The sequence below is a fragment of the Papio anubis genome, chromosome X, assembly GCF_008728515.1.
Source record: "Papio anubis isolate 15944 chromosome X, Panubis1.0, whole genome shotgun sequence".
Taxonomy (NCBI): Eukaryota; Metazoa; Chordata; class Mammalia; order Primates; family Cercopithecidae; genus Papio; species Papio anubis.
The window spans coordinates 92,522,828-92,650,113 of record NC_044996.1 but is presented as its reverse complement, the minus strand read 5'-3'; the positions used below and the strand labels follow the sequence as shown (position 1 = coordinate 92,650,113).

The 127,286-nt window shown below is 43.0% G+C and overlaps 1 protein-coding gene and 1 pseudogene across 6 annotated transcripts; both read right to left on the bottom strand.

Moving 5' to 3' along the window:
- Positions 1 to 16,887: 16,887 nt before the first annotated feature.
- PHF8 (PHD finger protein 8) lies at positions 16,888 to 120,758 on the bottom strand. Of its 5 annotated transcripts, none has more exons than XM_021932506.2 (23): positions 120,313 to 120,758; positions 118,058 to 118,247; positions 96,734 to 96,819; positions 96,242 to 96,350; positions 94,236 to 94,396; positions 93,183 to 93,324; positions 91,274 to 91,460; positions 87,653 to 87,815; positions 78,525 to 78,612; positions 78,097 to 78,203; positions 75,820 to 75,911; positions 71,429 to 71,518; positions 69,340 to 69,642; positions 68,475 to 68,578; positions 63,659 to 63,837; positions 62,958 to 63,043; positions 61,370 to 61,503; positions 60,466 to 60,779; positions 40,382 to 40,477; positions 24,998 to 25,107; positions 20,401 to 20,737; positions 19,369 to 19,453; positions 16,888 to 18,265 (listed from the first exon to the last, which is right to left on the bottom strand). In XM_021932506.2, the coding sequence occupies exons 1-23, from the start codon at positions 120,326 to 120,328 to the stop codon at positions 18,187 to 18,189; spliced, it is 3,258 nt and encodes a 1,085-aa protein (XP_021788198.2). In that variant the 5' UTR covers positions 120,329 to 120,758; the 3' UTR covers positions 16,888 to 18,186. The 5 variants fall into 5 exon arrangements, with proteins under 5 accessions (XP_021788198.2, XP_009195935.2, XP_009195936.2 ...); XM_009197671.4 differs by lacking the exon at positions 120,313 to 120,758 and adding an exon at positions 119,199 to 119,911; XM_009197672.4 differs by lacking the exon at positions 120,313 to 120,758 and adding an exon at positions 118,557 to 118,647.
- Positions 24,641 to 24,986, bottom strand: LOC108583812 (annotated as a pseudogene). Its single transcript, XR_001898604.3, has one exon. The product of XR_001898604.3 is annotated as a 40S ribosomal protein S29 pseudogene (transcript).
- Positions 120,759 to 127,286: the final 6,528 nt, after the last annotated feature.

Sequence of the window (127,286 nt, the reverse complement as noted above, 5' to 3'; positions counted from 1 at the left end):
TTTTTTTGTTTTTTGAGACAGAGTCTCACTCTGTCTCCCAGGCTGGAGTGCAATGGCAAGTCTCGGCTCAGTGCAACCTCCACCTCCCGGGTTCAAGTGATTCTCCTGCCTCAGCCTCCCAAGTAGCTGGGATTACAGGCACGTGCTACCACACCTGGTTAATTTTTGTATTTTTATTAGAGACAGGGTCTCACCATGTTGGTCAGGCTGGTCTCAAACTCCCAACCTCAGGTGATCCTCCTGCCTTGACCTCCCAAAGTGCTGGGATTACAGGCATGAGCCATCGCACCTGGCCCTTGTTGAGGCATTTTTGTGATAGCTCTTTTATACTTCTCAGATGATTTTATAATGTGTATAGTTGACCTTTGAACAATGTAGGGTTAAGGGCAACAACCATAACCCCCAACACAGTCAAAAATCTGTTCATAACTTTTGACTCCCCCAAAATTTAACACATATTTTGTATATAGTAAAATATTGTAATATATAAATTACATATTGTAATATATAGTATTCTTACAATAAATTAAGCTAAAGAAAATGTTATTAAGAAAATCATAAGAGAAAATATATTTACTATTTATTAAGTGGAAGTGGATCATCATAAAGGTCTGCATTCTTTTTTTTTTTTTTTTTTTTGAGATGGAGTTTCGTTCTTGTCGCCCAGGCTGGAGTCCAATGGTGCAATCTTGGCTCACCGCAACCCCTGCCTCCCGGGTTCAAGCAATTCTCCTGCCTCAGCCTCCCAAGTAGCTGGGACTACAGGCATGCGCCAACACACTCGGCTAATTTCATATTTTTAGTAGAGATGGGGTTTCTCCATGTTGGTCAGGCTGGTCTCAAACTCCCAACCTCAGGTGATCTGCCCGCCTCGGGCTCCCAAAGTGCTGGGATTACAGGCACGAGCCACTTCATCTGGCCGTGTTTATTTTATACATAATATCTAGAGTTTTTAGTTTAGTTTAGAGTTGGGCAAAATAGGAAAAAGTATGTCTACTCGATCTTCTCAGAAGTGGAAGTTTCTGACGCTCTAGATGCGGTGTTGAGATTAGACTATAGGGAAGCAATTAGAGGAAACAGTAAGACAGGTTAGGAGGTTGTGATTTTCCAAGTGAGAGGTGACAATTGTTCTGGCCAAGGTAGTAGCAGCAGAGATGGTGAAAAGATGTCAGATTCTGCAAATATTTTTGGGTAAATCCAACAGGATTTGCTTTGTGAAAGGAAAATATTGTGGGGCCCCAAAATCACTAAGCTAAAGGGAAAAATAAAGCTGGGAACTGCTTCGGGCAAACCTGCCTCCAATTCTATTCAAAGTCACCCCTCTGCTCATGAGATAAACGCATATCTGATTGCCTCCTTTGGAGAGGCTCATCAGAAACTCAAAAGAATGCAACCATTTGTCTCTTATCTACCTACAACCTGGAAGCCCCCTTCCCCGATCAGTTGTTCCACTTTTCCAGACCAAACCAGTGTTCATCTTACATATGTTGATTGATGTCTCATTGTCTCCCTAAAATGTATAAAACCAAACTGTGTTCTGACCACCTTGGGCACATGTCAGCAGGACCTCCTGAGGCTGTGTCACAGTCATGCGTCCTCAACCTTGGCAAAATAAACTTTCTAAATTAACTGAGACCTGTCTCAGATTTTTGGGGTTCGCAACTTACAGCTTGGATATGAAGTGTGAGAAAGGGCTGAATTAAGGATTCTCAAGGTTTTCGGCTTGCACAACTGGAAGGATGAAGTTGCCATCTACTAATATGAGGGAAGCCGAGAGAAAAACAGGTTTGGGAACAGATGATTAAGAATTACGTTTTGGATATATTTCCAAGTGAAAATATTGAGTAGGCAATTGTATATTACATCCCCCTGACCTTTCCCTATTTAGTCCTTCTGCAACCTACAATTATTCATTTGTGAAATCATCTCATTCTGTCAGAGGCGTGTGAACCAGAGCAACTCCATCTTAATTAGGAGCTGGGTAAAATGAGGCTGAAACCTACAGGGCTGCATTCTCAGACAGTTAAGGCATTCTAAGTCACAGGATGAGATAGGAGGTCAGCACAAAATACAGGTCATAAAGACCTTGCTGATAAAACAGGTTGCAGTAAAGGAGCCTGCCAAAACCCACCAAAACCAAAATGGCGATGAGAGTGACCTCTGGTCGTCCTCACTGCTACACTCCCAGCAGCGCCATGACAGTTTGCAAATGCCATGGCAATGTCAGGAAGTTACTGTATATGGTCTAAAAAGGGGAGGCATGAATAATCCACCCCTTGTTTAACATATCATCAAGAAACAAACAGAGGCCAGGCGCAGTGGTTGTAATCCCAGTACTTTGGGAGACCAAGGTGGGTGGATCTCCTGAGGTCAGGAGTTCGAGAGCAGCCTGGCCAACATGGTGAAACCCTGCTTCTACTAAAAATATAAAAAACTTAGCCCGGTGCGGTGGCAGGCACCTGCAATCCCAGCTAATTGGGAGGCTGAGGCAGGAGAATCGCTTGAACCCGAGAAGCAAAGGCTGTAGTGAGCTGAGATCCTGCCACTGCACTCCAGCCTGGACCACAGAGTGAAACTCCGCCTCAAAAAAAAAAAAAAAAAAAAAAAGAGAGAGAGAGAGAAACAGAGAAATAACCATAAAAATGGGCAACCAGCAGCCATCATGGCTGCTCTGTCTATAGAGTAGCCATTCTTTTATTCCTTTACTTTCTTAATAAACTTGCTTTCACTTTGCACTGAAGACTCACCCTGAATTCTTTCATGCGCAAGACCCAAGAACCCTCTCTTGGGGTCTGGATCAGGACCCCTTTCCTGTAACACATTTTTCTGTCTTGTCACATATTTCTGGCGACCACAGAAGGGGCTATAGTGCAGAAACCCTGACCCATCGGCTACCTTTGGGTAAGTATTGGGGTTCTGTAACATATTTCTGGCGACCCACAGAAGGGACAATACTGAGGAGACCCCCGACCCAAAGGAAAACCATCTGCACGCACTAGTTGGCTGACTTTGGGTAAGTGGGGTGCATATACCCGGGCAAAGAATGGGATTGGGGCAGGGCATGGTGGCTTACTCCTGTAATCCCAGCACTTTGGGAGGCCGAGGCAGGCGGATCACCAGAGGTCGGGAGTTCGAGACCAGCCCTACCAACAGAGAAACCCTGTTTCTACTAAAAATAGAAAATTAGCCGAGCGTGGTGGTACATGCCTGTAATCCCAGCTACTCGGGAGCCTGAGGCAGGAGAATCGCCTGAACCCGGGAGGTGGAGGTTGCGGTGAGCCAAGATCACGCCATTGCACTCCAGCGTAGGAAATAAGAGAGAAACTCTGTCCCTCCCACCCCCCCAAAAAGCCCAATTTAGGGGAGTTAGAGTCTCTCCTAAGACAGAGTGGGTTAGAGGCTCCTCTTAATAAACGGCAAGGACACTTGACCGACCTTGGGTTAGAGGCCCAATTTAGGAGGGTGAGAGTCCCTCTCTGTAAAGTCCCTCTTGGCTAAGAACAGGTTCTGCACTATGGGATGTGAACTGCTATTCTCTTTGGATTAATCTGCTTTGCACTCTTTGCTGATGGCTATGGGTGACAGGGTTAGGCCTGTACAGGATTGTGGGACATGGGGAGCTTTTTTCCTCCGTAAAAGGGGAAACCTTGAGAGCTGACGGGACTGCTGGAAAAACCTTTGCCTGAACTTTTCAGTGTCTCTGCAACGGGTGGGTCTTTCTCTGGCCTTCCTGATTATTTTGCTTTCCCCCCCACTCACCTTTCCTTCTTTTTTTTTTTTTTTTTTTTTTTTGAGACGACGAAGTCTTGCTTTGTGCCCAGGCTGGAGTGTAATGGCACATGTTGGCTCACTGCAACCTCCACCTCCCGAGTTCAAGCGATTCTCCTCCTGCGGCCTCCTGAGTAGGTGGGATTAGAGGCGCACATCACCATGCCTGGCTGATTTTTGTATTTTTAGTAGAGACAGGGTTTCACCATGTTGGCCAGGCTGGTCTCGAACTCCTAACTTCAAGTGATCCTCCTGCCTCAGCTTCCCAAAGTGTTGGGATTACAGGCGTGAGCCACCGCACCCCGCCTGCCTTTCTCTTTCTTTTCTGTTACTCAGGGCGACCATCTTGCCCAGAGACCACGTGTTGAAACTCCAAGCCAGAGGTTGGATTAAAGATGACGGGGCCCATCTGGGGGCAAATTTAAGCCTTGCCAGTTTGATATTGGGTGCTAAGCAGAGTGGCTAATATCTATGTTTTATCGCACGTAGCTTGCTCTGGCCAGAACGAAAAAATAATAATTTCTCTTTTTTTTTTTTTTTTTTTTTTTTTGAGACGGAGTCTCGCTCTGTTGCCCAGGTTGGAGTGCAGTGGCCAGATCTCAGCTCACTGCAAGCTCCGCCTCCCGGGTTCATGCCATTCTCCTGCCTCAGCCTCCTGAGTAGCTGGGACTACAGGCGCCCGCCACCTTGACCGGCTAGTTTTTTTTTTTTTTGTATTTTTTAGTAGAGATGGGATTTCACCGTGTTAGCCAGGATGGTCTCGATCTCCTGACCTCGTGATCCACCCGTCTCGGCCTCCCAAAGTGCTGGGATTACAGGCTTGAGCCATCGCGCCTGGCCTAATTTCCCTTTATGACGCAGCTTGGGCTATGGTGCCGAAATCCGGATCACTAGGGACGCTCAGGGAAAGGAAACCCAGAGGCCTGGCATGCCGACAAAACGGTAAGAATTTCTTACCAGTCAGATTTCTGACTTCTCTCTCTCTGTGCAAATGTTGAATGAATGGAAAAACAAAACAAAACAAAAACAAAAACAAAAACAGTCCGGGTGAGGTGGCTCATGCCTGTAATCCCAGCACTGTGGGAGGCCGAGGCAGGCAGATCACCTAAGGTTGGGAGTTTGAGACCAGCCTGACCAACATGAAGAAACCCCGTCTCTACTAAAAAAAAAAAAAAACAAAAATTAGCCGGGCATAGTGGCCTGTGCCTGTAATCCCAGCTACTCAGGACACTGAGATGGGAGAATTGCCTGAACCTGGGAAGTGGAGGTTGCAGTGAGCTGAGCCACTGCACTCCAGCCTGGGCGACAGAGCAAGAGTCTGTCTCAAAAAAACAAAACAACAAGAAGAAAAAAAAGTGTTTATCTCCTCTGAAATGTTTTGATTAATGCAAAAAATAAGTCTAAGGTTAGGCCAGGGGTGGTGGCTCATGCCTGTAATCCCAGCACTTTGGGAGGCCGAGGTGGGCACATCACCTGAAGTCAGGAGTTCGAGACCAGCCTGGCCAACATGGTGAAACCCTGTCTCTACTAAAAATACAAAATTAGCCGAGCATAGTGGCGCATGACTGTAATCCCAGGTACTCAGGAGGTTGAGGAAGGAGAATCGCTTGAACCCAGGAGGCGGAGGTTGCAATGAGCCGAGATCGTGCCATTGCACCCCAGCCTGAACAACAAGAGTGAAACTCCGTCTCAAAATAAATAAATAAATAAAAGAATTAGAATTCTAAGTCTAGTCTTAAGCTGATGTATTTTGTGCCATTAATTCGTTTTTCTGTGTCAAGGGATACTTTAGGATAAAACATGGGTCTAGAACACCTGTAAGCCTGCTTTTCAAGACAGCCCAGCAAGCTGGTCAGTAACAAACTTGGCTGCAGGTCCCTGAAACAAACAAAAAACTAGATGAAGTCTCCACGTTGTTTTATGTCCTTGGGAGCTTGACCTTTCAACCACGTGGCGGTACTTCCTCTTGGTCTCCGCCTTTCAGGGAACAGGAATTTTAGGGTTCATGTCATAGTTAGCTCTAAAAATCATATTAAATAGATAAAGGCCTTTGCAAGCTGAAAACTAACTACTCTAGACTCCATCTGGGAAAGCAAATGGAGACTGCCCTGTGCTGTAGCTCTGTAGCTAAGCTCTGTAGCTAAGGTCTTGCACTTTCACAGTACAGGTCCGGGTTCCATTCTCCTCTAGGAAGTAAGTCATTTCTGGTTTAATATCTGTGTGACCTTGTTTATTCTCTTCTCCTCCTCAGAGTGTCTTAAATTTTCCTTTCTCTAAGCACCTAGGAGGTTACCTTTGGTAAAGTTCAGAAGCTAGAAATATTGGCCACTTGGCATGGCTAAAGTCGGGTAATAAGAGGTCTGAAAGGATTTCTTTTTTAGAGAGTACTATTGTTAAAAGTCAGCTTAATTAAAAGTGAATATAGATATAGATATATCCAAGCTATAGATATATTTTAAAGGCCTTTGTGTTTTTCTCTTCTTGAAACTTGTTTTTCTGGAAAAATTTTTCTTCTCAGTCGAGTGAATTATTTTTCTCCATTTTTTTTTTGTCTTGTCACTCTTAATGCACACATAATAATTTCTGGTAGCCTTAGGACTCCTTGGGAAAAACAGAGGAGGCACCACAGACTCCATTTTGGGAAAAAACCTCTGTTTTCCTCATGAAACTCCAGGAATTAAAAGCAAATAGATCCCTCTCAAAATCAAAGGCCCTGTTCTGTTTGGCATTGTGTTATCTGACGGTTTTGAGTTTTGTGGGTATCAGAAATTACTTTGCTTTATGAGAGAACTTCGGTGTATAATAACTAGGTAGGAAATATGCTTTAAGGGATGGCTAATAGTAGTTATAGAGGGACACTTGACTCTGCACACTTGGATCAGAGAAGCATGTTCTTGGCCACCTGGAAGATAAGGAAACATCCCCACCCCCCACTGGGAGATGAGACTCCCATGAGGGATGGGCTGATTACAGAATGGGCTGACTGGCTTTGGGCTGCCTTGCAATGAGATACAAGGTAGAAGCACTGCACTGTCTTCTGTAGTATTTCCCTCCTTTTGGGGATCCAGGAACCATTATAAAATGGCACCCTTAATTTTGGGGATCTGTATTTGCCTTCATCTGCTTATTTGCTGCTTATTTGGCTCTGGAAACTGCATGCTTTTCTGGCCCTGTTCCTCCAAGGGCTCTGCCCTGAAGCCAGTCATACAATTAAGAAAATGGCAAATGAAAAATCTTACAAGTGCTGAATCTTCTGTCCATGTATTTATATGTGTTGTTTGTTTATATATAAAAGAGCTCTAATTAATTGGGTTAGAAAAATAAGCTCTTAAATATTTTGTCAGAAAAACAGCTTTGGCTGGACGTGGTGGCTCACGCCTGTAATCCCAGCACTTTGGGAGGCTGAGGCGGGCAGATCACCTGAGGTCAGGAGTTCTAGACCAGCCTGGCCAACATGGTGAAACCTTGTCTCTACTAAAAATAAAAAATTAGCCGGGTATGGTGGCATGCACCTATAGTCCCAGCTACTCAGGAGGCTGAGGCAGGAGAATTGCTTGAACCCAGAAGGAGGAGGTTCAGTGAGTCGAGATGGTGCCACTGCACTCCAACCTGGGCGACAGAGTGAGACTCTGTCTCAAAAAAAAAAAAAAAAAAAAAAAGAAAAATAGCTTTAATGCCTTTTTTTACGTGACTTTAGTAATCTTTTGAAAATAAAGACAGTTTTAAAGATTATTGGTTGGGTGGGTGCGGTGGTTCACACCTGTAATGCCAGCACTTTAGGAGGCCAAGGAGGGTGGATCACCTGAGGTCAGGAGTTCAAGACCAGCCTGGCCAAAATGGTAAAACCCTGTCTCTACTAAAAATACAAAACTTAGCCAGGCGTGGTGGTGGGTGCCTATAATCCCAGCTACTTGGGAGGTTGAGGCAGGAGAATCACTTGAACCCAGGAGGTGGAGGTTGCAGTGAGCAGAGATCACGCCATTGCACTCCAGACTGGGCAACAGAGAGACTCCATTTCAAAAAAAAAAAAAAAAAAGATTACTGGTAAAATAAAATGTCTTGAAAATGTAGACATTTGGTCTAAATTGAGGTCAGATATCAGATTTGCTAAATGCTTTAAAATCAAACTGTTTCTTTGACTTTTGAAACTTGTTCAATTTACCTACCTTAATGCCATTAGATTCTAGATAAGGCCTGGGGACATGTGGAGTTAGCCATGCCCCCTTGGAATAACTACTTATTTTGCTTTACTCTTGTGGAATATATTGCTGTTATACTCTTTGTGTAGGAATACAGGACAAACTTACTGAATGTTTTCTTAAACACGTATTAATCTTCCAGATATCACCTTTTGTTGAAACTCAAGAGTTATGAATAGACCTTACCATAATGATGCTTTCTGACTGAGCTCCTCTCTACCCTGAATGCAAGAAACCCTCATAGTTAGGCAGGAATATCATGGCCCCTGCTCAACCTGAAGAAGTTATAGAAGATGGATCTTCATCTCTCTGAAACTCTTAGAATTAGGGTTCTCTTATAAAAGGGAGGTGGGAAATGTCAGAGGTGTGTGAACCAGAGCAACTCTATCTTAAATAGGAGCTGGGTAAAATGAGGCTGAAACCTACTGGGCTGCATTCTCAGACAGTTAAGGCATTCTAAGTCACAGGATGAGATAGGAGGTCAGCACAAAATACAGGTCATAAAGACCTTGCTGATAAAACAGGTTGCAGTAAAGAGCCAGCCAAACCCACCAAAACCAAAATGGCGATGAGAGTGACCTCTGGTTGTCCTCACTGCTACACTCCCAGCAGTGCCATGACAGTTTACAAATGCCGTGGCAACGTTAGGAAGTTACCATATATGGTCTAAAAAGGGGAGGCATGAATAATCCACCCCTTGTTTAGCATATCATCAAGAAATAACCATAGAAATGGGCAACCAGCAGCCCTTGGGGCTGCTCTATGGACTAGCCATTCATTTATTCCTTTATTTTTATTTATTTTTTTTTTTTGAGATGGAGTCTTTCTCTTGTTGCCCAGGCTGGAGTGCAATGGCATGATCTCAGCCCACTGCAATTTCCCCCTCCTGGGTTCAAGCGATTCCCCTGCCTCAGCCTCCCAAGTAGCTGGGATTACAGGTGCCCACCACCATGCCCCAGCTCATTTTTTGTATTCTCAGTAGAGACAGGGTTTCACCATGTTGGCCTCGAACTCCTGGCCTCAGGTGACCCACCTGCCTCGGCCTCCCAAAGTGCTGGGATTACAGGCGTGAGCCACCGTGCTTGGCCTCCTTTACTATCTTAATAAACTCGCTTTCACTTTGCACTGTGGATTCACCCTGAATTCTTTCATGCGGGAGATCCAAAAACTCTCTCTTGGGGTCTGGATCGGGACCCCTTTCCTGTAACATATTTCTCTGTCCTGTAACAATTCTATCCTCCACATATCCCAGCCTCTTATCTTTTGCCTCTTTTTAACTCTCTCTATGCTATTTACTGAGTAATTTCGTAAGATCTATCTTTCAGTTAAATGATGTCTTCAATAGTGTCTAATCTCTATTTAACTCATTCATTAAGTTTTTTTTTTTTTTTTTTTTTTTTGAGACGGAGTCTCGCTCTGTTGCCCAGGCTGGAGTGCAGTGGCGCGATCTCAGCTCACTGCAAGCTCCGCCTCCTGGGTTTACACCATTCTCCTGCCTCAGCCTGCCGAGTAGCTGGGACTACAGGTGCCCGCCACCTCGCCCAGCTAGTTTTTTGTATTTTTTAGTAGAGACGGGGTTTCACCGTGTTCGCCAGGATGGTCTCGATCTTCTGACCTCGTGATCTGCCCGTCTCAGCCTCCCAAAGTGCTGGGATTACAGGCTTGAGCCACCGCTCCCGGCCATTCATTAAGTTTTAAATTTCAATTATTGTGTTTTTCTTTTCTAGAAGTCTGCTTTGGTTCTTTTTTCAAATCTGCCTGTTCTTTTTTTCTCAGTAGTGTTTGGTTCTTTTATGTTTTTATTTCTTCTTTTATGTACTTAATCATTTTAATATACTTTATTATCTCTATTAGCTTCTTCTGTTATATGAAGTTCATGGAAGTTTAATCTCGCTGTTTGTTGTGACTCTTGCTTATTGTGGATTACTTCATTCATGTTCAACCGGGGGTTATTTATGAAAATCCTGTTCAGCCTGGCTTGTTAATCATTATTGTACTAACAGGTTTGGTATTTGCTTTTGCCAGATGCCCCAGAGAGACCAATTTACCTGTGAATTTCACAAGTTGTAGGTTCTGGGACCATATAGGTAGTTTAGATATTAACCAATCTGTACATTTAGAGTCTGTGCCTTTCTTTATATGTAGATTATACTTCAATTTAAAAGTACATAAAATCAAAAATCATTTTAAAACCTCAACAACATATCAGTTCGACCCAAATTGATCTACAGATTTAATGCAACTGCTTTCAAAACACCAGCAAAGTATGTGTAGGCACAGAAAAACTTGTATTAAAATTTATATGAAAAGGCACAGGTCCTAGAAGAGCCAATCAATCTTGCAAATGAAGAAAAAATGAGAAGAATCACTCTACATGATAAGGATTCCTATATGGGTACAGTAATAAAAGCAGTATGGTATTGATGGAGAGATTGATACATAAGATTAACAGAGATTCCAGAAATGGACCCATGCAAGTATGGCCACCTGATTTTTGGCAAAAGAACCTTGACCTAAAGCTCTTACAATGTACTAAAATTGTCTAAAAATCTATCATAGACATAAATGTAAAAATTATTAAACTTTTAGAAGATAACATAAATTTTTCATGACCTAGGGTTAGGCAAAGAATTCTTAAACAGGGAAATCCATAAAATAAATAAAATCAATACATTAGAATTTATCAAAATTTAGAACTTTTGCTCCATGAAAGACACTGATAAGAGAATGAAAAGAGAAGCTACACACTGGGAGAAAATATATGCAAATCACATATCAAACAGAGGATTTGTATCCTAAATAAAAAGCTTTCAAAACTCAATTGTAACAAACAACCCAATTAAAAACATCAAAAGACTTGAACAGGCATTTTACCGAAGAAGATATATATAGATGGCAAATAAGCACAAGTAGAAGTATTATGTGGAAGTCATGTGGTTTATGTGAAATGACCTCACTCCCAACTCCAGAGGGACCTTTTTCACCACAATGATTGCACCATATAATGCAGGCCTACATCAGTCAGTAGACATAATTACTGGGCCACAGGGATTGAGTCAGGGATAGTTCAACTGGAACAAAACTCAGGCCCTTTGAAAAATAATTGTGGAAAGTGACCATATCCCTATAAGTGGCAGGCAGCCATCTTGTGATCATGAAGAAATATTCTGGAGACAAAGCTAACACACACAAAATAGGGCAGCACTGAGATCAGGACCACAGCTCTGATCAAACTGTGCCTAAAACTCACATACCTCTAGACTTATCAGTTACATGAGGCAATGTCGTATGCTTGACTCACATTTTCTGTTATCTGCAACTGAAACATCTTTATGTCTACCACACTTAACAGTCAACATCCTTCCACACGTTACCTCCAGGGAACTTTTCATGGCTGGCAAATGCTCTTCTCTCTTTTCCTTTGAGCTCCTCCAGTCCCAAGAGTCTGAATCACTCACCTTATCATTTCTCTCTCTCAAACACACACAAACACACACACACACACCCCAAACCCCTGTGGCACTTTTGTGGTGTTTTCCCTAACTTTCCACCCTTCCCTTGGTTATAGCCCTGACCCTGGTATGATATAATATTCAACATTTATTACACTGAATTGTGACTGTCAGTGCTTGTCTCCTCCTCCCCTGAAGACTGTTAGCTCCTGAGGGCCTGACAGTCCCTTGACTCAACTCCTTTCTGCTTCACTGTTTCATGCTTTGACCCAAAAAGATGAGGTTTAGTAGGGAGAGAGGTGGAAGGGTGAAGGGCATTCATCTGTTTACTAACGTTTGTGTGTCCCTCCCTAGTTACCTGCCTCCATGCCTTTGCTGGAGATGGAGTCACCTAGGTTGTCTTCACCTGGAATGTCTATTTTCACACATTCCAAATCCTACCCTTTCAAACTATGTGGGAACTTTCTGGGATTATGGTAACGTTCTGTATCTTGATAGGGATGTGGGTTACACAGGTCTATACATTTGTCAAAACACGTGAAATTATACTCTTAAAGATGCCTGCATTTGTTTCATTGCATATTTTACCTTAAAAAAGATTCAAATATTGAACTCTAGTAAACGAAATGCATGCTGAAATGTTTAAAGGAATGTGTACACATGTCCATGATTTTGAAATGCATAGAGTTGATACATGGGTATGCATATGTGATAAAGCCAAGTGTAGTAAAATACTAATTGTAGAATCTGGGTGGTGGATATATGGGTGTTCACAGTACAATTACTTTGACTTTCTGAATGTCTGAAAATTTTCATCACAAAATGTTAGGGAAAAAAAATAAGAGATGTGGGTTAATGTCTCTGGTCTCCGGTATCTTCATAACCACAGATTTGGTTTAGACCTCATTACATCTTTGTTTGTTTGTTTTGAGACAGAGTTTTGCTCTTGTTGCCCAGGCTGGAGTGCAATGGCATAATCTCTGCTCACTGCAACGTCCGCCTCCCGGGTTCCAGGGATTCTCCTGCCTCAGCCTTCCGAGTGGCTCGGATTACAGGCATGTGCCACCACGCCTGGCTAATTTTTCATATTTTTATTAGAGACAGGGTTTCTCCATGTTGGCCTGACTGGTCTCTAACTCGCAACCTCAGGTGATCTGCCCGCCTCGGCCTCCCAAAGTGCTAGGATTACAGGCGTGAGCCACCGCGCCTGGCCCTAGACCTCTAGACCTCATTACATCTTAACTGGAATCTTGCAATCAACTTCACACTGGCCTCCAGGTTTGCCCACTGCAGTCTCTCCTCACCCCAAGGATTGCCAGAGACAATATTCCAAAACATTGGACCTCCGTGATCCAGTCCCTGCCAACCACTTCAGCTTCATCCCTGACACTTGCAACCTTACTGCAGCCTGTACTCCAGCTCAACTCAAGGGCTTTTAGTTCCACTCACACACCAGGCTACTTTATGACTTTTTTTTCTTTTCTTTTTTTTTTTTTTTTTTTGAGACGGAGTCTCGCTCTGTCGCCCAGGCTGGAGTGCAGTGGTGCGATCTTGGCTCAAGTTTGCTCATGCTGTTCCTTTTGCTTGGAATGCTTTTTTCCAACTCATCCTCTGCCCTCTTTTCCTGGTGAGTGTTCTTCAAATTTAATCCAAGCATTACATCTTCCTAAAAGCATTTCCTGCCACTCAAACTGGGTTGGGTCTCCTTCTTTCATGCTCCCATAGCACCTCAAACTTATTTGTAACACAGTATTTACCCTACTATGATGTATGTGGGTTTCCATGTCTGTATACTAAACTACATACTCTTTGAAGATCAAGCTCTTCAATGGCATGCACAGGGTCCGATCCAACAGGCTTTAATAAATGACTGTAGAACTGAACAATTTATATTGAACTGGCATGGATGGCACTCTGGCACCTTCCAACAACTTTGTGTCTTAGATTTGGTTGTTATCTCCACTACAGTTTAAGGCCCACCACCCCTACTAACTCAGCCACCTCCCTTATGAAGACAATTCAATTTCCTACCCCAGTTTGGAATACTCTCCCTAATTCCTTAAAGGTTCACTTTCTCTATACTTCGAGATTCTAGGTGTTGGGCAAATTTTGGCTGGGAAAAATTAAACTATGTTTGCTGATCACCTGAGTGCCTGACATTGAATTTTCATTCATATATATATATACATATATAGTTCAAAGCCAGACAGAACTAAGAATTTTCTTCAAAGGCACTAGCTAATATAATTCCTCCCAAGAATCCTGTGAAGTAGGGATCATATCTTCATTTCATAGATGACAAAACTGAGGCAAGGAAATATGAAGCAACCAGTTCAAGATCACATAGGAAGCAGAGCTGCAATATAATCACTGGTCTTCTCAACTCCCAGGCATATCCTCTTTCCACCACATCCCATTGTCTCCAGGTTGGGCCAGGTTCTGGAAAGCCTTGAGAGCCAGAGAGTGTAATAAGCAGTTGGAAGTCATGAAGTGTTCTTAAGCAGGAGGGGATGATGAAAATAGAACTCTGGGGAGATACTCCTGAAAGATTGTGTATGACAGAATTTAGTGTGAGGGAGGCTACTGGACTCCTGACAAGGAAAATACAAAATGGGTACTGTAATTCGCTTAACACATTCATTGGTGAGTGCTGGCATTACGATGGGGTCCCATGGAAAAGGAAAGGGTCTGAGGTTATTTTGAAAATTAAAAAGCTGAAGGGGATATAGGAGTTCATCTTCTGTCTCTTGGGTTGAGTGGCCCAACTCATGGTCTGCCCCCTGCAAATGGCCTGGGATTTCTGCCTTTCATGGGATGTAGGAGTCCAGGAAAAGGTCCAAGTTGACTGGACAGTTGGGTGAAGGTTTCCTTAGGAAAGTGGCATTCAATGGGACACTAGATGAGATGGTGCCCTCCCCATCTCTCCTTCAGTAGCTTCCAAACTAGCCTTCCTGGCTTCAGTCTCTCCCCCTCTTCACCCACCTCCAAAGGGATCCTTTTTACACTTGTCTTTTTTTTTCCTTCCTTTTTGTGGAGAATGGGGTCTTGCTATATTGACCAGGCAGGTCTCGAACTCCTGGGCTCAAGCTATCCTCCCGCCTCTGCCTCCCTGAGAGGTGGGATTACAAAAGGTGTGAGCCACCACGCCCGGCCCAAAGGGATCGTTTTTAAATGCCAAGTTGGATCATGTGATTTTCTGCTTAAAACCCTTTAAAGGTTCTCTGCCATTCTTGGGATAAAGTAAGGTCTTTTGACAAACATCAAAATTACATATCCTCCATAATCTAGGATTTTAAAATAAACATTATGCCTAAAAATTAACCAATTATGATCATATGCCTTCTCAAACTACATATTCCCTCTTGGGGATTGTGCTGATGTTCCTCCAGGTGAGTCCCAGCTGCAGTTTACAATATTGTTGACCTATATGAATACACACACACCCCCCAACCTATTTTTATTCATGCTACTGCTTCTGCTTGGACTACTCTTCCCATTGTTCTTAGCCAGATCAACTAATTGCTTTTCATCTTTCAGCTCAAGCACCACCCAATAGGAAGGCTTCCCCAATCTCCTCGCTTCTCTAGAATGGATTCCCTACTTAGCTCTATCAATATGCTGTACCATATGATGCTCCTCTCCTCCATTCAACTTACTGGAGGGCAAGTGCCATTTCAGTTAACTTGGTGTGTACAGAGTGCTGATGAAGGGGCCTGTGTAGTTGAGGCAGGGGAAACAACATGAGATAGCAGAAATGGCAATCTGTACTCAGGACAAGTTAGGGCTAGAGGATTCGGTTTGGGAATTAACAACATCCAGAAAGTTTAGGGGCAACCAAGCTTCTAGAGGGCTTCATAGTTAATTCCATCTTGCAAATGTAGAAACTGAGATACAGACAAGCAGTTTCTCCCAAATTACTTACTCATTGAGAAGGAGGGCTCTTTAGCCCCAAGTCCTGTGCACTTTTCCACTCCATACTGGGAAGGGGGAGGACTGAAGTTGGGTGCCTTGTTTCCCTCCCAATTTTGAGACAGGAGCCTCTGAACTGCTGGCACCTCCTGCCTGGACTGAGGAATAAGGTGACCAAGGGTCTAGCTTATCTTCTAATCTGAGGTTGGTAAAAACAAAGCACAAAACAGTGCTTTGTCTCTTGACTGAGGAAGGTGGGGGGAATTGGTGACAAAAATAACCCAGCCCACCATTCCTGCAAACGCTTTAAAATCCTTCTTTCCTGTTTCCTTTCTACCAGGAAATACAGTTCTCCATGCTTCAGACATGAACATTTATCAAAACCCCACCTACTGCTGAGACAGACTGTGAGAACTGGAGGAGGTCATTTAACCAGTAGGTGCCAAAACCAGACAGCCTCACTCCAGACCCACAGAAGCAGAATCTCCAGGAGGAAGTAAATCTTGATTGGGTTCAAAATACTTTAATAGGTGACCCACAGACATTAAGCAGCCTGCCCTGGCTCACCCACAGAGTCAGGGTGGTGGTGAATTTGAAACTGAGTCTCCCAAGATCACCCTGGGTGCTTTCCTTAGGAGATAACTCTCAATTCCGCACCTTGCACACAACAAAGGCTTAATAATGATCTGTTGGGTGCTTGAGCCTCAAAAGATTTTCTAATACGGTGAAGGCAAAGAATGTAAGTTTTGGAATCAGGCAGATCCTGCTGCAGAAGACCATTGGCAAACTTCAGTCTCCTTAACTGTAAAACAGGGTGAATATCCTCATGGGGTTTTCAGTGAGGATTAAATGAGATATCCTAAGTAAAATCCCTAGCCCAACACCTGGCACCCAAAAGGCACTTAATAAATGGTAGTGGTTATCAGTGAGAAGTGGTAGAACGAGTGATAAGAGAATATACATTCTGGAACCAGGTTGGTCCCAGAATTTTCATGTATGATACAGGAAGGTTACTTTGTTTCTTTGCTGGTAGGATGAGGGTGTTGGTGAGGATGAAATGAATCAATAAAGCATTAAGAGTAGTGCCTGGCACAAGAAAACAAGTGTGATAATTGTGAAAACAAGCTCTGATAATTATATTCTTCTAACCCTTGTACTGGCCCTAAGCACAGTAATTAAGTCCAGATTATACAACAAGTGCATGTCTTCCATGCAGGGAGAAGGAAAAAAAAAATCCCACATTCACAGAAAGAGGACACACTTGCAAAAGCAGTCTCTGGAAAGCCCTCCCACTGAACTTGTCAGACCCCTTTGAATTATTGCACCCTTTCTTTTTTGCTCACTCTGCTTCTGATGATCTACTTCAGGTGTGTGAAGTGTGTCCCTCCTGAGGGTGGGAATACCCTTCCCACTTCAAGCATAAGGCTGACCACCAGAGAAATGCCCACCAATAACTTGCTGAGGGAGAGACAAAGGAGTACAAGGAGAAGGCAGCACTCCTGGACCCTGCACCACACCACCACCCACACCACAAAAAAAAAGAATGCCAAGCAAAGCAATTGCCAAGATAAATCACTTTTATCTCTATAGGAAAGGGAGGATCTAAAAAAAATATAAATTACATTAGTAACACAACATAAGAAAAAGACAGGGGCAAAAACAACAGAGAAGTGTGAATGATGCTACTCTAACCTATTTATAAAAAGGCCCTGCATCAGAAATTCACAATCCTACCCACTTCTAAAAATATATTTAGACATGTACAGAAGCGGTGGGCTTGTTTCTATATTGTTTTTTTGTAAAAATATATTAAAGGTGAATAGAAATCCTCTCTCCCTTCCCCCTATCCAGCCCCTAGCTAGGAATTGGAGATCAGAGGTAACTATCTCACGGTGTTCTAAACCTTGATTACTAAACACTCCCAACCCCTCCCCAACTCACTTCACTGAGAACCTGAAACATTAAAAAAAAAACAAAAACAAAGACATCAGCCTCTTTGGAAAAGCATAACTCTGAGGGTAAACTTGCTTTTCATTGGAAACAACACAAAACAACAAACAGGGGGCTCCAAGAACCCAACTAAGCTAAATGAAACCCAGTCAAATGGAGGCTGGGTTTCAGCTCCACAGAAAACTTCTAACAAAGAAACAGAGGGAAAGGGCCAGAATCAGGGGGATTTGCTAGCAATTAGCTGCCTTTGAAAGATCAAGAGGGGGTGTTAATGGACAAAAGGGCTGGGGACCTGATGTTGGTTACAGCAGTCACCGCATAGTCAGGCAGTTGCCTATACAGCGACAGAGGCTTCTCTTGCCCTCCCCTCACTACCCTCTGCTGCCTTGAAATCCCCAAAGTAAGCAAAGCTGGGTAGAAACAGAGGGGAGGGGAGTAGGGACTCACGTGCTGGGGGGAGGTAGCCAGGCTTTCTGCCTTTGGTGTGACTAGATGGAGAACTGCTTGGCCCCTGGGGTCCCCAAGGTAGAGAAAGCAAATGGGCTAAAGGAACCCCTGATTCCAAGGAAGGAAAGTAGAGGCAGGGCTACGGAGAAAAGAAAGACAAACTGGAGATACAAAGACGACGAAGGAAGCCTCACAAATTCCCTGTGGCCTGCATGATAGCTGTTAAATTCCCCAGCAGCACTGGGCAAGCTGGGGTGAGGTTGGAGTGGGTGGTACAGGTGGAGAGGGCAAGGGTACACTCCACTTGGGCAGTGCCAAATGGAGGTGGGGGGGATGTTCTCCATCGAGTCCAGATTGCCAGTGAGGCAAGGCGGTGGGAGGTGGGGGCACTGTCTGGACAATGGAGATAATCCACGAAGGAAGGACAGGGGAAGGGAGGATCGGATGGATGGTCTGCTCCTTCACGGATGGGCGTCTCTTCTCTTCAACTTGGGCTCGTGAATGGCCTGTCTGCATTCTGCTTGAACGATGACCTGTCGTCTGGAAGTGCAAAGGCCCAGGAGTGAAGATGTGAGTCCTGAGGTCTTCTTCAGACCAAGACCTCAGGTGGAGAAAGAAGCATGAAAAGTTCCCGATGGAGGACCCAGGTGTGGGCCGTCCCGCCACACCCTCCATAATGTCCAGGCTGTGCTCTGTGGTATAGGCGGAGCAAGCAAGCTGTAGGGCCAGGGTTATCTGCGTCAGTGGCAGGTGCTTTCAGGTTTCTGGGAGATGGTTTTCCACCTGCCAGGGCCCAGCCACAGCCACAGCCACGTGGATAATGTTCTACATGATTTCAAAATCCAGGCAAATCCCTGGAGCTCACCCTAAAACAAGTGGCCTCATGTGTAGCCAGCTAAAAGTAGCTTCCTCCAACAGGCTACAAAGCCATGGTCAAAGGCTTGGGCATCTGACCTCTCCCTACCTTGACAAGTGATAGGAATCACCTTTCTCCGGAAAGGTAAGTGAAGTTGGCGTTTCTAGGCCACTTCTGGAAATGGCCCACAGTGGGGCAGGAAGGAGGCTCTAGGCCTTCCTCTTCATTTCCATGAAGCTTTTGGCAAGAGGGGGCAGAGACCACAGCCTTCTCCCATGAGCAAGTCTGGAGATGGGGCATGTCCACTGGACTGGGGAAATGGGGCAAACAGAATGGGTGGAGGTGGGCAGGCTTCCGGATATAGGGCTAGAGTTGCAGAAAGTGTCAAGCACTGGGATTCCCACTTCATGGCTCAGGCTCCTTCACACCTCTCCTCATCCTGCCTTCCAGCTCTAGGAGGGGATCAAGAGTAAAGAACAGACAAGGCAGGTGACAGGGGAGTGGTTTGGACGAGTAGAAAAGAGGGTTCTAGTCAGCTGGAAACCTCTCCCATTTACCTGCTACTCAGAGGCATGGAGAAGGCAGGCAGGATGCTCTAGTGAAAGTGGGGAAGGGAGCTAGGAGGAGTCGGTGGAGGGGTCCGTGCCTTTGGTAAGTCCCAAGAAAGCAGGACAATGCACCTCAGCACCTTGTCCGGGGCAGATAGGATCCAGGAATGCCCCGAGAGTTGACAACGGAGAAGGCAATGGGGGTAAAGGGGTGAGGGGTGGGACACAGGAGGGCTCACAGAAGTAGTTTGCCATTTCTGTGGATTTTCAGGATACGGCCGAGTCTCTGCTTTGCTGTGGCCAGGCCCTTTTTGGGACGCTTTCCTGTGGGAGAAGGGAAAAGTAAGCAAGGGCTTTGGCAAGGGCTTCGGCAAGGGCTTCAACACCAAATCGGGCACCAACTGCCCTCAGGCCACCTCCTCGTCCTGTTTCTCTACCCACAAAGTTTCTCCATCCTTTGACCATATTGGGCAGGAAGCCCTCCTTAACTACTTCCAACCAACACTACATGCTTTGACTCTTCCTTCTATGACCTCCTGTAGCAGCAAGAGACTCCCTGATTACAGTTTGTCTGGTTCTTTTTCTCCACTGATTACTCTGGTCCCAATCATTTTCCTTCCAAGATCCTGCAGGGAGGTAAATGTGCTTCCACACCCTCTTATCCTACCCACCAGGACTGGACAAGTGCCTGGTTAGTGATTAGAGCTCAGTGTCCCTGAAGTTGCCATCCCTAGGGCCTTGCTTCATTAGAAACTCTCATCTTCATCAGCCTTCAACATCACACCAACCTCCGTGCCCTTGAGCTGCATACTCTAGGGACTGGGCTTTGAGGACCAAAGTGAGGGAAAGGAAGGCCTGAGTCCCCTGACTCTTTGTTGTCTCTGTCTCCCCACATTAAATCCCCTCCCATGTCCTATTTGACTGCCTCTGTATTTGATCAGTTCATCTCCTCCCTCTCTACTCCCTCTGGCAGAGCCCCAGGTACTCTTCCTGCTTGCCTGAACTTGTATATGTGCCTCCTCCCTAGAGTTCCCATCTCTAGCCCACCCTCTACCTCCTTCTGGCCACCAGAAGGATCTTTCAAAACTAAAACCTGATCTTGTCTGTATTTCAAATCAGTCAACATCTCTCCATGGCCCATAAAATCAAATCCAAGCACCTTAGGTTGGCCTTCAGTGTCCCTCCCTGGTATTGTCATCTACTAGAGCACTTAGGATTTAGGGCAGGTGGCTTTAAGATCCTTTGGTTCTACAACCACATGGCCGTTGTACCTTGTCCTGCCTGATTGCTCTGGGAGCCAACTGAAGGGCGCCGCTGCGTCAAGAAGACACCGGGGGCCATAGGTGTGGTGCTGCGGTTTGCCTGGGCCATGCCAAAGGCATTGGGACGAGCCGTGTACTCATGGTCAGCGAGACTTCCTGACAGGGCCTCTTGTTTAGGCTCAGGAGGAGGCAGGGGTGAGGAGGAGGTGACAAGCTGTGGTGTGGCAGCCACAGTGGGGGCTGGTACTGTCAGACTGAGATTGGAGTCTTGAGGGCGAGGCTGTTCTACCTCCTTCAGCAAAGGCTTCTTCTTGATATATTTCTTCTTTTGGGCCTTCTGTAGCTCCTGAAACACAAGCCAAGTAGGAGGAGAGATTCAGGAGTGAAAAAAAGAAGAAAAGTTCCCAGGAAAGGAACTAATTAGACAATGGCCAATATGGTTGTGCAACCTGCCACCCTCTCCCTTACCTGTACCAAGTCTAGCCTGGATGTACACACAGCACGTAACAGGCCTTCCAATACCTGAGATCATCTCTTTGTTACTATCCATCCTTAAGTCACTGCTGTCACATTTTAGTACAGTGCCAAGAGAGCTGTAAATGAATTTGGAGACTAGGATTTTGGTCCTAGTGTTGCCACTAATGAGGTAGACCTTGGACACATCTAATCATAATAACTAAATTTACATTAGCAGCTGAGACACTTTATATACTTTATCTCATTTAATTCTCATAACAGCCCTAAGAAGAAAAAATCCTAATTTTACATGTGAGAAAATGGAGGTGCAGGGGTATTAAGTAACTTGAGCCCAAAGCCTCACAGCTGAAAAGTAGTTGGGACCAGTATTTAAAACCAGGTCTATCTGAAGAGACACCTTGCAAACTTCTCAAAATGGAAAATCTGAGCATAGAAAGATTAGAAAGATTATTAGCTTTGGAGTGAGATAAATCTGGTTCAAATCCAGGCTTGTGTTCCCTAAATTGGATGACTATGGTCAAACTGACTAACCTTTCTGAATCTCCGCTGCCTCATCTATAAAACAGGTAAATATCTGCTTTTTAGGGTTTTTGAAAAGATTAAATGATGACATAAAAATACACAGCACATAGTAGATATTCAACAAGTAGTTACTTATTATTCTATCTTCATCTCTTATAATGGCTTCTCTTCCCCTTGCTGGTCTTTTTCTTTTAACAGAGGGCTTGACAATCCTCCAGGTCACTGGGTCTAAAAACCTCACTTTGGGGATGGGAATGACAAATGAGTTGTGTCACTTCTCCCAATACCTTGTATCTCAACCATCCAGTGCCCTACGGATCTACCATCCACTGCATAGTGGACATTTGTATAGTGGGCATCTGGAGCCCTGAGAACCTGGAAAGGTGGTGCTGAGAGCATGTAAATAACTTCACCTTCTGAAATGCTACACAGCCACACAAACCAACTCAGTGATTACATTTTTTTGCCTTCTCTTGGCAACACGAGCCTACTCCTGCCTTCGAAGATCTGACAGGCTGTGGCTACCACAGGCATTTCTTGGGTACAAGAATAATAATATTAGTAATACATGCCAACCACTCTTCTATAATTACTCATTTAATACTCGTAAAAACCCAAGAAGTAAGAATTATAACCCCATTTGAAGGATGAAGAAACTGGCACAGAGAGGCTAAGTCATTTCCCTAAGGTTACAGGACCAGTAAGTGGCCAAACTGGGATTCACATCCAAGCCATTTGGCTTCAGAATCTCTTCCCTCAGCCACAATGCTATTCTACCCGTACCAGGAACTGTATTTCTGTCCCTTTTTCTCTCACTTAAACTCAGAATTACCTCTTCATATCTAGATCACTAGCCTAAATTTTGCTACCTTTGCTGCCAATCTCTTTCATATATAATTTATCCAGATACCCCCCCAGACAACTAGACCATCTTATGACAGAACCACTTTCACCTTGCCAATCCCCTTGCTCAAAAGGCTGTTAGCAGATTCCCGCCCAAGTTCAAACTCCCTGGCCTGACATTCATGATCTTCCACAGTCTGGCTGTTTACACTTAGCCAACTCATAATAATGATGAAAAGCTAACAGGCCTATAGTACTTACTCCATACCAACTGCCATTCTAAAAGAGCTTGTACATACATTACCTCATTTAATCCTAAAATGAAGTCTATGAGGAAACGAGGTAAAGAGAAATCAACTTGCCCAAGTGGTAGAACTCTTATGTAATTTAAATCCAAGCAGGCTGACTCTAGAATCCATTCTTATATCCATTACTTATTTTCACTAACTCCCCAACATGAAGTCTCCAATAGAGAAAGATCTGTTTCATTCATTCATTCATTCATTCATTCACTCACTCACTCACCCCAATACTGACTAAACACATTTTCTGACCATAGTGGGGATACCAAGTTAAATTAAATATACTTCCACTCTTGAAGTATTCATGGTTTAGTAAGAAACAACAAAACATACATTTATGATTGTAAGTACCACGAGAGAATGCTGTAGAAGCATATAGAAAAAGGCCTCTGAAATAAAGTGGTGGTAGGTAGTATGAAGGGCTGTTAGGTAAGGCATCTGAGAGGGTATGATTCTCAATGGGTAAAAGGAACATCTTTTGTAAAGGCACAAAACCATGAGACAATCTGATATACTCACTGAGGGGACTATGAGTATTACAGTGCAGTATGGCTGTATAAAGGGTGTGCATGAGGGGCTGGAAGGAGGTCAGGGAGATGACTAGAGACCAAATCAAGAGGGTTTTAGGAGGGCTTTGTGTGCTATACCAAGGAATTCCCTTCTTCTAGAATGCCTCCCTGGCCCATACCAGAAACTTAGCTTGCAAAGCCCTTCCCCAATTTCAAAACCTCTTCTTTGAGGTAATCTCTGATCATCCCAAACAGAATTCAGCTCCTTAAAAGGCACTAAGAGTAATTTTCACACCTTTACTTAATTTACATTTATATAAAACAGTAGAACCCCCTTTTTCAAATTACAGCTTACACTGTATTGGGATATACATAAGAGAGAGAAGTTCTGGTCAAAGAAGACTGCCAAAGATTTAAATATTATTTAAATACGATGTAATGACTACACTACGTGAGCATGTATTTAAATAGAAAGTAGTATGAACTTTGAAGTTAGAGGATATGAGTTTGAATTGTCTCCTCCATTTACTGGCTGTATTATCCTGAGTCACTTAATGAGAACCTCATTTTCTTCATCTATAAAATGATGAAAATATCACCTGTTGAACAGGGCTATTGGGCAGATTACATCACACATTGTATATGGAAGCAACTAACAAAGCAGATGCTTAATAGCGCTCTAAGCTATAGGATATGGGATTAGAAGCTAACGGGATATTGATAGCGAGAGAACCAGAAAATTCACCTCCAAAGGCTCCTAAGCACATTACACACATTAAAGAACTTTTAGCTGTTAATGCTAGGAGGTGAACTTGATTCTAGTGAAGATCACTCTTTAGGACAAAAAAAATATTAGTGAGTGAAGATTAACATAATATTATTTCATAAAGAGGACAAGAAAAATTTCTTTTTTTTTTTTTGAGAGGGAGTCTCGCTCTGTCGCCCAGGCTGGAGTGCAGTGGCCGGATCTCAGCTCACTGCAAGCTCCGCCTCCCGGGTTCCCGCCATTCTCCTGCCTCAGCCTCCCGAGTAGCTGGGACTACAGGCGCCCACAACCGCGCCCGGCTAATTTTTTTTTTTTGTATTTTTAGTAGAGACGAGGTTTCACCGTGGTCTCGATCTCCTGACCTTGTGATCCGCCCGCCTCGGCCTCCCAAAGTGCTGGGATTACAGGCGTGAGCCACCGCGCCCGGCCGAGGACAAGAAAAATTTCTAATCAACCAAATTACAATACTGGTGGGTGGCTGAGAACTTGAGTGTACTCAGCTGAGTCACCCCCTCAGGGCTTCATATGAGAGCAAAGGATGGATCTGGTCCTTCTCATCTGAGAGGTTTTCACACACAAAAAAGTTAAGTGATATCCGCAAGGGTTTTTCTCTGGCCTAATATTTTCTTTCATCCTAAATCATGTCAACTGTGTAACCTGTGGAAGTAGCTTACCATTGAGTTGGGATAAGAGGGATTTAAGAGGGGGCTGGGATACTGCCAAGGATAAAGATCAAAGGTTACTCAATCCCCACTGAGACAAAGGTAGGATCCTATCAGCCTGCAGGTCTAAGTGTTGAGGCTCTAAGTCAAACTGATATTTTTTTTTTCTTTTTTTTTTTTTGGTTTTTTCAATGTTTATTTTATGTACAAAGAACTATCATGGTTTTTCATTGAGTAGATGCTTTGGATAATCCTTTGAAGGAAGATCATTTAGTCCAACTTAATGAAACCGATATCCTTCGCGTACTGACGGAAACACTGGCGGCACATATTGAGGCCATATTTCCGGATCAGACCGTGCCGGTTTGAACACATGCGACAAGAGCAAGAACCCTGGCCGAATTTTCGCGGGTGGCTCCAGTACAGCTGCTGGTGACCCATCTTGCTCTCAGAAGTGCAACGAGGTAAAAGGAAGGAGACCAAACTGCTATTAGTTGCAGGGTGACCTGGGGTGTCAGCACCTACCTGCTGGGCCAGCTTTGCAGCTGCTGCAGCCAAACCTGTCTCAATAGAGGCTACCCGGGTCCCCTCACGCACAGGGCGGTCTTGCTTCGGCAGAGTTGGGGTCACACGGGCTGCAGGGGAAACAGGATGAGAAGGTGTCACTAAGACATTTATCTGAATGCTAGCCATATTCCCTACCTACAAGCTCTCCAAAGGTGGTCTCATTGGTCTTCCTGCTTCTAGCTTTTTATGAAGCCAGATTTTGCTTGCCATCACATAAGAAACTAATTCACAAATGCCCAAAGCACACACTGATTAAACGGTAAAAGTGAACCTCCCAGAGCGGGGGAAAAAAGTGAACCTCCTTTGCCTGGGCATGATGGTTAATGCCTGTAATCCCAATGCTCTGGGAGGCTGAGGTGGGACCCTGTCACTACAAAAATTTAAAAAGTTAGCCAGGTGTGGTGGCATGCACCTGTAGTCCCAGCTACTTGGGAGGCTGAAGTGGGAGGACTGCTTGAACCCAGGAGTTTGAGGTTACAGTGAGCTACGATTGTACCACTGCACTCTAGCCTGGGCAACAGAGTGAGACTCTGTCTCTAAAAATAAAACAATAAGCCAGGCCAGGTGCAGTGGCTCACACCTGTAATCCCAGCATTTTGGGAGGCTGAGGCAGGTGGATCACTTGTGGCCAGGAGTTCGAGACCAGCCTGGCCAACATGGCAAAACTTCATCTCTACTAAAAATACAAAAATTATCCGGGCATGGTGGTGTACACCTGTAGTCCCAGCTACTCAGGAGGCTGAGGCATGAGAATTGCTTGAGCCTGGAAGGCAGAGATTGCAGTGAGCAGAGACTGCGTCACTGCACTCCAGCCTCGGCGACAGAGTGAAACTCTGTCTTAAATAATAATAATAATAAAATAAATCAATAATAAAAATAAAAAGTTAATCTCCCTGAACTGGCATTTAAGTTTGTCCCATATTCTGCTTCTGGCCCACTTACCTCTCCAATCTTATTTCCACATCCATATTCTCAGCTTCTCCAGACGGATGGCTTATTATATCTCCAGAGTGTGTACAGCTCATCCTCTCTCCCTATGCTTTCATCCTCACCATCCACACTACCTAGAGTACTATATTCCTTTTTGTCTGCCTATTCAAAACCTACCCATTCTTTAAGGTAAGCTGAAATCAATCTCCTACACAAAACCTCTTTGGTTCCATTGATCTTTTTCCTCTGAACTTATGATCTGTACAAATTACTTGATACATAGCACATACCACCTTGTCTCATTCTCTAATGCTGATGTGTTATTCTGTCTACCAACCAGGCTATGAGTTCCTGAAGAGGATCACCCTCTTGCATGACTCTTTTATAATGCCTTACCAACCTGAAATCAAAAAATACTCATCCCACCATTTCAAAAGGAAGTATGTTTCAGGATAACCAAACAGCCCCAAATGATGAGAGATAGCTCTTCTTTACAGAAGAAAGCCAGCTACTAAATGTAGAAGGAATGACAGAATTAGAAAATCACAAGCTGGCAAGTCCTAATGAAACAACTGATTCTAGGGAATTGGATATTCACACAGCACCAAAATACTACCTCACAGATTACCTGCTCACCTCAAGAAGAAAAAACTTATAATGAGACCAAGAGATTACCACTTTAAGTATCAACTTTACTGTCACTAATAGTGAGAAAGCACAACACAACTTCACGCACCTCTTGATGAGAAGCAATAGGAAATTCACATCACCTGAGTAGTTGGTTTTGTTGAAGAGCTAAAATATAGCAAGCCATTCATATTACTTTCAGTGTTTAGGAAACAGGTATAGAAAAACAAGTTAAATGACACCAGAAGAAAACAAGCAGACATTCTACAAGATAAACTGGCTTAGTCTCTTTAAAAAGACAATGTCACAAGTAAGCAGACAAATCTAGAAGGTAGGACAGGACAATTACACCAGTGTCAACAACAGATCAATAGCACAGAACAAAAAAGGGGAGAGTTCTCTAGATTGAGAGGGTTAAAAGGCATGACATTCAAATGCCACATGGACCCTGTTTAGACCCTGATTTAAACAAATCTAATATTAAAAACACCTTTTCATGGTTTGACAATTTAGGAAATTTGATTATGGACTTAGAATCGGATAACAAAGAATTATCAAATTATTGTTAGTTTTGTTACGTATAATAACAGGTTGTAAGAGGTTTTGTGAGAAAATGTCCATTTTTTAGAAATACATACTGAAGTATTTGGGGGAAATGGCATAACTGGGGTTTGCTTTCAAGCAAAGAAAAAAATTTAAAAACAAGATAGTGATAAATGAAGCCAATATGGCAATATATCAATAACTGTTCATTCTCACTGGTGGATATATAGGAGCTCAATCAACTCTTCTTATTTATTTTTTGAGACGGAGTCTTGCTTTGTCACCAAAGACTAGAATGCAGTGGGGTGATCTCAGCTCACTGCAACCTCCACCTCCCAGGTTCAAGCGACTCTCCTGCCTCAGCCTCCTGAGGTGCTGGGATTACAGGCATGAGCCACCATGCCCAGTCTTACTGTATTTTTAAAGAAAAAAATCTAATGTCACAGAAAAAAGATGTAGTGGTGTTGCTGACCTAGATTTAAACTCCTTGGTTAGCGATTGCTATTATAAAGGAGAATTTCTGGATAAGCAGTATGCAGATTCTAGAACAAGAAATTTGGAAGGCTGAAATTCTTTCTTTAAAGGTAACATTTGTTTAAAACATGATCTGAAGCAAATTTACCAAATGTTGATGCATAATTTTCAGTCATGGATACTTGGATATCTTTTATATTGTTCTCTATAGTTTTGTATGTGTGGTGGTTTTAAAACATGACCCCAAATCCTATGACACCTTTCCTACGGATAGGTGGGTCTGTGCCCCACTCTTGAATCTAAGCAGGCTTATTTGTAACCTATAGAATATGGTATAAATGACACTATATGACTTTTGAGGCTAGGTCAGTAAAGGTAATTTCAGTTTCCACACTGCTTGTTGGAACACTCATGCTTCTAGCAATCTGAACCGCCATGTAAAAAGTTTGATTGCCTTGAGGCTGCTGGGCAGTGAGGAAGCTAGTCACATGGAGAGGCCACATGTTGGCACTTTGTCTTGTGTGTCCTCCCAGACCAGGCATCAAACATGTAAGTGAAAGAGACTTCAGATAACTCAAACTCTTGGCCAACAAGTCACCCCCAGCCTTCAGTTTTTCCAGCTGAGACCCCAGACTTCGTGCAGTAGAGACAAGTTGTCGCCATTGTGCCATTTCCAAATTCCCGACCCACAGAATACATGAACATAAGAAAATGCTGGTTGTTTTAAGCTGGGGATAAAGGAACCTCCTTGATTAGACCTGGGTTTTGGGAGGGGAAAAAACCTATAAAAGATATTTTGTGTAAACAGTTGGGGAAATTTGGTTATGAATTGGGTATCTGAAGATCTTAGGGAATTATTACTAACTTTGGTAAGTATAAAAAAAAGTAGTGTGGTTACACTGGGGAATGGTGGATATCCTTAATTTTTTTGAGATGGAGTCTCGCACTGTCACGCAGTGGCGCGATCTCTACTCACTGCAACCTCCACCTCCTGGGTTCGAGTGATTCTTCTGCCTCAGCCTCCCAAGTAGCTGGGATAATAGGCACCCACCACCAGGCCCGGCTGATTTTTTGTATTTTTAGTAGAGATAGGGTTTCACCACGTTGGCCAGGCTAGTCTTGAACTCCTGACCTCAAATGATCCGCCCACCTCGGTGTGCCAAAGTGCTGAGATGACAGGCGTGAACCACCGCACCTGGCCAGATGTCCTTATTCTTAGGAGATACTAAATTATTAAAGGGTAAAATATGTTATGATGACTGTACATTACTTTGAAGTGGCTCAGCAAAAACTGTAGATAGCCAGATAGATATAGAAAGATGAATCAAGCAACTACAGCAAAATGTTACAACTATAGAATCTGGGTATTCAGACTATGGGTATTCACGTGCTATCGCTTCTACTTTAATGGCTCACGCCTGTAATCCCAGCACTTTGAGAGGCTGAGGTGGGCGGATCACCTGAGGTCAGGAGTTCGAGACCAGTCTGACCAACATGGAGAAACCCCGTCTATACTAAAAATACAAAAAATTAGCCGGGCCTGGTGGTGGGTGCCTGTTATCCCAGCTACTTGGGAGGCTGAGGGAGGAGAATCGCTTGAACCCAGGAGGTGGAGGTTGTGGTGAGCTGAGATTGTGCCACTGCACTCCAACCTGGACAAGAGCGAAACGACGTCTCAAAAAATAAAAAAATACAATACAATATAATACAATACGATAAAATAAAATAAAACTGTCAATACACTTTGGGACGCTGAGGTGAGCAGATCACCCGAGGTCAGGAGTTTGAGACCAGGCTGGTCAACATGGTGAAACCCTGTCTCTACTAAAAATAAAAAAAAAAATTAGCCAGGTGTGGTAGCACGTGCCTGTAATCCCAGCTACTCGGGAAGCTTAGGCAGGAAAATCACTTGAACCTAGAGGGCGGAGGTTGCAGTGAGCTGAGATTGCGTCACTGCACTCCAACCTGGGCGACAGAGTGAGACTCTGTCTCAAAAAATAAAATAAAATAGTCATACTAACAAATTTTAAATAATGAACAAGACTAAGAAATTATAATAACCAAATGCAGTGTGTAATCCTTGAACGGATTCTGGTTTAAGTAAGCCAATTACAAAACATATTTTTGGTGCAACTGGGGGAAATTTGAATAAGTACATGGTGCTGGATAATATTAAGAAATAAATATTACTTTGCTTAGATATAATGGTACTGTGGTTATGGAAGAAAATATCATTCAATGCATATTTAAGTATTTAAGATGAGATGTTATGATGGGTGATATCAGTAAAAATGGCAAAGTAAGGACCTCTAAGAATTCACTCCCCAATAAAAACAACAAAAAAACTAGCAAAAATTGTCAGGATAAATTTTTTCAGAACTCAAAATTAACAAAAGGCTTGCAGAAACCTGGAAAGCACGTGATTCAAGAAAAACAGCTGAATCTCAGTAAGAACAATGAGCTTCGTGCATTTTAACTTGCCCTAGACACATCTACCTTGCCCCAGCTTAGTGAATGCCTTGAAAAATAGCAGCCCACGTTCCCAGCAATGTAGTGAGCAGAAAGGAGCTAGAGCTTTCTTTCAAAGCCTAGTACTAAAAGCCTCTCCCTCCCTGGGGGGTGTTTTAAAAAATGTTTAAAGGCATGTGCTTAATGTCATAGCTGTTTAAGGTGATGGATAAGAGTTGTGACAAACAACAGATTAACCCAAATGGTTAAAAAAAGCTAAGGAACGAGATGTCCATAAAGAATCTGACAAGTTCTCATACATTTCTGCAAATTAGAAGACCACATGCATGTGTTGGGGCTGTAAGACTTGAGAAGGCCCTAAGCATGCACCTCTGACTTTGAGGTGGTACACAAATAGAAGTGAAGGCTACCACAGAGTTGTAAACTGCCTGGCTGACTGAAGGCATGCTCCAACATGCACACAGAGAGCCCCTCAGCAAGCACTGGGAGACTCACTGGTTCCAGGCATTTCAAGAAAACTGTGCCCAATCATGAGACATCTACTAAGCTAAATGAGTAGAGACATCAGTGGGCACACACACACAAGTTTACAGACTTTACAGAATTAGTTCAGAAAAGCCACTAAACAAAATATAACTACAACAAAAAGAGTGTTCTCTGAGGAGCAGAGTGGAGAAAATCTGATTTTCAGAGTTGCCACAGCATTTAAAATGTACAGTTTAACAAAAAATTACAAGACATACAAAGAAATAAAGTATAGCCAATTCGCCAAAAAAAAAAAAAAAAAAAAAATCAGTGGAAACTGTCCCTGACTTCCTAGACAAAGTTGGAGTTACTATACAAGGACTTTAAATCAGCTATTTTAAATGCTTTCAAAGGCTAGAGGAGACCATGTCTAAGGAACTACAGGAAAGTATGAGAATTGATGTCTCACCAAACAGAGAATACCAATAGAGACAGAAATTATAAAAAGAAACCAAATAGATACTTTGGAGTTGAAAAGTAAAATAACTGAAATGCAAACTGCACTAGAGGGTTTCAATAGCAGATTTGAGCAGGTAGAAGGAAGAATGACTGACTTTGAAGATAAGTCAATTGAGATTATCCAGTCTGATGAGCACACACAAAAAGAGAATCAAGAAAAGTGAACAGAGCCAAAGGGATCTGAAGGACACCCATTCGAAGACATAACAACTAAAAACTTTCCAAATTTGATGAAAAACAATCTATACATTCAAGAGCTCAACAAACTCCAAGGTGGACAAATTTAAAAAAGCTACACATCATAACTCAAACCAAAGACAGCAACAGAAATTTTTTTTTTTTTTTTTAAAGATGGAGTCTTGCTCCATTACCCAGGCTGGAGTGCAGTGGCGCAATCTCAGCTCATTGCAAGCTCCGCCTCCCAGGTTAACGCCATTCTCCTGCCTCAGCCTCCCAAGTAGCTGGGACTACAGGCGGCCGCCACCACGCCCAGGTAATTTTTTTCTATTTTTAGTAGAGATGGGGTTTCACCGTGTTACCCAGGATGGTCTCTATCTCCTGACTGACCTTGTGATCCACCTGCCTCGACCTCCCACAGTGCTGGGATTACAGGCTTGAGCCACCGTGCCCAGCCAACAACAACAGAATTTTGAAAGCAGCAAGGCAGAAGTGACTCACAACATAAACTGATTTCTTTATCATCAGAAACCATGGAGGTTAGAAGACAGTGGGAAGACATATTATAAGTGCTAAAAGAAAAACTATCAATCAAGAATTCTAGATCCAGCAAAACTATCCTTCAAAAATGAAGAAATCAAGATATTCCTAGATAAATAAAAACAAATAGTTTGACACTAGTAGACCTGTCCTATAAGAAATGCTAAAGGGCCAGGCGTGGTGGCTCATGCCTGTAATCCCAGCACTTTGGGAGGCCGAGGTGGGCGTATCACAAGGTCAAGAGTTCGAGATCAGCCTGGCCAACACAGTGAAACCCGTCTCTACTAAGAATACAAAAAATTAGCCAGGTGTGGTGGCGGGCACCTGTATTCCCAGCTATATGGTAGCCGAGATCATGCCATTGCACTCCATCCCGGGCGACAGTGCGAGACTCTGTCTCAGGAAAAAAAAAAAAAAAAAGGAATGTTAAAGGGAAACCTTCAGGTAGAAAGGAAAGGACACTAGACAATTGAGTCTACATGAAGAAATAAAGAGCACTGGTAACTACATAGGTATATTTAAAAGACATTATCAACATATTTTTGTAACTTTTTCTATCTGGATTAACAGACAATTACATAAAGCAATTACTATGTTCATGAACACAATGTACAAAGATGTAATTTGTGACAGTAATAGCATAAAGGAGAAGGGTAATGGAGCTATATAGCAGGTAAGCTTTTGTGTAGTATTGAAATTAAGTGATAACAGGCTGGGTGCAGTGACTCACGCCTGTAATCCCAGCACTTTGGGAGGCCGAGGCGGGAGGATCACGAGGTCAGGAGATGGACATCATCCTGGCTAACACGGTGAAACTCCATCTCTACTAAAAATACAAAAAATTAGCCAGGCATGGTGGCAGGCGCCTGTAGTCCCAGCTACTCAGGAAGCTAAAGCAGAAGAATGTCATGAACCCAGGAGACGCAGCTTGCAGTGAGCTGAGATTGTGCCACTGCACTCCAGCCTGGGTGACAGAGCACAACTCTGTCTCAAAAAAAAAAAAAAAGAAAATCAGCAAAAAACTAAAGATGTCGTAACACGTGAGATTTTGCTTAAAATGCCTTGAAAAAAAGAATAAAGCAAATACAGCAAAATGTTCATTATTAAATCTGGGTGACAGATATATATACATAGGTGTTCATGGTAATAACCTCTTGAATTTTATCTATGTTTGAAAACTTTCATAACAAAAATTTTTAAAAGGAAAATATTTACTGACTGTTCTTGTGCTTATGATTATTATAGCACTACAGTATATTCAAATATGTAATAAGCTAATTTCATTTACTTTCTCTATCCCAATATTCTTTAAGCTAATTAGACCTGTTTATTCCCCACAAAATTCCATTAGGATTTTGATTTAGGCTAGTGTTAAATGTATACCTTAATTTGGAAGGAAATGACTCTTTACAACACTCAAGTCTTTATAACCAGGCACATGGCAAATCTGTATTTCTTCATGTCGGTTCCACATGATTTTCTTACAATTATTCTTGCATATTTTATATGTTCGTTGCTATTGTCAATAGCATTTCCTTTTCTCAGTACATTAAGGTTATTACTAATATAGTACTTCTTGATTTTTGGATATCTGGTATATATCCAATGATCACCCAATTTACTGAATTCTCTTATCAGTATTAACAGTTTTTAGTTGATTCTCTTTCATTTTCTGAGATTACATAATTATATCATATCTCTATTTTTATTTCTATTTTTTGCAGAGACAGGGTCTTACTATGTGGCCCAGGCTGGTCTTGAACTCCTAGGCTCAAGCAATCCTCCCATCTCACCCTTCCAAAGTGCTAGGATTACAGGCATTAACCACCATGCTCAGCCCCATATCTATATTTTCTATATCGATTATAAAATTATATCTTATCTTTCACTTGTCAAATATTTATTAAACATCTCCTATAGGCCAGGCACTAGGCAAGGTGCTACAGATACAATGATGGCCAAAAGTGAACAGGATTCTCACCCTAATGGCTTACATCATGATTTGGTCTCTTCATTTCTAATAGTTACAGTTCTTATTTCTGCTTCACTTCTAAACACTGGCATGAACTTCTAGAACAACACTAAATAATAGCAGTGTTAGTGGGCACATCAGTCCTATTCCTGATCTTAATGGGAATCCCCTTAGTAGAATGCCTTAGTAGAATGCATCTTTTTTGACTTAAAAACTCACTTTGAAAATGTGATAAAAATTACTAAAGAAATACACATACATAGATGCATGCATTTACATAAAATTTCAATAGAAATTACATAAAATTAATAGGAGATTCAAAGGTCCATGAACACCAACTAATGCAGCTGTGCTCTACAGTTTCATCCTATTGGGTTAAACTCGGTGTTCTTCATTTTAAAGAGCTATCTTTTTAGTTAACTAAAAGCCACTTTTTAAAAGTTTGCAGTTTTTTGGCCGGGCGTGGTAGTTCACACCTGTAATCCCAGCACTTTGGGAGGCTGAGGCAGGCTAATCACTTGAGGTCAGGAGTTCGAGACCAGCCTAGCCAACATGGTGAAACCCCATCTCTACTAAAAACACAAAAATTAGCCAGGCGTGGTGGCGGGTGCTTTTAATCCCAGCTACTTGGGAGGCTGAGGCAGGAGAATCGCTTGAATCTGGGAGGTGGAGGCTGTAGTGAGCTGAGATCAGGCTACTACACTCCAGCCTGGGCAACAGAGTAAGACTCTGCCTCAAAATAAAAAAGTCTGCAGTTTTTCTAAGTCATAAATAGGTAGTGAATAAGTGAAATACCAGCACAAGAGCAAACAGAACTTTGATGGTACAAAATGGATGTGCCTCAAACAACCCATGATATGTATGACTCAGTAGACATGGCAAAGAAAGCATTTTCAGCTTAGTGGGAATGTGATTCTATCACCAACAGTTATCTATTTGGGGGGAAAATCAATTTGTATCTTCTGCTCAGTACCACATATTAAGTAATTCTTTGTAGATCAATACATTAGATATTTAAAAATTATGCTTAAAAAATATAAGGGTGTTAATTATCTACTCTCTGAATATGCAATGATCAACACTTGATACTGAAATATTCAGATTTTTCATGTAGAATGAAGAAGAAGTACCATAAGCACCTTATAAGTATAAAATGTGTGTGTGTGTGTATGAAACAAAGGATGACTATTCCCTTATTATATAAAGTGGGCAACCTGAAAAGTTTGAAGAACCACATGGATAAGTGGGCAAAGGATGTAAACACAATTTACAATGGAAGAAATTCTGATGCTAATAAAACACAGAGGATATGCTTAATCAAAAAAATGTAAATTAAATCAATGAGATACTGTTGTTTGCTTACAAATTACCAAAGATCAAAAACTCATGGTAGAAGCCGGGTGTGGTGGCTCACACCTGTAATCCCAACATTTTGGGAGGCCGAGGTGGATCACCTGAGGTCAGGAGTTCGAGACCAACCTGGCCAACATGGCGAAACCCCATCTCTACTAAAAATACAAAAAATTGGCCGGGCGTGGTGACTCATGCCTGTAATCCCAGCACTTTGGGAGGCCAAGGTGGGCGGATCACGAGGTGGAGAGATCCAGACCATCTTGGCCAACATGGTGAAACCCCATCTTTACTAAAAATGCAAAAAAAAAAAAAAATTAGCTGGGTGTGGTGGTGTGTGCCTGTAGTCCCAGCTACTCGGGAGGCTGAGACAGAATTGCTTTAACCCAGGAGGTGGAGGTTGCAGTGGGCCGAGATCTCACCATTGCACTCCAGTCTGGTGACAGAGCGAGACTCTGTCTCAAAAAACAAACAAACAAACAAAAATTAGCTGGACGTGGTGGCGGGTGCCTGTAATCCTAGCTACTTGCGAGGCTGAGGCAGGAGAACTGCTTAAACCTGGGAGGCAGAGGTTGCAGTGAGCCAAGATCACACCATTGCACTCCAGCCTGGGCAACAGACCAAGACTCCGTTTCAAAAAAAAAAAAAAAAAAAAAACCACTCACGGCAGAGACTACTCATTCTCAACCAAGTATCATTCTCTCTTTCCTACTTACTAACAAAAACACTCATTTTGTGAGACAGCAATATGCCTAGATAAAAACTGTATCCCCTGGCATCTCTGGCTCATAGTCTTGGCCATCTGACACAATTTCAGCCAAAGAGATGTGTAAAAAAAAGGGAACTTAAAACTCCTTGGGGAGAGGGAATGCTCAGCGCTCAGCATGCCTGTCCCTTTTTCCTTTTGCTTTTCTTCTTCCTGACTGCAGCCCAGACCCCAACCCAATGCTGGAGGTGAAGTAGCCATCTTGTGACTCTGAGAGAATAAGCACTCACTAAGGATGCTTGAGACATTACTCATAATCAAATACTACTCCTCACTGGTATGTTCAATGCCTGCATACATTTCATAAATAAGCACTCACACATGGCTGATGGAAGTGTAAATTGGTACAACTTCTCTGGGAAACACTTTTGCAATAAGTATCAATAATCTTTTTTTTTTTTTTTGAGATGAAGTCTTGCTCTGTCGCCCAGGCTGGAGTGCAGTGGCACAATCTCGGCTCACTGCAACCTCCACCTCCCAGGTTCAAGCAATTCTCCTGCCTCAGCCTCCTGAGTAACTGGGACTACAGGCATGTGCCACCACGCCCACCTAATTTTTGTATTTTTAGTAGAGACGGAGTTTCACCATGTTGGCCAGGATGGTCTGGATCTCCTGACCTTGTGATCTGCTCTCCCCGGCCTCCCAAAGTGTTGGGATTACAGGCGTGAGCCACCGTGCCCAGCCCAGATGTATTCTTAAGAGAGAAAAGCAAAGCACATAACAGTGTATAAAATGTTTCCAATTGAGTAAAAGAAGTGGGGGTAAGAAAACATATACATGCATTTGCTTGTATATGTGTAAACTGTCTTCTGAGAAGATAAATTAAAAAACTGATGGCCGGGCATGGTGGCTCGTGCCTGTAATCCCAGCACTTTGGGAGGCCGAGGTGGGCGGATCACGAGGTCAGGAGATCGAGACCATCCTGGCTAACATGGTGAAACCGGTCTCTACTAAAAAATACAAAAAATTAGCTGGGCGTGGTGGTGGGCGCCTATAGTCCCAGCTACTTGGGAGGCTTGAGGCGGAGCTTGCAGTGAGGGGAGATTGAGCCACTGCACTCCAGCCTGGGTGACAAAGCAAGACTCCTTCTCAAAAACAAACAAACAAACAAAACTGATAACACTAGTTGACTCCAGGTGGGGAACTACAAGACTATGTAACAGGGCTGGGAAGGAAACTTTTCATTGTATAACCTCACACACTTTGGCCCCTCTAAGGTTTCACGGTGATCCATCCTAAGTAAATGATCAGAGATATAAACATTCACATATAAAGATATTTACCCTAAATTTACTAATTGCAAAAACTTGAAAATAGCCTAAATGTTAGAAATTACATATATATATTAGGTATATCCATGGAACTGATATCTTGTAGCCATTAAAAATCTTGTTTATAAACAATGGCATAAGAACACGCTTATGATATAATATTAACTTAAAAGGCCAGATATCTCTATTGGTTTTCAATTTTTACAGTTAATTTCTAGTCAGTCAATGTAGAGTAGTAACAACAATGTATATGTTAATAACCCTGACAGCATAAACAAAAAAATATGGTTCACAGAAGGTTACAAAAGGGAGTGTACCCCTCCCCTACAAATGTACCTTTTACTTAATCCACACTCAACTCCAAGAGTCTCTGAATGTACCACATACATTTCATGCCCTTCTACTTTGCATCCTTGCGGCAAATGTCCTTCTCCTAGACTCATCTAATTCTGATTCATTCACCCAACATCCATTTAGGGAATAACTTCATGAGTTACTGTACTAACTCACCCTTCAAAATTCAGTTTTAGATTTACTTCCCACAAGGGAAAAAATGGTTCACAGAAGGTTACAAAAGGACCCTAGGGTTACCAACAACTATATCTTACAAAGTAGGTAATCAAGAGAGATTGACGGCCTGTAATCACAGCACTTTGGGAGGCTGAGGCAGGTGGATCACTTGAGGTGAGGAGTTCGAGACCAGCCTAGCCAACATGGCAAAACCCCATCTCTACTAAAAATACAAAAAAATTAGCCGGGTGCCGTGATGCGCGCCTATAGTCCCAGCTACTTTGGAGGCTGAGGTATGAGAATCGCTTAAACCCAGGAGACAGAGGCTGCAGTGAGCCAAGATCGCACCACTGCACTCCAGCCTGGGCCACAGAGTGAGATTTTTGTCTCAAAAAAAAAAAAAAAAGAATGACAGAAGTTGATCACGAGGTCAGGAGTTCAAGACCAGCCTGGCCAACATGGTGAAACTCCGTCTCTACTAAAAATACAAAAATTAACCAGGCATGGTGACACGTGCCTGTAATCCAGCTACTTGGGAGGCTGAGACAGGAGAATAGCTTGAACCCGGGAGGTGGAGATTGCAGTAAGCCAAGATCCCACCACTGCACTCCAGCCTGGGACAGAGATAGACTCCGTTTCAAAATAAAATAAAATAAAATAAAAAATTTAAAAAGATTGTATACATGTGTGATTTAAACCATAAAAATTAAAAAATGTATAGAGAAAAGACTATAAGGAAACATGTCAAAATGTTAACATTGGTTGCTTCTGGGTGGCAGATTCATAGGTTTATGAATCCTTCTTTATAATTCCCTTTATTTTCAATATTTTCTAAATTTTCTACTGTGCTAACCAGAAAAATTTGACAGGAAAAATAAACTTGGAAAGGATAGGAGAAAATAAAATTTAAAAATAGGCCTAAGTTTTCTTTTCTTTTTTTTTGAGATGGAGTTTTGCTCTGTTGCCCAGGCTAGAGTGCAGTGGCACGGTCTCAGCTCACTGCAACCTCCACTTCTTGAGGTTCAAGCAATTCTCGTGTCTCAGCCTCTCAAGTAGCTGGGACTAAATGTGCATGCCATCACATGCAGCTAATTTTTGTATTTTTAGTAGAGATGGGGTTTTACCATGTTGGCCAGGCTGGTCTCAAACTCCTAACCTCAAGTGATCCACCCGCCTCAGCCTCCCAAAATGTTGGGATTAAAGGCATGAGCCACACTGCGCCTAGCCAAATTTTTTTTTTTTTTTTCCTGAGACGGAGTTTCGCACTTGTTGCCCAGGCTGGAGTGCAATGGCGCAATCTCAGCTCACTGCAACCTTGGCCTCCTGGGTTCAAGCAATTTTTCTGCCTCAGCCTCCCAAGTAGCTGAGATGATAGGCGCCCGCCACCATTCCTGGCTGATTTTGTATTTTTAGTAGAGACGATGTTTCACCATGTTGGTCAGGCTGGTCTTGAACTCCTGACCTCAGGGGATCTGCCCACCTTGGTCTCCCAAAGTGCTGGGATTACAGGTGTGAGCCACCACGTCCGGCCCCAAATTTTTTTTAAAAAGACACATTTACTGATTAACTCACTAACATAACACTTCTGATGAATGCCCTGCTACCCCTACCTCACCCCCCACCGACCTCAGGGAAACACCAAAAAGTCTAAATAAGGCAGGGTGAGAAGAGCAAGCCCTTTATCTGCTGGGGAACCACAGGTACTGAAATCCCAATGACCTCTATGGCAGACTGTTGCAGTAATGGCCCTCGGTGTGCTCATGTATCCTTGTATGCATGATCCTTTGCGATGTGACTTTGCGGTTCTCCTCTCAAAAGGTGCAATCTATTTCCCAACCGTGGGATCAAGGCTTGGCCATGTAACTTGTTTTAGCCAATGGGACAACATTAAACATGACATAAGCAAAGGCTTGAAAAGTGCTTGCACATTGGGGCTTGTCCTCTCTTGCTGCTAGAAACCTTTTTGCCACCTTGTGGAAGAGCTTGGTAGACTAAAGACCATGTAGAGAGAAGCCTTAGCCATCTAAATAGGTCTGAGACACCTGAAGGAGAACTTTTGAGACCATGCAGCCCCAGGCAAGCTGGCCTGGACTAGAAGAACAGCTCAGCCAACCCACAGAATCATGAGAAATTATTAACTGTTATTTTAAGTCACTATGTTTTGGATAGACTGTTAAGCAGCAAAAACTAACTGAAGGATGCATCCTCAGTGTGAATACTATCCAGCCAAGGAGATGAAGAAAATTCTTCCATTATCCTCTAAACTCCATGTTCAACTCAATGGTCATTCTTCCCTCCTCAGAGATGGCCTCTCAGTATAGGTGATAATCTTGGACCTTATAGAGCTCAACACTCAGCAGAATTTCCCTCCTTGACAACAAAACTACCAGAGCACTGGGATGATGGTATCAGAACGTTCTCAGAAGCCTCAGACTGCTTGCTAAAATCTGTTCAAGGTCTTCCTTTTATCTCAAACCATATAGTATCAAATGTAACATGCTCCATTACCTCTGATTTTATTGGACTAATTACATAAAGTCTGTGTCTTATTAGTCATTTTAGCTCCAGAACCTAACACAGTGCCTCACACACAGCAGACACTCAAATGTTTGCTGAATAAACAAATGAATGACTGATTCAGGTCTTCTGATATTAAATATCCCTCCTACCTCAAGTCTATTTTCCCCTGACCACCCCTACAGAGTTTAAGAGACAGAATACTAGATTACCTTTAGGACTCCATGGAGCATCATCTGAATTCTTCTTTTTCTTGGGTCGAGATTTCAAAGCAGGGTCATCATCGTCAGACTCCAGTGAAGGATAGACTGCAGGGAGAGGGGAAAACAGGGTAAAATGAGATTTCATCCAAAGGGTGAAGACAGAATGACACCTACTCCAGCTCCTACCCTTCCCCTAAAAATGTACCTTTTACTTAATCCATACTCAACTCCAAGATTCTCTGAATGTACCACATACATTTCATGCCCTTCTACTTTGCATCCTTGCGGCAAATGTCCTTCTCCTAGATTCACCTAATTCTGATTCATTCACCCAACACCCATTTAGTGAATAACTTCATGAGTTACTTTATTTACTCACCCTTCAAAATTCAGCTTCAGATTTACCTTTCACAAGAACTCTTCCCTCCCTCTCCTAATCTGATTGAGATGCCTCCTACTTGGCTCTCCATAGCATCCTGTGCCATCCCCCTACTGAAGCTGTTATATAGTATTTAAGAGCTGATTAGTAAATCTGTTGCCTCCAATTTACCATGAGGGCAGGAACATGTATTATTTATTTCAAATTAAGGGAGCCTACTAACACAATGAAGCATAAGTTCTCAGTAACTGTTTACTACGTGAATGAAGAAATAAACGGTATATGCTTAATGCACACAAAGGGAACAAAAAGATCACCTGGGCTGAAAAAAACCAAACAATTCCATCAAAAAGTGGGTGAAGGATATGAACAGACACTTCTCAAGACAAGACATTAATCCAGCCAACAAACATATGAAAAAATACTCAACATCACTGGTCATTAGAGAAATGCAAATCAAAACCACAATGAGATACCATCTCACGTCAGTTAGACTGGTGATCATTAAAAAGTCAGGAAACAACAGATGCTGGAGAGGATGTGGAGAAATAGGAATGCTTTTACACTGTTGGTGGGTGTGTAAATTAGTTCAACCATTGCGGAAGACAGTGTAGTGATTCCTCAGGGATCTAGAACCAGAAATACCATTTGACCCTGCAATCCCATTACTGGGTATATACCCAGAGGATTATAAATCATTCTACTATAAAGACATATACACACGTATGTTTATTGCAGTACTGTTCACAATAGCAAAGACTTGGAACCAACCCAAATGCCCATCACTGACAGACTGGATAAAGAAAATGTGGCACACATATACCATGGAATACTATGCAGCCATAAAAAGGATGAGTTCGTATCCTTTGCAGGGACACAGATGAAGTTGGAAACCATAATTCTCAGCAAACTAACACAGGAACAGAAAACCAAACACCACATGTTCTCATTCATAAGTGAGAGTTGAACAATGAGAACACATGAACACAGGGAGGGAAACATCACACACTGGGGCCTGTCAGGGGGAGAGGGGCTAGGGGAGGGATAGCATTAGGAGAAATATCTAATGCAGATTGCAGGTTGATGGGTGCAGCAAACCACCATGGCACATGTATACCTATGTAACAAGCCTGCACGTTCTGCACATGTATCCCAGAAAAGTAAAATTTTAAAAAAGGAAAAAAAGAAAATATGGTGTGTACACACAGCAGAGTTATTATGCAGCCTTAAAAAAAGGAAATCTATCACATACTACAACATGGATAAACACGGAAGATATTAGGCTAAGAAAAAAAGGCCAGAACAAATACTATACAATTCCACTCTTACAAAGTATCTAAAGGTGTCAAAATCATAGAAATAGGAAGTAGAGGCTGGGCGCAGTGGCTCATGCCTGTAATCCCTGCACTCTGGGAGGCTGAGGCAGGTGGATCACCTGAGGTCATAAGTTCGAGACCAGCCTGGCCAACATGATGAAACTCTGTCTCTATTAAAAATACAAAAAAGTAGCTGGGTGTGGTGGCACGCACCTATAATCCCAGCTACTCAGGAGGCTGACGCAGGAGAATCACTTGAACCTGGGAGGCGGAGGTTGCAGTGAGCCAAGATCACGCCACTGCACTCCAGCCTGGGCAACGAGAGCAAAAACTCCGTCTCAAAAAAAAAAAAAAAAAAGGTGATGACCAATGGCTAGGGGGAGGAATTAGTGTTTAGGGTTACACAGTTTAAGTGTTGCAAGATGAAAAAGTTATAGAGATCTGTTGCACAACAATGTGAATATACTTAACAGTACTGAACTGTACACTTTAAAATGATTAAGACGGTAAATTTGTCAAGTCTAACAGAGCTTAAAGGTAAATAACGGAAAAAGATGGTAAATTTAATGGTGTGGTTTTTTTACAAAAAAAATATGTGCATGCACACACACATGAAGAGGGTGCAGGGAGGGAGGAGTGACACCACTGATAATGGAGTAATAGGGAGCTCCAAGGATCTATCTCTCCACTGAAACAACCATCAACCTGGCAAAAACTGTCAGAACAACTTTTATGGAACTCTGGAGTTCAATAAAAATCTCACAACAAGAAAGGGGGTGATTAACAAAGAAAAAGGCTGCTAAAATCATGTCTTTAAGAAACTCCAGATGCAGGTGGATCATTTGAGGTCAGGAGTTCAAGACCAGCCTCGCCAACATGGCGAAACCCTGCCTCTACTAAAAATACAAAAATCAGCCAGACATGGTAGCACATGCCTGTAATCCTAGCTACTCAGGAGGCTGAGACACGAAGCTTGCTTGAACCCAGGCTATGGAGGTTGCAGTGAGCCAAGATTGTACCACTGTACTCCTGTCTGCCAAACAAAGAAAGTTGTCAGGAAATCTCGATCAGAAAATCTCAGCTTACTAATGAGGCTAAGGAATGGAGACTCTAACTGCACAATAAGGAATACAATCTTTGTAAAAAGTAGCTGGGAAAAGTCACTAAACAACAGATGACTGTAGTTCATAATAAGCAACAAAAGCAAACTGAGGAAGGAAAATTTGACTTCCAGAGTAAACCACATTAATAATATTCAAAATGTCCAGTTTCCAACAAAAAAAATCATGAGGCATGCAACGAAAAGGGAAGTATGGCCCATATGCAGGAAAAAAAAAAAGAGAAACTGACAAAAACTGTCCCTAAGGAAGCTTTGACATTATATTTACCATACAAAGACTTTAAATCAACTATGCTGAAAGAGCAAAAGGAAACCACTGACAAAGAACAAAAGGAAACCAGAAGAATGATGTCTCAACAAACAGAACAAAAAGCAGCAAAAGAAAGATAACTGGAATACCTCTAACACATAAAAATTAAACATACTTTTAAATAAACATGGGTCAAAGAGGAGATCCCACAGGAAAACAGAAAATTTTTCCATTAATAAAAATGAAATTGCAACATAAAACTTGGGGGATGCAACTAAAGTTCTGCTTAGAGGGAAATTTAAAGTGCTAAATGTTTACATTAGAAATTAAAAATATCTCATGAGAAAGGAATCATTACAACTGATATCACAGAAATACAAAGGTAGAGGCTACTATGAACAACTACACACCAACAAATTGGAAACTGGGAAGAAATGGATAAATTCCTGGACACATATAACCTACCATGCTTGAACCATGAAGAAACAGAAAACCTGAACAAATAAGAAGTAATGAGACTGAAGCAGTAATAAGTCTGCCATCAAAGAAATGCCCAGAATCTGATGGATTCACTGCTGAATTCTACCAGACATTAAAACAACAATTCTGCCTTAACTCAAAAAACTGAAGAGGAGGGAATACTTCCACAAAACTCATTCTATGAGGCCAACTTTACCCTGATACCAATACAACAATTAAAACTACAGGCCTGGCTGGGCACGGTAGCTCATGCCTGTAATCCCAGCACTTTGGAAGGCCAAGGCAGGCAGATCACCTGAAGTCAGGAGTTAGAGATCGGTCTGGCCAATATGGCGAAACCCCATCTCTACTAAAAATACAAAAAATTAGCTGGGCGTGATGGCCGGCACCTGTAATCCCAGTTACTTGGAGGCTGAGGCAGGAGAATCGCTTGAACCCAGGAGGCAGAGGTTGCAGTGAGCCGAGACTGTGCCACCGCACTCCAGCCTAGGTGACAGAGCAAGAATCCATCTCAAGAAATAAAAATAAAATAAATGATAAACAAATTTAGTAAAGATGGCTGGGTGCAGTGGCTCAAGCCTGTAATCCCAGCACTTTGCGAGGCTGAGACGGGCAGACAGCTTGAGCTCAGGAGTTCGAGACCAACCTGGGCAACATGGTAAAACCTCGTCTCTACTAGAAATGCAAAAATTAGCTGGGTGTGGTGGCAGGCGCCCGTAGTCCCAGCTACTTGGGTGGCTGAGGTGAAAGGATCACTTGAGTCCGGGGGACAAAGGTTGCAGTGAGCTGAGATCATGCTACTGCACTCCAGCCTGGGTGACAGAACGACACTGTCTCAAAAACAAACAAACAAACAAACAAAACAAAACAGTAAAGTTGCAGGATACAAAATCAACATACAAAAATCAGTAGCATTTACATGTGCTAACAGCGAACGATCTAAAAAAAAACTAAAAAAAAAAAAAGCAATCCCCTTTACAATAGCTACAAAAAACTTAATATACCTGGGAATAAATTTAACCAAATAATTGCAAGATCTCTACAAGGAAAACTACGAAACACTGATGAAAAAAATTGAAGGAGACACACAAAAAATGGAAAGATATCATATGCACATGGATTGGAAGAACTAATATTGCTAAAATATCTATACTACCCAAAAACGATCTATAGATTCTATGCAATCCCTAACAAAATACCAATGACATTCTTCACAGAAATAGAAAAAGCAATCCTAAAATTCATATAACATTGCAAAAGATGCCAAGTAACTAAAACAATCCTGAGCAGTAAGAACAAAGCTGGAGGCCTCATACTACCTGATTTCAAATTATATTACAAAGCTACAGTAAACAAAACAGCATGGTACTGGCACAAAAATAGATACATGGGCCAATGGAACAGCATAGAGAATCCAGAAATAAATCCACCCACTTATAGTCCACTCACTTTCCACAAAGGCACCAAGAACATTCACTGGGGAAAGAACAGTTTCTTTAATAAATGGTGTTGGGAAAACTGAATACCCATGTGCAGAAGAATGAAACTAGACCTGTATCTCTCACCATATACAAAAAAATTATTTCAAAATGGATTAAAGACTTAAATGTAAGACCTGAAACTATGAAACTACTACAAGAAAATACTGGGGAAATGCTATAGGACATTGGTCTGGGCAAAGATTGTTTTGGAGTAAGAACTCAAAGCACAAGCAACAAATGCAAAAATAGGCAAATATGATTACATTAAGCTAAAAAGCTTCTGTACAGCAAAGTAAACAATCAACAAAGTACAGAGACAACCCACAGAATGGGAGAAAATATCTGCAAACTATCCATCTGACAAGGGATTAATAACTAAAATATATAAGGAACTCAATAGCAAAAAACAAAACAAAACAAAAAACAAAACAAATAATCCCATTTAAAAATGGGCGAAATACCAGCACAGACATTTCTCAAAAAAAGACATAGAAATGGCTAACAGGAGCTCCTAAAGGAAATACTAAATATAGGAAGGAAAAACCGTGACCAGCCACTATAAACACACACTGAAGTACACAGACCAGTGACACTATGATGCAACCATATAAACAAGTCTATAAAATAACCAGCTACCATCATGATAGGATTAAATTCACACATAACAATATTAACCTTAAATGTAAATGGGTTAAATGCCCCCAATTAAAAGACACAGAATGGCAAGCTGGATAGAGTCAAGACCCATCAGTATGCTGTCTGCAGGAGAGCCATCTTAAGTGCAGACACACATAAGCTCAAAACGAAGGGATGGAGGAAAATTTACCAAGCAAATGAACAACAGAAAACAGCAGGGGTCACAATCCTAGTTTCTGACAAAACAGACTTTAAACCAACAAAGATCAAAAATGACAAAGAAGAGCATTACATAATGGTAAAGGGTTCAATTCCACAAGAAGACCTAACTATCCTAAATATATATGTACCCAATATAGGAGCACCCAGAATCATAAAGCAAGTTCGTAGAGACCTACAAAGAGACTTAGACTCCCACACAATAATAGTGGGAGACTTTAATACCCCACTGACAATATTAGATCATCAAGACAGAAAATTAACAAAGATATTCAGAACCTGAACTCAGCTCTGGATCAAGTGGACCTGATAGATACCTACAGAACTCTCCACCCAAAACCAACAAAAATATACACTCTTCTCATCACCACATGGCACTTTAAAATTGATCACATAATCAGAGGTAAAACACTCCTCAGAGCAAATGCAAAAGAAGTGAAATTGTAACAGTCTCTCAGACCGCAGCACAATAAAATTAGAACTCAAAACTAAGAAATTCACTCGAAATCACACAACTACATGGAGACTGAACAACCTGCTCCTGAATGACTCCTGAGTAAATAATGAAATTAAGGCAGAAATCAAGAAGTTCTTTGAAACTAATGAGAACAAAGAGAATGTATAAGAATCTCTGGGACACAGCTAAACCAGTGTTAAGAAAGAAATCTGTAGCACTAAATGCCACATCAAGAAGCTAGAAAGATCTCAAAATTCATAACTAAAAGAACTAGAGAACCAAGAGCAAACAAATCCCAAAGCTAGCAGAAGACAAGAAATAACCACGATCAGAGCCGAACTGAAGGAGACAAAGACACGAAAAACCCTTCAAAAAAATCAACAAATCCAGGAGCTTCTTTTTTGAAAAAATTTTAGATAGACCACTAGCTAGACTAATGAAGAACAAAAGAGAGAAAATCAAACAGACACAATCAGAAACGATAAGGGAGACATTACCACTGACCCCACAGAAATACAAACAACCATCAGAGAATACTATAAATACCTCTATGAACATAAACTAGAAAATCTAGAAGAAATGGATGAATTCTTGGACACATACACCCTCCCAAGAATTAACTAGGAAGGAACTGAATCCCTGAATAGACCAATAATGAGTTTGGAAATTGAGGCAGTAATAAATAGCTTACCAACCAAAAAAAGCCCAGGACCAGAGAGATTTATAGCTGAATTCCACCACAGATACAAAGAAGAGCTGGTACCATTTCTACTGAAACTATTCCAAAAAACTGAAAAGAAGGGACTCCTCCCTAACTCATTTTATGAGGCCAGCATCATCCCAACACCAAAACCTGGCAGAGATACAACAAAAAAAGAAAACTTCGGCCGGCTGCGGTGGCTCATGCCTGTAATCCCAGCACTTTGGGAGGTCGAGGCGGGCAGACCGCAGACCACGAGGTCAAGAGATCGAGACCATCCTGGCCAACATGGTGAAACCCCGTCTCTACTAAAAATACAAAAATTAGCTGGGTGTAGTGGTGTGCACTTGTAGTTCCAGCTACTCGAGAAGCTGAGGCAGGACAATCACTTGAACCCAGGAGGCAGAGGTTGCAGTGAGCAGAGATCACATCACTGCACTCCAGCCTGGTGACAGAGTGAGACGCCGTCTCAAAAAAAAAAAAAAAAAAGAAAGAAAACTTCAAGCCAACATCCCTGATGAACAATGATGCAAAACTCCTCAATAAAACACAAGCAAACTGAATCCAGCAGCACATCTAAAAGCTTATCCACCACAATCAGGTTGGCTTCATCCCTGGGATGCAAAGTTGGTTCAACATACGCAAATTATTAAATGTAATTCATCACACAAACAGAACTAAAGTCAAAAACATGATTATCTCAATAGATGCAGAAGAGATCTTTGATAAAATTCAACATCCCTTCATGTTAAAAACTCTCAATTATCTAGGTATTGAAGGAACATACCTCAAAATAATAAGAGCCATACATGAAAAACCCACAACCAATATCATACTGAATGGGAAAAAGATGGAAGCATTCCCCTTGAAAACTGGCACAAGACAAGAATGCCCTTTCTCGCCACTCCTATTCAACATAGCATTGGAAGTTCTGGCCAGGGCAACCAGGCAAGAAAAAGAAATAAAGGGTATTCCAATAGGGAGAGAGGAAGTAACATTATCTTTGTTTTCAGATGACATGATCCTATATCTAAGAAAACCCCATCGTCTTAGCCCAAGTTTCTTCAGCTGATAAGCAACTTCAGCAAAGTATCAGGATACAAAATCAATGTGCAAAAATCACAAGCATTTCTTTACACCAACAACAGACAAGCAGAGAGCCATATCATGAATGAACTCCCATTCACAACTGCTACAAAAAGAATATAATTCCTATGAATACAGATAACAAGAGAAAGGAAGGACCTCTGCAAGGAGAACTACAAACCACTGATCAAGGAAATGAGAGAGGACACAAACAAATGGAAAAATATTTCATGCTCATGGACAAAAAGAATCAATATTGTGAAAATGGCCATGCTGCCCAAAGTAATTTACAGATTCAATGCTATTCCCATTAAACCACTACTGACATTCTTCACTGAATTAAAGAAACTACTTGAAAATTCATATTGAATGAAAAAAGAGCCCAAATAGCCGAGACAACCCGAAACAAAAAGAACAAAGCTAGAGGCATCATGCTACCCAACTTCATACTACAAGGCTACAGTAACCAAAACAGCATGGAACTGGTACAAAGACAGACACATAGACCAATGAACAGAATAGAGAATCCAGAAATTAGACCACACACCTACAAACATCTCATCTTCGACAAACCTGACAAAAACAAGCAACAGAGAAAGGATTCTCTATTTAATAAGTGGTGCTGGGGAGAACCAGGTAGCCATATGCAGAAAATTGAAACTGGATCCCTTCCTTATACCATATACAAAAATTAACGCAAGATGAATGAAGGACCTAAATGTAAAACCCAAACTATAAAAACCCTAGAAGAAAATCTAGGCAATACCATTCAGGACACAAGCACGGGCAAAGATTTTATGACAAAAATGCCAAATGCAATTGCAACAAAAGTAAAAATTGACAAATGGGATCTAATTAAATTAAAGAACTTCTGCACAACAAAAGAAACTATCATCAGAGTGAACAGACAACCTACAGAATGGGAGAAAATTTTTGCAATATAAGCATCTGGCAAAGGTATGACATCCAGAGTCTATGAGGAACTTAAATTTATAAGAAAACAACCCCATTAAAAAGTGGCCTAGGACAAGAACAGACACTACTCAAAAGAAGACATTCGGCTGGGTGCGGTGGCTCACGCCTGTAATCCCAGCACTTTGGGAGGCCGAGGCAGGTGGATCATGAGGTCAGGAGATCGAGACCATCCTGGCTAACATGGTGAAACCCCATCTCTACTAAAAATACAAAAAAATTAGCCGGGTGTGGTGGCAGGTGCCTGTAGTCCCAGCTACTTGGGAGGCTGAGGCAGGAGAATGGCGTGAATCTGGGAGGCAGAGCTTGCAGGGAGATGAGATCTCGCCACTGCACTCCAGCCTGGCTAACAGAGCGAGACTCCATCTCAAAAAAAAAAAAAAGAAGACATTCATGGGGCCATCATATGAAAAAAAACTCAACATCACTGATTATTAGAGAAATGCAAATCAAAACCACAGTGAGACACTATCTCACACCAGCAGAATGGCAATGTAAAAACAACAGATGCTGGTGAGGTTGCAGAGAAAAAGGAACGCTTTTACACTGTTGGTGAGAGTGTAAATTAGTTCAAGCATTGTGGAAGACAGCATGGTGATTCCTCAAAGATCTAGAGGCAGAACTACCATTTGACCCAGTAATCCTATCACTGGGTATATACCCAAAGGAATACAAATCAGTCTATTATAAAGACGTGCACACGTATGTTCACTGCAGCAGTATTCACAATAGCAAGGACATGGAATCAACCAAAATGCCCATCAATGACAGACTGGATAAAGAAAAGCTGGTACATATACAGCATGGAATACTATGCAGTCATAAAAAGGAATAAGAGCACGTCCATTGCAGGGACATGGATGGAGCTGGAAACTTATTCTTAGCAAACTAGCACAGGAACAGAAAACTAAATACCACATGTTCTCATTTATAAGTGGGAGTTGAACGACGAGAACACATGGACACATAGGAGTGGGGGAACAACATACACTAGGGCCTGTCGGTGGCAAGGAGGGAGAGTATAAGGAAGAATAGCTAATGGATGCTGGGCTTAATACCTAGGTAATAGGTTGGTCTGTGCAGTAAACCACCATGGCACATGTTTACCTATGTAACAAACCTGCACATCCTGTACATGTACCCCAGAATATAAAAGTTAAAAAAAAAAAAAAAAAAAAAAAAGGCTCGACAGGTATATGGGGAAAAATGTCCAATATCACTCATCATCAGGGAAACAGAAATCAAAACCACAATGAGAAATCATCTCACCTCAGTTAGAATGGCTATTATCCAAAAGACAAGAAGTAACAAATGCTGGAGAGGATTTGCTACTCTTCAGCATTTGGAGAAAGAGGAACATTCATACACTGTTGGTGGGAATATAAGGTAGTACAACTATCATGGAAAACAGTACCATATGATCCAGCAATTCCACTGCTGGGCATATCCAAAAGGAAATAAATCAGTATATCAAAGAGATATCTGCATTCCCATGTTCACTGCAATATTATTCACAATAGCCAAGATACGGAATCAACCTAAGTATCCATCAATGGACAAATGAGTGAAATTAAGAAATGTGGTATATATAAACAATGGAATATTATTCAGCCATTAAAACAAATGAAATCCTGTCACTTGCAGTAAAATGAATGAAAATGGAGATCATTGTATTAAGTGAAATAAGCCAGGAATAGGCAGACAAATATTGCATGTTCTCACTCATATGTGAGACCTAAAAAAGTGGATCTCACAGAGGTGGAGAGTAGAATGGTGGTTACCAGAGGCTGGGAAAGGAAGCAGGGGATGAAAAATAGTTGGTTAATGGGTACAAAAATACAGTTAGACAGAAGGAATAAATTCTAGCATTCACTAGTACAGTCAGGAAATTACAGTTAATAATTTGTGTATTTCAAGACAGCTAGAAGAGAATTATGTTTCTGACACAAAAATAAAGGTTTGATGATAGATATATCACTAAGCTTAACTTCATCATTACACATTGTATATGTGTATCAAAATATCACATATGTATCCCCAAAATATATATGATATGCTGTTAATATATCAACTTTATAAAATACTAAAACAAAACAAAAAAAAGGCTGGGCATGGTGGCTCACGCCTGTAATCCCAGTACTTTGGGAGGCCAAGGTGGGCGGATCACTTGAGGTCAGGAGTTCGAGACCAGCCTGGTGAAATCCCATCTCTACTAAAAATGCAAAAATTAGCTGGGTGTGGTGGCGCGTGACTGTAATCCCAGCTACTTGGGAGGCTGAGGCAGGAGAACCACTTGAACCTGGAAGGCGGAGGTTGGAGCGAGCCGAGACTGTGCCACTGCACTACAGCCTGGGTGACAGAGCAAGACTCTGTCTCAAAAAAAAAAACAAAAAACAAAAATAGAATAAAAGTAAAAATAGCAAAACAAGATATGAAAAAGGTCTCAAATAAATAATCTAAATAATCATCTCTGAAATCAGAAAAAGAATAAAACTACAGCAATCTTAACTACATTAAGAGTGGAATGTAATTGACAAAGATAAAACATAGAAAATGAAACAAAAAATGTTGAAAAGATCAATTAAATTGACACAATAAGGCCTGGCTTACACTTGTAATCCCAGTACTTTGGGAGGTCCAGAAGAGATGATCACTTAAGGTCAGGAGTTTGACACAAGGCTATGCAACATAGTGAGACCCCCATCTCCATAAAAATAAAAAATCAGCCAGTGGTATGCACCTGTAGTCCTAAAAACACTTTTTAAGTTAAAAAAAAAAAAAGACAAAGTGCCAGCAATTGCAAAGAAAAAAAAAGAGAGAGAGAGAGAGAGAGAAGAAACAATTTACCAATATCAAGAATGAGAAGGGAAGAGGGGGATATCACTAAAGACCCCATAGACATTTAAAGAATAATAGGGGAATTCTACAAACAACTCTATGCCCAAAAATTCTGTAAGTTATATGAAACAGACCAATTCCTTGAAAGATACAAACTATAAAAACTCACCCAAACTCCTTCCCCTCTTTTCACTACTGCACTTGGCTAGTCTTAATTTAAATAAATAACTCACCTAAAAATCAAACAGACAACCTGAAAATTCTATATCTACTAAAGAAAATAAATCCAGACTGGGTGTGGTGGCTCATGCCTAAAATCCCAGTACTTTGGGAGGCCAAGGTGGGTGGATTACTTAAGGTCAGGAGTTCAAGACCAGCCTGGCCAACATGGTGAAACCTCATCTCTACTAGGAAAAAAAAAAAAAAAAAAATTGGCCGGGCATGGTGGTACACACCTTCAGTCTCAGCTACTCAGGAGGCCGAGGCATGAGAATCACCTGAATGCAGGAGGCAGCAGTTGCAGTGAGCCGAGATCGTGGCACTGCACTCCAGCCTGGGTGACAGAGCAAGACTGGCTCAAAAAACAAAGAAAAGAAAACAAAAAGAAAAATTCATAGTTAAATCCTGAACAAGAAATCTTAACAATGCATTCAAAATGTCTGTTTGACATTTCAAAAAAGAGGATCTATGAATGGTGAACAATAATATTCCATTGTTTATATATACCACATTTCTTAATTTCACTATTATCATTAGCCATTAGATGAACCATTAAATGAGATATCACTATACATTCATTAGGATGACTAAAATAACTATATTGACAAAACCAAGTGCTGATGAGTATGTAGAGCAACTGAATTCCACATATTGCTAGTGGGAACGTAAAATAACCATTCTGGGAAATAGTTGAGTAGTTTTTTGGTTTTTTTTTTGAGACGGAGTCTCGCTCTGTCGCCCGGGCTGGAGTGCAGTGGGCGCCATCTCAGCTCACTGCAAGCTCCGCCTCCCGGGTTCACACCATTCTCCTGCCTCAGCCTCCCGAGTAGCTGGGACTACAGGCACCTGCCACCACACCTGGCTAATTTTTTGTATTTTTAGTAGAGACGGGGTTTCACCATGCTAGCCAGGATGGTCTCGATCTCCTGACCTCGTGATCCACCTACCTCGGCCTCCCAAAGTGCTGGGATTACAGGTGTGAGCCACTGCACCCAGCCTCTTTTTTTTTTTTTTTTTTTTGAGATGGAGTCTCACTCTGTCCCCCAGGCTGGAGTGCAGTGGCACAATCTCCGTTCACTGCAACCTCCACCTCCCAGGTTCAAGCGACTCTTCTGCCTCAGCCTCCTGAGTAACTGGGACTACAGGTACGTGCCACTGCGCCTAGCTAATTTTTTTGTATTTTTAGTAGAGATGGGGTTTCACCATATTGGCCAGGCTGGTCTCAAGCTCCTGACCTCATGATCCACCCGCGTTGGCCTCCCAAAGTGCTGGGATTACAGGCGCAAGCCACCACGCCCAGCCAGTATTTTCTTGTAAAGTTAAAACATCCACTGCCCGTACTGCCCAGGAATCTCATTCCTGGGTATTTATCCTAGAAAAATGAAAACTCATATTCACACAAGAACCTATACCTGAATGTTCACAGCAGCTCTATTTGTAATCACCCCAAAGTGGAAACAACCAAAATGACCTTCAATGGGTATATCCATACAATGGAATATTACTCAGCAATAAAAAAGAACAAGCTTTTGATACGCAACAACATGAATGAATATTAAAGGCATTATGGTGGGCCGGGTGTGGGGGCTTATGCCTGTAATCCCAGCACTTCAGGAGGCTGAGACAGGCGGATCACGAGGTCAGGAGATCGAGACCAGTCTGGCCAACACAGTGAAACCCCGTCTCTACTAAGAATACAAAAAATTAGCTGGGTGTGGTGGTGTGCGCCTTTAATCCCAGCTACTCGGAAGGATGAGGCAGGAGAATCTCGTGAATCCAGGAGGTGGAGGTTGCAGTGAGCCGAGATCGTGCCATTGCCCTCCAGCCCAGGCGACAGTGCGAGGCTCCATCTCAAAAAAAAAAAAAAAAAAAAAAAAAAAGGGCATTACGGTAAGCAAAAGATGCCAGTCTCAAAATATTACATACTGCATAATTCCATTTATATGACATTCCGGCAAAGGCAAAACCACCGTGACAAAGAGCAGATCAGTGGTTGCCCAGGAGTAGAGGGCAGGCATGACTATAAAGGGGGTAGTAACACAAAGGAGGTTAGGGAATGATCAAAGGGCTCTGTATCCTGATTATGGTGGCTGGAAGAATATGAACAAGTGTATACCAAGAGAGTCAATTTTACTTCATGTTAATTAAAAAAATAAAATTTCAAGCCGGACGTGGTGGGTCACGCCTATAATCTCAGCACTTTGGGAGGTTGAGGCAGGCAGATCATGTGAGGTCAGGAGTTTGAGACCAGCCTGGCCAACATGGCGAAGCCCCGTCTCAACTAAAAATACACAAAATTAGCTGGGCATGGTGGCGTATGCCTGTAATCCCAGCTACTTAGGAGGCTGAGGCAGAAGAATCACATGAACCCGGGAGGCAGAGGTTGCAGTGAGCCAAGATCGCACCTCTGCACTCCAGCCTGGGTGACAGAGCAAGACTCTGTCTCAAAAATAAATAAATAAAAAAAAATAAAATTTAAAAAACGCTTTACCAAAAAGCAGATTGAAAATACATCAACAGAGCTTTCAACTCAAGATGCTGAATACAGAAAATTTAAAAAGAGAATAAAATATCAAACACTAGAGATGATCAATAAAGCCAAAAAACTAGTTTTTAAAACGACTAGCAATCAAATAAACTAGACGAACTATTGTTAAACACCATGACCAAGTACAGCTAATCTCATGAAAGTAACGATTCAAAATGAGTAATTCTATTAATGTCACTGTATTAACAAATTAACAGAAAAACTATGTATTTATGTCCAAATATGCCAACATTATTTGATAAAACCTAATATGATTCTTGATTTTAAAACAAACAAAAGCCTTTTAAAATAAAGCTAGCCCGGGCAACATGGCAAAACACTGTTTCCACTAAAAACACAAAAATCAGCCAGGAGTGGTGGCGTGAGCCTGTAGTCCCAGCTACTTGGGAGGCTGAGGTGGGAGGATCACTTGAGCTTAGGAGGGAGACTACAGTGAGCCGAAATTGCGCTACTGCATTCCAGCCTGGGTGACAGAGCGAGACTGTGTCTAAATGAGTAAATAAATAGCTAGACACTCCCCGAACTCTATCAGAGTAGTCTATCAGAGACCTACATATTGAGTGGAGAAAGACTGGCAGCATTCCCTTTAAAGTCTGAAAACAGCAAAAGGATGCCCCCATCACCACTATGACTCAACACTGTAATAAAACTGGAAGTTAGAGGTATGAATATTGGAAAGGAGGAAGATATTATGGGCCGAACGGTGCCCCCTGAAATTCATATGGTGAAGACCTACCCCCTAGTATTCAGAATGTAACTATATGTAGAGATAGGGCCTTTAAAGGGGTAATTAAGTTAAAATAAGACCATTAAGGTAGGCCCTAAATCAATCTGACTGGTGATCTTATAAGAGGTGGTGATTAGGACACACAGGGAGACATCATCGGCGTGTATGCACAGAGGTACAACCACAGTAAGAGGCAGCAAGAGGAAGGCCATCTGCAAGCCAAGCAGAGAGACCTCAGGAGAAACCAACTCTGCCGGCACCTTGATCTTCAACTTTCAGCTGCCAGAAGTGTAAGGAAATAACTTTCTGTTGTTTAAGCCACCCAGTCTGTGATATTTTGTTATGGCAGCCCTATCAAACTAATACAGGACACACAGATCATCTACCTCAAGAAATCAAGACAATGAACTGAAAACAAATAGAACTAATAACAGTATAATAAGGTAGTCCAACACAGGATTGATATGGGAAAGAATCAACTATTTTCCTCCTTATTAGCAACAGCCAATTAGAAAATGTAATACATAAAAAGATGCCACTTTTATGAACCAAAATAAAATTCCTAAACTGAAGAAGAAATAGACCAAAGAAGAGATACATACAAGAAGACATGAATAAATAGAGACAAACCACGTTTGAAGACAGAAACATAAGATGGCTGCTGCTCATATCCAAAAGGTAAATAAGAGAAAGATGTATGGCTGGGCCTGGTGCCTCATGCCTGTAATTCCAGCACTTTGGAAGGCTGGGGCAGGTGGATCACTTGAGGTCAGGAGTTCGAGACCAGCCTGGCCAACGTGGTGAAACCCCGTCTCTACTAAAAATACAAAAAATTAGCCAGGCGTGGTGGGGTGTGCCTGTAATCCCAGCTACTTGGGAGGCCAAGGCAGGAGAACTGTTTAAACCAAGAAGGCAGGAAGGCAGAGGTTGCAGTGAGCCCAGATTACACCACTTCACTCCAGCCTGGGCGACAAAGTGAGACTCGGTCTCAAAAAAAAAAAAGAAAAAAAAAAAAAGACAAAACCATGATTTCAAAGCTGTTCAGAAGTTGTACCAGTTCAAAAACAATTTTCCGTAGTTGTTTACAACCAATCAGTGGTAGGCTTTTTCACAACTACAGAGAAAGCCTTAGCAACATAAGACGACGTACAGACAAAAACTAAAAATCACACAAGTTTGCCTATCAGAGAAAAAGTAAATGGTGACTCTATTTTCTACAAAATTTAGTTTTGATGGGATAGGCTATCTGACCAAGCAGATGAAGTTGCAAAGACATTTCCCCCTGGGTTTTTTTGTTTGTTTTGTCAAAAAAGATTGATAGGGACTAGGCCCTGGATCAGATTTTAATTTGATGAAGCTGCTATCTATTTAACCAAATGCCCTCAAAAATCCAGATTTGGAAAGAAGAAGTCTGAGTCCAGAGCTTAAGGCCATAGAGAAACCACTGACTATAATGCCAGGTATGAATGCCACTGGGCTCTAACTTAGGACTGCTATTATTTGAGTCTGCATTTTGGCTTCAAAGTCACATAGATTTTGAGGGCTGTGGCCCTAATCTCTTTTTGCATGCCTTATTGTTTTTAGTGCACAAATTTTCAGGACACAAGGTTATATTCAGGAATGCACAAATCCCAGTATAGCCGAAAGGCCTCTGATGAAAGATATGTCTCCATAAATTAACCCACAAACATCACGCAATCCTTTGAAAAGCCGATTCTAAAATTCACCTGAAATAGAAAAAGCTCAACAGCAGCCTCAAAATTCTGGAAAAATAAGAACAAGTAAGGAGGTCTCTCCTTGGTAAGCTGCCTTTCCAAGGTTGCTGGGCAAAGCAGTGAGGGGAAGGAGAGAGGAGAGGCTGAGTGAGCTGTTCTAAGAGGAGTGGTCAAATCAAGTCCAGATGTCTTAGCTGCAGGTCAATGTGATTTGACTGCTCACAGTACAGTGGGTGGCCAGGGGAACCTGGCATGTCCCTAAAACAAATCAAAGCTTAGCTCAAAGATGAGAGTCTTAGTGAGCATCTGTGGTCTCCTCAGGTTCACAGCAAGGTCTGTAGAGGGGATGTGCTCTACCAGAAACAAAGTCTGTGGTAACTAACCTACATGTTATTGTCACAGGAATAGACAAGTTGATTTTCATTTTCTTTTTTAGCATCTGTTTGGTAAAATAAAAATTTGTTTTGACAAGTTGATTTTATGGAACAGAATAATATTAATAGTATCTAATACATAGTACTTACTTATATGAGCTGGGCAATGTTTTAAGTGCTTTCTGTATATTTATTTAACTCTCACAACAACATATGAGGTAGGCATGACTATCACAGAGAGGCATAGAGAGGTTAACTAGCCTGGCCAAGGTCATACAGCTGTTAAGGCACAGAACTTGGACTAGAGTGGAAAACAAATCCCCATATATTTGGGAATTTAGTTTGTGACAAAGGTAGAACTTCAAGTCAGGGGGATGATGATGAACTAGTCAATAAACGGTGTTGGGGGAAATGACTACTAATGTGGAAAAAAATAAAGTTAGATTCTAACCTCCCACAATTCACAAAAACTTAATTCCAGATAAAGAGCTAAAATTTTAACTCCTATGTAAGTTTTAGGGGAAAATATAAGAAGGCCTTCTTAATCAAAACATAAAATACAAAAAACTATTAAAAACTGATAAAGATAGCTGGATGCAGTGGCTCACGCCTGTAATTCCAGCACTTTGGGAGACCAAGGCAGGAGGATCACTTGAGCCCAGGAGTTCGAGACCAGCCTGGGCAACATGGCGAAACCCCATCTGTACAAAAAATAAGCTGGGTGTGGTGGCATGCACCTATGGTCCCATCTACCAGGGAGATTGAGATGGGATTGCGGAGGTCGAGGCTGCAATGAGCCATGATTGCGCCACTGCACTTCAGCCTGGGTGACAGAGTGAGACTGTGTCTTAAAAAAAAAATTGATAAAGATGACAATGTAAAAATCAAAATTATCTACATGTTAGAAAGACATAATAAAATTAAACACAAACCTAAAAGGAAGTATTTTTCAATATATCCAGAATATACAAAAAATACTCCAACACATCTAGAATATATAAAGAACTCTTACAAATCAATAAGAAAAACAAAGCATCCCAATAGAAAAATGGGTGAAAGACTGAATGGAAAATTCACAGAAAAGGAATAAAGAAGAGTCAATAAACACATAAAACAAACAGACACCATCTTTTGCCATAGGATTGGCAAAAATTAAAAAGGCTGATAGTATCCACTGCTGGTAAGGCTATGGGCAAACAGGTATGTTTCATACACTGATCATATACTGGCCCTTTTGGAGGGAAATTTGGCACTATTTATTAACATTTGTCTTCTACATACCCTTCAACTCAACAGGTCTATCCCCCCTAGAAAAATATTAACTGGCACATAGGCACAAAAGGTTACTGTAAGAATTTTCATTGCAGTGTTGTTAGTAAAAGTAAAAACTTAGAAACAACTTAAATGTCAATCAGTAGGGAATGATTAAACATATATTTCTATATTACAGAACACTATGCAGCAGATAGATCTCTATGTATTGATAAAGTATATCTCTGTACTGACATTGAAAGAAAACTAAGCAAGTTGCAGAACCACACAGACTAAATAAAACTATACTTCTGTCTACATAAGAATGTAAACACAACAAAATAAAAGGCATACGTGAAAATGATGACAAAGGTTGTCTTTGGGCTCAGAGGAAAGAGTGTTAGTCAAAAAGAATTTTTGCTTTCTCCATCTTCAATTTTGGTCAGCAAGCGTTAACCATATTTGTATAACTTTTGAAATATTAAAACAATGGCCGGGTGTGATGGCTCATGCCTATAATCCCAGCACTTTGGGACGCCAAGGCAGGCGGGCAGATCACTTGAGGCCAGGAGTTCGAGATCACCCTAGCCAACATGACAAAATCTTGTCTCCCGCAAAAATACAAAAATTAGCCAGGCGTGATGTGATGGTGCACACCTGTAATCCCAGCTACTCGGGAGGCTGAGGCACGAGAATTGCTTGAACCCAGGAGGTGGAGGTGGCAGTGAGCTGAGATGGCATCACTGCATTCCACCCTGGGCTAATGAGGGAGATTCTGTCTCAAAAAACAGAACAAAACAAAAAGCACTTACACTATACAGTCACCTGTATTATACAAGAGTGCCTTATACATTGTGGTACTCAATAAAATCTTGGATTAAAAAAAGGAGTCATCTCTTAAATGTAAAAAGCCCACTGAAAGGTCATTATGTACCTTTGCAAAAGGGACAAACTGGCCAACACAGGACACAAATGACACAGATGATGGCAGTCAAACAGGCAAGAGAAAAAAAGAGTCACCAGCGGTAAAGGTTGGACATTAGTAAAAACAGACGAGAGCAAATTATAACTACCATTTTTTGAAGGCTTCCCATGAGCAAGAAACTGTGCCAGATGATCTGTGTAAGCATAATCTCAAATTCTTAACATTAACCTGTGAGATATTCCCATTTTACAAATTAGGAAAATACGGCTTAGAGAAACTAAATATCAGGCTTAAGACCAGGACTTTGCTCACTACAAACTGTCCTCTATTGGGCCGAGGATGGAGACTGGGACTGAGGAGACCCCTTCTGGCCTGAACCCATGTGCTTAGCTGCCCTTACTATACTCTGCGTCCTTGAAGCATGCTCCCAAGCTGTCCTGTTCATCCAGACTGGCGTTCTCCTCCTCCTCCTCGCTCTCGGTTCTCCAGTATGCTGGCCGCTTGATGGGCCGCTTCCCTGGGGTGCGCTGGGAAGCAGGACTGTTAGACACTGTGCCCAGCCCACTGCTGGAGCTCCCACTGCTTCGATCCTGCCCCCCGGTCCACCAGGCCTGCAGGCTGGAGGTAGCCGGTGAGGACGATGAGGACTGCAGGTTGGCCATGCACAGCATGCCCTGGATGGCCTCCTGAGTGCTGGGAGAAGCTGGGGCCTCACTGCAAGGAACAGAGGAGAAATACTGAGGCAGTTGTTTTTAACTGTCAGAGTAAACCAGTCATCAGAACACTCAGGGAGGAGGGACAACAGCTATGAGGATCAAGGTGGGAGGAAAAAGGGGAGAATCACCCTAAGTGAAAAATTTGGAATTAAGCTTAAGGATCAAGACAGTACCATAGACTGTTTTCATGAAAAGCCAGTCCTTTTTGCCTAAAGTCTCTCCACAGACAGTAGGCAAGGTGGCAAAAAAGGGGCACACCTCCCTCCCTGTTTATGCATGCTGCATTCTTTCCTTTCATTATTTTTGTAACAATTCTTCTTGCATGACTCTTCTAGCCCCTCTTCCCAACTTCGTAAGTGCCCAAAATTGATTCCTCTTGAAGTCTATACATCTTATCGCCATCAGATCTTAAGTTCCTTAGGACAGGTTTCATGCCTACTTTATTCTTTCACCAAAATGCCCTGGATAATTCTTTGTCCCTTTAAATGGCTCTATAAATATCTACTGATTGGCTGACCTGGCACCTTGGGCGGGAGCGGGGGTTGCTGTCTGATAACCTGGAAAGGGGAGATAAAAGCCAGTACTCACGTGAGGGCAGCATAGTCAGGTCCCCCCACCTGCCTGCTGGCCTTGAGCAGATCAAGAATGCCACCAGCGCCACTACCATTCCCGAGCTTGCCTTCAACCCCTTCCACCATGTCCTCATCTGTTGTATAGTCCTCCTGTTGGAGAGACAGTGTATCACCTCAGTTGCCCAGGATTGCTCTGGTAAGGCCCCAATATAGGGGTGATGATCTGACTCCTGATATTAATATCTTCTGAGCACCAAGTATAGACCAAGTATTAAGCAGAATATTCATTTTTTATCTTAATTTCCAAGGCATCTTTGTGAGGTAGGTAGTATACTCCCACTTTAAACAGGTAAGAAAACTAAGGCTCGGGGAAGTTAAATAATTTGTGTAAGGTCACATCAGATACTCCTTATCACATACTCTTTCTGCTACATCACACTGACTTTTAAGTTTTTATTTATTTATTTATTTTTTCTGAGACAGAGTCTCGCTCTGTCGCCCAGGCTGGAGTGCAGTGGCGCGATCTCGACTCACTGCAAGCTCTGCCTCCCGGGTTCACATCATTCTCCTGCCTCAGCCTCCCGAGTAGCTGCGACTACAGGCGTCCACCACCATGCCCGGCTAATTTTGTTTTTTTGTATTTTTAGTAGAGACGGGATTTCATCGTGCTAGCCAGGATGGTCTCGATCTCCTGACCTTGTGATCCACCTGCCTCGGCCTCCCAAAGTGCTGGAATTACAGGCATGAGCCACCGCGCCTGGCTGACTTTTTATTTTTTTATTTTTTTGAGACGGAGTCTCATTCTGTCGCCAGGCTGGAGTGCAGTGGCACGATCCTGGCTCACTGCAACCTCTGCCTCCTGGGTTCAAGCGATTCTTCTGCCTCAGCCTCCCAAGTAGCTGGGACTACAGGGGTGTGCCACCACGCCCAGCTACTTTTTTAGCAGCAACGGGGTTTCACCATGTTGGCCAGGATGGTCTCAATCTCTTGACCTCATGATATGCCCACCTCAGCCTCCCAAAGTACTGGGATTACAGGCGTGAGCCACCGTGCCCGGCCCACACTGACTTTTATTCTACTCTGTATTAAAGGATGTTTAAGGTATTTCAACTAAATTGAAATCTTCCATTTACATGCTCAGCAGCACTTCGCACACACTCTTTCACTTAATAAATATTTCACTGCAGTGGCTCACCCTGTGATTCCAGCACTTTGGGAGGCCAAGGCAAAAGATCACATGAGCCCAGGAGTTTGAGACCAGCCTGGGCAACACAGCGAGACCCTGTCTCTACAAAAAAAAAAATTGAAAAGAATTAGCTACGTTGGTGGTGTAAGCCTGTGGTCCCAGCTACTAGGGAGGCTGAGCTGGCCTCGGAGGTCAAGACTGCTGTGAACCATGATCATACCATTGTACCCCAGCCTGGGCAACAGAGCAAAGAGACTCTGTCTCAAAAAAAAAAAAAATAATAATAATAAATAAATAATTCAGGAAATGAATGCATAGGATATCTTCCTCCCTGCATATCCCCCAACTAGAATGACAATCTGTCTTCTGTCTCTATCACCAGAATGAGCAGAAGACTAGGTCCAGGGCAGAATCCTACCTCAATGTCAAACTCAACTTCTCCTGGTTCACGAACTCGGTTGGGGTCAGAGCAAGGCTTCGCACGGGGCAATTTCCGGGGAAATTCTAGAAAACAATGGAATGCACTTATTATGAAGCTATGATTAGCATTTCAGCCAAATACCCAGAAGAAAAAAATAAGACTAATTTTCTTGGAAGTAATGACCACAGATGACTAATTTAGAGAGGTTAGGGATCAGGTGATAAATAAATCTTTAGAACAAAGGAAACAATGAAGGCCTACAGAACATAGTATAACAGAATGTCAACAAGCTCAGGCCTAAGGTCTTAAGTCTATCAAGAGGGCCAAAAACATATATAAAACGGGCAAGGGCTGGGCGTGGTGCCTTGCACCTGTAATCTCAGCACTTTGGGAGGCTGAGGCGGGTGGATCACCTGAGGTCAGGAGTTCCAGACCAGCCTGATCGACATAGTGAAATCCCATCTCTACTAAAAATACAAAATTAGCCAGGCATGGTGGCACATGCCTGTAATCCCAGCTACTCAGGAGGCTGAGGCACGAGAATCACTTGAACCCGGGAGGCGGATGTTACAGTGAGCCAAGATCGCGCCATTGCACTCCAGCCTGGGCAACAAGAGCGAAACTCCATCTCAAAACAAACAAACAAACAAACAAACAAAAAACGGGTAGAGGAGGAAAAAGAAAGAACAGACACACACTTGGTCTTATTATCAGGGTCGCCTTCTCCTTTCCCAATCTCTCGTCAATCTGCAGCTCATCATCTGAATCCAAGTCAAATTCATCTTCTATCACCTGTTCTGCCACCAGTCTAGCCTTGTCTACCTTCTTTGCTATCTTGGTTCGCCGAGATTTGGATAAGCACTTCACCCTTTTCGTACTGAAGGGAAGGAGAACATAAAAACAGTCACTAGCAATATTGTTAGTCGCTAGCAAGACAGCAATTCTCTCTACATTGACTAGGGATTCAATACAATCCCTACCAAAATCCAGCCAGCTTTTTAAATAAAAAGTTGATAGTAAAACATACTTGGACATATAAAGGACCTAACACAGACAAAATAATTTTGAAAAAGAACAACATTGAAGGACTTACACTGTTCAATCCCAAAATTTACTCTAAAGCTATGGTAATCAAGGCAATGTGATATCAGCATAAAGACAGACATACAGATCAGCGGAAAAGAACTTTGAGTTCCGAATAAACCCTTAAATTTATGATCAAATGATTTCTGACAAAAGGTGCTAAAGCAGCTCAGTGGGGGAAAGGATGGTTTTTTCAGTAAAAGTTGCTGAGAAAAATGGATACAAAGAAATAAATGTGGACCCTTACCTCACATCATATACAAAAATTAACGTAAAATGCATCATAGATCTAAATGTAAAACCTAAAACTATAAAACTAGAGTAAAACACAGAAAAATATCATATAACCTGGGATTAAGTAAAATTAAAAATTTTGTATTTCAAAAGAAACCATTAAGAAAATAAAATAAAAGCCACAGACTGAGAGAAAATATTTGGAAATCATTTATCTGGCAAAGGATTTGTATCCAGAATTTTTTTGTTTTTTTGGTTTTTTTTTTTTGAGACAGAGTCTTGCTCTGTCGCCCAGGCTGGAGTTCAATGGCGTGATCTCAGCCCATGGCAACCTCTGCCTCCCGGGTTCAAGTAATTCTCTTGCCTCGGCAAGACTCCGTCTCAAAAAAAAAAACGAAACCAAAACTGCACTGATACTTGAAATTTCATAGGAGAGTAGACCTGTGTGTTCTCACCACAAACACATGGTAAGTACGTGAAGTGATGCATATGTTAACTAGCTTTACTGGCATAATCATTTCACAGTATAAACTTTATCAAATATCACACTGTATACCTTAAATACAATTTTAATTTTTATTTGCTTTTTTTTTTTTCTTTTTGAGATGGAGTCTTGCTCTGTTGCCTAGGCTGGAGTAGTGGCATGATCTCGGCTCACTGCAACCTCCCGCCTCCTGGGTTCAAGCAATTCTCCTGTCTCAGCCTCCCAAGTAGCTGGGATTATAGGTGCCCACCACCATGTCTGGCTAATTTTTGTAATTTTAGTACAGACAAGGGTTTCGTCATGTTGGCCAGGCTGGTCTCAAACTGCTAACAAGTGATCCGCCCACTTTGGCCTCCCAAAGTGTTGGGATTACAGGTGTGAGCCACTGTACTGGGCCACAATTTTTATTTTTTTTTAAAAAAAACACATACAATGAGTTTACACTTTACATCCACCAGAATGGCTATAGTCAAAAAGAAAAAAAAATAACAAATGTTGGCCAGTAAGTGAAGAAACTCATGATTGCTGGTTGAAATGAACAATGCCTTTGTCCAGAACTCAAAAGTGGCTTAGATAATCCTGTTACACATAGTAGACGATATTAACCAATATGAACTGCTGGAAAAAAACCTCATAAACAGTTAAAAAGAAACATGTTTTTGGCAAATCAGTACACTGATACATTCAGCAACTAGTAATTTGGTTAAATTGACTTTCAGTGAATTGGCTGTCATTTAACTGACCTATTTTCTACCTCAGAGGGTTGAGGATTAAATGAGCTCATACAGAGCTTGATCCATGGCAACTGCTCCATGTAGCTAATATTACAAGGTTCTCTCTCAATTTTCACATTACTAAAATGCGGATACTACTACTTACTTTTGGGGTTGTTGTGAGGATTAAATAAAATAGTGTATATAAACAGCTAAGACAGACTTTGACACAGAGGAGATGCTCAATAAATGACAGCTATGTATGCCCTGGTCTTCTATTAACTTCCAATAATTAAAATTTTCAGCTGGGTTGTGGTAGTGTATGTCTGTAGTATCGGCTAACTCAGGAGGCTGAGGCAAAAGAACTCCTTGAGCCTGGGCAATACAGCAAGACCCTGTCTCTAACAATTTTTAAAAAATTTTTAAAGAAAATTTTCAAACATACACAAAAATATAAAAGTATAATTAATTCTCATGTACCTATCACTCAGCTAAGTTTCAGCAATTATCAACACAGCCAGTCTTGTTTCATCTACACCTCAATCTCTGCAAAACACAAAGTTTGGAGAGAAGCCCAGACATACCATCACATCATCTGTAAATATTTCTCTACTTTGACTATCTGGGTTCACTTAACAGCTTCTGACACTGCAGCGGGTAATAGGCAGCAGCACAAGGAGGAGTGCTGGGGGTGGGGCAGGGGCAGGGAATGTCTTACTGTACCTTCAATAGCCATTATAGGCTGGACTCCTAGGACTGAATTTTCTCCTGTCCAGGAGACCTATCGTGAGTTCTGGACAAAGGCAATATTCAACAGTCTCTCTAATCTTACACTTTAGTAACTGGATTCTCAAACCCCAAGAATAGCTCTGTTGCTTTCAGAATCTGCCCTACTCTCACTCCTTTTTCCCTTATTTTCCACCCAGGTGGGCCCAGATGGACCTGAAGGTAACCTTTTCCTAGAAGGCAGCTATTAAGGTACCTTTGTTGTTTGTGTTCCTACATTGTTCATACTCTGCACCTGGCTCTTGACTGCTGCTGTCTAGTGTTCTGAGTATCTAGAAAACAGCCCTTACTGGCTTTCCCTGCCTCTATGTATTTCAGGGTTTCTGACAATCTTCTTAGATTCTGGTCATGGCCACATCATCGTTATCACCATCTTCATGGAGAATTCTTTTGTCTCGACATCATCATATTTATAAGAACTACCATTTATTAAGTATTAATTATATGGCAGGCCCTGTGGTTAACGTTCTACATATATTATCTCATTTAATCCTCCAACAACCCTAAGGTAAGTTTTAACTATAGAATACATATAATGAGGACACTGAAGCTCATATAGGTTAATTAGTTTGCCAAAGTAGAACAGTGAATATGTGTCACAGCTGGGATTTAAACCTTGGATTGCCTGATTCCCCAAGTCCATAATTTTGTTGTAAACAGCTTTTATTTTATTCTTTTAGAACTTGTTCTTTTAAAATTAAAGAAGAGTAAATACTTAAATATTTAAAGAAAAGTAAATACGTGCTCATTGTACAAAATTCAAATGCTACTCAAGTGAAAATTTGCTCTTACCTTCCCTATTGTACTTTCCAGGGATAACCACTGTTAAAAACTTGGTATAACAAGGCCGGGCACATGGGCTCATGCCTGTAATCCCAGCACTTTGGGAGACTGAGGAGGGCAGATCACTCGAGGCCAGGAGTTTGAGACCAGCCTGGCCAACATGTAGAAACCCTGTCTCTACTAAAAATACAAAAATTAGCTGGGTGTGGTAGCATGCACCTGAAGTCCCAGCTATTTGGGAGGCTGAGACACGAGAATCGCTTGAACCGAGGGGGCAGAGGTTGCAGTGAGCCGAGACCACACCACTGCACTCCAGCCTGGGTAACAGAGCGAGACTCTGTCTCAAAAACAAACAAACAAACAAACAAAACACACACACAAAAAAAAAAAAACTTGGTGTAACAAGTATAAAGTATGTAACTAGGTCAGGCAAGGTGGCTCACATCTGTAATCCCAGCACTTTGGAGGCCGAAGTGGGAGGATCACCTGAGTCTAGGAGTTAGAGCTCAGCCCGGGCAATAACAGAGACCCCATCTCTATTTTTTTAAAAAATATATTTACATATATAGATCACACACACTATTTGTTTGCCTAAATATACATACATATCTCTGGAAGGAAACCACTGACATTGGTTGTCCATGGGAAGGTAAACAGGGAAAGAGAGATGGGTGTGAGATTTTTCACTGTGTGCTCTTTCACATTGTTTTTATTTCTAACGCTTGTATATTCCATTTTTAAACCTCCCTCTTCAAAAAATACAAAAGTCTATATATGTCTTTTCCATACGTGCATACATACATACATGTGCATACATGCCCTTTTAAAAGTAAAAATGGAACTATTCCTATTATTCTGTAATCTCATTTTAAAAATACGCCTTAAACATCTTTCTGTGTCAATATTTAACTGTCTCATTCTTTGTAACGGCTACATGATATTCCATTCTATAGATGTACCATCATTTATCCAGCCCTTACTGATGAACATTTGGATGTTTCCAATTACTATTACAATGGTGCAGCGAACACTGAACATTTATCATTACACACTTGTGTGCAAGGATTTCTATAAATTCCTAAAAATCTAATCTTAAGTCAAAAGGTATAGAAAAAACTAATGCTTTCAGTAAGTATGCTATACTTATTGCTGCCAGTGTTTCTCGCCCAATGACTTGCTGAAGTTTCTAGAACCGATAAAATCTTTCTCAGGATTGCCAATTCGATTTCAGACCTCTCCCTCTACCCACCTCCAACACCACACCGTGGTTCTCTGAACTAAGCAATGATACATTATATTATCTAGGTATTGCCCTAAGTACAGTCCCTCCTACCCATGTCCCAACCCCTAGATTCCAATTCCACGCCCTGTCTCAGTGGCATATTACCACTGACAGTCCCAGTACCTCTGTGCTCCCCCTTCCCACCTCACCTGCCGTTAGACATCAATAGGGCCAATGGGCTCTCATTTCCATCAAGGTCCAAGTCTGGTGAGTCATCATCTGAGTCATTCAAGCAGGCACCAGTGATGTTGAACTGCAGAAGTAGGAAGCTCAGTTGTCACCTGTCTGGGACTCCCATGGGAATCATGATGGCACGTTCCCTCTGGTTTCACTGGTTCAGTTCACTGTCAAAACCACCTGAGCCAAGGCCTTCTGCTATACTGTCCCCCCACACCCCCACTGATCACAGGAGCAGGAGTTTGAAAATGTGTGGTTGGTTCAGGGGACACCTATCAATCTTGGGAACCATGTTCCCTTAAAAAAGAGGGGGCACATCTTCAGATGCCCATGGAGAGAATCACAATCTTGAGGCAAGATGGAGCCCTGGTGGAGGGCTTTTCTCAAGGACCTGCTCAAGACTACAACCTGACACACTCAATGTTTTCAAATCTCATTCCCATCCCAGCATTTCAAAATTCAGCTAAGTGTTATGTTTTCTGAAAAGAGCTCCTGAAAATCTTCCCTACCCAGACAGAATTAACCCTCCTCTGTATCTCAGGGTCCCACACACACCCTTGATTGTGGCATTCACAATACTTGATTGCACTCATTTGTTTTTATGCCTGTCTTTCTCACTCGCCTGTCAGCCTCTTGAGAGTCACATCCATAGCACCTATCACAGTGCCCAGCATAGAAAAGGTCTCAATAAATGCCTGTTAAATGAGTGGGACTGGTAGCCAAACACCAGGGGGTCTAAGGGACATGGCAGCCAGACAGGATACCCTGCTTTTTGAAACCCTGTTCTTCCAAGGGACACCCAAAAGGGTTGGGCTGAACTCATGGGCCAGCACCCACCTTTGCTTTCTGGAAAGAGCCTGTCTTCAGTGCCTGATGATTGTATGTGTCCATGAGATTATAGCTCAACTGGCCAGCAGGCCCCAAGGCTGAACTCTCCTTGCCCTTTCGCTCTGCCTTCTTGAAGAGTTCCTTGGGCTTCAGGCCTTTCTTCTTTGAACCATTTTTGGAGGGCAGTGACAGCCTGGACATGGACATTGAAGTGGAATGGGCTGGCCTGGTTAGGGGAATGGAGCCGGCTGGGAAGATCCTCTGCAGCCCAAAGATATTGCTCGTCTTCCCAACGTTCTGTTGGAAGATGTCCTACAAGAGTGTTAGTACATGAGGGGGTTAGAGCTTACTCAAGGGTTCTCTCAACACTAAGAGCAGAGGTCTGTTCCTGGTACTGGTGGCACTGCCATGGAAGTGGCTTACAGATGCTCCACATATGCACACCCTAGCTTTTACATAATGAGTCATCAAGAATTTATTGGGTGGCATTTCTTTACCCAGCCATTGACAAGTAGGAAGACGAGCAAAGCACTGTCAAAATTGGAGAGAAAATACTCCACTAAGCAGCTGCCATGACACAGAAAATAATCAAGTACTAATCTGGGTGGTTCAAACTCTAAGGACTACAGGATTTGAGAAAAGGAGAGGTTCTAGTCCTAATTCTGCTACTAGCTAGCTCTGTAACTAGCTCAGGAAAGTTATCTGACCATTTGAGACTGTTTGCTCAGCTGTAAAATTAAAGGACTAGACTGGAAAGGTGATTTCTGAAGATGTTCTGTGGCTACTTTGAGCTTCTTGGGAGGAGCCCTGAGAATCGGGGGAAGGTAGAAGGCAAATAAAAAGAACAAGTGGAGCCCTAGGCCTCCCACCTTCATCTTATTCAAAGCAGCTGGGCTTTGAATATTGGCCTTCCACCTAAGATGTCATTTTTAAAAAAAGATTCCATTGCTTTAAGTCATTTGAAAGCCCATGGACCACATATACTCTATCTCTAAGTTCTCTTCCAACCAGCCCAGAGTTTTGTGGTTTAAGTGGGAGGCACTGGAGAAAAGGTAGGCCTTTAACTATCCTGAATGATTTTGACAGATGGGAGTGGAGGAAAATGAGAGGTAGGAGGTGGACACTGTAAGCTATGGTGTAGGCAGTGAAACATGCTGCAAGCAGTGAGGCTAGAAGCATAACTTCCCAGCTCACTTTGACCACCCTTCAGCATGGATGTATATATCCTGGGCACTAAATAAAACTTTACAGCTTCTGAGCTTAAAGGAGTTCTCCTCTGGTGCCTCTGCTACTTCACCATCCCACACCAACTTCTCTCTTTGCTATAAAGTCTACTAATAACAATGGCTCACATTTATTGAGTACTTACTCTGCCAGGCACTGTGCGAGGGGCTCTACATATACTAGCTTTTGATCCTAACAAAATTCTGAAAGGTTAGTGTTATCCTCACTTTATAGATGAGGAAACTGAGGCTCTGAAAGGCTTGCAAGTGACAGAGCAGGAACCAGAACCCAGGTTTCTCTGAATCTCTTACCACTATACCTTACTGCCTCGTGGTATATGCCACCTGTTGAAACATGGCTTTGTAATCATCTTCACCCCGAGAGAACTGTCATTTTGCAGAATGCAGAGACTGAGTCAAAATATTAATAACAACAACAACTACAACTACCACCACCACCCACCACCACGACCCACCGTCAGAATTTATTGTGCACCTACTGTGTGCCAAGCACTCTATTTTTGTGCTCAACTCACATTACCTTACCTAATCCTTTAACAATCCTTGAGTAGGTACAATTATTCCCCATTTTAGAGATGAGGAAACTGAAACTCAAAGAGGTTAACTTTGCTCAGGGTCCTCTACTAGGCTGAGTTCTTTGTGGGCAGGCACTATTTATGTGTTTTAAGAACCTAGCCCAATGTGCGGCACACTTGAAACACAGTAATAATTATTTGAATAAATGAATTGTGTCTTTGGTAGGGTCTTCCCGACCCTTCCCCTGGGCTCTCATGCTAACTGCAGAGGCCTAACCTGCCACTTGAGCCTCAAAGGCCTTTCCAAATGCCTTCTCTTCCCTGCCCCATGCTCCTTACTTCCACCAGGCGGATCTCCCTGGCCAGATCTTTAATGAGCTGTACGGTTCGCACTGTCTCCGGGATCTCATCCTCATGGTCTGGCAGAGCCTGTCAAACAAGAGGCATGAGGAATAAACCCACACATAAAGAGACAACTGATTTTGGACAAATATGCCAAGACAATTCAATGGAGAAAGGGTAGTCTTTTCAACAAATGATTCTGGACCAATTGGATATCCACATGCAAAAAAAAAAAGAACCTCAATCCATATCTTGCACCATATACACAAACACAAACGTAAAATGGATCATAGACCTAAATGTAAAACCTAAAACTATACACCCTTTAGACCATGCTTGTCCAACCCACTGCCCAGGATGGCTTTGAATGTGACAACACAAATGAGTAAAATTTCTTAAAACATTATGAGACCTTTTTTGTTTTTTTTTGAGATGGAGTTTTGCTACTCTTGCATAGGCTGAAGTGCAATGGCATCATCTCAACTTGCTGCAACCCCCACCTCCTGGGTTCAAGCGATTCCCCTGCTTCAGCCTCCCCAGTAGCTGGCACTACAGGAGTGAACCACTACACCCAGCTAATTTTTTGTATTTTTAGTAGATACGGGGTTTCACCATGTTGGCCAGGCTGGTCTTGAACTCCTGACCTCAGGCGATCCACTCGCTTTGGCCTCCAAAGTGCTGGGATTACAGGCACGAACCACTGCACCCAGCCTATGTGATTTTTTGTAATTTTTTTTTTCTTTTTTAAGCTCATCAGCTATTATGTGTGGCCCAAGACAATTCTTCTTCCAATGTGGCCCAGGGAAGCCAAAAGGTTGGAAACCCTTGTTATATTTTATTTACTTCTTACTATTTTTTTGAGACAGTCTTACTCTGCCACCAAGGCTAGAGTTCAGTGGTGTGGTGGTCTTGGCTCACTGCAACCTTCGCCTCCCAGGTTCAAGCAATTCTCATGCTTCAGCCTCCCCAGTAGCTGGGATTACAGGCATGTGCCACCATGCCTGGCTAATTTTTGTCTTTTTAATAGAGATGGGGTTTCGCCATGTTGGCCAGGCTGGTCTCAAATTCCTGACCTCGGGTGATTCACCTGCCTCGGCCTCCCAAAGTGCTGGATTACAGGCGTGAGCCACTGTACCCTGGCCGGAAACTCCTGCTTTAGACAGAGGAGAAGTTCTTTGTGGCCTTCAGTTAGGCAAAGATTTCTTAGATAGGATATAAGCATGGACCTGAAAAGAAAAAAGTTGATCAACTGAACTTAAAAAGCAAAACTTCTTTTTGAAAAACCTGTTTCAGCACCTCTGCTACTTTGTAAGCCACAGACTGAGAGAAAATATTTGTAAAACATCTATCTAAAAAAGACAGTATCAAGAGATATAAGGAACTAAGTTGTGGGTTTGGGCCACACCTCTCAAATAAGTCAAGGACCTCAGAGAGATCAGCAGGGACAAACCAGCCTCTCCACTTGTGAGGAAGGAACTCTGTGCTGAGCAGCAACTGGCCCACAGCTAGCTCAACAGCAACCCAGAGCGATCCCTGTTAGTTGTCTCTTTTGTTTGCCCTCTTTTTGAGTACCAAGATTTACATTTTTATGTAGATCTCAAGGTTTTCCTTTGTGACTTTTCACTTCATTTCTGTATCCAGAGGGCTGAGAGAAAATTCCTCAGCATTTCCTTGTTTCTCATGGTTTAATTCTCTTTTTTTTCCTTTAACTCTTTTCATCTATCTGGTGTAATTTATTTTCGTGGCTAGGTGGGGAGCTGAGAAACCATCTGACCCAGCTAGATAATCTTATGGCTTCCTCCTTCCCAGACCAGGGTCTCTGGAAAGGTAAGGGAGCAGGTTCCTCCCCTACAAATCATCTGCACTTCACAAGAGTCCTTCCATGAGCATGGGCGTCTCAGAACTATGTTCTACTCTACTCCAGCTCCCACTGATCACTCTGTTTGGGGCCATCCCTTGGTCCCTGGGTCCATCCTGAGTCATGAGTGCTTAGGGCACACCCACCTCCCTTTTGGTGTTTTTGGGATACAGTCACTCTAAAGTTCACTCCGTGGGAGGGGTCAGAGATGAAACCCAAGGTAGCCACACCTGAGAGGTGTGGAGAAACAGAATCGCAGGCTAAGGTCCAGGTATAGGTGAGCCCAGGGAGCAAGGGAAGGCTCAAAATATGAAATCCAAGAATATCTGAGGGGAAGGTTGGCAACAGGAACTAAGGAGATTGTACAAGTTAAGCCTGCAGTGCAGTGACCTTTGGTCACAATATACCCAGAAAAGGGAGTATCTAAAGCCTAAGATTACATGTTGACATTTCTTCTTTTCTTGATTTCTTGGTGTGTTCTTTAAATTCAGTATTCTGAAAAGTTAATTCGTTCACATGGATCAAAAATCAAATATTGGTGCTGAGAAGGAAATTAACAGCTAAAGGCTTACATTAGAAAAGAAAGCCAGGCCAGGTGTGGTGGCTCACGCCTGTAATCCCAGCACTTTGGGAGGCTGAGGTGGATGGATCAGGAGTTTGAGACCAGCCCGGCCAACACGGTGAAACCCCATCTCTATTAAAAATACAAAAATTAGCCAGGCATGGTGGCACATGCCTGTAATCCCAGCTACTCAGGAGGCTGAGGCACGAGAATCACTTGAACCCGGGAGGCAGAGGCTGCAGTGAGCTGAGATCGTGCCACTGCACTCCAGCCTGGGCAACAGAGCAAGGCTCTGTCTCATAAATAAATAAATTAATTAAATAAAATGATATTGAAAAGCTTCATTCCTACCCTGTCCCTGCCATCAATCCCACCCTGTTCCTGCCATCAATCTCATCATCCTACTCCCACAGGTAACCATTTTCATTAGTTTCTACATCCCAGATCATATATTCAGGCAAGTGTACACTAAGATAATTCTTATTTCCCCCGTTTTTACATATAAAGTGGCACACTATACACATGGTTGTGCACCTTTACTTGACAAATTCTGGAGATATTTCCAAATCAGTACATACAGAGCTTTTTTTTTTTTTTTTTTTTTTTAAATAGCTGATTAGTGTTCAGTTGGATAAACGGACACTTGCACATTTCTAAAACCCACTTTGGCAGTATGCATCAAGAGCCTTACATTTTTTCATATACTTTGATTCAGTAATTGTTCTTCCAGGAATCTATCCTGAAGAAACAATCAAGAAATGAGGGACAAAAACAGACATTTACTGTATGATTCTTTAAAACTATTCCCTCAAAGAAATAAAAAGGAGGCCGGGCGCGGTGGCTCACGCCTGTAATCCCTGCACTTTGGGAGGCCGAGGCGGGCAGATCACGAGGTCAGGAGATCGAGACCATCCTGGCTAACAAGGTGAAACCCCGTCTCTACTAAAATACAAAAAAAAAATTAGCCGGGCGCGGTGGTGGGCGCCGAGATGGTGCCACTGCACTCCAGCCTGGGGGACAGAGTGAAGACTCCGCCTCAAAAAAAAAAAAAAAAAAAAAAAAAGAAATAAAAAGGAAGCAGCAAAAAGCAAGTAGTTAGGCAAGGATGGTACATTCCTGCAAAAGAATATCACATAACTATCAAATGTTTCTGGAGAACTTTGGTGACACAGGAAAATTAAGATAAACCAATAGATTCAAACACAAAATTGGATATACAGTTGACCCTTAAACAACATGGGTTTGAAATGTATGGGTCCATTTATATGCAGATTTTCTTCTGACTCTGCCACCTGGGACAGCCAAGACCAACCCCTCTCCTTTTTCTTCCTTCTCAGCCTACTCCATGTGAAGACAAGGATAAAGCCCTTTATGAGGATCCACTTCCACTTTATGAACAGTAAACATACGCTTTCAGCTTACTTTATTGTAATAATACAGTATATAACACAAATAACATATACAAAATATGTGTTGACTATGTTACTGGTAAGGCTTCTGGTCAACAGTAGGTTGTTAGCAGTTAAGGTTTTAGGGAGGCAAAAGTTATATGTGGATTTCTGACTGCATGAGGGGCAGGGTCTGCGCCCCAACCTCCACATTGCTCAAGTGTCAACCACACGGTGTGACAGTAATTATGTTTTTAAAATGCACATAAAAAAGACCAGAAGGAAATGTAGGCAAGTGTTAAATAGTAGTTCCCGCTGAGTGTAAAAATTATAGGCAATAATTTTCCTTCTTTATGCTCTTCCTCATTTTTCTAATACTCTAGGGTAATGTTGTATTACTTTTTATCATCAGAAAGAAAGATTTTAAAATGTAATCTAAGGAATCCTAGCCCAGGCCTCCACTCTACACCCAGGGGCCCACAAGCTTCTCTGGACTCTTCTGTCTCTCCAAAACATCTACCAAATCCAGTCCCTACAAAGGGCAAAATTCCTGAGGAGATAGAGAAATATGCATATTTACTTCTTTCCTTGTCCAGGCTCTAAAGGCCAAGTTCAAGGCTTTGCCACCATGGACCAGGTAGGAAGCAGGGTGTCTCCTGTTCTCTCGCAAACCTAAAGGAGGAAAGAGGAAAGCAGAGTGTCAACAAAGCCATGCAGGAAAGTGAAGGACTTGGGACTTTTGTTAAGACAACCAGAGAAAATGCTCAAGGTTCTGAGCACCACTGCAGATCTCAGTTCTTCCAATAGTGTTCGTTTACTGAGTATCTACTAAGTGCTAGGAATGTGATATCTATTATCTCATTTAACCCTTATACCTATCCTGTAAGCAAGGTATTATCTTCATTATACAGCCCAGGAAACTGAGGGTCAGAGAGGCAAAGTCAAGACCAAAGGCACACACCTAGTAAGTGCTAGAGCCATGACTAAAACCATGTGTATTTGAATCTGAGGCTTGTGCCCCTTCCATGACATTACTGTGCCTGTTGGGTTTCAAAATGAGAACACTCAGGAGGACTATGAATTCTACCTACACAGACTTGAAGGGCCATTAATGTACAAGATGGATTAGCTGTGTTCTGCCTTATGTCAGGAGGCTACTACAAACAGCCAGATTTAGGCTCTATAAATAATCTTCTACTGAACCAAGCTGTTTAGAATAAGTAATGGACAGTTAGTCATCCAACATCTGATTGAAAACTTAAGTGACAGTCTAGGTGGCAGAGTAAGAGTTTGAGGTATTGGCTATGAGGCTGTACTCATGGCCCCTGAGATTCTTTGTAACTCATCAATACTGATTTCTCCTGGCCAAGTCAACTTGAAGAATCTTAGGCCTAAGTAAGGGACCCATTCTATTCTCGATCACATCAGGGAAGAAGAAACCCAGTAAGCAAATTGGCTTCCAACTGGGCTAACGCCCAGGAACCAAAACAACGATGCCAGGACGGTCAGGACTGGGCCTTATCTCCAGGGGAAGCAGATCCAGGAAACTCTCAGACTATCCAGATTGAGCTTTTTATCTTAACCAGCAGGAAATAGAGATACTTTCACTGTGATCCAATATTCTCAGTCACACTTGCTAAACAAAAAGGTTAAAATCCATGCCCTGCCATGTATTATGCTGAGTAAAAAAGTGAATCTGAGAAGGTCACATACTATATGATTCCATTTATACAATATTCTTGAAATGACAAAATTCAGCCAGGCGTGGTGGTTCTCACGCCTGTAATCCCAGCACATTGGGAGGCTGAGGCGGGCAGATCATGAGGTTAAGAGATTGAGACCATCCTAGCCAACGTGGTGAAACCCCGTCTCTACTAAAAATACAAAAATTAGCTGGGCATGGTGGCATGTGCCTATAGTCCCAGCTACTCTGGAGGCTGAGGCAGGAGAATCGCTTGAACCCGGGAGGCGGAGTTTGCAGTGAGCAGAGATTGCGCCACTGCACTCCAGCCTGGTGACAGAGCAAGACTCCATCTCAAAAAGAAGAAGAAAAAAAAAAGTACAAAAACTAGCTGGGTGTGGTGGCGGGTGTCTGTAATCCCAGCTACTCCAAACTGAGGTGGTGGAGAGCTTGAACCCAGGGAGGTGGAAGTTGCAGTGAAAAGGCAAGATCCAGCCACTACACTCCAGCCTACAGTGAGCAAGAGTGATACCCTGTCTTGAAGGGGGAAAATGACAAAATTATAGAAATGGAAAACAGATTAGTGGTTTCCAGAAGTTATGGATGGTACAGAGGGACAGTGGGTGGGGAAACTATAAAGAGGCTATGTGTGCTGGGTACTGTGGCTCATGCCTGTAACCCCAGCAAAGGGAGATCGAGAGGTGGAGAATGCGTTTGAGGCCAGGAGTTTGAGACCAGTCTGGTCAACATAGCAAGACCCTGTTCATACAAAAAAATTACAAAATTAGCTGGGTGTGGGGGCCCGTGCCTGTAGTCTTAGCTACTCGGCAAACAAAGGCTCCTAGGAGGATTGCCTGAGCCCAGGAGTTTGAAGCTGCAGTGAGCCATGATCGCACCACCGCACTCCAGCCTGGGTGACTGAGTGAAATCCTGTCTCAAAAAAGAAGGGGCTGGGGGCTGGGTGGGTAGCACTAGGGAGATTTTTTTTAAAGCACTAATTACCACTTTTTAAAAATTGAACATATTTAAGGTACACAACATGGTTTTAATTTACATACTGAGATCTTTCTGGTGATGAAATAGTATCGTGTCTTGACTGCGCTACTTACACATACACACACACTCATTCACTCAGGGGAGAGGGGCAAAAAGGACAGTTGGCAAAGGGCTCCATACCACGAAAGATGTCCAGGATGTGCTTTCCCACATACCAACAGATGGTCTCAAAGTTGGGGAATTTGAAGAGGTCTGCTGTGCTCAGCCGCTTCTCAATCTCATAGGCTCTAGAAGGAGGAAACAAAACAACAAAAACAAGGATTCATTTACCGAGCACCTACTATGAATCAGGTATTGTTCTGGATGCTTTGTATCTCTAATCCTCAAAACGACTCTGCAAGATCTGGCTTTATACATTAGGAAACTTGGGCTCAAAGGTTATATAACTTGCCCAAAGTCAAATAACTACTAAGTGCAGAAAAGGTGTTAATCTTCAGCTGAACATGATCAGGAACAAGGAACCATTCCTTTCTGGCTTTCTACATTGTACTCCTCACTCCAGCAGACAGGAATGGCCAACATGGAATCACCATAGTTTCAGGACTCACTTGAGCTGCATCTCGATGTTAAGGCTGTGTAAGAAGTTCCCTCCAAAGGCAAGGCAGTCCACAGGCGTCAGCACAGCATGGATCCATCCTGCAGTGTAACAGGGTAAAATCAAAGCTGGCAAAGGGCCTTTCTTCCTCTGGTTATCTCCACTACCTACTCATCTCAAACCCAACTCCTTAAGAGCAGTTAGCCTCCAAACTGGCTCCCCAACACCAGATGTTCTCAAGGTGTGGTCCAAGGAATCCTCAGGCTCCCTGAGACTCTTTCAGAGAAGCTGAGATGCCAAAACTATATTCATGAGAATATTATGATGTTCTTTGCCTTTTTCACCCTTATTCTCATGGGTATACAGTGGAGTTTTCCAGAGGGTACATGATGTGATATCAAACAGAATGAAAGCAAAAGCAGATCTGGGGATCTAACAATTTTTGATTAACCCAGATATTATAGAGATTTGCAAAGATGTAAAACAATGTCACTCTTCCCACTAAACATTTTTGAAAATAGTTTTCATAAAAAATTTTTATTTATGCTAACATGTAATGGGCTTATAATTATTTTTTAATAAATTAGCAAGTATTTTTAAATTTTCTATTTTAATTTATATGGTAAAAATTGATAAATATAAACCACACAATAAAAAGCTCTTCTGGGTCCTTAATTTTTAAGAGTATAAAGGAATCCCAACTGTTTGCAAACCACTGCTCTACAATAATCTCATATCTATCCTTCACATCCAATCCTGAGCGATATATCTAAAATATAAATTAGGGTCAGGCGTAGTGGCTCATGCCTGTAATCCCAGCACTTTGGGAGGCCGAGGTGGGCGGGTCACCCGAGGTCAGGAATTTGAGATCAGCCTGACCAACATGGCAAAACCCCGTCTCTACTAAAAATAGAAAAATTAGCTGGGCATGGTAGCAGGCACCTGTAATACCAGCTACTCGGGAGGCTGAGGCAGGAGAATCGCTTGAACCTGGGAGGCGGAGGTTGCAGTGAGCCGAGACAACACCATTGCACTCCAGCCTGGGCGACAGGTGTGAGCCACTGCGCCCGACCTATATTATTCTTTTTATCTTTTGGTACATCTGAAATATTTCATTAGAAACTAAATAAACAAATAAACCTTCAATGGCCCTCAATCGCCTCTGTGGTAAGTTCAGTCGGCCTACCTTTTCACTTTCACCCACCCCAGCCCTTGTTGTTTAAGCTCTAGTATCCATAAGCTGCGTCACACAGTTTTGGTTTGCTTCCACCTTTCCCTATGTCTGAAATACCATTCCTGTCTTAGTTAATCCCTACTCACCCTTCTAGTGTTGCTCTCCTAAGATTTTCACAAACCTCTGGGCTAGACTAAGCGCTCTTCTCTGTGCTTCCAAAACTAAGGGTGAATACGTCTATTGGTGCTATTGTGGCTAGTAGATTATACTGAAACAGCCTATCAGTCTTTTGTCCTTAGCACTTAGCCCAATGCTAGGGCACACAGTAGACACTCAATGCTTGTGGCACTAAGTAGATTGCACCTGGTGTGTGGGCATTTCTACCAAGATGTAAATTAATTAACTCAAACCGCTAATGGGCAAATTCAATTCACCAGTTACTAAATGCCCAGTATAGAAAAGTCATTATGGAATAGACCAGGCAAAGGATTCAAAGATGGGGCCGGGCGCGGTGGCTCAAGCCTGTAATCCCAGCACTTTGGGAGGCCGAGACGGGCGGATCACGAGGTCAGGAGATCGAGACCATCCTGGCTAACACGGTGAAACCCCATCTCTACTAAAAAAATACAAAAAAACTAGCCGGGCGAGGTGGCGGGCGCCTGTAGTCCCAGCTACTCGGGAGGCTGAGGCAGGAGAATGGCGGGAACCCGGGAGGCGGAGCTTGCAGTGAGCTGAGACCCGGCCACAGCACTCCAGCCTGGGCGACAGAGCAAGACTCCGTCTCAAAAAAAAAAAAAAAAAAAAAAAGGATTCAAAGATGGATGAATAAATGCCTGGGAACAGAAAACTATAAAAGAGAAAAGCAGATGTGGGTGGGAGTTGGGTGGGGAGTGAATGACCTGCCTCACCATGTATTAAACATTCTAAAAAACCAATGAAATCGTACCAATAATATTGATAATTGAAGAGAAAAACAGACTTGTAAAACAACAGACAATCCAATATATATAAGACAATATATGGTTAGACAAATATAGAATTATATAACAAGAATTTGAAAGAAAGCATTGTAAGAATACCTTAGTGAGCAATTCCAAACATGCTTGACACAAAAATAGAAAATAGAAATTCTCAGCAAAGAAATACACAAGAAACAAACGAAAATTTTAGGACTGAAATGTACTGTATCTGGGCCAGGTGTGGTGGCTCACACCTGTAATCCCAGCACTTTGGGAGGCCGAGGTGGGCGTATCACGAGGTCAGGAGCTTGAGACCAGCCTGACCAGCATAGTGAAACTGTCTCTACTAAAAATATAAAAATTAGCCGGGTAAGGTGGTGCGTGCCCGTAATCCCAGCTACTTGGAAGGCTGAGGCAGGAGAATCACTGGAACACAGGAGGCAGAGGTTGCAGTGAGCTGAGATCGCGCCACTGCACTCCAGCCTGGGTGATAGAGCGAGACTCCGTCTCAAAAAAAAAAAAAAAACTCTATCTAAAATTAATGCAATGGACAAACTCAACAGAAGAATGGAGACAATAGAAGAAACAGAATAATTCGAAGACAGAGAAACCGAAATTACCCAATCTGAACTTGAACAGAGAGAAAAAAGACACAGAAAAATAAACTTAAGGACTTGCGGGACTAAGACAAGATACATAACATTCATGTAATCAGAGATCCAGCAGAAGTTAGAGTATGAGTCTAAAAAAGTATTTCAAGAAATAATGGTGGCCTGGCGCGGTAGCTCACACCTGTAATCCCAGTACTTTGGGAGGACAAGGCAGGCAGATCACCTGAGGTCAGGAGTTCAAGACCAGCATGGCCAATATGGTGAAACCCCGTCTCTACTAAAAATACAAAAATTAGCGGGGCATGGTGGCACATGCCTGTAATCCCAGCTACTTGGGAGGCTGAGGCACAAGACTCACTTGAACCCAGGAGGCGGAGGTTGCACTGAGCCGAGATCGCACCACTACACTCCAGCCTGGGCAACAGAGTAAGAGTCCCTCTCAAAAAAACGAAAAAAGAAAACAAAAAAGAAAAGAAAAATAATGGCTAAAAATTTCACATATATGGCAAAAGACATAAACCTACACATTCAAGCAGCTCAGTGAACACATTCAGCATTATAAACCCAAAGAAATCCACGCCAAAAAAAACACATCATGGCCAAACTGCAGAAAACTTAAGAAAAAAAAAAAAAAAGAATGAAAGTATCAAGAAATGATACATTATCTATTGGGGAAAAACAATTCAAATGATAGCCAAAATCTCATCAGAAACCACAGAGGCCAGAAGGAAACAGCAAAACATTCTTTAGGTGTTGAAAGAAAAGAACTATTAACCCAGAGTTCTATATCCAGAAAAATATCCTTCAGGAATGAAAGAAAAAAAAAATCAAGACATTTACAGATGGAAAAAAACTAAGAACTTGTCGACAGTAGACCTACCCTGAAACTCTCAACACCAGAAACGAAAACAGAATAGACGAGTAAAAACATGGGTAAATACCACAGAATTTCCTTCTCTTGAGTTTTCTAAATTATACTTCATAGGGAAAGCAAAAATTATAAAACTTTGTGATACAGTTCTCAACATACGCAGAGAATAGAAGCCCTCTTGGTGTAGTGGGTAGCACGACAATCTCATAATCAATGTATGAAGAGAAATATTTAAGACAAATACGGCCGGGCACAGTGGCTCAAGCCTGTAATCCCAGCACTTTGGGAGGCCGAGACGGGCGGATCATGAGGTCAGGAGATCGAGACCATCCTGGCTGACACGGTGAAACCCCGTCTCTACTAAAAAATACAAAAAAACTAGCCGGGCGAGGTGGCGGGCGCCTGTAGTCCCAGCTACTCGGGAGGCTGAGGCAGGAGAATGGCATGAACCCGGGAGGCGGAGCTTGCAGTGAGCCAAGATCACGCCACTGCACTCCAGCCTGGGCGGCAGAGCGAGACTCTGTCTCAAAAAAAAAAAAAAAAAAAAAAAGACAAATACATGGAAAAATGTAAAACATGACTAATTGTAGAAAAATGTGAAGGATAAAGGGATGTAAAAAGAGGTAAGGTTTTGGGCCTGGTGTGGTGACTCACGCCAATAATCTCAGCACTTTAGGAAGCCGAGATGGGTGGATCACTTGAGCTCAGGCGTTTAAGACCAGCCTGGGCAACATGGCAAAACCCCATCTCCACTAAAACTAAAAAAAAATCAGCCAGACGTGGTAGTGTACATCTGTGGTCCCAGTAACTTGGGAGGCTGAGGTGAGAGGACTGCTTGAGCCCGGGAGGTCAAGGCTGCGGTGAGCTGTCATCTTACCACTGCATTACAACCTGGGTGACAGAATGAGATTCTGTCTCAAAAAAAAAGAGGTAAGGTTTCAACCCTTCCCTCAAACAGGTAATATGTAAATACTAGTAGACTGTGATATGCTATGTATGTATAAAGTAATAATTAAACACTAAAAAATAACTAGAAAACCTATATGAAAGCTGAACCAAAAAATTATTATGAAAATTCAAGGGACTGGCTGGGCCCTATGGCTGACGCCTGTAATCCCAGCACTTTGGAGACTGAGGCAGGTGGATCACCTGAGGTCTGGAGTTCGAGACCAGTCAAGTCAACATGGTGAAACCCCGTCTCTACTAAAAATACAAAAAAATTAGCCAGGCATGGTGACGGGTGCCTGTAATCCCAGCTACTTGGGAGGCTGAGGCAGGAGAATCGCTTGAACCCAGGAGGCAGAGGTTGCAGTGAGCTGAGACCGCACCATTGCACTCCAGCACGAGCAACAAGAACAAAACTTCATCTCAAAAAAAAAAAAAAAAAAAAAAATCAAGGGGCTAAATAATACTGAAAAAGAAAAAGTTGGAGCACTAGCACTTCCCAATTTCAAAACTTACTACAAATGTACAATAATCGAGATGGCGTAACACTGTTAGGAGGATTGATAGAATAGAATTCAAGGACCAGAAATAAACCCCCATCTTTGGTCAACAGATTTTTGACACAGGTGTCAAGGCAATTCAATGGGGAAAGAACAGTCTTTTCAAAAGGTTCTGGGACAACTAGATAACTACATACAAAACAAAGAAATTGGACCCTTACCTCATACCATATACAATAATTAAAAAATGGATGAAAGATCTAAATGTAAGAACTAAAACTATAAAATGCTTAGAAGAAAACTTAGGCATAAATCTTCATGAACTTGAATTAAGCAAGTCTCTTAGACACCAAAAGCATAAGCAAATAAAGAAAAAAATAAATTGGACATCAAAATTTGTAACTTTTGTCCTTCATAGGACACTATCAAAAAAGTGACAAGACAGCCCCAAGAATGAGAGAAAATGTTTGCAAATCATATATCTGGTAAAAGTCTAGTATCCAAAGTATATAAATTCTTATAACTCAACAATGAAAAGACAATCTAACTAAAGAATGGGAAAAGATTTAAATAGCTATTTCTCAAAAAAAAAAAAAAAAAAAAAAACTATACAAGTGCCCAATGAACATGCAGAAAGATGTTCAACATCAAAGGTCATCCAGAAAACAGAAATCAAAACCTCAATGAGATACTACTCTACACCCATTAGGATGGCTACAATCATAAAGAGACAGCAATAAGCATTGGAGGAAGATGTGAATAAACTGAAATTCTCATAATTACTGTTGAGAATATAAAATGGTGCATGCAGCTGCTTTGAAAAGTTTGTCAGTTCCTCAAAAAGTTAAACACAGAGTTACCATATGACTCACCAATTCCCCTCCTCGATATATACCCAAGAAGAAATGAAAACACATGTTCGCACAATAACTTGTACATGAATGTTCACAGCAACACTATTCCTAACAGCCAAAAAGTGCAAACAACTCAAATGTCTATCAACTGACTAATGGATAAACAAAATGCGGCATATCCACACCACAGAATATTACTCAGCTGTTAAAAAGAATGAAGTGGCCAGTGCAGTGGCTCACGCCTATAATCCCAGCATTTTGGGAGGCCGAGGCGGACAGATCACGTGGTCAGCAGATCGAGACCATCCTGGCCAACATGGTAAAACCCTGTTTCTACTAAAAATACAAAAATTAGCTGGGCATGGTGGCGCGTGCCTGTAGACCTTGCTACTTGGGAGGCTGAGGCAAGAGAATCGCTTGAACCCGGGAGGCAGAGGTTGCAGTGAGTGGAGATCGCGCCACCGCACTCCAGCCTGGCAACAGAGCGATACGCGATACTCCGTCTCAAAAAAATAAAAAGAAGTGCTGGCTGGGGAGCGGGAGTGGCTCACATCTGTAATACCAGCACTTTGGGAGGCCTAGGTGGGTGGATCACCTGAAGTCAGGAGTTCGAGACCAGCCTGGCCAATATGGTGAAACCCCATCTCTACTAAAAATACAAAAATTACCCAGGCAGTGGTGGCAGGTGCCTGTAATCCCAGCCATTCGGGAGTCTAAGGCAGGAGAATCGCTTCAGCTTGGGAGGTAGAGGTTGCAGTGAGCCAAGATCGTGCCACTGCACTCCAGCCTGGACATACTGATAAATGCTATAACATGGATGATTCTTGAAAACATTATGAGTGAAAGAAGCTAGACACAAAAGACAGCATATTACAACATTCCATTTATATGAAACATTCAGAAGGTGAAATCCATATACAAATGAAGTTAAAAATGGGTTGTCAAGGGCTGGCAGACAAACGAATAAAGAGTGACTGCTAATGAGTATAGGGTTTCTTTTTAAAACAATGAACATTTGGGCCAGGCGCAGTGGCTCACGCCTGTAATCCCAACACTTTGGGAGGCTGAGGCGGGTGGATCACCTGAGGTCAGGAGTTCAAGACCAGCTTGGCCAACATGGTGAAATCCCATCGCTATTAAAAACACAAAAATTAGCTGGGCGTGGTGGCATAAGCCTGTAGTCCCAGCTACTCGGGACGCTGAGGCAGGAGAATCACTTGAACCCGGAGGCAGAGGTTGCAGTAAGCCGAGATCATGCCACTGCACTCCAGCCTGGACAAAAGAGTGACTCCATCTCAGAAAATAAATAAATAAAATAATGAACATTCTCTGGTATTAGATTGCAGTGACGTACAACCTTGTAAATATATAAAGAACTGAATTGTACCCTTTAAAATGGTAAATTTTACAATATATAAGATGTATCTTAATTTTTCAAAAGCTCATTTAACTTAATGAAAATACAACATATCAATATTTGTGTGACACACCTACATCAATGCTGAGCGGGAAATTTAGGGAAAGTCTGAAATCAATAAACTAAGCTCTCATCTCAAGACTACAAAAAGAGCAAAATAAACCAAAAGCAAGCAGAGGGAAGGAAAAATAAAGATAAAAGCAGAAATCAATACAACTGAAAACAAAAAGACAACAGAGAAAAATCAATAAAACAAAAAGTGGGCCGGGTGTGATGGCTCACCCCTGTAATCCCAGCACTTTGGGAGGCCAAGGCAGGCAGATCACGAGGTCAGGAGATCGAGACCATCCTGGCCAACATGGTGAAACCACGACTCTACCAAAAATACAAAAATTAGCCAGGCATGGCGGCCGGCACCTGTAATCCCAGCTACTCGGGAGGCTGAGGCAAGAGAATCACCTGAACCTGGGAGGCAGAGGTTGCAGTGAGCCGGGATCGGGATCGCACCACTACACTTCAGCCTGGGTGACAGAGTGAGACTCTGTCTCAAAAAAAAAAAAAAAAAAAAGTGGCTCTTTGGAAATATCAATAAAAATTGACCAATCTGTAGAAGACTGACACAAACAAAAGAGAAAGCACAAATAACTAATGTCAGGAATGATACAAAGAATACCACTAGACACTTGGAAGATATCAAAAGGGTAATAAGAAAATACTATATGGCCGGGTGCAGTGGCTCATGCCTATAATCCCAGCACTTTGGGAGACTGAGGGAGGTGGATCACCTGAGGTCAGAAGTTCAAGACCAGCCTGGCCAACATGGTGAAACCCCATCTCTACTAAAAACTAAAAAATTAGTCGGGCGTGGTAGTGCAAGCCTGTAATCCCAGCTACTCAGGAGGCTCAGGTAGGAGAATCTCTTGAGCCTGGGAGGCAGAGATCACAGGCAGACGAGATCGCGTCACTGCACTCCAGCCTGGGCGACAAGAGTGAAACTCCATCTCAAAAAAAAAAAAAGGAAAACACTATGAACAACTCCACACATACATCTGACAATTTAGATTAAATAGACCAATTCCTTGAAAAGCAGATGATCGCAACTTACTTAACACAAAATACAAAATCTGAATAGCCTTACGAAGATTTTTTAAATTGAATGTTAATTTAAAACTTCCCAAGAAAACAAATCTCCAGGCATATGTGATTACACTAGAGAATTCTACTATACATTTTAAGAAAATTTAACACTAATTCTGATTAAAGAAATGAAAGAAAATCTAAATAAGTGGAGAGATACACTGTATTCATACAAGACCCAATCAAGTAAAGATGTCAACTCTCTCCAAATTGAGACAACTGGGGGATTTTTTTCACAATAAATATACTCAAATCTCACCCAAGACCTAAGAATTCATAATTCTAAGAGTGAAGCCCAGGTACATACTGTTTAGGAAAAAAAGCCCCATCCCCACCACAGGTCATTCTGACTTAGAGCCCAGAATGCCAGCCTCCCAGGCACTACCCCTAGAGTTACGGGGCTCAGAGTCATGTTCTCTATTTTCACCAAGATGACATCAACCCAGGACAAAGAAGTCCATCAGCCTCCTCCTGGACATTCCCCACTTTCAGCCTCCCCAGGTGACCATGCTGCTCACTGACTACCCCATGAAATTTCTTGAGGCCCAGTTCTGCACCTTTGGCTGATATGAGAAAGACATCCCACATAATCAGATTAATATGCTATGGGGCCAAAAGCTCCCTTCTTCTTTCCACCCTCCCTGAACCCTTCCAGAGGCACCCAAGGGAAGACCTGTGGGAATGAAAAGTGTCTGTCCTTGCTTCACGGAACACTTGTAGCACTTGTCCACCTGGTCCCCAAAGAACATCTCATTCTGATTAGAGGAACTGCTCCAGCACTCAAAGAGAGTCAGATTGGCATTTGTTGGGCGAATCAGGTAGAAGATCTTTTCACCCTGAAACAAAAAGAGGTTGAAGTGACAAAAATACCAAGGGTTTCCAGAAAAGTCCTTAATGGGTACTCCAAAAGGCTATTATTTCTCCCATGCTCCAAAATGATGGCAATATGCCAGATTTCTTGCCCAAACCCATCCAAGAATCATTTTTATGTGGATTTGGAAAACTTCAAAAGGTCACTTTGCTTTTTGTACTTTTAAGTTTCTATAAACTTGACAAAAACAAATTGGAAAGGGCATTTCAAACAAAATTGTTCAAGTTAAGACAAATGTACACCAAGTGTTCCTATTTTAGACACAATGCCAAATAAAAAATGGCCTCTACAGATGAGTAGATCAATACTAGTAGCCTTAGGAGAATTTAAGGCCACATTACTGATGAGAAGAAAATTGAATTTGCCTTCAAATGCCATTTACAGAGTGTTCCTTCCCACACCTGCAATCAAAGCCCAAGGACTTCTGGAAGATTATATGTTATGTGATTATCTTTTGGAAGAACATTTATTTCCTAATTGTGTTTTGCCTGGATAAACATCAGAAAGATAATTTGGCAAAAAAAAAAAGAAAAAGAAAAAGAAAAAGAAAGAAACAAAAACCCAGTGGCACAAATATATTCTCAAAGCATGATTGGTTTAACCAATATTTCCCAATAATAAATTTCAATGTAGAAAAGTAACACTAGAAATAACAGTTGTACAACTGGAGAATTTTGAATCAGATCTGTAGATTAGGTACTAGTATATCAATGTTAACTTCCTGATTTTGATAACTATACAAATTATTTAAGACATTGTCTTTGTTTTTAAGACAAAGTTTTAAGACAAACCTGTAGTTAAGAACTACAACTGAATTATTAAGATATAAAGGAATACTATGTCTTTACATGCAAATGTCTCAGGAAAAAATATATATATAACCATTTTATTGTGTTTGCTTTAGAGAGAGAATATAATAAAATGGTAACATTTGAGGAATCTCGGGGAAGGGCAGAGATTCTTCCCATTTTATTGTGTTTGCTTTAGAGAGAGAATATAATAAAATGGTAACATTTGAGGAATCTCGGGGAAGGGCAGAGATTCTTCCCATTATTTTTGAACTTTTCTATAAAATGAAATTATTTTAAAATAAGAGTTAAACCTAACATTTGCATAATAGCACTTTCATTTACACATTCTAATTCCTACATGATAAACCAATGGAAACAACTAGTGAAGGACTTGTGATCACTTGGACAAGAGCCACAATCCAAGTTTTCCATTCTTTCCTTTGACTTTTCTGGTAAGAAAACTAGGCCAGGCATGTTGGCTCAAGTCTGAAATCTCAGCACTTTGGGAGGTCAAGGCAGGAAGAGCACTTGAACCCAGGAGTTTTGAGTCCAGCCTGGGCAACACAGTGGGACCCTGTCTCTACAAAAAATAAAGTAAAAAAATTGTCTGGACATGGTGGCTCATGTCTGTAATCCTAGCACTTTGGGAGGCCAAGGTGGGAAGATCTCTGGAGCTCAGGAGTTTGAGACCAGCTTGGGCAACATAGTGAGAGCTAGTCTCTACAAAAAAAAAAAAGTTCTTAATTAGCCAGAAGTGTGGTGTACACCTGTAGTCCCAGCTACTTGGGAGGCTGAAGTGGGAGGACAGCTTAAGCACAGCAGGTCGAGGCTGCAGTGAGCCATGATCATGCCACTGCACTCCAGCCTGGGTGACAAAGTGAGACACTGTCTCTTAAAAAAAAAAAAAAGTAAAAAAAATTAGCTGGGAGTGATGGCATGCACCTATAGTCCCAGCCACTCAGGAGGATCCCTTGAGCCCAGGAGTGAGAGGCTGCAGTGAGCTATGATTGCACCACCGCACTCCAGCTTGGGTGACAGAGCCAGATTCTGTTTCTTAAGAAAAAAAAAAATAATAATAATAAAGAAAACTAAATAATGTGAACAATGGTGAAAACCAAAATCATTTAAGGAATTAGGAATTTGTTTTCCAGACCTCAAAAATCCTTTATAGTCACTGACAATTAATACACTAATTACAAAATTGTTAACAATCACTAAAAAGGAAACTATAGAAATCCTGACTTTAAAAAGACTTCTTACACAGGTTTTATCTTCACTGTGGTGGCAGTTAAATGACTATATACAATTGACAAAATTCATCAAATTGTACAATTAAAATGGATGAATTTTTTATTTATTTATTTTTTTGAGACGGAGTCTCACTCTGTCACCCAGGCTGGAGTGCACTGGCGCCATCTCGGCTCACTGCAAGCTCCACCTCCCAGGTTCACGCCATTCTCCTGTCTCAGCCTCCCCAGTAGCTGTGACTACAGGCGCCTGCCACCACGCCCAGCTAATTTCTTTTGTATTTTTAGTAGAGACGGGGTTTCACCATGTTAGCCAGGATGGTCTCCATCTCCTGACCTCATGATCCGCCCGTCTCGGCCTCCCAAAGTGCTGGGATTCGGCCAAAATGGATGAATTTTATGGTATATAAATTATACCTCAATAAAGTTGGAGGAACGGAAGCTTCGCATGTTGCCAGGAATTTCCAAAGTAAATGTGGACATTTCCATACATGCTGGTATGAGTATAAATTGGTTCAATTAAGAAGGTAAGAGTGGTTGGGTGCAGTGGCTCATGACTGTAATCCCAACACTTTGGGAGGTGTGTTGGAGGCAAGTAGATCACTTCAGGTCAGAAGTTCGAGACCAGTCTGGCCAACATGGTGAAACCCTGTCTCTACTAAAAATACAAAAATTAGCTGGGCGTGGTGGTGGGCGCCTATAATCCCACCTACTTGGGAGGCTGAGGCAGGAGAATTGCTTGAACCTGGGAGGCAGGGGTTGCAGTGAGCTGAGATCACGCCACTGTACTCCAGCACTGGCAACTGTCAGCTTGGGCGACAGAGTAAAACTCCATCTCAAATAAATAAATAAATAAAATCTTTGTTTTTCCTCTGCATCAACAATAACAAAAAAGAAGGTAACAACCAGGAAAACCTCAGGTATCTGCTATTATTTTAAAACGTTTGATTAGTCAAACATTTTTTAATCAATTTTTTTTTTGAGACTGAGTCTTGCTCTGTCGCCCAGGCTGGAGTGCAGTGACGCGATCTCGACTCACTGCAAGCTCCGCCTCCCGGGTTCACGCCATTCTCCTGCCTCAGCCTCCCCAGTAGCTGGGACTACAGGCGCCCACCACCACGCTCAGCTGATTTTTTGTATTTTTAGTAGAGACGGGGTTTCACCGTGTTAGTCAGGATGGTCTCAATCTCCTGACCTCAAGATCTGCACGCCTCAACCTCCCAAAGTGCTGGGATTACAGGCGTGAGCCACCATGCCTGGCCAAATCAAGTATTTTTTATTCAAAAATGTAAATCAAACTAATTCAAAATGTTTCTGTGCTGCCATGTGACACGTACAGGGAGGCCCAAGGCCTGGCTGCCTCCAGAAGCCATGCGTATTCCTACCTTGAGTACATGGTACCAGACAGAGGTGCCACCAAAGTCAATGTGAAAGTCTGTATAGCTATCTCGCACACTCATGAGGCAGTACTTCTGTACATTGGGTCTCTCAAAGACACATTCCTCTGGCCACAAGTTTTCGACCCATGACAGCTTTCGAACAATCTTCGGTGTCTCCACAAGGTTAGAAAGTCTACCAAGGAAGGGGTGGACAGCAGATGTCAGCTGATTGGGAATAGAAGGTTGAGGCCTGAATAAAATACCCCACAGTTCAGTGAGGCTCAGATAAGTCAGAGAACAAGTTCCCTCCACAGAATCCCCAAAGGCACACAAGACACTTATTTCTGTTCTGTAAGTCTGGTCAGTATCCTCACTCTACTCATCTCCAGAAATCCCAAGTCCCAGCTCCATAGGCTTCTCCAGTCAAAGGTGTTCATTTCCTCCACTAAATGCTCATACTCCCCAGCCCCACTCCAGACTACTCACTTGGCATGTGGATTATAGAAGTTATTGCACTATCCCTATCTCATAGTGTCTTCTTTATGAGAAACCACTAGAGCAACCTCACAGGGCTCAGTTCCAGGGAAAGAAATGTTTCTCTGAAACATCTGGTTGTTTTTAGCCTATGTAAAATCTTACAATATTGCACTCCTCTCTTTGTTCTGAACTTCAGGAAATTCACTGAAAACTCTACAGTCCATCTCCACCAACTATCCAGACATTCATAAATGCATTTTATGTGCAGAGTACCCACCACATGCATATTCCATTTCCCAATCTTATTTCACTTTTGTCCTAATTTTTCTTTTGTTTTTTTTGGCTTCTCCACATCTCTGTAAGCTACCTTTAATAGTCTTTCAGGATGAAGTGAGGTATAAACTAACAAATATAGTTTTAAAACACTCTCAGGTTGTTTAACCTTGCATCTTAGAAACAACAGCAAGGGTCTTAATATTGTACCGTAATTACATAATATGTTACCATAGGGAAAGTGGCTAAAGAGTACACAGGACCTCCCTTGTACACTTTTTTGCAACTTCCTATGAATCTACAAATTAAAAGTTAAAAATGTAAATAATCAAACAGTAAGTTTCCTAAGGGTAAAAAGATAAGTTATGATTTCTTGGTATTTCCCACATTTCTGACCCAAAGAGAAGACTATATACGTTATCTATTGAGTGTGTGAGTCCAGATAGAATCATTTAAAGGTAAATAGATTTATCTTTTTCTTTTTAAATGTAAGAAACCTACATTGGGGTAATTTTAGTAAATCTATTTCCAGGAACTGAGGACCTATCCCAGCAGTTACACAATGACTATGCCACTGTTGTATACAGGAGGAAAAGGTCAAAGGCGGCTGTCCTAAGGTCTTGAAAAAGGAGACAAAAATTAATTAAAATAGCTACTATGTAATCTATCCAATGCTATAAACTGTGGAGAAATACGACTCAAGTGTTATAATATGAGCAGCTACCCTAGAAAATATAACCCAGCTCGCCATCCCAGAGGAAGAAACCACCAGGAAGAAGAGAAAGGAACACGAGGCGAGGTGCAGTGGCTCATGCCTGTAATCGCAGCACTTTGGGAGGCCGAGGCGGGCAGATCACCTGAGGTAGGGAGTTCGAGACTAGCCCTGCCCACATTATGAAACCCTGCCTCTACTAAACATACAAAAATTAGCCAGGCATGGTGGCGGGCGCCTATAATCCCAGCTACTCAGGAGGCTGAGGCAGGACAACTGCTTGAACCCAGGAGGCGGAGGTTGCAGTGAGCCAAGATCGTGCACTGCACTCCAGCCTGGGTGACAGAGCAAGACTCCGTCTCAAAAAAAGAGAGAGAGGAACACGAATGTACACTAGACATATCACACAAGTTTCAGGCACTTTGTCAGGTTTGCTATTCCTGCACCTCTTACCTGGTATCAGAGAATTCCAAACTAATGACATTGAGGACTTTCTCCCTCTTGCCGCTGTAATAATATTTCACAAAATCACCAAGCTTCATCTTGCAGTCAGCCTGGCGGGTCACATCAATCACATCAATCTCTTTGTCAGAACCTGGAGTAAAGAGATAGGTTCTGCACCAAGTAGTCTCAGGGACTGTGGAAGACTCTCTTGTCCCCTCATCAGTCCCTAGAATGGCCTTACACTCAAAGCTTCTCTCCACCGACACTGTATGTATATGTGTGTGTTTGTTTGGGGGGCAGGGGTAGGAACACATCACACTTTCCTTAGATCTATGTGCCCTGCTAGGGCAATGGAACTACCTGACACACAGCCTCACACATAGTAGTCCACCTGCCTGGGCCTTGCTTCTCCATTTCTTCTCATCCTCTCCACAGAATCTCATGCCCAGATAACAAGTGGCATGTGAGAGCCACAGTCAAAAGCTTTCTCATTTCAACAGAAGACAGACAATGATCCCTAGAACTTCCCAGGTAAAAAACGGAGTTCAACCTAGGGTTGTATAGACTATTAAAAGGAGAAGGAGCTGGGCGTGGTGGCTCACGCCTGTAATCCCAGCACTTTGGGAGGCTGAGGCGGAAGGATCGCTTGAGCCCAGTAGTTGGAGATCAGCCTGGGCAACATAGCGTGACATCATCTCTACAAAAAATAAAACTAGCTAGGCATGGTGGTGCATCCCTGTAGTCTCAACTACTCGGGAGATTGAGGTGTGAGGATCCCTGGAGCCCAGGAGGAGGTGGAGGTTGCAGTGAGTTAATCACGCCACTGTACTCCAGCCTGGGCAACAGGGCGAGACCCTGTCTCTGATAAACGAATGAGTGAATGAAAGAAGAAGAGACTAGGATGTTGGCTCTCTCTGCTGAAGAATGACTTTGGACAAGGCATTTCACCTCAGATTCCCAAGATGTTTAGAGAGGAAATGCAAAAACAGATTTGAGGGAAAGGGACACAGATCTTGACAGGAATGAACAATGTTACAATTAAAAGGGTCTGTAGTGTCTTACCAACATAGTGTTCAACATCCCTCACAGTGAATGATGGCGAGGGCAGCGTCATGCCCAACCCATCCTTCTTCAGGACCAGGATGGGCACACTGAAGCTATTTTCTTCCAGGAATTCCACAGTCAGTTGATTTCCAGTGGGCTTCAGAATCACTTCATCTGAGCTGAGGGCCACAGAAGAGAAAGCTTGAGCCTGAGGCACTGCCCACTAAAGGCCTTATTGGAGGCTGCCACTCACCCAAGAGGTGGGGTTTTTATGAGGGGACTTAATGTAAGCTGGTAACTAATAACAAAAACCTCATCTGCTAGGGAAGAAATGATCTGTCCAAGGCTAGAGACCAGGTCACTGGCAGAGGTGGGGAGTATTCTGCCAACATGGTGCTCTTCTCTGGGTGACAAGAAGAAATCAGTCAAAAGCCTGGCCAGAAAGAAAAGACACATCTGACGAGTTCGGCAGATTTGTTCTAACCAAGAGCAGCATTACCCAATTTAAAACACTATCAAAGAGAAAAGACTGATTAAAACAAAACAGCAACATTTTTACATCAACTTTCTCAACATGCGTACTTAATGAGTTTCAGCCTGGGCATCATTTCTAAACCTGTCTCCACAAAAAAAATTCAAAATTAGCAGGGCATGGTGGTGCAGGCCTACAGTCCTACATACTTGGGAGGCTGAGGCAGGAAGATCACTTGAACCCTAGGAGTTGGAGGCTACAGTGAGCTTTGATCATGCCGCTGCACTCCAGTCTGGGTGACAGAGTCCCTGTTTCTTTCTTTTTTTAAAAAAAAAAAAAAAAAAGAAAAGTAAATAGTTTTCTTTAAATCATGGTGGAGAAAAGATTTATATTTGACAACTCTGACAACTTGTGCTGGGACAAATATATTAAGCTCAATGTCTATCTCATTTTTTTTTTTTTGGGGACAGAGTTTCACTCTTGTTACCCAGGCTGGAGTGCAATGGCATAGTCTCGGCTCACCACAACCTCTGCCTCCTGGGTTCAAGCGATTCTCCTACCTCAGCCTCCCGAGTAGCTGGGATTACAGGCATGTGCCAGCACGCCCAGCTAATTTTCTATTTTTAGTAGATACGGGATTTCTACATGTTGGTCAGGCTGGTCTTGAACTCCCGACCTCAGGTGATCCGCCTGCCTCAGCCTTCCAAAGTGCTGGGATTACAGGCGTGAGCCACTGTGCCCGGCCTGCCTATCTCATTCTTTACATAATCCTAGATGGTCCAAAGATTAAATTCCAAAAAATAAAGCTTTAAGAGCAGAAAAACCTGGGAAAAACCCAGTAGTCATTAAAAATAGTAATAAATAAATTTAACCATATAGAAATTAAAATATTCTGCAAGAAAGCTGTTATAAATCAGTAATAGTAACACAACAGAATGCCTGTCAACACAAGCTAGCAGTTCACAGAGAAAACAATCAAGCTGGTTTATAAATGTATGAAATCTAAGCCTGAGTGCAGTGGCTCACAACTGTAATCCCAGCACTTTGGGAGGCCAAGGAAGGCAGATTGTTTGAGCCCAGGAGTTGGAGACCAGCCTGGGCAACATGGCAAAACCCCGTCTCTACAAAAAAAAAAAAAAAAAAAAAATTAGCTGGGTGTGGTGGCACACACCTGTAGTCCCAGCTACCCAGGAAGCGCAGGTGGGAGGATGGATTAAGCTAGGGAGATCGAGGCTGCAGAGAGTGGTGATTGCACCACTGCACTCCAGCCTGGCCGACAGGGCGAGATTCCGTCTCAAAAAAAAAAAAAAAGACTCCTTCTAGTCAGCATTCCTTGGGTAAATTTAAGTATCTAACTTAGGTGAATACTGCCTCCCAACTACCGAAAGTTTTCCAGAAATTGACCAAACCAGAAGGAATTTGCAGAGCCCTGAAGATACTCACAAATTGGGGAGGCTCCTAATGGGACAGCCACTGGGAAAGCTGGGAAGAGGTGAGTTCCAGCCTCCCAGAGCCCTGGCATTCACCAGCCTTTGGAGGTAGGGTTCCTCACCTGTCAAAAGTCCTACTCCGGAGCTCTCTGATGAACGTAGGGCTCCCGGTCTTCACTGGTTTCCCCTTGTGTGTATCATGCCCCTTTGAAGATCCGCGGCGTTTTTTCACTAAGCCAGAAAAAGATGAGAGATTGTGAGTCAGAACGGTCATGAGCTATGATACCAAGAACAAAGGCCTCAGTAGATTCTCTTCCAATCTAACCACCCCTTGGAGCATTTGTAGTCAATGAGGTCCTCACAGATTCAGGAAAGTTCCTGGTGAAGATGGGTACTTTCTCTGGATAAGCCTTAGGAAGAGAGGCAGGTGAAGTTATTAACTTCTGCCCTCTCAGTGAGATAGCTGCTGGCCTGTGGAGCCTGCACAGGCTTCTGCTATTTCCTGAGGAAAAAGAATCAGAAGTGCTCAGGCAAAAGCAATCACTCCTCCAAATTTCCTTTCCTTTGTCTCTCCTCTGGATTGTCTTCTCTAGGAAACCCTAAGATCTACTTACTAATGGAGGGCCCATGCAAGACTTCACAGTTGGGGCAGTGGTAGAGGTCAATGTCAGCAGCCTTCTCCTCTTCAACACCAACACAACTGAAAAAGAGAAAAACAGTCAAGGTTTATGGAAATTTTATTTTTTATGAGGTCTAGAACAGTGCTGTCCAGTAGAACAGCTATTAAGTACATGTGGCTATTTATGTTTAAATCCATTAAAATTAAGTAAAATTTAAAATTTCAAGTGCTCAGCAGCCACATGTGGTTAGGGGTTACTGTATTAGACAGTGGTGTGATCATGGCTCACTGCAACCTCTGCCTCCTGGATTCAAGTGATTCTCCTGCCTCAGCCTCCCAATTAGCTGGGATTATAGGCATGCGCCACCATGCCTGGCTAATTTTTGTATTTTTAATGGAGACGAGGTTTCACCACATTGGCCAGGCTGGTCTCAAACTCCTGAGTTCAAGTGATCCACCCACCTCTGCCTCCCAAAGTGCTAGGATTATAGGTGTGAGCCACCACGCCCAGCCTTATAACCTAATTTTTAAACTTGAGATACTTTATTAAATGAAAAAGACTAAAAAAAAAAAATTCTAGTCAACAGTAGTTCTGAATGAAAAATTACAGATAATCCTTTTTATCTTATCTGTGCTTCTAATTTCCTACAACAAACATCTGTTGCTTATTTCACATTTTAAATACTTAAAAAGATTTACTTAATTTTGAAAATTTGACTTTGCATGTATATGAGGTGGTAATCTCACAAGATTCAACCTTCCCTTACTAGGGAAGGCACCAGCAGCCCCCCAAATAAATTATTGCTAAAAGTAAACACCTAGGCCAGTCACAGTGGCTCATACCTGTAATCCCAGAACTTTGGGAGGCTGAGGCAGGAGGATCACTTAAGCCCATGAGCTCAAGACCAGCCTGGGCAACAAATTGAGACCCCCAACTCTACCAAAACAAACAAAAAAATTTAGCTGAGCATGGAGGCTGAGCTGGATCACTTGAACCCAGGAGATTGAGGCTGCAGTGAGCCATGACTGTGCTACTGTACTTCAGCCTATGTGACAGGACGAGACCCTGTCTCCAAAAAAAAAAAAAAAGAAGACCCAAGTCTTAAAATCTTTGGTTTGCCACACACAGCAGAGAACATTAAGGCAGAGTTCAAGTTGTTTCAGCCAAGATCATGCTCATAAATGGACTTCCTGGGATTAGGACTCTACCATCTTCCCAACTAATAATCTCATGCCTATAAACCAGCACCTTATCAATAAACCAGGGATATCACCATCAACTTTGTAGGGGTTTTAAGGATTCAATAAGATAATGTATATAAAGTGCAAAGCATGGCCAGTCGCGGTAGCTCACACCTGTAATCCCAGTACTTTGGGTGGCCAAAGTAGGAGGATTGCTTGAGGCCGGGAGTTCAAGACCAGCCTGGGTAACATAGGGTAACCCCATCTCTATAAAAATAACACTAATGTGTGCAGCACAGTGAGCATAAAGTCTGATACACAGTAAGTATCTGGTTTCACAGTAAGTGCTAGAAGTCCAGTCTGGACCTCACCTTTCACCTGCCTAAACCTTCTTCAAAGATATTCCCCAGACCTTGTAGCATTAACTCACTTCCCTGGACTGCATGCTTTCTATCTCATACCCCCGTTCCCTCTGGACAGTACTGAAGAAGGAAGCCTCTTCACCTCTCTCTCTCCTAAACTTTCACCCCATGTGGCTATGTGCTTTCTCTACTCTAAACACCCGCTGCTCGTCCCCTTTCCCAACTTGGTAAACAAACTGCTGAACATTGGCACTCCCTTCAACAAACACTCCTTCACCTTCCAGGCTTAACTGAATGCAGTTTCTCCTATGGGAAAGTCATTTTCTCTACACCACTGCCACTCACAAAGTGTGATCCACAGACTAATGCTGGCCTGTGAACTATTTACTACAGGTCTGTGATAAGTACAGAAAGTAAGAGTAAGCATCACTATTATGCAAAAGTTTTTACAGCAATGTAACAGAATAATTTTATATCCGTTCAATCTAATAATAAAATTCTGGGCTTGTCTTTTATATGTTTTTTGGTTCATACCATATATATATATATATATATTTTTTTTTTTTTTTTTTTTGAGACAGAGTCTTGCTCTGTCGCCCAGGCTGGAGTGCAGTGGCGCGATCTCAGCTCGCTGCAAGCTCCACCTCCCGGGTCCATGCCATTCTCCTGCCTCAGCCTCCTGAGTAGCTGGGACTACAGGCGCCCACCACCACGCCCGGCTAGTTTTTTGTATTTTTAGTAGAGACGGGGTTTCACCGTGTTAGCCAGGATGGTCTCGATCTCCTGACCTCGTGATCTGCCCACCTTGGCCTCCCAAAGTGCTGAGATTACAGGCATGAGCCACCGTGCCTGGGCAGTTCATGCCATTTTTTCTAATAATTCTTTTTTTTTTTACATTATAAAAGGATTGGCCCATTATAGATTGGAAATTTTAAAAGTGCCTTGGTTCTTTGCCACATAACTCAGGACTGGGTTGTGGCGAGCCATCCCTCTCACTCCCTGGTGAGACTTCCAGATCATCTCTCCTCTACCCTTGTGTAAGAGTTCCCACTGCTCTGAGTTCCATACCATCCAGCCATACCACGTCCCACTCCTCTTCATCACTGCCACATACCCATCTCCCCAACATACCCCTTCAGTCGCTGAAGAACCTGCTCAGATTCTTCTCCAACCCAAGTCCTGCCAACATCCTACATGAAATCAGTATCCATGTGGAGATACAACATTCCAGGCACTTAGTTTCTTGATCTTCTCATCTTCAGAGACTGCTACCCTCTACTCCCATTTCAGGTACCAACTCTCATGACCATCCCCCAGACCCTGTCAACACCAGCAACTGCTGTACCTCTGGAGTATGAAACTCATACATCACCCTCTCTGACCACAAGTCTATCTATTCAGCTGTCATTGACTATATCCTGTTCTTTGCCCTCAAAACTCACCTATTCATACACTCTTGACTTTACCCTCCCCTTCCTTATCTGGTTGAGATTCCAGCATTCCTCACTTCAATCATTCTCTTACAGATATCCTCACTTGCCCCACTGCCTTTCATCCCCACATGCAAACCCTAACCCTGGCTCAGTACAACTACCTAACTCTAGACCACTAGATGTGGCCAGAGAAAAGTCACCCATTGGATTGGTGCCATCATAAATTCACTGTCCAAAATATTTGGATTGGTCGGGCAAGGTGGCTCACGCCCGTAATCCCAGCATTTTGGGAGGCTGAGGCAGGTGGATCAACTGAGGTCAGGAGTTCGAGACCAGCCTGGCCAACATGATGAATCCCCATCTCTACTTAAAATACAAAAATTAGCTGGGAATGGCGGTGGGCGCCTGTAATTCCAGCTACTCAGGAGGCTGAGGCAGAACAGCTTGAACCCAGGAGGCAGAGGTTGCAGTAAGCCGAGATCGTGTCACTGCACTCTAGCCTGGGCGACAGAGCAAGATTCTGTCTCAAAAAAAAAAAAAAAAAGTCTGGATCATGCTGCCTGACGATCCTTCTGTAATTCCCCACTCAACTCTCTCTCATTATCTACTGTGGCTATTTCAAATCTCTTACCCCGCTACCTGCCTCTTCTCTCTCAGCAAATTACCTTGCTTCCTACTACTTCTGTTTTTTGTTTTTGGTTGTTGTTGTTGTTGTTTTAAGCATTCTTTGCTTTCATTCTTTGAGTTCCTTAATGTTTTTATTTTACTTTGTTTTTTTTAGAGTCAGAGTCTCACTGGGTTGCACAGGCTGGAGAGCAGTGGTGCCAGTCATAGTTCACTGCAGCCTTGAACTCCTGGGCTCAAGTGATCCTCTTGCCCCAGCCTCCCAAGTAGCTAGGACAAGCACACACCACCATGCCCAGCTAATTTGTGTCTGTGTGTGTTTTGTAGAAAAGGGGTGTCTTGCTTTGTTGCCCAGAATGGTCTCAAACTTCTGGCCTCAAGTGATCCTCCTACCTCAGCCTCCCAATGTGTTGGGATTACAGGTGTGAGCCATCATGCCAGCCACTTCCTACTTCTACACTTGATCTTAGCCAAAAGACCGAGAGGCGATGCACTTCCTACTTCTTAGAGAAAATTAAGTAATCAGAGGTGAACTACCTTAACTTCTAATCACCAAAACTACTTCCATCTACACCCATCCTTTTTTTCCTGTCGTAACAACAGTACTTATCTTTCCTTCCTTCTAAAGCCAAGTTTTCCATCTGGGTCACGTTTTCTTACCTTCTCAATCAATTATTCCTTCTTTCTGCAGTATCTTCAATCTCTCTCTTTCTCTTCACAATAGCATTTAAACAAGTCTATTCATGTTTACAAATTCAAAAACCAAGACCTACCCACCCTCCCATCCTCCCTCCCTCCTGTCTGCCCCTTCACAGCCAAACATCATCTTTCTTTAAACCTATGCAGCTTAAAAACAAAGTAAATAAATCTATGCAGCTTGATAACGATCCCTTTTTTGAGTAAGTAACGGTTGTACATGGTGCAAAACTCAGAGTACAGAAGTATATAGAGTAAAAAGTCTCCCTCCCACCCTTAGCTGCCCAGTAGTATCAAGAGGTGTTCTATCAAAGCCAAATCAATACTTTCTTAGGGTTGCTATGTGCACTTTGTGACTCATCCCCTGCTACAGTCTGATCTTAGTCCCCACCTTCTTTAAAATAGATCTCACTGATGTCCCGACCTCTTTGTTGATATAAGCAATAAGTACTTCTCCGCTTTATCTCCCTTAACTTCTTAGCACCATTTTCGCACTGCCAACCCCGTACTCTCTCCACCTGACAAGCTTTCTACCCTTTACTTCTATAATGCCCCATTTGGCTGCTGCCCTTCCTTCAGCAGATATTTAATGAGCATCCGCCAGGCTATGTCTGGTCTAGGTGCTGGTGAGACGAAGACAAAAAACAAAGCATACAAAAATCCCTGCCCTCACAGAGCTGATGTTCTAGTGGGGAGGAAGACAAGAAACAAGATAAATCAATGCAATTGGTGAAACACATTGTATGTTAGATAATGAGAACACCTAGGTAGAAAAAAAAAACAGGAAGGCGAATATAGAGGAATATATATATGTGAATATATAACACTATACACCACACACACACACACACACACACAATCGGGGGGGGAAGAATGGCAGTGAGGGTGAAATATTAGATAGGGAAGACAGGTAAAGACTGACAAAATGGCTTTTGAATAAAGACCCAAAGGGAGTAAGGGAGCAAGCCCCACATGTGGCTATGAAGGAAGAGCATCCCAATAAGAACAGCGAGTACAAAAGCCCTGTGGTGGGAGCGTCCCTAGACTACAAAGGTAGCAGAGAAGAGGAGAGTGTTCTAGAGTAGAGAGCTAGGAGGACAGTACTAAGTCAGAAAGGCAATAGACTCACGTAGTAGGGTATTGTAAGCCACTGTAATGCACTCTAGCTTTTCCTGGGTAGCCACAAGAACTAGGGAGTCACAGCCACCATGAGTTAGGGATGTGATGTGATTTTAATTATGTCTTTGGCTGTTCCTTTTTCGCAATGAATTCTTTTTCTCCTGCCCAGTCCTTAAATGTTGAAGTTTCTTAGGTCCTCTTACCTGGGCACTCTTTTCTCCTCACTTTTCCTCATTGTTCTCACTCCCGGGGCTCCATGTGCCCTCTATGCACTCATAACTCCAAGCCAGATCTTCCTGCTGGATTTTAGACCCTTCCCTCCAAATGCCTCCTGGGGGAGACATTTCTACTGGATAGTCACTTACGTACTTCAAATTCAACATGTCCAAACTCAGTTTTTCCCTCTGTCTGTCCCCTAAACATGCTCCCTTCTCTTAGGTTTCCCACTTCAGCAAATGGCTCCATAACCTCACCAGGCATTCAAGCCAGCAACCTGGCAGCTATCACTGATTCACCTCTAGCCCTCTCCCTCCACTATACCCTGAAGTAGGCATTCTAGCATCAAGTTAAGAACACTGACTTTAGGTCAACTCTCTGGGTTTGCATCCTGGCTGTGCCACTTACTAGCTGTGGGATCTTGGACAAGTTACTTAACCTCTCTGTGCCTCAGTTTCCTCATTGTAAGATGGGCATAAAAACTGTACCTACTTCATAAGGTTGTTATCAAAAGCTAATGAACTAATATATAGGAAGTGTTTAGAACATTGCCTGGCCCATAGTAAGTGCTCTGTATGTTTGTTGTTGTTATCCAAGTTATCAGCACGTCCTATCAACTCTCTTTATTAGCTATCAATTGTGCCAACTGGTCATCCTTACTGCCCCTGCGCTAGTTAAGGCCACTATTATCTCTAACTCGGTTATTGTCCTGCCCTCCTAACTTGGACTCCTGGCCCCTATTCTGTCCCCACCCAATCAGCCCTCCACACTACAGCTAAAGTGATCATTTAAAAACACAAATTTGATCCTATCAACCCATGCTTAAAATGCCTCACAGGGTCCCTATTTTTCCTAGGGTAAAGTATAAACTTACCATGGCCCAAAAGGCCTTGCCTCTCTGGCTGAGCTCACCTCTTTCCCCTCACACACAGCGTACGCTAGGAGAGACATTCCTACTACATAGCTCACTTACAATCTGTGGGGCCTAATGGAAATGAAAGTGGGAGCTCCCTGTTCAAAAAATAGAAAAGCTTTTTCCTTTCTTCCATGGTCTCTCTTAACTTACCATGCAGTTTTAATATGCTATTTACTGTCATGCTCCCTCGGGTATAGGGGTAACTCAAGGGGCGAGTACAGGCCCACACAAGTACCCTGGGGCCCTGCCCGGTGACTTAGTACACAGGGTACATGCACCCAACCGACTCTGTCCACACCTGCACCTGGGCCCAGCGCCCCAGGCAGCTAGCCAAGAACCTGTTCGGGGAGGTAGAAAGGCAGCAGGAGGTAGAACCACATATGAGCCAAGACTCTTAAGTCCCCATCGCACACTCCACTGTTCCATCACATACAAATCACAAAATCAAAGGCAAAATTATTAAGAATTTCAAAGACAACCACCACAGAACATTAAACCTCAGGCATGGGGCACCATGTGACTATAGCAATTGCACACCTATGAAGCCAGCCCTGCTCTAAAAAGCCAGCAGACTCTCAGTGCCATACTCTGTCTATAGCTCTAGCCTCTGGGTTTCATCACATGTATCTCCTTCTACCTGAAACATTCCTGCTCTTCCTCTTCCCTGCTGCTGTGGCACCATCCCCCCACACACTATCCCTATTTCAGCCTTTACCACAAGGCCTTGGAACTGCTCACTTACCTGCTGTCTGTCCCCACTACATTTGCCAGATAGTGTATCTTGTTTACCAAAAGTCCTCACCTTTCCCATCTCTCAGTCTTGCCTTACTTTATTATTCAACAAACATTCAAAGTGCTAGACAACTCCTCATATCAGGGAGGCAGACATGAAAAATCGGGCTTCTGGCTATACTGTCTCAACAGTTACCACCTGGGACCAAGGGTGGTAAATGCTGATTTGCTCTGAGTAGCTTCCTTAGTCAAGAGGATAATTATTATAGCACCAGGTCTTGTGATTAAGATGAGTTATCCCCATCGTATACTGCAAAGCCAAGCACACGGTAAGCAGTCAGTATTTGTTAAGTAAATGAGTGCATAAATTCAACAAATATTGATTGAGCACAGACACTGCCCTCATGGACTGGACATTTTAGAGCGGGAGACAGAGAGGCAGTGTCAAAACAGTTTCATAAGTGCTATAAAGTCAATAAAGCAAGGTAACAGGATAGTCAGTGAATGAATTTGAAGTTAGCATAAAAAGCACTGAGAAAAAAACTGAGCTATGAACTTTACATATTATCACATTTAATCTCCACAACAAATCAGGGCCTTCCATACAACATTCACAGACATTAAACACAGAAGCAGAGGTTTAAAGTACAGGCTTAGGAGCCAAAATGCCGGGGTTTGAATCTCACCTCTGCCACTTACCAGCTATGTGAACTTAAGCAATTCATACTTAACCTTTCTGCATCTCAGTTTCTGCATCTGTGAAATGGAACTACTAATTGTACCCACTTCATAGGGTGGTTAAGAGGATTAAATGAGCTAAAATAGGTAAAGTACTTAAAGTTCCTGGCACATGATAAGTATTAGCTATTATCATCATCGTTAATATTATCCTGATTTAACAGATGAGAAATCCGGGTCTGAGTGGTTAATTGTTGGCAATTACAAAACTACTAAGTAGCAGAGCAGGATAAAAATTCAGGACTTTGTGACTCTACTATATCACTACAATATGTAACCAGGATATAATGTGGGGTAATTAATACAGTCAAGTGTTATGAGCGCTCCAAAATGGACACTCAATTCTTCCAGGGATGTGGAACTGAGTGGGAGCTGAGGCTTGGAGATGCCTGAGAGATGATGATGTTGCTCAAGATCCTGTCTGGCTTATCTCCTCAACCTTGCTTTCTGAGGGTGCCCAAGGATCCAGGTCCAGACAGAGCACCATCTATAAAACCAGAAGCTGAAGCATCCACCATTCCCACCATTCCACCCCCCAACTCCAGGCACACAGGACTTAAAGGAATGCAAAGGACACAGCAAGTTCCAGTGCACCTAGGAAGTGTCTCCTTTATGAGTTTGTCATGTAATAGGCTTCACTAAATTCTAGATGCACCAATGGAATAACTTCATATGCACTGACATGCACACAGACTGTTCTATCTCAAAAAAAAAAAAAAAACCTGAACAAAAAAACCCTTTTGTGATCCCCTCAGCCACTGCCCCATTACTCTAGTCCCCTTTACACCAAATTCCTCAAAATTGAGTCATTCTTGAGTTCCTTCTTTCACAATCCCAATCCAATCTATCAGCAAATCCTGTATCAATATATATTCAAAATCCAAACACTTCTCATCATCACTGACTCTACTTTAAGCCACCACTGCCTAACTAGACCAGTGTTTCTCAAATTTTAGGGAGTATCAGAAACACCTGGTAAACTTGTTAAAATACAGATTCCTAGGCCCCATCCCCAGAGATCCTGATTCAGTAGGACTGGGTTAGGCCTACAAATGGGTTGGGCCTATAAACGTGCATTTCTAACGACCTCTCAGGTGATACTGATGCTGCTGATCCAGAGACCACGCTTTGAGGAATAATGATCTACAGTAGCCCCCAAATTCTCCCTGCTTCCACTTTGCTCCTAACCTTCAGTCTATCCTCACAATAGCCAAACCTGAATCAGATCGTAACTCTCACTTGCTCAAAAAACTTCTGTGGCTCCATTCCAGAGTAAAAACAAAGTCCTTACACTCTATACCCGTGGTTTTTAAACTTAGCGTGCATCAGAAGCATCTGAAGGGCTGTTAAACCACAGATTCTGGGGCTCCATCTCCAAAGTTTCCGATTCAGTCTGGGGTGGGATCCAAGAACTGGCCTAACCAGTTCCTAGATAATGCTGATCCTGCTGGTCTGGGAACCATACTTGGAAAATCACTGCTGTATATGATCTGCGCACCCCCGACCCTTAACCTCAGCTTCTATTACTCTCCCCTCACTCACTCTGTTCCAATAGCATTGGACTGGAATGGTAGCATGCCAGGCCTGCTCCCCACTTGGGTCCTTTATTTCCTCTACCTGAAACACTCTTCCCCTCCTTACCAGCATGGCTCCCTTCCTCACTTTCCTTCAGGCTCATATGTAACCCATCTGTAATCATCCTATATAAAGTAACCACTACTTCAACCCTGGGGTGGTACTTCTTCTCCTGCTCACCCTACTTTACTTTTCTCTAGACCATGTATTACCACTTGACACACTATATATTAAGCTGTTAGTTTACTGTCTCATGCTCACTGCCATATCCCCCCTCCCCCACCCCAGTGTCCAGAACAATGCCTGGCCCATAGCACATACCTGATTTTCCCTATCTTCCATAACTTCTAACAACTTGAACAGTGATTTATATTGTCTATAGTACTGTATTCTACAGTGAGAGTACAGGAGACCCAGGTTTGATCTGTGGTCCAGCTGTCTGTGTAGCTTTAGGCACATTATTTAACCTATCACTGCTGGTTCTGGAACAATATGAAGTAGATGCACTCCTCCCTATCCCTCCAAGTACAGCTAAAAACCCTGGACGTTATATACAAAACAAATATAAAACTCTGAAAGGTGAAGGGAAGAAAGCAGACCGACTAGAGACACCTAGCAGGTGGTGGATAGCACCAAAGATCAGCGGGGAACCTGTACTTCCACCCCAACCTGGCAGTCATCAAGTAGTACCCCCTTTCTGCCACTGAAGTGCAGTGTCTGAGAAGGTCTGCAAAAATGGAAGTCTTAAATAAGATCCAGGATCTCATAACATAATGCCCAACATGTCCAGAATATAATTAAAATAATTATTTGTCATATCAAGAACAAGGAAAATCACAACTCGAGTAAGAAAAGAAAATCAACAGATGTCAAGACTGAGATGACACAGATGCTGGAATTATCTAAGAATTTTAAAGGCGCCATGATACAAAAGCGTCAACGAGCGATTAAGAACATGCCTGAAACAAATGAATAAATAGAAAGTGTCACCGGGCAGTGCAGCACTTTGGGAGGCCGAGGTGGGCAGATCACGAGGTCAGGAATTCGAGACCAGCCCGGCCAACGTGGTGAAACCCCATTTCTACTAAAAATACAAAAGATAGCTGGGCGTGGTGGCGTGTGCCTGTAATCCTAGCTACTCGGGAGGCTGAGGCAGGAGATTCACTTGAACCCAGGGAGGCAGAGGTTGCAGTGAGCCAAGATCACGCCACTGCACTCCAGCCTGGGCAACAGAGTGAAACTCTTATCTCGGAAAAAAAAATAATAATAATAAAATAAATAAATAAATAAATAGAAAGTGTCAGCAAAAATTAGCCAGGCATGATGGCGTGTGCCTTTAATCCCAGGTACTTGGGAGGCTGAGGCAGGATAAGCACTTGAACCCGGGAGGTGAAGGTTGCAGTGACCCAAGATTGCACCACTGCACTCCAGTCTAGGTGACAGAGCTAGACTCTTGTCTCAAAAGAAAAAGAAAAAGTGTCAACAAAAAATAGAAAATCTCCGGAAAAAAATAGAAGATATAGAAAAGAACCTAACAGAATTTTTAGAACTGAGAAATACAGTAACTTAAATGAAAATTCTTTACATGAGTTCAACAGCAGAATGGAGAAAACAGAGAAAAGAATCAGTAAGTTGAAGATAGAACAATAGAAATTATCCAATCTGAACAACAGAAAGAAAATAAGATTGGAAAAAAAATGAACAGAGCCTCAGCAACCTACAGGACTACAACAAAAGACAGACCCAAAGAAATCCACACTAAGACATGGCTTAGTCAAATTCCTAAAAGCAAAAGACAAAGGAAAATCTTGAAAGCAATGAGAGATAAATGACATATTACCTCAAAGAGAACACCAATTTGAATGACAAAGCCTCTCTCATCAGAAACCATGGAGGGCAAAAGGAAGTAGCAGAATAGTTTTCAAGCACTGAGATAAAAGAACTAGAAACCCAGAGTTCGATATCAAGTGAAAAGATCCCCTAAGAATTCAAGGGAAATCAAGATATTCTCAGATGAAGGAAAACTAAACGTATTTGTTGCCAACAGACTTACCCTAAAAGAATGAGTAGGCTTGGCGTGGTGGCTCACGCCTGTAATCCCAGCACTTTGGGAGGCCGAGACGTGTGGATCATTTGAGGTCAGGAGTTCGAGACCAGCCTGGCCAACATGGTGAAACCCCGTCTCTACTAAAAATACAAAAATTAGCGGAGTGGTAGTAGCATGCGCCTGTAATCCTAGCTACTCAGTAGGCTGAGGCAGGAGAATCACTTGCGCCTGGGAGGCAGAGATTGCAGTGAGTCAGAAAGCACCACTGCACTCCAGTCTGGGCAACAGAGTGAGACCCTGTCTCATAAATAAATGAATAATTAAAAGAATAAGTAGGCCGGGCACGGTGGCTCACGCCTGTAATCCCAGCACTTTGGAAGGCCGAGATAGGTAGATCACAAGGTCAGGAGTTCCGAGACCAGCCTGGCCAATATGGTTAAACCCCATCTCTACTAAAAATACAAAAATTAGCCAGGTGTGCTGGCAGGCGCCTATAGTCCCAGCTACTCATGTGGCTGAAGCAGGAGAATCACTTGAACTCGGGAGGCAGAGGTTGCAATGAGCCAAGATCGCGCCACTGCACTCCAGCCTGGGCGAGATAGAGCGAGACCCCGTCTCAAAAAAAAAAAAAAAAAAAAAAAAGAACAAGTAAAGGAAGCTCTCTGAAACAGAAAAGAAATGATAAAGGAGGAATCCTGAAACATCAGGAAATTAGACTGAACAAAGAGTAAAAATATGGGTAAATACAATATGCTTTCCCTCTCCTCGAGTTTTCTACATCATGTTTGATAGTTGAAGCAAAAATTATACCACTGTATGATGTGATTCTTAATGCATGTATAACAAATATTTAAGATTCATTACATTATAAACAAGGCTGGGCGCAGTGGTTCACACCTGTAATCCCAGCACTTTGGGAGGCTGAAGTGGGAGGATTGCTTGAGCCCAGGAGTTCGAGACCAGCCTGGGCAACATAACAAAGACCCAGTCTCTACAAAATAAAAAATTTTAAAAATCAGCCAGGAGGCCAGGCGCGGTGGCTCATGCCTGTAATCCCAGCACTTTGGGAGGCCGAGGCAGGTGGATCACGAGGTCAGGAGTTCAAGATTAGGCCGGGCGCGGTGGCTCAAGCCTGTAATCCCAGCACTTTGGGAGGCCGAGACGAGCGGATCACGAGGTCAGGAGATCGAGACCATCCTGGCTAACACGGTGAAACCCCGCCTCTACTAAAAAAAAAAAAAAGGTACAAAAAAAAAAAAAAAAAAAAAAAAAAAACTAGCCGGGCAAGGTGGCTGGTGCCTGTAGTCCCAGCTACTCGGGAGGCTGAGAAAGGAGAATGGCGTAAACCCGGGAGGCGGAGCTTGCAGTGAGCTGAGATCCGGCCACTGCACTCCAGCCTGGGCGACAGAGCGAGACTCCTCTCAAAAAAAAAAAAAAAGGAGTTCAAGATCAGCCTGGCCAAGATGGTGAAGCCGTGTCTCTACTAAAAATACAAAAAATTAACCAGGCATGGTGGCAGGCGCCTGTAATTCCAGCTACTCTGGAGGCTGAGGCAGAGAATTGTTTAAACATGGAGGGTGGAGGTTGCAGTGAGCCGAGATCATGCCACTGCACTCCAGCCTGGGCGACAGAGCAAGACTCTGTCTCAGAAAAAAAAAAAAAAAAAAAATCAGCCAGGCATGGTGGTGCATGCCTGTAGTCCCAGATACTAGGGGGTGGGGGGCTGAGGTGGGAGGATCACTTGAGCACAGGAGGTTTAGGCTGCAGGTGAGCCGTGACTGTGCCACTACACTCCAGCCTGGGCAACAGAGCAAGACTCTGTCTCAACAACAACAAAACAATTAATTATATTATAAACAAAAGAGCATTAACGCATGTAAAGTAAAGTTTCAATCGGACACGGTGGCTTACACCTGTAATCCCAGCACTTTGGGAGGCTGAGGCAGGTGGATCACAAGGTCAGAAGTTCGAGACCAGCCTAGCCAACATAGTGAAAACTTGTCTCTACTAAAAATACAAAAATTAGCCAGGTACGGTTGACCGCGCCTGTAGTCCCAGCTACTCGGGAGGCTAAGGTGGGAGAATCGCTTGAACCCAGGAGGCGGACGTTGCGGTGAGCCAAGACCACGTCATTGCGCTCCAGCCTGGGTGACAGAGTGAGACTGTTTCAAAAAAAAGAAAAAAGAAAAGTAAAGTTTCTACTCTTCAATCAAACTGGTAAAATGTCAAGAGCAGTTGCTTATGGTAAGTTATATGTATAATGTAATACCTAGAGCAAGTACTGAAAAAAGCAATATAGAGATAACTCGGGCCAAGAGCAGTAGTTCATGCCTGTAATCCCAGCAATTTGGGACGCTGAGGTGGGAGGATCATCTGAAGCCAGAAGTCCAAGACCATCCCAGGCAACAAAGGGAGGTACCACCAACCTACACCGACACCCTCCCCACACGAAAAATTAACAAAATTAGGGGACGCAGTGGCACGTGCTTGTAGTTTCAGCTACTGTAGAGGCTGAAGCATGAAGAGATTGCTTATGCCCTGGAGTTTGAGGCTGCAGTAAACCATGATCAAACCACTGCACTCCAGCCCAGGTGACACAGAGACCCTGTCTCAAAAATAAATGAATGAATAAGTAGGCCGGGTGCAGTGGCTCACACCTGTAATCCCAGCACTTTGAGAGGCCAAAGCGGGCAGATCACCTGAAGTCAGAAGTTCAAGACCAGCCTGACCAAAATGGAGAAACCCCGTCTCTACTAAAAATACAAAATGAGCTGGGTGTGGTGGCACATGCCTGTAGTCCCAGCTACTCAGGAAGCTGAGGCAGGAGAATCACTTGAACCCGGGAGCCGGAGGTTGCGGTGAGCCAAATCGCCCCATTGCACTCCAGGCTGGGCAACAAGAGCGAAACTCTGTCTCAAAACATAACAAAAAAAGAAAAAAGAAAAAAAATCAGCAAGGATTAGAAGAATTCAGCAACACCATTAACCAACAGTAGTTAATTGACATTTATAGAACACTCCACCCAAAAATGGCAGAATACACATTCTTTTCCAGTGATCATGAAACATTTACCAACATAGACTCTGGGCTATAAAACAAATCTCAATAAATATAAAGGAATTGAAATCATACAGACCATATTCTCTGACCACTATCAAACTAGAAGTCAGCAACAGAACGGTAACAGGAAACTCTACAGAAACTTAAAAATTAAACAACATATTTCTATACTTCATGGGTCAAACAGGAAGTTTCAAGGGGAATTTAAAAATGCCTTGAGCAGCAGGAGGATCACTTTAGCCCAAGAGTTGGAGGCTGCAGTGAGCTATGATCCTGCCTCTGCACTCCCGCCTGGGCAACAGAGTGAGACACTGTCTCAAAAAAAAAAAAAAAAAAACCTTTTTTCTTTCTTTTTGTTTTTGTCTCAAGAAAAAAAAAACCTTTTTTTTTGTTTTCTTTTTTAATGCTTTGAATTACATGAAAAGGGAAAATGTAACATATTAAAATCTATCGGTGCTGAGAAGGAAATTAACAGCTAAAGGCTTACATCAGAAAAGAAAGAAAGGCCGAGTGTGCTGGGTCACACCTGTAATCCCAACACTTTGGGAGGCCGAGGCAGGTGGATCACCTGAAGTCAGGAGTTCAAGACTAGCCTGGCCAACATGGTGAAACCCCATCTCTATTAAAAATACAAAAAATTAGCTGGGCATGGTGGCAAGCGCCTATAATCCCAGCTACTCGGGAGGCTGAGGCAGGAAAATCACTTGAACCCAGGAGGTGGAGGTTGCAGCGAGCCGAGATCGCGCCATTGCACTCCAGCCTGGGCAACGGCAGCGAGACTCCGTTTCAGGAAAAAAGAAAGTCTCAAATCAATAATCTAAACTCCCACCTCAAGAAACTAGATAGAGAGCAAAATAAACCCAAAGGAGAAAGAAAATAATAAAGTGCAGAAATCAATTAAATTGAAAACAGAAAGACAACAGAAAAAGTTAATGAAACAAAAACCTTGTTCTTTGAAAAGATCGATAAAACTGACAAACCTCTAGTAAGTCTGACAAATACGAAAACGAATTTTTTTTGTTTTTGTTTGAGACAGGGTCTCGCTCCGTCACCCAGGCTGGAGTGCAGTGGCGCAATCACAGTTCACTGAAGCCTCAACTTCCTGGGCTCAAGCAATCCTCCTGCCTCAGCCTCCTGGGTAGCTGGGACTACAAGCATGTGCCACCCATCCAGCTAATTTTTGTATTTCTTGTAGAGACGGCGTTTTACCATGTTGCCCAGGCTGCTTTCAAACTCCTGGGCTTGAGCAATCCACCAGCCTTGGCGTCCCAAAGTGCTGGGATTACAGGCATGACATCACATGCCCAGCCTGATACATTTTTAGTATCACGAAACAAAATTATCATTATAGCACCTAAAGATATCAAAAGGATAATAAAGAAATACTATGAACAATTCTACAAACATAAATTTGACAACTTAGATGAAATGGGTCAATTCCTTGGAAAGTATACATCCAACATAAAATAACGTAATTTGAATAGTCCTATAACTATTAAACAGAATAATTTTTAGAACTCCCCAAAAAGATAGAATAAAGATAATTAGGCGAAGTGGTCAGCATAGTGAGTGGAACATTAGCTTGTGCTCAATAAATAATAGCTATAACCATTGTATTTAAATCATCACAACCTCTCAAGGAAACTGAGACTTCACAGATAAATTCTTTGTAACAGAATCAGAATTTGAACCCAGATCTGAAATCAGTGCCTTTTCCTCTAGAGTTAAAAATCCACACCAAAGTTACTCCCTTGGGCATGTATCAACCAGTATTTCTTTTATAAACAGGAAAACTGTAAAGGAGTGAGATTTGTGCTAAAAATCCCAGAAATCAATAAATGCTTGCCAACTAGTTTTCTCCACTATTGTACAGCAATGATTCTCAAATGTTAGGGTGAATCAGGATCACTTGTTTGTTAAAATACAGATTGCTGAGTCCCAGTCCCAGCCCAAGAAATTGCATTTTAAACAAATTTCCAGTTGAAGAACTTTACTTTTAAAAAGTTCGTTCCTCCTGTGTTAGCTCACTTAGGAATTAAAAAAGAATATTCATTCCAATTTTTCTGTACAAAAAAAGAGAATGACTGGTGTACAGTAATGATATGTTACTCCATCCATCCCCCAATATCAGAAGCTATCACACTCCGTAGAAGGGGAAGGAACCAAGACAGGATAATGTTCTAAATCAGTGGTTCTCAAGGGTGGGCCCTGCTTACCTACTGAATCAGAAACACTGTAGCTAGGGCATCCCTAACTTGTGTTTTATCAGGTCTTCCAAGTGAGTCTGATACATGCTAAAGTTTGAGAACCACCGCTGTACAAATCACAGTGTTTTTGCAAAATCCATCTTCTTACAGGAAGGATGAAGCAATACCATGTTTTTTCCACTTCTGAGAACCTGGGCTCTGGAATCAAATAATTCAAAGTTCAAATCCACACTCAGAAAGTCACTTAATCTCCACGAATTCCAGATTCTCAGCTGCAAAATGGAATAGTTGCCTTCCTTGTTATAACCTTTCCAGAAAGTAACTTGGCATTATATTCCATAATCCCTAGCTGGACTTCAAGAAATCTAACCTACAAAAGTCACTAGAGGCCGGGCGCGGTGGCTCACACCTGTAATTCCAGCACTTTGGGAGGCCAAGGTGGGTGGATCACGAGGTCAGCAGTTCAAAACCAGCCTGACCAACATGGTGAAACCCTGTCTCTACTAAAACACAAAAATGAGCCAGGCATGGTGGCCCAACTACTCAGAAGGCTGAGGCAGGAGAATCACTTGAACCCAGGAGGCAGAGGTTGCAGTCAACCAAGATCGTGCCAGTGCACTCCAGCCTGGGCAACAGAGTGAGACTCCATCTCAAAAAAAAAAAAAAATGTCATTGGAGATATGAACAGATTTCTATCACCTCTAGGCATTTGTGGACTTAAAATTTGTTGGCTTAACGCTTGCAAGCAACCATAGAAGTCCATAGTATGTAGTAATTTTCAATTGTGCTGAAGTACAAACTTAAATGGCATACTATAAGTCTGGTGTGTTTCTGTGAGCAATGCACACTGAGTAAGCAAGAGCACCCACCAACCAAGGACCTGATTCTCAGCTAGCTTCCTTGTTCATTGGGGGCCCATAGAGAGAAGTATAAAAGATTTTTAAAATTTGGTGTATTTCATGGAAAAAAATTTAAGGCGGTTAACGTGTGTTAACCGCCTTACACAGGAACACACACAACTCACCATAGAAATGTGATTAAAGAGGGGCCTGGCCCGTAAGCCCAGTTCTGTATTTGTAAGTTTAGAATTCTTTAAGGCCTCAATGGTGCTCCTTATAAATAAATGTCAAGTACCTACTAAGCAAAGATGCTTTCCATAATGTTTTTCTGTTTTAATCAGCACTCATATCAAGATGCAAAACTTTTCCAGAACCCCCAAAGTTTCCTGACATTATTCACAATATAAAAAAGGACAAATAATGTTCAAAAAAGTACAATGTCCAACCATAAAGGAAATTACCAAGTTAACTGGTGACACATATATATCGTGGGATATCAGAAATCAAGTATAGCTGAATATTTAATGAACTGGCAATTACATTAAAACATTAACTAGAAAAAAAATAGGTTGTAAAATGGTATTTATAATGCAATCCCATCTTGTAAAAATATATATTTATATTCTAACTCAAAAGATGGGAGACACTGCAACAACAAATTTAACAGTGGATTGTGCCAGACAGTAGTAGACTCGGGTGAGTTTTATTTCCTTCTTTATTCTTTTTCTGTATTTTCTACAACAAGCAGGTCTCACTATAAAACCAGGAAAAAATTAAGAACATTATTTAAAAGAGAAATATCCAACTTTCAGGCTTGTTGACTGGTGCTCCTTAAGTCCCTGTCACGGGGTCTGGCAGACATAAGCACTCAGGAAGCATTCATTCCTGTTCCCTGTTTCCAGAGTGAGGAGTTACAGCAGGAGCCCATTTTACAGGTCTGAAAAAACACATTTCCCATACAATCCAAAGTAAGGGCCCCAGTCAACAGCTTTTTTTCATGAAGACTCATTAATTCATTCAAAAATGTACTCAGCATCTATTACATGTTTAGCACTGAACTAGGTTCTGGAGATACCAAAAATGAAAAGATGACATCTCTGCCCTCAGGAAGCTCTGGCTAATGAATGACACAGATATATTTATAACTATGATATGATGAAATAATTACTTTTTAATAAAGACGTATACAAAGTGCAATGGGAACCAAGAGGAAGAAGGACTTTTACCCCTTTTACAGTCTGTGAGTTGCAAAGGGGAGGGCATTAGGGGGAGTTTGCATGTACAAAGACAAAAAGGCATAAAGGAGTATAAAATTTTCCCAGAACTATAGGTAGTTCAGTCTTGCTAGGACATAAAGAACAAGAGAGGAGTGGCAGGAAATGAGAATGAACAAGCAGATCACAAAAGGTCTTATCTGTCACATAAAGGATACTGAATTTTATCCCACAGGCGAACCACTGAAAGAAGGATTTTAGGCTGAAGAGTGACTTGATCAGCACTAGCAAAGACACCAGGAATCCTGAAAGACATCTTAATCCCCACTTATTTTCAGGGCAAAGGAAAAGGTCCCACCTTCTAGGGTTGTCCCCTCTTAAATAACATGAGGCAGTAAATAGAACTCTGTGCCGGGCACACAATAAATATTCAATAGAGATCAGTTAAATATGAATTTGGATATGGGGCAAAGGGGCAGTCCCTGCTGAGGGCAGGATTTTAGCAGCACCACACCTTTAGTTTGGTCTTGAGCGTGATAAACAGAAATAGCTTGCCGGGCACAGTGGCTCACGCCTGTAATCCTGGCACTGTGGGAGGCTGCGGTGGGCGGATCACTTGAAGTCGGGAGTTTGAGACCAGCCTGGCCAACATGGTGAAATCCCATCTCTACCAAAAAAGTACAAAAAAATGTGCCTGGCGTGGTGGTGTGCACCTGTATTCCCAGCTACTCCAGAGGCTGACGCACAAGAATCGCTTGAACTCGGGAGGTGGAGGTTGCAGTGAGCTGAGATCATGCCATTGCACTCCAGCCTGGGTGACAAGAGTGAGACCTTGTCTCAAAAAAAAAAAAAAAAAAAAAAAAGAGAAAGAAATAGCTCCTCTGGAGGAGACCAGACAACTGAAAATTCTAGAATCTAACAGGCAACAGGAGGAGGGTGCCATACACTGCTTTTTGTGCTCCAGTGTACAAAGCCCCCTCAAGGTTGTCTTTCCATAGCTGAGATTTAAATCCCACTAATGGGGTATTAGTTTTATCGCACATACTAACCTCTCCGGAATTCTGGGTGACAGGGGCTTATGTGCACACACGGTTAACTGAAAGGAATTCAGGCCGGGCGCGGTGGCTCAAGCCTGTAATCCCAGCACTTTGGGAGGCCGAGGCGGGCGGATCACAAGGTCAGGAGATCGAGACCACAGTGAAACCCCGTCTCTACTAAAAATACAAAAAATTAGCCGGGCGCGGTGGTGGTCGCCTGTAGTCCCAGCTACTCAGGAGGCTGAGGCAGGAGAATGGCGTGAACCCGGGAAGCGGAGCTTGCAGTGAGCCGAGATCGCGCCACTGCACTCCAGCCTGGGCGACAGCGCGAGACTCCGTCTCAAAAAAAAAAAAAAAAAAAAAAGAAAGGAATTCATCAGTGGTTTTACTCTTGTTTTACCCAATATCTATTATGCTTAATTCAATTTAGTTGGATGGTTCTGCAGATAAATGCTGTAGAAATAAAATACTGTTGCATTTCTGCCTCCATTTATGGAGTATATCCAAACTGCTTTGCAAAGTCAGAAAAGATATATTTGATACATTTATCAAGACAATGAGGCTCAGAAAAGCAAAGCAACTTGTGCAAGGTCGCTCTGAAACTAAGCACAAAGCCACAACTCAAATCCCTGTTTATGGACTCAACTACCTCAAATAAGCAATACTGTTTTACCCAAAGCCAGTGTCTGAGGCAAAACATAATTGTCAGAATATAAAAATGATGGCCGGGCGCGGTGGCTCACGCCTGTAATCCCAGCACTTTGGGAGGCCGAGGCAGGCGGATCACCAGAGGTCGGGAGTTACAGACCAGCCTGACCAACATGGAAAAACACCATGTCTACTAAAAATACAAAATTAGCTGGGTGTGGTGGTGCATGCCTGTAATCCCAGCTACTTGGAGGCTGAGGCAGGAAAATCGCTTGAAACCGGGAGGCGGAAGTTGCTATGAGCGGAGATCGCGCCACTGCACTCCGACCTGGGCAATGAGCGAAACTCCGTCTCGAAAAAAATAAAAAATAAAAAAGAAAGGAATATAAAAATGATTCTTTGTGACACAAAGAAAAGGGGGGGTCTTATAAATCTTAAAAAAAAAACACTCAAAAGAAAGGTGCAAAGATGAAATACATAGGGGAAAACACAGGAAAAGGAGAAACCAGAGGCTAATGTCAGCTAGGTCCTGGTCTGCAAGGAGAAATGGCAGAACCTGAGTCTGGGAGAAGGGGTTCTGAGCCGGAATCTAAAAACAGAGCTGAAAAAGGAAGAGAGAGCAAGTGAACACACCTGGCCACCGCACCCTGTGTAGCCTGGCCTGCCCTCCTTACCTGCCATGAAACCAGTCCTGGCACATGTCACACTCGATCATGAAGCGGGTCACATCGTAAGGCAGCCGGCAGAGGCAATACACCGGCACCGAGGCCATCTTCGCTCGGCCCTGGAGCGTTCTGCGGCCGGCCAGGTTCGTCGTGTCAAGAGGGGCGGGAGGCGGCAGCACGCGTCCTCTCTGGACGATGGCTAGGCACAAACAACACTTTTTACAGAGTGAATCAGCCCCCGCCCCCCACCCCCTTGCACCAACCCTCAGTTCCCCAATAGAGAGTTACCGCCGCCGGGATGCAACACAGCTGGTGCGGCTGTAGGGGTCAACCAGAGAAAGTCCACCCGGCCTTTAGAATTTCTTTCACACGTAAAGAACGGCGCTCAACCTTCCAGGCTTTCCACCGCCCCCACCCTCCCCCCCCCCCACCCCCAACCCCCCACTCCCCTGACCTTTCTTTCGCCCCGGAGTCAGTGATAACTTCTTTCCGGGTTTCAGGAAAATACCTGAAGCCTTTTCGGGAAGCTTCTTTCATCTCTCACTGAACCCTCTCCTAGGTGACCCGCTCCACAAGGCTCTCTATTATGACGCAAACCACAGCTCAGAAATGAGGCTGGGGTATCGTAAGACAAGACCCTCCTCTCACCCCCCGAAACAGGGCCAACCAGAGAGAAATAAGGGATCCCTGAAAGTCTCTTCAGGTTACTCAAAGCCTCCACGAACAAGACAGACAAGACTAGACGCCCAACTCAAATCACAGTTCTGGGGTCGTGTTCCGAGAGTTTAAATAATCCTTTCCGTCACTCTCAGTATCATTCCTTCCCCGACCAGTCAGGAGTCTCGTCACGCCCAAAACTGAAATAAATATAAATCTCTGAACTGACCAGCTCGTTTTGTACTTTAAAGATGACAGGGTTCTGGTTGCATCCCTGAAACTCAAAAGGATCTATTCAAAACCCCTCAAACTGACCAGAGTTTCCTCACACTCTTGAAACTAGGCAAGGATTCTTTTGCATCGCTCGGAACTGGCAGGGTTTCCTTGCAGCCCCCTCAAACTGATGAGAGCTCCCTAGTCCCCACAAATGTTCAGGTACCTCACAGTATATCCTAAAACTGACAGTAATACCCTCGCAGCCCCCAAAACTTACAGGAATCTTAACGCTTCCCCAACTGACAGGAACCTCCTCACGCCCCAAACCTGACAAGAACGTCTTCGGTCCAGAATCCTACAGGGACCTCCTCATGCTTTGGGCTGCAAGGACTCTACGCCCGTAGAGCTCAGTCCCAGCAACACGCCGGCAGCCGGGCTAGCTCCGGGACGGCGAGGCGCCTCAACGGAGGCTCGTCCGGTAGTTCCGGCCCCTACGGCGGCGCGCGTCGAATTCTGGGATAGTCCCCGTATCGCCGGGAACCTCGCTCGCCTTCCCCTGGAGCCCCCTGCTGGGTCGCGCGTCGCCAGTCGCCCGACGGTACTTCAGAGCAGCCTCCTCCACAACATGCCCCTCGGCCCGGCCGTTCGGGCCTACTGGAGACCGCGGCTTGGGCCTAGTCTGGCGGCCGCCCGGCGAACGGGCAAGTGGCGTCGTCGCTGGGCCAGCAGGAGATAGTCGCGAGCAAACCAACGGGGAAAGAGATGAACCGGCCGCCACGTCCGAGGCACACGGCCCGAAAAGTCGTTGGGAGAAGCCCAGTGGCGGTGGTAGGCAATTCGGAGTAGTCAATAAAGTTTATTCAAAGCAACGAGGAAGTTGAAGTGGAGAGGGGAGGAGAAATACGGGGTAAACATCTACCATGTTGAGAGTGGCGGCGCTACCCACAGAGCCAAGGCTTGACCGCCATCTTATGAGGGCTGGGCTCGCGAGGTGAGCGCGGCGGAGGCAGGGAACCGCGAGCCGCCGGCTCCCGGGTGACGCCGCCAGGGGGCGGGGCGCCACCTTGAGAAAGGAGGGCGGTTCTCAGCCACCTTTGGACCCGCTAGTCTCTTTAAGGTGCCCAATCGCCGCTGAAGACCTTGAGCCCAGAGGCGGAGAAGCCGCCATCTTAGGCGAGGCAGACGTTTGGCTCCATTTTGAGTGGGGCCCGAAACTTCCTAGCCTTCCCCCTCCTCCGGGCAAACAGGGAGTTAAGCTACCCCGACTCGCACACTCCTCCTCCCCAGCCTTCTCCTCCTATGAGAGGAGGTGAACTCGGTGACTCCAAACTACAAAATTAATAGGTGACGGCGGGGGCGGGCTTCAGCCGGGGTAGAGGCGGAGTACTCACCGTGGCTCCTGTTCATTGAGCACCTTCGGCGGGCTGGGCTCTTTCCCACGGTCTCTGCGTTGTTCTTACCCCTGTGAAGGAAGCTCTGTGATTATCACCAAATGAAGGCAGGGGCTTCGAGAAGCCAAGTGACTTGAGTCCCAGAGCAGGGACGTTGAACCTTGCGCCCTGTGCTACCCGCGTTCTGTCCTCAGGCCCTCAGTGTAGTCCCTCTGTAAAGCGCTGCCAACTCCACAACTCCCTCTGAACTCTTCTTTGACCCTACTGTTTCACTTCAGTTCAAATACAGTTCAAGGATTTGTTTGCACCTGTCCCACAATTTTCTGACTATAGCCTGAGGGGAGGGGATAGGGGATGAGAGGAAAGGCTGAGTTAGTGGAGCTTTGCTGAGTTAGTGGAGCTTCATACATATGCTTCAAGATGGCCTAGGTTTTCCCAAACATTCTAGAAAATTATCTAGGAGTTATCTTACTATTTCATTTTTTAAAGGGTCCCATTGCTTTAAAAAATAAATGTGTGCGTGCACACAATTTACTAACCAGTGATGGTGGGTTAGGCCCTGGGGATGCAATGGTGAAAACAGGGCCTCTGGAGTGGGAGGGCATCTGCCAGTGCAGGAAACAAAGTTGCGAGTAAACAATGGAATAGAAGGCGCAGCAAGCACACAAATACCACCTGCAAAATGACCTTTGCAAAATGCAACACGAAGCTACAAAAGAGCCTTACAAGCTGCTTGCAGCTGCTGTAAGAAAGACGGCAGGGAGACATGGAGGATATAAGTTCACTTAAATAAACAAGCGAGAACATTGTACTCAAAAGGATCAACGTGTACAAATGCATGGAGGCACATAGAAAAATATTTACTAAAAGTTGAATATTGTTGGAACAAGGAGAACAGAAGAGAGATAGGTAGGAGGTCAAACAGTAAAGGGTCAAAACATGAAAGATTGCGAAATGCAAAAGAGTTTAGATTGTATGCAGTTAGTAAAAAGAAGAGAAGGTATTTGAGCAGGAGTAGCTGAGTCTCATATTTGTGACTTACCCAGAGGATGGTTTAGGGTATTTTTTGTTTTGTTTTGTTTTTTAATGTTTATTTTAGAGACAAGGTCTCACTCTGTCAACTCAGGCTGGGCGATCATAGCTCATTTCACCCTAGAACTCGTGGACTCAAGCAATCCTTCCGCCAGAGCCTCCTGAGTAGCTGGGACTATAGGCGCATACCACCACACTCGGTTATTTTTGATTTTTTGTAGAGCCCAGGCCTCGCTATATTGCCCAGGCTGGTCTCGAGATCCTCTAAAAGCATTGGGATTACAGGCCTAAGCCACTGCACTGAAAGGTCCAGGTTTAATGGGACCTGAAGCTTATATGGTTTGGGGGAGGAAGGGTGAGACATCTTTAAGAAAAAAAACAGCCAGGCGAGGTGGCTCACGCCTGTAATCCCAGCACTTTGGGAGGCCGAGGCGGGCGGATCACGAGGTCAAGAGTTCGAGACCAGCCTGGCCAACGTGGTGAAACCATGTTTAGTATCTACTAAAAATACAAAAATTAGCCAGGTGTGGTGGCACGCGCCTGCAGTCTCAGCTACACAGGAGGCTGAGGCAGGAGAATCGCTTGAACGCGGGAGGCGGAGGTTGCAGTGATCCGAGACTGTGTCATTGCACTCCAGCCTGGGTGACAGAGCGAGACTCCATCTCAAAAAAAAAAAAAAGAAAAGAAAAAAATTGACTTATGAATACAAAATTAGGATCAAAGGTAGGCGGTAAGAGTATTTCTACAAGCAGTTCCTACACTCGTGTAATAATTATGAAGAGAAGTGATACAAGGCACATGTAAATGTACTATGGGGCTGGGTGCAGATTGCACGTCTGTAATCCCAGCACTTTGGGAGGTCAAGATGGGAGGATCGCTTGAGCCCAGGAGTTCAAGACCAGGCTCGGCAACATAGTGAAACCCTGTCTCTACAAAATAAAAACAAAATAAATTTTTAAATAACAAATATCCCATGAAACCCAACCTAAATGTATCCCCCAAATCAACTTCCCCTTAGGTGGATCTCAAAAATGTCAGGCAGCTCCAACACCACCTAATGCAAGGGAAAGTATGGCCAGGCCCTCAGTGGAAAGGGACAGCACTTTGAACCAATTGTTTAAATATATTTTGTGAACTTTATAAAACACATGATCGTGTGACCCTATGGAAAGTGACAGGTACTGCAGTTTAAGCTTTCTTAGCTTCACAAGGAGTCAGGAGGAGTGAGGCTGTTTCACTAGTGTCGGGGGGAAAATTGGTCCAGGATAGTGTGGGAAAGGGTAGAAAAAGATGAGATAATTTGGATATTTTGGAGGTTGAATAGGCAGTGTTTGGAAACTGATAATAGCGGATGAGTGAGTGAAAGGGGTGTGAGTTCATTTCTGGGTTGAGTGTCAGCATGGATGACAGTGCCACTGAATGAACTGGGCTACGCAGAAGAGAAAACAGGTTTGGTGGGGAAGAGACTAAATTTAATTTGGGCTATGTTGAATTCCGGTGTGTGTGGAACATTAAATCACTCACCCAACAGTTCTTTTTTTTTTTTTTTTTTGAGACGAAGTCTGGCCCTGTCGCCCAGGCTAGAGTGCAGTGGCGCGATTTCGGCTCACTGCAAGCTCCGCCTCCGTGTTCACGCCATTCTCCTGATTCAGCCTCCCGAGTACCTGGGACTACAGGAGGCCGCCACCACGCCCGGCTAATTTTTCTGTTTTTAGTAGAGACGGAGTTTCACCGTGTTAGCCAGGATGATCTCGATCTCCTGACCTTGTGATCCACCCGCCTCGGCCTCCCGAAGTGCTAGGATTACAGGCATGAGCCACCGGACCCGGCCACCCAACAGTTCTTTATTGATCTACTATGCACCGTGCACTGTGCTAGGTGCTGAGGATTTTGAGGTACCCCAGATAAGGCCCTGGCCTGCATGGAGCTGACAGTCTACTGGCGGAAACAGTCAATGATCAAATAAAATTTCATTAATAGGTGAATTTCATTCACATATTTTCTTGAACACCTACTGTTAGGCACTGGGGATTTAGGGGTAAACAAAACAGACAAGTCCCCGCCCTCCTGTGACTCATTTCCAGCAAGGGAGACGGATAAAAAGTGAGGCAAATCAGATAATTTCCGATTGCGGTGAGTGCTATCAGGAAAGTAAGACCAGTTATGACATAGAGAATGATTTGAAAGGAAAGCAGTCTGTTTTAGATAAGGTAGTCAAGGAAGGCTTCTCAGAGAAGGTGACAGGAGCTGAGACCTGAATAACAAAAAGAGCTAGCTAGGGACAAGGGCAAAAGGAATCAGGAGTGTTGGCCGGGCGTGGTGGCTCATGCCTGTAATCCCAGCACTTTGGGAGGCTGAGGCAGACGGATCATGAGGTCAAGAGATCGAGACCATCCTGACCAACATGGTGAAACCTCATCTCTACTAAAAATACAAAAAATTAGCTGGGTGTGGTGGCACGCGCCTGTAGTCCCAGCTATTTGGGAGGCTGAGGCAGGAGAATCTCTTGAACCCAGGAGGTGGAGGTTGCAGTGAGCTGAGATCGCACCACTGCACTCCAGCCTGGGTGACAGAGCGAGACTCCATCTCAAAAAAAAAAAAAAAAAAAAGAGTGCTAAAGCCCTAAGATGGGGGCAAGAGGACTGGGCGGGCTACAAGCTTGAATTAGAGACCCCGTGTGTACCCTTAGGGAATAGACGATCTAATTAACAAAACAACGAGGCTGGAAAAGGTCAAACCCTAAGTGCTACCCAGAGGTTTGAGCAACCTGTCTAGGAACAAAGAGGCAGTCACAGTTAATTCAAACACGTTCAGTGGGTGTGTGAGGAAGGGCTTCACAAGAGGTAGTATTGGACCTAGGTACAGTGGTACCTACCCCGACTCCTAAAATTCCTCCCCAGTGTCTTTGAGAGATGGGGAGTGGACAAAGGATATTGTGAAAGGCAAAGCTGCCAGGGGTCTGAACCAGAGGTAGTCAGATTTGCTGACAAAGGAAGTCTTGCCACTGCTAAGGATGGGAGGCAGACGACTGCTGCCCTGGAAATGTGTGGACTGGTCCAGTCTCAGAGGATGCAGTCCATGATGGGACCTGGCTGCCACAGCACCAGGCTGCCCTGGAAGCCTACTTCCCCCACCCCAACTGCATTTAACAATTGTAAACATTTATTTTAAATAACACAGATTCAGTTCCATCCCATTGTAATGTAAAGGCATTCCCATTATAAACATTCAAACAGCCAGGCTGAAGTTTCCCCGTGACAGGGCATTCAATGCCTGCTTACCTCTCTAGAGGGAACCTCAGCAGGATCTTTTCCAATTCATTTCTCTACATATATGTTATAGCTATTGAGGTAAAAAAAAAAAAATGATGAGGGCTACAGTGAACTATAAAATACATGAGTGGAAAAGGGAGGATTTGGGAGGAAACTTACATGAGGAAAAACAGGTGTCCTCTGAAACAGACTTGAAAGTACAAGAACAGTAAAAACAAAAGACAAAATAATACAAAATAACATTATCTGAGAACTTACTGTGCTAAGCACTGTTACAAACTCGCTAGAAGCATTAAGTCACTGAAACCTTAGAACAACCATATTAAGTAGATATCAATACTATTACCATTGTATGGATGATGAAGCTGAGTACAGAAACTTTAATTCACTTGCTGGAGGTCACTTAGCTAGTTTGTATCCTAGCAGGGGTTCCTGGTGATACAGGCTCAGAGTCCAGGCTCTTAACCACTCCTTTATACCACTAGTGTGGATTTAACAGCAACTGGTGTATAAATGTAATGGGAAGGTAATCAATTAATGGTTCTTTGCATAATTTGAAACACAGAAACAAAACGTGGTTTGCACACACTTGAAATAAAAACTAGCAGGATGGGCCGGGCGCGGTGGCTCAAGCCTGTAATCCCAGCACTTTGGGAGGCCGAGACGGGCGGATCACGAGGTCAGGAGATCGAGACCATCCTGGCTAACACAGTGAAACCCCGTCTCTACTAAAAAATACAAAAATCTAGGCCGGGCGCGGTGGCTCACGCCTGTAATCCCAGCACTTTGGGAGGCCGAGGCGGGCGGATCACAAGGTCAGGAGATCGAGACCACGGTGAAACCCCGTCTCTACTAAAAATACAAAAAATTAGCCGGGCGCGGTTGTGGTCGCCTGTAGTCCCAGCTACTCGGGAGGCTGAGGCAGGAGAATGGCGTGAACCCGGGAGGCGGAGCTTGCAGTGAGCCGAGATCGCGCCACTGCACTGCAGCCTGGGCGACAGAGCGAGACTCCGTCTCAAAACAAACAAACAAACAACAAAAAAAAAACTAGCAGGATGGTGCCCCAGGTGCCAAAGTAAGCAATGGAGAACACCAACCCACGCCTCCAGGGCCAGCTTCATGGACGTGCAGTTCACAGAGCTCTGCTCCTAGAAGGGGCCTTAGGCTTGTTTTAATGTAATGCTGTGGCTGTCTTGAAATTGGTAATTTTATCTTTGAGCTTGTCTCTTCTAAGTGTAGTCCACTGTGACAATGGATCATGCACGTGAGCAGAAGGGATATGCTAAGTGGCAGCACCCATAGCCTTTGGGCACTGCAGGCAATGTGCATGCCACCGAGCAGTTAGACAGGCCGCCTGGTGTGCAGAAACACACCAGAGGGGGACACCAGGGCCCAGAGGGGGACGTTGAGCCAGTGACTACAGTGGCAGCCAGTAGCAGAAGCAGCAGCACAGGTAGCAGTGGCCATAGACCAGGGAGAGAGGAGGGCCTCTGCGCAGGAACAGTGAGGAGACCTGTTGTGAGAGGCAAGCTTGTTCTGTCACCAGGGCCTGTCCCTGTAGGATCTGTACAAAGATTAACGCTTTGGCCTGCACACTGGGACAGGAACTGCTGGCACTCAGGCAGTAAATTTTGCAAGGAAATGATTATAGGAAATGATTATGAAATAAACGAGTACCCATGGACATTGCAGTAAAGTATATGAGGGGATTATTATATTTTTTCGAAGAGTTTAGAATCTCTGGTTTTAAAAACTGGTGCAACACAGCAAAACAAATATCCAAGGATTTAGAAATAGAAATTAAAATTGAAGATTGTCACAATAGACACATTAGATGAAAAGTTTCAGATAAATTATCAATGAAGAAGACAATATAAAAGTTTCTTCCCTGTAATTGAAGAGACAGGCCAGGTGCAATGACTTATGCTTATACTCCCAACACTTTGGGAGGCTGAGGTGGGGAATTGCTTGAGCCCAGGAGTTTGAGACCAGTCTGGGCAACAAAGTGAGACCCTATCTCTACTAAAAATTAAAAAACAAAAAATTAAATTAGCTGGGTGTAGTGGTTCGTGCCTGAAGTCCCAGCTACTCAGGAGGCTGAGGTGGGAAGATTGCTCGAGCTTTTGAAGTCAAGGCTGCAGTGAACCATGATCTCACCATTGCACTCCTGGCTGGGCAACTGAGTGAGACGCTGTCTCAAAAAAAAAAAGCCAGCCTGGGAAACAAAGTGAGACCTCGTCTCTATAAAAAATAAAAATATTAAAATATTAGCCAGGCGTGGTGGGGCACACCTGTAGTCCCACCTGCTGACGAGGCTGAATCGGGAGGATTCCTTGAGCCCAGGAGGCCAAGGCTGCAGTGAGCTGTGATCCCACTACTGCACTCCAGACTGGATAACAAAGTGAGACCCTGTCTTAAAAAAAAAAATGAACTTGGCCAGGCACAGTGGCTCACGCGTGTAATCCCAGCACTTTGGGAGGCCAAGGTGGGCGCATTATGAGGTCAGGAATTCGAGACCAGCTTGGCCAACATGGTGAAACCCCATCTCTACTAAAAACACAAAAAAATTAGCCAGGTGTGGTGGCGGGCACCTGTAATCCTAGCTACTCGGGAGGCTGAGGCAGGAGAATCACTTGAAACCAGAAGGCGGAGGTTGCAGTGAGCCGAGAT

Excerpts from the sequence above, each read along its gene's own strand:
- PHF8 (XM_021932506.2), bottom strand. Across the intron at positions 78,204-78,524 it reads AACATCGAGATGCAGCTCAA|AGCCTATGAGATTGAGAAGC; the intron begins GTGAGTCCTGAA and ends TCCTCCTTCTAG. Across the intron at positions 19,454-20,400 it reads GAGCAATCAGGCAGGACAAG|GAAAGCGTCCCAAAAAGGGC; the intron begins GTACAACGGCCA and ends CTTCTCCCACAG.